General features: G+C 44.1%; 2 protein-coding genes across 2 annotated transcripts; both read left to right on the top strand.

The window, feature by feature from the left end:
• Positions 1-4,771: 4,771 nt before the first annotated feature.
• Positions 4,772-47,873, top strand: HIRA (histone cell cycle regulator). Its single transcript, XM_088476655.1, has 25 exons — positions 4,772-5,108; positions 5,690-5,752; positions 6,726-6,836; positions 7,034-7,124; positions 7,917-8,011; positions 8,162-8,257; positions 8,432-8,592; positions 8,724-8,891; positions 9,066-9,179; positions 9,630-9,700; positions 10,331-10,436; positions 10,596-10,811; positions 12,938-13,023; positions 13,131-13,319; positions 16,712-16,870; positions 26,923-27,121; positions 33,939-34,043; positions 36,932-37,080; positions 37,162-37,323; positions 37,911-37,969; positions 38,123-38,228; positions 39,754-39,876; positions 40,072-40,235; positions 46,026-46,114; positions 47,730-47,873. Exons 1-25 carry the CDS (start codon positions 5,072-5,074, stop codon positions 47,844-47,846), a joined length of 3,036 nt encoding a protein of 1,011 aa, XP_088332781.1. The 5' UTR covers positions 4,772-5,071; the 3' UTR covers positions 47,847-47,873.
• Positions 47,874-57,365: 9,492 nt separating this feature from the next.
• On the top strand, positions 57,366-118,323 carry PPIL2 (peptidylprolyl isomerase like 2). The gene is made up of 20 exons (XM_088476706.1): positions 57,366-57,520; positions 61,643-61,692; positions 61,806-61,851; positions 74,563-74,625; positions 76,877-76,928; positions 79,599-79,650; positions 83,218-83,309; positions 83,432-83,521; positions 103,657-103,732; positions 108,735-108,895; positions 109,024-109,099; positions 109,270-109,376; positions 111,872-111,961; positions 112,047-112,080; positions 112,218-112,335; positions 113,353-113,409; positions 113,494-113,566; positions 114,509-114,571; positions 115,307-115,449; positions 117,570-118,323. The coding sequence occupies exons 1-20, from the start codon at positions 57,489-57,491 to the stop codon at positions 117,658-117,660; spliced, it is 1,566 nt and encodes a 521-aa protein (XP_088332832.1). The 5' UTR covers positions 57,366-57,488; the 3' UTR covers positions 117,661-118,323.
• Positions 118,324-121,896: the final 3,573 nt, after the last annotated feature.

The raw sequence follows: 121,896 nt of genomic DNA, 5'->3' as shown, positions 1-121,896 counted from the left end.
TATCTTTGTATATAAGTGTCTTTATGTGTGTATGTATGTACTTATGAATATGTGTTTCTGGTAACTGTATATGGATACATGAGTGTCTGGCGGAAATGTAATGGAGTGCAACTTTAAAACCGTGCAGGTTTATGGCAAAAAACATGCGACTTTGCATTGGCTGGATGTACTAGAGTGCAAGAACGTGCAAAGTCACATGAAAGTTGGACCAAGCCTTCTTGTCTTGTACAAACTCGCATCCAGATGTTTTCCCATGTAAAACATACAACTTGCACAATGTAATAGAGAGCAAGTTAAAAACTTGCACAAGACTAGTTATAAAAAAATAATAATAAAAAAACAAAAACGCTAAATAATATACCTGCTTCAGGCTAGCGAATTTAGCCTGAGCAGCAGCATGTAGAGGAGTAACGTATACAGATCTGTGAGATCCGTGCAGGCTTCTGTGTGTACAAAGGGAATGAAAGTGTTAAAAAAATGACGTGAGGCCCCCCAAAAGCATAACCATAACTCTATGAGCCGGTCCTGGATGTGACAAAATGGGGAAAAAAACGTAGGGGTCCTTCCGTGTTTTCATCAACCAGCACCAGGCTCTCTGAGCCAGTCCTGGTTGTGGAAATATGTGGGACAAAATGAGTAGGGGTCCACCGTGTTATCCACAAACAGCACTGGGCTCTAACTTGCGGGGGTATAATGCCACAGCAGGTGGACACACTTGACGGGGTCTTACAGCCAAAAAAATGTACAACTACACACTAGTCTGCCCAGGCCGGGGATTCCTCGGAAAGTGAGATCCCCCAATATAGGGGTCCACCTTCCCGAGTATATCCCATGCTCAGGCTGATAGCCAAGGGCTATCCTCCGCAACCCTGAGCGGTGAGTCTGGAGTTGATTGTGTATAAAATCAATATTGTCCTTTATAGTGGGACTACTGGTCCCAGCAAGCTGAAATGAACATGTCGACACTTGGAGATCCGCAAGTGCCGACATCCTGGGACCTAAGGACCTGCTGGCACCTCTAGTCCCAATGTAAAGGAAATACTGAACAAAAGACATGACACACAAACACCGAATATTGTATTAGTTTAATACACATTCACCTGCACTCACACTATATACTCACCTACTCTACGGCGCTGGTCGGTCCTCTTCTCCAAGTAGGCACCCTGGGACTTGGCAAAATAGAAAAATTAAGTACGCATGTCCATGGATAATAGTACTGTACTCTAAATACAGTACTTCCCGAATGAAGCTTCAGCCACGGCTTTTCCCATATATATCTATGGGTGGACTATTCATTGCCTGAGAGAGGTGAGACCCACGATATCTCAGCCAATAAGCTCTTCACCCATAGACTTCAATGGTGGGAACCATCGGGTTATTCGAGTTCATTCCCACCATTGAAGTTTATGGGAGAAGCACTTATTGGCCTCTTTCAGCCAGTGAACAGTCCGCCCATAGATTTCTATGGGAAATGCCACATCTGAAGCCTCATTCGGTAAGTACTTTGCTTATAGGACAGTACTGGGTCTGTTGTACTCAGGATTTCATTTTATTATTTTTACAAAGATACTGGATGCCTACATGGACTGAAGAGGACCTAAACCAAGGGGTGGATTTTGTTTTTTTGTTTTACAGGCAAGACCATGGATTATACTGGAGAAGGGGACCAAGTAGGGGCAGGGAGTAAAGGTAAGTATTTACTGTGTGTGTGTAATATAGCCTGTAGGCTACAACGGCTAACACCATCTGATGTCATTAGCTGCAAATGCCAAGCTCCGGAATGTGGAATTCTCCACTTCAGCAGCCTCCATAGAAACCTATGAGGGCTATTTTTGCAGAGGGAAATATCGGAGATGTATGCTGCCGTTCCTCCATGTTACATCTAGCGAACTTACCCTTTGTAGGGATCCGGCGAAAACGTGCTTTCAGGGAGATTTTCCACCAAAACACATTGGTAGATATGTGCACTGCTTATCATTGCTGCCACATGTATCACCTCAGGGCATCAGGCGCGCACACAGGGGGGGTTTCCGAGTACCTAGAAGCTCCCCCTGCCCGCCGATCCATCGCCGCGCAGCTTAATAAGGGACCCGGCGGCAAATTTGTCCACTAACGCCAGTCGCGCGAGCCAATCATGGCTCACGGACCGGCATCCAATCAGGAGCGGCCACGTGGCCGCTTCTAATTGGCTGTTGGTCCACACGGCCGGCAACCAATCAATAGCGGCCACGTGACCGCTCCTAATTGGCTGTCGGTCAGCGCGGCCGGCGCACTATTCTAATGTGCCACCGGGGATCCTGAAGGGAAGGGTGCACACCACTGCGGCGAAGCGAGTCCTGAGAGAGCGGGGCTATGTGCAGAAATGCCGGTGAGGTGGCTGTGTGTACTGTGTGTATGCCGATGATGAAGGGGCTGTGTGTACTGTGTAAGCAGATGGTGTAGGGGCTGTATTACACAGCCCCTTCACCATCTGCATACACAGTATACACAGCCCCTCATTATCTGATCTGCATACACACGGCACCTTACATCTGCTCTGCATATACACTGTACACACAGCCTTTTCATCATCTGCATACACAGAACACACAGCCCCTCACTATCTGATCTGCATACACACAGAGCAGATGTAAGGTGCTGTGTGTATGCAGATCATTTAGTGAGGGGCTGTGTGCACTGTGTAGGCAGATGGTGAAGGTCTGTGTGTACAAATAGTGAGGGTCTGTGTACAAATGTTGAGGGGCTGTGTGTATAGGTAAGGGGAACAGAGTGCTGTGGCGATTGCTGAGGGGAGGGGTGGCGTGAGGTGAGTGGTGAGGGGAGAAGTGAGTGCTGCAGTGAGGGGAGGAGAGGTGAGTGGTCATGTGAGGAGGGGTGTGCTGCTGTGAGGAGAAGGTAGGTGTGAGGAGAGGTGAGTGCTGTGTGGAGGGGAGGTGTGAGGAGAGGTGAGTGCTGTGGGGAGGGGAGGTGTGAGGAGAGGTGAGTGCTGTGTGGAGGGGAGGTGTGAGGAGAGGTGAGTGCTGTGGGGAGGGGAGGTGTGAGGAGAAGTGAGTGCTGTGGGGAGGGGAGGTGTGAGGAGAGGTGAGGTGTGAGGAGAGGTGAGTGCTGTGGGGAGGGGAGGTGTGAGGAGAGGTGAGTGCTGTGGTGAGGGGTGAGAAGTGAGTGCTGTGGGGAGGGGAGGTGTGAGGAGAGGTGAGTGCTGTGGTGAGGGGAGGTGTGAGTGCTGTGGGGAGGGGAGGTGTGAGGAGAGGTGAATGCTATGGGGAGGGGAGGTGTGAGGAGAAGTGAGTGCTGTGTGGAGGGGAGGTGTGAGGAGAGGTGAGTGCTATGGGGAGGGGAGGTGTGAGAAGTGAGTGCTGTGGGGAGGGTAGGTGTGAGCATGAGGAGAGGTGTGGGCTGCAGTGAGGAAAGGTGTGCTGCTGCAAAGGGAGAGGAGCAGAGAGGGAGGAAAGAAGACTTCCAGAAGAAAAGAAGAAGAGCTGGCCAAGAATAGGAGGCGCTGCTGGCCAGGATGGACCTACAGCAAGAAGCTGAGGATCAAGAAGCTGAGGACCGGAGAGTGTTGCAGTGGTGGAAAGGAAAAGACCTAAACGAATCTCCCCACTGCAGCCTCTCCCAGCGCCATGTTAGGCGGCTTCGCCCACTTTCACTTATTTAATCCTCCTTAGACCACCGGGGTTGTTGGACACTAGGCCCGTGGTGGGCATATCCTGAGTGCATATAATAAGCTCTAAGCATAGCTCAGTCTCATACAATCAGATACAGGCAGTGCTCTCCTTGGGTAGTCAGTAATCCAAGCTTATTAATCCATTTCTGTGCCACTTTTCAGATGCATTTATTACATATTTTGTCAAGGCATCTGAAAGGTTGCACAGTAATGAATTAACAAGCTTGGATTATTGAGGAGGAGGAGGAGGAGTGCTGCCTGTATGTGTTTAGATTTTTGCCATTGGTTTTGTAACCAAGTATTGGAAACCCCCCTTTCAAAATCCTGCGTTTGCCACTGGGGCATGGTGCTGTCCGCATGGAGTTTCTGGGCCTGATCCAGAGGTGCACGCTAAGTGAAAGCAGCATGCAAGCGACTGGTGTTTTCTGTCTACACATGCGTCCAAGTTGCACGGCGCATGTGTCCTGATGGTTACAGGTACAAGCCACAGAACTAATTTAAACACAAAGATAGGCAATTTCAGTGGGCGTTTCTGGGTGATAATGGGGAGGGGGTTGGCTAGCCAGATGAAAGCATGTCCTTGTCAGTGACTGCAGCTTCTGTCGCAGTTGCACCGGTTTCGGCGGCCATGTTCAGGCAGACATTCTGCACCTCCATAAGACTAGTGCCATGTACGATGATGCGACTTAATACGCAAAATGGCAGATTAGCGCTGCAGCTGGTGGGTGTCTCTGTACGAATCCCATTGGCTGCGTCATTAGCATTAAGACATGGTCCTGCTGCGGAAAGAGATGCAGTCATGGCTGCAATAGTGTGCACCCCTGAATCAGGACCAATGCGCTCTCCACATGTTTATACATGAGCATACTAATAGGTGAATTAGCGTATAACCAAACAGCCAAGAGGTGCATTGTCTGACAGACTGGAAGTTTGCTGTGCATAGAGTAAAATATCTCCCCTTCCATCACACTTTAGATGAAATATCTAATATTTCCATTTCATTCACGTATTTTTCTTGAGGAGACACGTGACATATTTGTTTCTTGAGACGTGTGTCAGGAAATACGTGGAGCAGCTGGTAACAGCCTCCTGGGGGTATCAGGCTGTTGCCCTCAGGCTCTGCCCATTGTTCTCCCGTGTCAGTGGCGGCCGGTGACCCTCCTCCTCCCTGCGTGCGCTGTAACAAGGAACGCCTGCTCTCAGCTCCATGTTTCCAGTAGGACGATTTTAAACCTAACATCCCGCGGGCTTCCGGTCTCGGTGGTGCGGGTGCCGGAGCGGGATGGAGCGGCGCTGAGAAGCGGCTCCGCGGCGGGGACCAGCCTGCACAGAGAGCGGGGGAAAGCCCCGGTCCTCAATGGGCAACCGGAGCTGACAGCCTGCTCCGGGCACAGCGGGACAATGAAGCTCCTGAAACCCACCTGGGTTAATCACAATGGTGAGGGAGGAGCGGGCGGGATGGAGTGGACCCGGGGAGCCACAGCAGTTGGAGAGGTCTCCAATGGGAACAAGTTGTAACGGGCCAGTGTGTCAGCGGCCAGAGTTATGTAGTGATGCGAGTGCCCCTGGAAGCTGCCAGTGAGTGGTACCTGTGTGCGGCTCCCCTGGGAGCCACCATGGTAAGGGCGAGGTCAGACACGTAACACAGAGCAATCTAGGAGCAATGTTACACCTCTAGCAGCAGTGTCCCTAACTGCACGATGTGAGTTCAGCATGTGCTGCCCAAATACTGGACTGGAGAGACCTCCATAGTCACCGGCATATCAGGGGCATCTGCCTCCTCCTTTCTGACACCTGCTGAGGATGGTGCAGCGCCCTGTAGTGCTACTGATTACAGCTATCAGGATGCAAAGGAGCACTGATCAATATTTGTCTGACCCATATATTTTGCTGTGTTCCTAAACATCTTGCCTTGTATACATGCAGTAGGTTGAATTAATGTTTAGTTATTTATTAGCAGCTGTAATATTTGGAATGCTCTGCTTTATGTAAACAAAGCTGCTTTATTTTTATTTCTAGGCAAACCAATCTTTTCGGTGGACATTCATCCTGATGGTACAAAATTTGCTACCGGAGGACAAGGTGTGTTTTGTTGTAGAGGTGCAAAAGAAAATCTCAAGCTGTAGGTGTGCAGCATGTTTAGGATGCGTGTGTGTATATGTGTGTGTTTATAGCTTCAGACTACTTGCTATTATGTGTTTAACCATTTGGTAGACAACCTGTGGTTCTTTATATAGATCTACAATTTCCAGTATATCCTGCTGCTGCTGTTTTAGCCTGACTTATTCTTAGAGGTTCATCCTTTTTTTTTTTTTTGCTAAAATCATAAAGGACAGTAGACTGATCTGCTCCATTTTCCTTTTCAATCAAATTTATAGTGGATTTAGGTCCAACAAAATGTTTTTGTAATAGTCATTATGGACCTTCATTTATTTAGTGCCAGCATACTTTGCAGTGCTTTGCGTTTTGGGAACAAACACAATAACATATTAGAACTGTATTTATAAAACGGTTAGTGGGCCTGGCTTTGATGAGCCCCTAGAGGCTAATGCAGAGTTCAGTTTTACAGATGTATCTTGCTTGTTTTCACACTGTTCCTTGTCTGGAACTGAGCATATGCGATTATGGGAGATTCTGAATTCTACGCAACTCAGTCACTTCTCCACTTGTGGATGAAGGTATGTAACTGGCTGTTTGCAGGCTAAGTTTAGTGCCATCGTGTCTACAGATTTGTGTTTGCATAATTTCTGATAGATCTTTTGCACCAGGAATAGGGCTGGTGTAAGTACTCACTGATTATACTCAGTTTGGTACCTGTTATATTAACAGATAGTGGCGGTTGGCCTCCGAGATGCACCATTAGTTCCAATTACGCAGTGCAGGTGCAATTATGGCCGACTTGCTTTCAACTCCGCATTGACCCCTCAGTGTTTAAAGATCTAGAAGCTTTTTTAAACTGTATTTCAAACTACTGGCTTAAAAAATTTTTTGTAGCTGAAGCCCTAACAGCCCTTAAGCATCCAACAGTATCAGTTATCTATTTATTTGTTTCCAGGGCAAGATTCTGGAAAAGTTGTTATCTGGAATATGCCACCTGTTGCTAAGGAGGAAGATGAGAAGAATGAGAGTATTCCCAAGATGCTGTGCCAGATGGACAACCATTTAGGTACCAGACCACATCGCAAATAGCTGCTCTGGGGTTTCTCACCTCTTGGTTGAACAAGAGGCAAACTTTAAGATGGTGTCAAACAACCCAGGGATGGGGACTAGCGTTTGAAGAGTGGACACAGTATGAGCAGTTCGTTATCCTCGCCGTGCTGTCACTTTGGAATTGGATTAATCTTTGCGTACACTCTGTTTCAGCCTGTGTGAACTGCGTGCGATGGTCCAACAATGGAGCATATTTAGCGTCTGGAGGAGATGACAAACTCATCATGGTGTGGAAGAGATCAGGGTGAGCTGAGGACAACTGTCCACACTGCGCCTCGGCTTGTGCTGGAGTAAATTGACATGTCTCAATTAAGAGATTCTATTTGACAGCATGTATATTCTAGAAAATATGTCCATGTTGTGTGGCAAATATGAAGCAAAGTTTTATTTTTGTTGATATTCACATCTAGGGAGCCAGGTAGTATGTCACTAATCACCAGAAATCTTTAAAGCAGACAGAAAACTACTGTTTGCTTTGCAGTATTGTGATTGGCCATGTGGCCTGGCTGTAGTAGTGCTATCCCTGACCATAGAAGGTATCCCATGATTGCAGATGTCCGTCACTTGATAGTCTCACACCTGCTGCAAAGTGCCCCTAGTCAGTCATGATGAATCTACAAAGCAGTTGATTGTTTCAATCCCTTTTAATCCCTGTAGATAGATTTTATTTTTATTTTTTATTAGCCAAATTTATTTTATTGTTATATTAGCTGAATTGAATGCTTCTAACAACCTTCCTAATCAGTCTGATTTATAGATGAAGGTTCTGAACAAACATTAGGAATAAGGGGAGTTTGTAGTATGGAGAACACTGAGCAATGGTACTGACAGGAGGATTACTTTTAATATTGGAATAGTAGTACAGTATGTGTCAGATGCATTTCCCTTGGCCTATGTAAAGAAGAAACATGACGGATTATTGGATGAAATCCTAGGAGTTACAGTACCCAGAAATGATTAGTTAGTGTGCAGGATCTATGCTTTGATGTTTCCAGAAGTATATAGGAGGTTGTTCTACTTTGTGCTCATCTCTCAGGTACATCGGACCCAGTACTGTTTTTGGCTCCAGCAGCAAACTGGCGAATGTAGAGCAATGGCGCTGCCTCTCCATCCTCAGGAGTCATTCGGGAGGTGAGTACCTGATGTGAAAACATGGGTTGGTGCAGAAATGTCTTCCTAACTCCTGCAACATAAATTGCAATTTTCACATAAAATTAGGCCTTGATTTACCTTCATCTTAAATTTCTTAGCCGCCCCCCTCCCCTTCTTCTTTTATCTCAGATGTAATGGATGTGGCATGGTCTCCTCATGATGCTTGGCTGGCTTCCTGTAGTGTGGATAACACGGTGGTAATATGGAATGCTATGAAGTTCCCGGGTAGGTTGGAGGGTCCTTCTTCAGGCTATGCAGTGCTTTACAGTCCCACTTGTTATAATGATTATTTGAAGTCTTTTAAAAATATTAGCCTTATAAATGGTTGAAATGAATAATACTGCAATGTAAATATTTTTTAAAACTTATCTGACCAATAATCTGTCTCTAATCTTGTAGAGATCATAGCTACATTGAAGGGCCACTCTGGATTAGTGAAGGGACTGACCTGGGATCCCGTGGGGAAGTACATTGCTTCCCAAGCCGATGACCACAGTCTGAAAGTTTGGAGGACCATGGACTGGCAGCAAGAAACTAGTATCACCAAGCCCTTTGATGAGGTACAAGACATTTAACTTGTCTATCATAGAAGACTTTGAGGTTGGACAACTATTTCCCTTTCTGTAGTTTAAGATTGTCAGGCGTTTATTCTTATGTCAAACAGTATTTTTACACAATGCACTTTCCACAGTGTGGAGGGACTACCCATGTGTTGCGTCTTAGTTGGTCTCCTGATGGACATTACCTGGTATCTGCTCATGCAATGAACAACTCTGGGCCAACAGCGCAGATTATTGAGCGTGATGGCTGGAAAACCAACATGGACTTTGTGGGGCATCGAAAAGCTGTCACAGTTGTGGTGAGATCACCTTTGGTATTCCTTTTTGAAATGGAATGTTATATTCATCTGCAGTTTTTGTGTTTCTCTTGCCATATGCTTTACTACTTCTAATATTTAAAGTTTAGTATTTAAAAAAACAAAACAAAAGTAGTTTGCCTATTCTAAACCTCTTTCTTTGTATTGTTGTTCCAGAAATTCAACCCAAAAATCTTCAAAAAGAAACAAAAGAATGGGAGCTCCAGCAAGGCAAGCTGTCCTTACTGCTGCTGTGCGGTGGGAAGCAAGGATCGCTCGCTGTCTGTGTGGGTGAGTGAGTCTGTTTCCTTTTTGCAATGCAGTGCCCATATTATATTATGTATCTATATATGCATTTCAGGGCACCTCTGTTCCATTATTGAAATCATACTATTATGGGACTATTCTGTTGAGTACTATATCTTGCTTTACTTTCACTACAAAGTATTTTTCCTTTGCTTTTTTTTAGTCCACATTTTTTTTTTGCTGGTTATCTAGCTGCTATGTGTGTGTGTGTGTGTGTGTGTGTGTGTGTGTGTGTGTGTGTGTGTGTGTGTATATGTATAATATAATATATTTTATTTTTTTGTGTGTGTGCACGTCTTGGATTTGCAGAGACTGTTTCTAGGGCCTTGTATGACTGACAAGTCTATCTTTTATTGGAACAAGTTCTAGCATAACATCAGACCATTTTCTAATAATGTCTAATTTTTTGGGGGGTTTATATTTATTTTTTTGCAGCTCACCTGCCTTAAGAGACCTTTGGTGGTAATCCACGACCTGTTTGACAAATCTATTATGGACATCTCATGGTACTGCATATACTCAATTATGTTTTATTTGTTTTTTTGCATTCAATTTTTTAACAGCAAACTTGAACAGTTAAACATTTTTTTTCTTTCTATGCCTAACTGCTTATTATTCTACCATTGCATTGGGCAGTTTGGAAGAGCAGAGTTTTATTGTTTTATTCACATTAAATGTGTGATACATTGACATTAGTATATCACATTTTGTTTTAGCTTTCACTTTCTTAAATTGTTATAGTTTGCCTTATACATATATTAAGCAAATAAATAAAGGCTACGTTTTATACCATTTAACAGGATTTCAGTTATGACCCTTTAATAGTAAAATCTGTGATAGCCCAATAAAATAATACTTTTTCTTTCGTTTTTTTTGTCTAAATGGTAGATGAGTGCAGATGGTGATGATGGTGTTTATTTACTCCATGTGTAACACTGCTGAGTACAGGAGTGAGACTTTTGCCTTTCCAGTTATTGCTGCCCCAAGGGTTTAATTCACAGAAGAAGCTCTAGAGAAATGACAGAAGCTTTTATCCTGCCACTGTGTTCTGTGCATCACCACTCCCAATCCTTGTTTTCCTTCCCCATCATTGTTATACCGCAAATGGCAAAAGCTGTGCTCTGCTTGCTTTCCAGGACTCTGAATGGCCTGGGCATATTGGTATGTTCCATGGATGGATCAGTAGCTTACTTGGATTTTTCACAGGATGAGCTGGGTGACCCACTAAGCGAGGAGGAGAAGGTACTGTGAGACTCCTCCTTTTTGCATATCCTGTATTTTGACAATATGTTACAGCTGGTAACAGTGTATATAATATAACCTCTGTTGTTTTAAATGTTGCAATTTCATCACGCTACTTCATATGCGTTATTTTACTTCCATATTGTTATGCAATTACAGAATAATATCCATCAAAGCACTTATGGGAAAAGTCTAGCCATCACGACGGAGTCCCAGCTGCCCAATACCATCATAGAAAATCCTGAAATGCTTAAGTTTCAACAAAGGCAACAGCCAAACCTGGATGGAGAACATGGGGCTGCTGCTCACAGAGATGCCCCAGCTCCAAAAGTGGCCAGTATGGTAAATGGTGAGAGCCTAGAGGACATCAGGAAGGTATGAAGATGCCACTTAGTGTCAGCATTTGTTTGGACTTGGTTATTTTTCACTAACTGCAAATGTTTTCTGTTTGGAGAGTGCACTTACTAATAACTTGATTATTCTTCAACAATAAGGGAGTTTATAACCCCCATATATGCTGCCTGCTTCTAGCCTTCCACTAATCTTGATTTTCTGTGAACTTTTAATGCAGGTCATTCCTATATTGGAGGTCTTGTAGTAATGAAAGTATGTCATAGGAATTTTTCTGTCCTAAAATTCATGGTCTTTACAGAGCTGGAAGCCTGCAGAATTAGTTTCCTCCCTCTTATTTGCATACTTGAGCAACTGGCAGGTCCAAATGTAAATAAAGGGAGGAGACATAAGTAAAATGAGACCTTTCTAGAATGCTTTGGATGCATAGTATATAGTTTTGCATACTTTTCATTGATTTTTAAATTTAAATACTTGACATACAGGTTTTAAGCATAAACAAACATATTCTGATGGTTTTTCAGTACAGAAAAATTGGAAATATGATTGTAAAATAACACAACTGAAAATACAATATAAAATGTGAATAGGGGGGCAATATGACAAAGTAAATGGGAATGTGACGAAGGAAAAACTGGATTCTACTGAAGCAAAAAAATGTATGTAAAGACCTTCTGAGATCTAATATCCTAAAGATAACCTGCTGGGATTATCTAAAGTAATAAATGCTTAATGTCTATGTATTAGATTTTTATATAAAAGTTTTTAGTTGCGATTCATCAATAGATGCACTTATATTATTTACTAAATATCTTCATTAGGAAAACAAATTGTGGCATGTGGAGGGTATGACACAAACATAATAGAAAACCTAATTAAAATCTGCATCTGTTTCTTCTCCGTAATTTCAAATTTGCATTGTGTAAATCGGACATAGGCCCTCATTCAGAGCCGTACGCTGTGAGCAGAGCGCACGCTCTGAATGAGGGCCGCCCTCCATAAAAATGGAGCGTCCTCCTGGACGCTCGTATAGCTGTGGGTCACCACCCACAGCCTATACGAGCGTGCAGTTTGATGGCCGCGATGGTCGTGACCATCGCGACCATCGAAACTGCGAGCCGGAGCCTGCGGTTGAGGTTTTCAACCGCAAGCTCCGGAGTGATTTTGGCTCTATCAGAGCCAAAATCACTCCCACTGACATCACTAGTGATGTCAGTGGGCCGGCTTCTGACGGGAGGCGTTCCCGTGGGAACGCCCCCGTCAGGGAGGCACGCCCCCGGCACGCCCACCAAAGGGGGCGTGCTGTCAATCAACATCGACAGCACGCCCCCTTTGATCAGACACAACGAGCGAAGGACTTTCCTTCGCTCGTCGCGTATGGCGCATGCGCACGACGGAGCTCCCTCCATCGTGCGCATGCTCAGTGCAGAACATCGACCCACTTGCGAGCGGACAGCCGCTCGCGAGTGGGTCTGAATCAGGGCCATAATTAAGACTTGCTTTAGCATCCAACAATCTTGGGGACATTGTTAGACACTGGGTTCGAGAAGCGGGCACTGGAATAAGCACATGTAGTTAACATAACTGAAGCAGCACCCGCCTGTAAGCCCTCACAACTCCACAGGATCTGTTGTTGTTTAGTGCTTCTGGAATAGGCATGACATTTCATAAGGAAGATTTTACTTTATTTTATTCACATTTTACACTGGCGCCTCAGTTATTTTTAGCGTTGATTCCGTGCTTTCATGGAGCCAGACTGCTGATCCCAGGGGGCAATTCAATTGTTTGTAAGCGGCTATTTGTTTTGTGACCCGACAGAGCAATTCAATTGTTGCTCTGTTCGGTGCGATAGCCGTTGGCATTTCTGCTCGCATCCTCAGGAAGGTGTGAGCAAAAATGTGCAATAAACACGTGCTTAGGGCGCCCAAACAGCAGTTTGGGTGCCCTAACCAGGACTTTAGACGGGGTTAGCCGTTTTACACAGCTAAAACCGGTCTAATAGGGCCCGGTGACTGATAATTAATAGACTCCCAAAACAATTGAATTGTATCACTGAGTGCACATTCCCAAAACAATTGATTTGCCCCCTTTGACTGCAGTCCTGCTGGAAGATATATTTGCATTGGTATTAATTTTTATGTTTGCTGCAGAATCTTTTAAAGAAACAAGTTGAAACGCGGACAGCAGATGGTCGACGTAGGATCACCCCATTGTGCATTGCCCAGCTGGACACTGGGTACGTATGTGTTGTAGCTAGAGTTTGTCTAGTTCATCAGATGTCACAAAACTGAATCCTGTTGATTTTATAAGGCTCACTTTGATTATTCAAATATACCATTGCAGGGACTTTTCTACAGCGTTTTTCAATAGTATACCAATATCTGGGTCACTGGCAGGGTCTATGCTTTCCTCTCAAAGCAACCAGCAGCTCATATCTCTGGACTCAAACACTACCAGCTCAATGGGGGCAAAGTCCAGCCTGGAACCTACAGGAAATGCAAAACCAGCAGAAGAGACTGCCAATAAAGAGGGGTAATGTATAATTGAATATCCTTGTTTTATGTAAAGTAGGTGTTTGTAGTGTTTAGATAGATATAATAATAAGATACTAATATTGTCGACAGTGGTAATACAGTACAGGCCAGGGATATGTGAGTTTTAAACTAATATTGGTATAACAGGTGTGAGGATTAGCAACATTGGGCATTATTTACAGGGGAATACATGAGTGGAATCATGTTTTACATTTATTCAATTACTGTACTGTCAGATCCTCTAAACAGTAACTAATAAGTAAGTGATCAAGTGACAGAAGCAGTCACTCTACATATCTTATTTTTGTTACAGGAATTAAATTATTCCTCAACAGTTTAAAGACTATTTCTGTCCACAGAAGAGTACGGCAAAATAATATATTACTCCAATTACTACGTATTGCCGCTGTCACCCATGACTGTAATTATCTGATGCTGCCATCGCCCACTACACTGCAATAATTATCAGTTTTTAAACTTTTTCCTTATTCTTTGCAAGAAAGCAAAGATAAAAAAAACCGGCTTTTTGAGGCACACATTAAACAGAATTATTTAATCAAAATTAGTGATTGTAATTTTAAAATATAATTTAAATGGATGCTACCCCTTAAATTAGTCCCAAGGTCTCAAAGTTTGGGGTACATCAAAAAGTATAAATATATGAAACAAGTATTACATGTTAATGGGTTCTGCGAAGTATTTAAATAATTTCCCTAGTTATTTATTCAAAGGGCTGTTATTTATACTTCACCCCTTAGGGAAATCGTCTAAACCCACTCAGGGTACCTCCTAATTAGATTCAAATTGTATATTCATCAATCACATCTCATGTGTGAGCATATCTAGTTAGAATGTAAAAAAAATTCTCAAATCAATATGCAAACAGAGAACATATGTTTGATAATGACATATATAATTGATATGTTTCACTTGAACTACTGGCAACTATATGTCCTCTGTTGTATATTGATTTAGGAATATATAATATGGTCAGCAAAAATCCATATGACTACAGTAAACCGTATATTTAGTTGCATCAAAAACTTACATAGTACAAATGATGGAGTAGGGATATATTTATTGCAAGTACCTGTATTTAAGTAAATGGTACTAATACTTTCTCTAGCAACACACCATGCTCTTCTCAGTTGCTTGAACAGAGTAAATATGGCCAAAGGGAGTCTGTTGTCATCAACTGGGCAGTTGTTCTAAAGGATGCCAGTTTACAGTGTTGGGAGGCAGTAACTTTCCATCTCCGACTTTAGGGTCGGTGGTCCCTTTCAGAAGCAAAGGTACCAATAAATATCCTCAAAACTTTGGCTGTACTAAGAGCTCTTGTTCAAGCTCAGTTGGTTCTCCGCAGCAGGCAAGTCCGCATCCAATTAGACAAGTCAACCAAAGTGGCCTACATTAATCACCAGGGTTGGAATGCAGAGGAATATGTTCCAGCAATTTTGGTGGTTTACATCCCAGTTATCGAGAATTGGGAAGCAGATTACCTAAATTGCCACTGGATACATCTGGGGAAGTGGTCTCTCCCACCATGAAGTATTTTTACAGTTGGTGAACAGATGAGGACTGCTGGAAGTGGACATAATGCTATTTAGATTGACCCATAAACTACCTTTTTATGGGTCAAGTGCACAAGATTCAAATGCACTCAAAGTTGACCACCTTAGCCTATTCCCGCTTGACCAGAGCTCCTAAATTAGGGACCATTCCTACATCAAGACTTCTCTTATTGGGATTTAATGGTTTGGATGTTGAGGCCATGATCCTCTTAGTCAAAAGTCTTTCTAAACCTGTAATCAAACCAATGATTCGAGCAAGAAAGCCTGTCTATTCTTGGAATTATCACAGAATTTGGAAAGTGTGTGTGTCCTGGTGTAAGAAACAGGTTCACAGTTTGGTTTACCCAGGTTACTTTTTACAGACTGAAAGAAAATAGATGAGGCTGAAACTTGAGAAAGAATAAACTTCTCCCGTTATCCAATCCAAAGAAAGTTGGCTAACATTCCTGCAGTCCAGACCTTCTTGCAAGGAGTAATGCAAATACAACCTCAGCATGTTCCGCCAGTTCCTCCTTTGGACCTCAATTTAGTCCTTTCGGCCTAACAAGTCTGTCCTCTGAACTAGACCCTCTTATTGTCCAAAAGTGGTGTTCTGTTTCCATATCAATCAAGATATAGTTATTGCTACTCTGTTTTAGGAATCCAGTCCAAGTGAAGAACTTTCTACTTCATCATAGTATGTGGTTCATGCTTTAAAAATTTCCATCAAAAGATTAGAACTGATAAAGAATGAGTCTTTTTATCCTATATGATATGACCAGAGAGGTTGGCTGGCCTCAAAACAAACAATGGCCATATTGATTAAGGCGACTATACTCCAGGCGTATGTTTCATAGAGAGTGTCAGTGTCTGATTGCTTAGAGGAGCACTGTATGCATTCAGTGGGGGCCTTTTGGGCGGCCTGACATGGGGCTTTGGTGGAGTAGCTTTTCAGGGTGGCTACTTGGTCCTCTGTTCATACCTTTTACTAAGTTCTACAGGTTTATTGTTCTTAAGGCGCTATCTATGGGTTGCTGAAGCATAGGGTCCCTCTCCTTAATTACCGCTTTGGGAAATCGCCACTGTAGCAATGTCCATTAGCTAGGATGCAGGAGAAACTAGTCTTTTTTTGGGAATTGCTTGTTAAATCCCTTTTTCTGAATCCAGCTGGGGGACACTATGATCCTACCATTTCGCCATTATTCCTTTTATTGTGGATGACTGTTTGTTCATAACTGTGCTTGGCTAGTTGAACCGAGCTCCTATTGGCTGCTAGACGCAGGTGGGATGTTAAGGGGAGGGGTTTCAATTCCAAACAATTATCGTTTCAAGATGTGCCAAACTCCCCAGTGGAATCCTCTACATCCCAAGGTAGCAGTGTCCCCCAGCTAGATTCAGAGGAGGATTTAAAGTTTAGTTTCCAAAAATCCTATTTATTTTTTGTTGTTCTCACCATAAGATGGCGTGTGATAATGTACACAGTCCATTGGAGAGCAACAATCTCATTGTTTGTACTAGAAATACTTGCTGATGCTGTCAATACTGAGATGTGAGCAAGTGTAGTGTTCCCCCTATAATTGGTGGTTGCCAGTCATGTTTTTGTTTTGACTGCTTAATTTGTTGATTACGGTATAACATTTTCAAGTAGGCTACTTTATTGAGTGAGGGTAATGTAAAACCTTTCAGTAGATCTACTTTGATAAATACGATCAGGAAAGTAAAGTGGATCACACTGTGGCTTTTATTACATTAAGGTCTTCACGTTATGCAAAGCACCAAAAAACTTCAGAATGTTCGTGTAAGAAAAATAAACATTGTATTCTTCAACCATCCCTTTTAGTGGAAGCACTTCCACCGTTACGCCTTCGGCCCCCACAACTGTGTCTGCTCAGCATAAAATTGAACCCATGAAAGCACTTGACTCTCGATTCACTGAGCGATCAAAAGCAACCTCAGGGACAACAGGAGTTCCGCACATAAACCAGACTGCTGCAGACAGGTATTTACTGCAATATTATTATTTTTTTTCTTTAAAATGTGTTGAGTTTAGTTCTATAATACATTAAATGGAAATCTATTTTCAAAAGAAAAAAAAAAAGAATTATCTGAATTACAGAAGCATCCTCAATTCTATTTTTCGGTTATTGAGAATTAAAAAATCTGTACAAAGGGAAATTGGCATTTTACATTCAGTCACAACTTATTTTTATCAGTTAAATGCTATGTGTATCCTTTGTTGAGTATCTCATATGGTACTCCTTTTTTATGATGGGTAGTTCTAAAACTTATTTACTTTTATCATTCATCCATATATGGGCTCTGGAATACATGGGTCTAGGCTCAGCTGGAGCTTATTCACTATACATACGTCTATTGAGATATAGAGTTTTAATGTACCTTCCGGACCTGGGTGATATTGGCAGAAATAGTACTGCTGCCAGTATCTCCTCCCACTGCCTGCTTCTACCTTGGTACTGTGGGCATGATTCAGAGATGGACGCAGTGCCAATATTTATGCAGTTTGCTGTCGGCAATTGTGTACGGAATTGCTAACACTTGAGAGAGGGTTTGCGATCCCTGTGGATTTGACCTAAAGTGATCATAAAGAGGGGCCATCGCAAATACAATGTTTCAGAGGCCATGTTTATTTAGTTGCATTAGAGGAGAGTAGCTAGAGTTACTCTAGGCTACTGCAAATGTCGATGGTGCGACCAGTGTTGTCGATGTTTGTAAACAATCTCCCATCGCGAAAAGCACAGACCACGCAGCCTGAAAGTGGGGGTCTCACCGCTCGTTCATTCCATTGCACCGTCCCTCAAAGTTAAACTGAGATTAGCATTTGCATATTCCTGCAATCGCTATGCGGGTACGGCTAAATTTATCAACCATCTCTGAATCAGGCCCTGTCTCCAGGGAGGACTAACTCACTTCTGCCGAATACAGTGATCGGGCTTTGGCTGAGCAGCTATTAGATCTTTTGTTACTAAATTTTGCTTTTCTGTGCCCAAAGATGGTAGTTTTCTATAGAAGGTGCTGTACTACTTGACCCTTCTGTAGATGCAGAATTGAGAGGTCCTCGGTGTTCCACTAAAAGTAGATGTGAGCTCCTGCCCCTTTTTATATTCTCTCCATGCATGGAGCTTCAGTTAAATCGAAGTGCTTAGGGCAGTATCCGCAGGCACCTCTGGCTGTAATCTTCCACTCCTAAAATTAATTGCATCAAACGCTTCCAAATAAATGGATTGCGCTATGGAGGCTTTGCTGCAGGTAAGTTTCCTCTGTTATGTAGTACATGAGGCTGTGTACTTTTAACTAGGCATACCTATTTATCTGGAACACCGCTGAAATGGCATAAGCAGTCTGTGTGAAATTGTTGGACTATCCTAGAGAGGTGCCTTCCCCTTATCCTCTTGCCAAATCCAGCTCGGCCTCAGAGCCTTGCAGAATCGATGCAGGGCCTGGTATGAATTTCTTTCTCATAAGAAAGCATGTTACAATCTGCTTCTGTTCCCAAACCTCTTATTGTTTTACTTTATACGTAGCCAAAAGGGGACAACAGCGCCTTACAAAGTACATAAACAGGAACAATATGATCAAAACAAGGAATTAAAGTGACTTGCAGAACAAAACATTGCTGCACATCGACAAGGTTGATAAACCTTGCTTTATCAGCAGTCATAAGACTAAAATAAGCACAAGAATTCTGCTTTGCTTCGGTTCTGGGAGTCAGAACTTTGAGAATTCCTCTGGTCTAGAAGAGATTTTCTAGACGACAAGTTGAGGACAACCTATGAGATGTATGGGCGGGCTCAATAGTCAGGATTATGAAGAGTAGTTTGATTTATCAGTTTAAAAGAAAAAAATAAACGTAATTTTTTTTTTCCTCCTCAATTGGAGTTGCATTGTGAATCTTTCACCAGACCTGATGGAAATTTCTCATATTTTGCAGACTCTGGGCCAAATGTAATAGGGTGTCAGTTTTGGTAAATTGCGAGTTTGGTGCTAAACTCGCAATTTTTCACAACTCTCCAATGTAATATGGTGTCTGTTCACTAAAACTCGCATTTTTCAGAGTTACTAAAACTCCCCATTCTCAAACTCGCATCCAGATGTTTTCACATTGAAAACAATCAACTCGCCCAATGTAATAGGGTGTCAGTTTCAGACTCGCCAAAAAAAGATAACTAAAAGTCCCCAAATAATAGACCTGCTTCAGGCTTGCGAGTATATCCTGAGCAGGTCAGATTAACGCAGAAACATGCACATATCCATAAGATATGTACATGTTTCTGTGTGTACTTATGTAAAATGTTTTTAAATATTTTTTTTTTTTATATATGCACCCCCTCCCCAAAAGCCTTACCAGCCCCGGGCTTTATAAAGCCTGTTCTGGTTCTAAAAATACAGGGGCCAAAATGCATAGGAGGCCCCTATATATTAAGAACCAGCACAGGGCTTTGTTGAGCTGGTTCTGGAAAATCAGGGGACAAACGAGTAGGGGTCCCCTGAAAATTCCAGAACCAGCACCGAACTCTTTCTAGCGGGGGGATAATGCCACAGCCAGGGAAAACCTTTCACCGGTTTTCCCTGCCAAAGCATTATCCCTGACCGCTAGTCAGCCCAGGCCGGGGATCCCTGGGGAGTTGGGGACCCCCCCAATAAAGGGGCCCACCTCTCCAGGGCACCCCAGGCCTAGACTGATAGCCCGGGGCTATCCCCGACACCCTAGGGCAGTGGGTGCCGGGTTGATAGTGTTAGTGTTGTGTGTTAAATTAAGGGCTAAATATTGTCTTTAGTTGTAGAACCACAAGTGCCAGCAAGCCTCTCCCGCATGCTGGTATTTGGAGAACCACAAATACCAGCATGCGGGGCATTACGGGCCCGCTGGCACTTGTAGTTCCACAACTAAAGAAATACATAAATAAACAAACACACACCGTGAATGTAAAATTTTAATAAAACATACATTCACACTCACACATACTCACCTAGTATCCAAAGTAATCCATAGGGGTACCTGAAAAAAAAATCCATACTCACCTCTCCTATGCGTCGATCGCGTCCTCTTGTCCAAGTAGGCAATCCAGGGGTTAAAACAACAAACCGAAAACCCCCCGATCCATGCCGGACACAGCAAAGGTATGTGTGTACACATACCTTTGCTCCGTGTAAATGACCGGGGCACACGTGTGCCCCGTCATTGAAGGTGCCGCCAGCCAATCAGGGAGCATCTCCGTCGGAGCAGCTCCCTGATTGGCTGAATTTGGTCAGCCTGTGTCTCCCATAGACTTCTATGGTGAGAATTCCCCATTGAAGTCTATGCAGGGAGCCGCTATATCGTAACTGCAAGCTTAATTGAAGTTAATCTTGTGGTTACATCAATGATACAATGTCGCGACATTGTATCAGTGATGTAACCGCAAGATTAACCTGAGTTAACCTTGCGGCTACGATGTGGTGGTTCCCACCATAGACTTCAATAGGGTTTTCTCACCATTGAAGTCAATGTGAGACACAGGCTGGTCGCATTCAGCTAATCAGGGAGCTGCTCCGACGGAGATGCTCCCTGATTGGCTGGTGGTCCCTTCAATGACTGGGCATATGTGTGCCCTGGTCATTTACACGGAGCAAAGGTATGTGTACACACATACCTTTGCTGTGTCCGGCATGGATCGGGTCTTTTTTGCGTGGATTTTTTTTTTTAACCCCTGGAATGCCTACTTGGACAAGTGGACGCGATCTACGCATAGGAGAGGTGAGTATGGATTTTTTTTTTTTTTTCAGGTACCCCTATGGATTACTTCAGATACTAGGCGAGTATGTGTGAGTGTGAATGTATGTTTTATTAAAATTTTACATTCACGGTGTGTGTTTGTTTATTTACGTATTTCTTTAGTTGTGGAACTACAAGTGCCAGCATACCCGTAATGCCCCGCATGCTGATATTTGTGGTTCTCCAAATACCAGCATGCAGGGAGGCTTGCTGGTACTTGTGGTTCTACAACTAAAGACAATATGGAAACTTTGATTTTACACAAATCACTAACACTATCAACCCGGCACCCACTGCCCTATGGTGCCGGGGATACTCCCCGACTATCAGTCTAGGCCTGGGGTGCCCTGGAGAGGGGTGCCCCTTTATTGGGGGGGTCCCCAACTCCCCAGGGATCCCCGGCCTGGGCTGACTAGCGGTCAGGGATAATGCTTTGGCTGGGGAAACCGGTGAAAGGTTTTCCCTGGCTGTGGCATTATCCCCCCGCTAGAAAGAGTTCGGTGCTGGTTTTGGAATTTTCAGGGGACCCCTACTCGTTTTGTCCCCTGATTTTCCAGAACCAGGACCAGCTCAACAAAGCCCTGTGCTGGTTCTTAATATACAGGGGCCCCCTACGCATTTTGGCCCCTGTATTTTTAGAACCAGAACAGGCTTTATAAAGCCCGGTGCTGGTTATGCCTTTGGGGAGGGGGTGCGCGTTTTTTTTTTTAAACAGACAGAAGCCATCACGGATCTCACTGATCTGTGATGGCTTCTCTAAAACTCGCACCTTTTAATGCTATTCGCATTAAAAGGTGTCAGTTTACATAGGGAAAAACTCGCCCAAACTCGCAAATGCAGTAGCCTTGAGCTGAAAAGTTTGCAGGCTATTGAATTTGCGAGTTTCAGTACAAACTCGCACTTTTTAAAAGTGCGGGAAAGTGCGAGTTTGTACTGTTACTAAAACTGACTACCTATTACATTTGGCCCTCTGTCTTTTTGGGGAGCCCCTGCCAAAGTTGGATGCTCCCATTGCACCACAAAAGGCTGTTTTTGATACAGGATTAATTGAAGCCAATTGTCTTGTCTTCTGGCCTTGGAAACATAATCCAAGACAACACTTGAATCCTTTTCATTTGCAGGCCCTGAACTGTACAATTTTAGCAGTTTGGCCACAGGGTTATTATGCTTTATTGCATACTGTTCCCCAAGCTGAGAGGGGCTAGATTTCTTACTTTAGGATGTGACCCATCATCCAAAGAGATTCCTTCTCTTGTTTGCTGTGTTCAGGACTCTGGACATCTGCCTGGATAGAACTTTAGACTGATGGCCTTTTTGGTCCACTATGACATGCATAAGGTTTGATTGTATCAAAATAGTCAGTTGCTAAAGATGGATCACTTTAGTCATTCGTCGAGCATACATTGGAGCCGATTAATCCGTTCCTACACAATGTTTAGGCGTATTCTGCCGTATTCCTGGGTGCAGGCAGCCAACTGGTCGGTGGTCAATGTGATTATAACAATTTATTAGTTCAGTGAGTTGGCTTCAAAGGAAGCAAATTTTGGACTTAAAGGTTTACGAATTGCTTATTCAGGGTGTACCCTCCTGGGGACAGCGTTGCCAAGTCCACATATGACAGTTTACAACTCCCCACCCCCCACCTCAACTGCATGTATGGAAATACTTTTGTTTTAAGTCTTTTCATATGAGTCCGTGTTGGAAAACTGCTTTTTATGTTATACTACTTTCTCCTTCATCCACTAGGGGACACTGGAGCTTAAGATACTGGGTATAGGGCCTGGCACTTTAAATTTATTTCGAAGTGTGACTGGCTCCTCCCCCTCTATGCCCCATCAGTCCCCGTTTTAGAAATGTGTCTGAGGGAGCCGTGGCACATTAGGCTGTCTCCAGCCTTCTGTTACATTTTCTTTTCTTTCAATTTATTTTACAATATAACTGCAACATGAGGACAGGCAGACTGCATGCTATGGCAGTCTGCTTGCTAAAGGGGAGCTGCCTGGAAGGGACCCACCACAGCTTACTGCGGCCAGTGTCCAGGTCCCTGGGGCTTTGCTGTAAGGCAACACTTACACAAGCAGTCATCAGACTCTGGGGACCGGACACAGCTTACTGCGGCTTGTGTTTGGGTCCCCACATGCACCCCCATCTAGCATCCCGGGTTGGCAGCAGCAGAATGTCTCACCACTCCTGACTAGCAGGGGTGGTGGGGTGGCTAGGGTAACACTGGCAGCGTGCTGCTGTTGTTAGAAGCCTCTGCTGTGAGGGTGCATAATGCCGCTTGTAACTGCATACACATAGATGCTGGGCAGACAGTACTGCTATGTTTCTCGCAGAGGTACTTTCTACCTGTGACCGGCGTATCCGCCTGTACAGGCAGTGCACCTTACTGACATTGCTAGGGCTCCCTAGGATGGCGCCAGCGGAGCTCATGATGGTAGTGCGAGGGGGCGGGGCTTGTGTCCGGCACCCTATCAGCAGCCATGTATTGTACGAGGCTTGGGGGGGTAAGGCTCATGGCAATCTTATTGGCCAGTTGCAGGGACTGGACAGCCTCCTCTGTTTGGCACGCCTTGCAAATTCAGAGTCGCTCCATCTTTCGCCCTGTAGGATTACATACTACCCGCACACCTCCTGTCTGCGGCACTCATTCTGCAGATCATATAATTAAGAGACAGACTACCAAACAGGGACTGTGAGTACCACTAAAATTAGTTGCTTGTATTACAGTGCGTACTACTCATTTATATATATATATATATATATATATATATATATATATATATATATATATATATATATGACACATATTCATACACACACACACCAACATGGTGGGAAAAGCCTCAGGTAAGGGGACTTCCCAGAAATTGTTTGGCTCTTCTAAGTTTTAAGAAAAATTTTGCACATGCAAGTCTGGGAGTTTGGTTTCTGTTGCGGCTCAAACTAGTCAGACAGTTAATCTGCCTTCGATAGTCTCATGTCTGATTTGACTCCTGAGTTAGCGGCTTCCCGTAGGGAACGTGAGTCCGCAAGGAGGGAAGGATCCAGTAGTTCTAACTTGTCTTCCCTAGCGAGTGAACCTGCCTATGCTCAGGGGTTAGCCCATTCCATTGAAGGTTTGGTTCCAAAAATGGGCTCCTCTAGGACTGTGGAAAGTGCCGCAGGTCGGCCATCTAAGAGGAGGCTCTAGCCAGCGGTTCTTCAGTCTGAGGAGGTCTCCGATGTGGGTCACTCCTCTCGGGAGGAGGATGGTGAGTAGTTAGAGGAATCTGAAGTAGATTATTTCTCGCAGGAACCTGAATCAGGCTCAAAGCGCATTGAAGCCTTTATCCTGGCAGTCCGTGAAGTTCTTTAGCTCTCGCACTCTGAGCCGTTGGAGTCTCAGGATTGCTCCTTGTTTAAGACACAGGTTAGCTGTTACTTTCCCGACTTCTGAGCAGTTGGCTGCAGTTTGGAAACACCTGGACAAGAAGTTTCATATGTCCAGGCATTTCCTCTCCCTTTTCCCACAGATTACAGGGTCAGGTGGGTGACTCGCCTGTGGATTCATTAGTCTCGCAGTTTTCATTTTCAAAGAAGACTACGCTGCCTGTACCAGGGGCCGCGACCTAAAAGGAAGGCACAGAGTGTAAGTTTGAAACTATTCTCAAGTCTATTTGGCCGCTTGCCGCTCCTTATGGTTTAAGGCATGGCAGGCGAATGCCAAATCCAAGGGCCGCTTATTGCCCACTCCTGCTACAGCGAGTTTCTTCCAGCGGGCAAGGCACAGGCGATTCAGGAGTTAGCCAGGATGGTTCTCAAGCCAAGAAAGGTGTCAGTTCACCTTTGTATCCGCCTACTGTTTGGCAGATTTAATTCTAGACCGTTCCAGTTAGACCTCTCGTCTCAGTGGTCGGGTTCACACAGTCTGGTGTGTCTGTCCCCTCAGGCCCGCATTTCTCTGCTCTGGTGGCTCCAGATAGATCATCTGGTGGCGGGTCGCCGCTTTGGTATTTTGGAACTGAATCCTTTTGGTTACGGACACCTGTCTTCGCGGATGGAGGGGCAAGTGGAATTGGACAGCCAATTTCAGGGCCGCTGGTTGCGCCAGGAGGCTTTCCTGCCAATCAATGTCTTAGAGCGCAGGGCAGTTTACAATGCCCTTCAAACTGAATCTCCCCTTCTGATGGTATTGCCAGTTTAAGAGCAATCAGACAACGCCACGGGAGTGGCATTAACAAACTGCAAGGGGGAACGCGCAGTCGCATGGCGATATGCGAGTTCAGCCGAATCCGAAACAGTGGGCAGAAAGGCACGTCTAGGCGCTCTCCACCGTATTCATCCCAGGGTGGACAACTGGGAGGCAGATTATACGACGTTGGGGCTTGCCTCAGATAGACCTCATGGCTTCTCGGCGCAATCAACAGCTGCCACTGTACTGCTCCAGGATCCGGGATCCTGCGGTGTATTCTGGAGATTCCGTGGCCGTACCACCTAGTGTACCTGTTTCCGTATTTTCCTCTTCTGCCGAAGGTGCTCAAACACATAACGCAGTCATCCTGGTTGCTCCGGACAGGCCTCGTCGGGCATGGTACTCGGAACTTTTGCTCCTCTTGTCAGACGATCAGTGGCAGTTACTTCTACACTCTGATCTTCTCGAGCAGAGTTCGTTCGTTCCTTAGAGTGGCTGCGTTTAACTGTGTGGCTGTTGAGGCCACCATCCTAAGGCGACGGGGTATTTCTGAAGCGGTTATTCCGTTCGGAAGCCAGTAACATCCACCCATTACCAACGGATATGGAAATCGTATGTGGGGTGGTGTGAAGAGCGTGGTTTTTCCACTTCGTCTACTCCTATACCTCCAAAGGGGACTGGATGCTGGGCTTCGCCTAGGCTCGCTGAAGATGCAGGTACCTGCTTTATCGGTTTTCTTTCAGCGTTGTTTGGCTCTGCTTCCAGAGATTCAAACGTTTCTTTAGTGGGTGCTTCGGGTACAGCCGCCCTTGGCTCCTCCTACCTCCATGGGACCTTGTTCTGTTTTTTTTTTTCCATTCGGCTGCGTTTGAGCTGTTGGAGGAGGTGGAAGATGGAAGACTGTCCTCTTGTTGGCCTTGGCTTCAACTAGGCGACTGTTAGGGAGAGCGGCAAGAATGCCCAAAGCTCTACCTGATCTGATGATCGGGCTGACCTTCGCACGAGGCCTGCTTTATTGCCTAAGATGGTGTCAGCTTTTCACATCAATCTACAGACTGTTGTCCCTGTCTTGTTAGATTCCGCTGGGTCTTCCCATTCCTTGGATGTGGTCCTGGTCCTCTACATCTATGTTGCCCGTACAGTGGCTTTGCGTAAATCTGATGCCTTTTTTGTGTTCTGTGAAGCTGCTCGGTGAGGGTTGCCTGAGTCTAAGCAGACGTTGTCTAGATGGATTAGTCTGGCTATCCCTCAGGCTTACATAGCTAGTGCCTCTCTTCTACCTGTTTCCATCTCTATGCATTCTAAGTGCTTAGTGGGTACCTCTTGGGCTGCGAGCAGAGATGCTTCTGCATCGTAGCTTTGCCCTGCAGTTACTTGGACTTCACTGCACACTTTCGTTAAGTTTTATTGGTTTGATTCCTTTTGCGGCTTCTGATTTAAGTTTTGGCCACAGGGTTTTGCAGAATTTTCAGCGCTCTCCCACCTGGGAGGGAAGCTTCGGGACGTCTCTAGTGCCTTAAGCTCCAGTGAAATGATTTAACGATAAGTACCAAATCCCTTTTTTATTTTTATTTTCTCATTTAAGAGTTGTTCTCTTATCTGTATTCTGTCCTATGAGTGTTATTGTTTAAGAACAAAACAATTTGGAGCTCTCTGAAGGAAGGAGATTTAGAGGGCTTCAAATTAAGTTTCTATCTCCCATCTAAGCTCCTACAACATGGTGGTGTTCCCCAATGCACTTGGAAAAAAGGATTTAGCGTGAGTACATCAATCCATTTATTTTTATTTTTTTGTCTTAAACTCTTTCCTAAATCCATTGGGGGCACTGGACACATATTCTTTATGCTCTTGTTCTATTTAGTCTTCTCCTTATTAACTTGTACTACAGTTGCTGTGACTGTTGGTGAACTTGTTTTCACTCGTTCAATTCCTCATTTACTCTTTGTTTTTTTCAGAGTATTGTTAGAAATAACTGATTTATGAGTTGGCTATGCAGTTACAGAGGGGGAGAAGCTTAGACTTCTAGAGCAAAATTTAAAGTAACCAAGCTCCAGGCTGAGACTGTAAACTCCGAATCTAAATCTAATTTTCTTGATTTAAACAGACCAAAAGAGCAGAGTGCTACAAAGGAAGTAAAGGTTCGTGAGCTCCTAGAAAGCAGCAGCGACAGTGAGGAAAAGATTATGGTATCCAAATCTCTTTCCAAACGAAAAGCGGAAACTGATGCTGACCTTGTTGAGAAGAGGAAGAAGGGGCGACCCCGGAAAGACTCCCGACTCATGTCTGTCTCTCTAACTGTGCAGGTTACTGATGTTTTTATTTATTGTCACGTATAATCTGCAAGGGACTTATTTTAATATGTGTATTGTCAGGATATGTGTTTGTATGTTAATTATTCCCATTTTTCCTTTCATCCAATGGGGACACTGGGAAAGTATGTACAGGGTGAGGTGCAGGAGCCTGGGCACCAAGGAGTTAACTTCTGTTCAAGCAGCACAGGCTCCTCCTCCCCTATACCCCGTCTTAAGCCCAGGAAGCCAGTTTTTCTTGGTGCCTTTTTTTTTTAGGGCTGACATTTGACATCTGAGTTGTCATCAGTGAGTGTTACCCATGCTACTGCAGAGCGCTCATTCACCCCTCTGGCGCCCGGCGTGCTGACAACAGAGTCAGTGTTACTGGTCACCACCACCAGCACAATGCTGGACTCGGGCAGGTAAGCGACTCCCCACTCCATGGAGAGCTGGGAAACAGAGCTGCAAACACTGCTGGTGGGAGGAGGTTCTGGCGGCAGGTGCACGGTTCTTTCTGTGCAACCGCCAGACCACCAGGGATACGTCCCTTAACAGGCTCCATTATTAGGTGGCAAGTCCCTGCGGTTGGCCAGAAAGGAGTGGAGCCTTCCCCTGTTCTCTCCATCCCCCACCCTTTGGCTGGTTCCTGTTACTGGGGTCCCCGCCAAAGGCTCTCTGCTCCCACTCCCAGACGCTGAGCAGCTGTTTCCAGGACTGGGACTTGCCTGCCTGCAAGGAGAGAGAATATGCTGCCTCCCCTATACTACCTCACTGTCGTGGTGCCAGGTTTTTCTCTAATCCCCTTCCTCACCTATTAGTGCTGATGGCTGGGAATATTGTACCTGCTGTATCTGTGTGTCTGTGGTTAGTTTTACTTTAGTTTTAACTTAAATTGTAGCACTGCTTAGTGTTAGGTGTGTATTACAACTTATTACTGACTACCTTATTTAGTCAGTTTAGGTTATTTTTATTAACTGTGTGGCCTTATAATAATTCTGTCTACTACTAGTTGCTGTTAGCTTAGAGTGCATCTGCATCACATTACTGCCTACATTGTGTAGTCAGTTTAGAGGTATTTTTCTCTCTGTGCCTAGTTACAGTCAGGTGCATAAATATTGGGACATTGACAGAATTTTCATATTTTGGCCTCTATTCACCACCACAATGGCTTTGAAATGAAACAAACAAGATGTGTTTTAACTGCAGACTTTGAGATTTAATTTGAGGGTAATTACATCCAAATCAGGTGAATGGTGTAGGAATATTTTTAAGGGGCCAAAAGTAATGGGACAAACTAAACAATCCTAAATCTAACTTTCACTTTTTAATACTTTGTTGCAAATCCTTTGCAGGCAATTACAGCCTGAAGTCTGGAAAGCATAGACATCACCAGACGCTAGGTTTCAACCCTGGTGATGCTCTGCCAGGCCTCTACTGCAAATGTCTTCAGTTCCTGCTTGTTCTTGGGGCATTTTCCCTTCAGCTTTGTCTTCATCAAGTGAAATGCATGCTCAATCGGATTCAGGTCAGGGGATTGACTTGGCCATTGCATAACATTCCACTTTTTAGCCTTAAAAAAGTCTTTGGTTGCTTTTGCAGTATGCTTCGGGTCATTGTCCATCTGCACTGTGAAGCGCCGTCCAATGAGTTCTGAAGCATTTGACTGAATATGAGCATATAATATTGCCCGAAACACTTCAGAATTCATTCTGCTGCTTTTGTCAGCAGTCACATCATCAATAAATACAAGGGAACCAGTTCCATTGGCAGCCATACATGCCCATGCCATGACACTACCACCACCATGCTTCACTGATGAGGTGGTATGTTTTGGATCATGAGCAGTTCCTTTCCTTCTTCATACTCTTCTCTTCCCATCACTCTGGTACAAGTTGATCTTTGTCTCATCTGTCCATAGGATGTTGTTCAAGAACTGTAATGGCTTTTTTAGATGTTGTTTGGCAAACTCTAATCTGGTCTTCCTGTTTTTGTGGCTCACCAATGGTTTACATCTTGTGGTGAACCCTCTATATTCACTCTTGTGAAGTCTTCTCTTGATTGTTGACTTTGACACATATACACCTACCTCCTGGAGAGTGTTCTTGATTTGGCCAACTGTTGTGAAGGGGTTTTTCTTCACCAGGGAAATTCTTCTGTCATCCACCACAGGGTTTGCAATCGGGAAGCCGACTACCTAAATACCGGCAGCCGGCTTCCCGACTGTCATATCCCGGCAAGGGTGAAATGCCGGGCGTCTAGATGTAGACGGCCACATTTCCCTGATGCCGGGAGACCGGCGCCCGGCATCCCGATCGTAGTGATACCGGGCGCCTCGGGGGGGAGGGTTAGGTTTAGGGCTCCCGGGGGGGGTCTTAGGGTTAGGCACAACCCCCCCGCCCCCCCCCCCCCCGGGGGACTTAGGTTTAGGCAGCGGGGAAGGGGGTGGTTAGGGTTAGGCACCCCTAAGGAGGGTTAGGGGGGTTAGGTTAGTAGATACCTATCCACGATCGGGATTTCCAGCGCTGTCGGGCTTCCGCTGCTTCGAACTCTGCTCATGTCGGGCTGCCGCTGACGGGAATTGAACAGCCGGCCATGCGGCCGGCGGTATTTCATACCCATTTCCACCACAGTTGTTTTCCGTGGTCTTCAGGGTCTTTTGGTATTGCTGAGCTCTCTGGTGCGTTCTTTCTTTTTAAGAATGTTCCAAACAGTTGATTTGGCCACACCTAATGTTTTTGCTATCTCTGATGGGTTTGTTTTGATTTTTCAGCCTAATGGCTTGCTTCACTGATAGTGACAGTTCTTTGGATCTCATATTGAGAGTCGACAGCAACTGATTCCAAATGTAAATGTCACACCTAGAATCAACTCCAGACCTTTTACCTGCTTAATTGATAATGAAATAGTGAGGGAATAGCCCACTCCTGTCCATGAAATAGTTTTTGAGTTGATAGTCCCATTACTTTTGGCCCCTTAAAAAGTGGGAGGCACATATAGAAACCGTTGTAATTCCTACACCGTTCACCTGATTTGGATGTAATTACCCTCAAATTAAATCTGAAAGTCTGCAGTTAAATCACATCTTGTTTGTTTCATATCAAAGCCATTGTGGTGGTGAATAGAGGCCAAAATATGAAAATTCTGTCAATGTACCAATATTTATGCACCTGACTGTATTTGTAGTCACTACAGTGTACTTGATGCTTACAGTAATTTAATCCACTAGACCACTTATTCTTTTATTCGTGGTTTGTCAGTTCAGTGTTCTTGCCTCTACACACACATACCCACATACATCACTTTACGTTTACACATACATTTACAGAGACTGTCTTCCATGGGAACCTCAGCAAAGGCTTCCCAGGAGAGGGGTACTTCTGTGCTGCGTGCTTATAACTGCAAAGCCTGTAAAGAAATGTTTTCATGCTCTGCAAAGAATCACACTGGCTTTTGTGCCCTGTGTTCTGCGGAGGCACAGGATGAGAGGCTCTCAGAAATGTTGACCCCCACAGGAACCTGCGTGGGGGCAGCCACCTTGTCACTTGCCATGAGGGAGTTGGCGACTTAGCTAGATGCTTCCTGGACAGCCCCACCCTCGACTGACTATTCTCACCCTGCTCTTGGGGACCAACAACCAACCCTTTCGGAACGAGCTTGGGTTCAGGGGTTGTCCCATTCGGTCCAGGGTTTGGTGCAGGTCTCCATAAGGCACCCCAAATTGATATTTCTACGCCTCTCCTTTCAGGTTATAGTTCCCAGTCTGACAGCTCCTCGTAAGAGGGTGAGTTAAACCAGACATCGGAGTGGTTTCCATTTCAGCTCATGACTAGCACAAAGCTCAAATGGACGTTGTTGCTTTGGTTAAAGCGGTTAGGTCTGCTTTACTTATTAAGGATTCGGATGCTCCTCAAGCTTCAGAAGTGCCCCTCTCAAAGGAAAGTAGAAGGAACTGGTGGTTGTTACTCCTTTTGCTCAGCTGGAGGATATTTTGTGGGAAGCCTGGTCGCATCATAATATATGAAAATCTAGATTCATCCAAATGAATCTAGTTATTTTATCCTCGGAAAAAGTGGGAATTGCCTCCCCCAGTAGATGCCCACATTACTCAGTTGGTGAAGTCAACCACGCTTTACCTCCCAAATGTGGCCTCTCTCAAGGATCCAGGACTGCCTTACGCCCATTTCTCGCTTTAGCTTTGGTTGCCAATGCCCTTGTTGCTGGGCAAATTCCCTGGAGGAAGGACTCCGCTCAGAAGCTCGTTGATCAGACCTCCTTTCCTTAGTGGATACCATCAGGAAGGCTGGATCTTACTTGGGTGAGGCTGCTATTGATTCAGAAATCCTATCCTCTAAGGTGTCTGCTTCCTCCGTGGTAGCTAGATGTGCGCTATGGCTTCGCTCCCGGAGAGCAGACAGAGTCCAAGATGGCTCTGAAGGCTCTCTGCTTCTCCGGTGAAGTTATGTGTCCCCAAGCTGGATAAGATTGTAGCTATGGTAGCAGCATCCAAAATTGCTTTTCTTCTCTCAGAAGCTCCGAGGTCTAAAGGATTCTCAGCACTATTCTAGAGTTTAGGGATCCTCTTCCAAAATCCAGAGGTGCTCAGTCCTGGTTGGGCTGCAACCTAGTCTCTAAACCAGCCAATAAGCCTGCTGCATGATGGGGTGGGTCCCCACCTGGGATTTCCCAGTGTGGGCGGCTGTCTCCTGTGTTTCGGCGATGCCTGGTTGAAAACAACCTCGGACGCCAGGGTAAGAGGCATCTTCCAGGATGCATACTTACATGTACCTAACCGTAAGGATCATAAACTTTCTCCAGTTTACCATCCTGAGGGACAACTTCCAATTTCAGGTCTTGCCCTTTCGTACTGTCAACGTCACCTCTATTCATGAAGGTCATGGCTGTGATGGCAGCTGACCTTCGTTGCCGAGGAATCTGAATCTTGCTATGCCTAGACAACCTCCTTCTATTAGCCCGGTCTCCGTACATTCTTCAGGAGCACTTGTGTCTCACCCTGGACTTGTGGAAGTCACACGACTGGCTGATAAATTGGTGCTAGTCAAGCCTGGCTCAGTCTCAAGAAATGCTCCATCTGGGTGATCTCCTGGACTCTAGAGTTTAGTGGGTTTTCCTTCCCAGGGACAAGCTAACATCCCTTCAGTCCCTCCTCAAGCTTTTTCTCCAACAGAGTAGAGTCTTGATACATTTATGTATGTGAGTTCTCGGAGAACTGGTCTCCACTTTCGACATGGTGGAATATGCACAATTCCATTTGCAGCCGCTACAATTGGAACTCCAAGCATTGATTAGGCAAGAATGGGCGGCCATCAGTCAGTATGTGGCCCAGAAGTTGATTGAGAGCATGCCAGGCCAAATTGCAGAGGTTTTGAAATAGAAGGGTCAACACTGCAGATATTGACTCTCTGCATAAACTTAATGTAATTGTCAATAAAAGCCTTTTGCACTTATGAAATGCTTTTAATTTTACTTCAGTATACCATAATAACATCTGACAAAAAGGTCCAAAAATCACTGAAGCAGCAAACTTTGTGAAAAGCAATACTTTCATCATTCTCAAAACTTTTGTCCATGGCTGTACTGGCGCTTCGAGCTGTACGCTGCGCACTATGTCAAGCGAGGCCCTTCCTATAACACAGAGCAGTAAAGGTTCAATCAGACTACGCAACGACGTTTGCCCCTACATAGACCATCAAGGCGGGACCAAGAGACACGGCGCCATGAAGGAAGTCAGTTGCATACTTTGTTGGGCACAACGCTTCCTCCCAGCCCTGTTGGTGATCTACATTCCGGGAGTCCAGAAAATTGGGAGGCGGACTTCCTCAACAGGCAGGATGTTCACTCAGGCGAGTTGCCTCTGCATCCCAACGTTTTCCACATGCTAATCCGTTGCTTGGACCGTCCGGACATCGACTTGATGGCCTCCTGGCACAACCACAAACTTCCTCGCTATGGCTTCTGCTTTAGGGACATGGGAGCCTTCTTGGTGGACGCGCTGACAGTATTGTGAAAGTTAGCACCTGTGTACCTCCTTTTACTCCAATTGCTCTCCTTCCGCGGATCCTTTGCAGATTGAATCAGGAGGCTGTCTCCTCCATTCTCATTGCTCCGGACAGGCCATGGAGGGCCTGGTAAGCATATCTTCTTAGTCTGTCCGTAGCGCTCCTGTGGTGCCTCCCTCTCCAGCTGGAACTTCTCTCCCAGGGCCCGTGCCTTCATCCCGACCTCAGCCAGGTGGCTATTGAAAACTTGATCCTAAAAGTGAAAGGTTTCTCGGATTCTGTTATCTGGACTATGCTCAGTGTCTGAAAATATTCTTCGGCAAGGATTTATTAACGTTGTATGGCAGGCATGTTTTTAGTGGTGTTCTCTAATGTTTCTTCTTTCGATAGTTTTGTTTTTCTTACGGACTGGTTTGGATGTGGGCGTTCGCCTTGCTTTTCTGAATGTACTGGTGTCGGCCCTTTCAGTATTATTTCAACACAGGATAGCTCGTCTACTATTCAAACTTTCCTGCAAGGAGTCCTCCACATTCAACCCCCCCTTCGTCCCTCCAGTAACTCCGTGGGACACGACATTGGTGTTGAGGGCTCCACAAAAATCCCACTTTGAACTGCTGGAATCCATTGATCTGCGTTGTCTCACCTTTTATTGTAAAAAAATTAGAGTATGTTTGTTTCTTGCATATGTATTCTTTCAATTTAATGAATGTTGTTTTTATTTTTATTTGCTTTTGAATTTAGAAGTTAAATTCTTTTTAATTCATATTCATTACCTGGATTTACTTTTTTTTATTTGTTTGCATTTTATCCAGTCTCAGGTGGCATCAACATCCGAGAAGGAGTTAACAGGCGTACCAACACCAAGGTTAACACTAAGGCTACCAACCCCAGCTGCTCAGAAGACTTTCACCCTTCAAGTGAGTTACAATGCATTATTTCTTGCTGTTTCTACCATTCTTGTATAAATGGATTAATTTTAAATCCCTAGCAATCACTGTCCATTAATTAAGATACTAAGGGATGTGGCAGAACATTTCATTTGTGTGCCGTGATCTGATTTCTCTGCTCTGTCTGAGCAGATTTAGATGTATTTTTATAATTAAATAAATAACTTCCACTTACAGTGCTGTGAATGGGGATCTCCTGGAGGCATGTTTTGGGTCGTTATCTTGCTATAGGATGAATCCTTGACCAACTAGACCTAGACCAGAGAGGCTATTGCAAGGTGCTGCAAAATGCTGTAGCAGCCATTTTAATTCAGGGTGCTATTCACTCGGTGCAAGTCGCTGAGCCGGGGATTGAGGATATTCAACATGTTGAAAAATCTCGATTCTTCTATCCCAACCTCCAAAATGGTCAGAATTGGCAAGTCAGGATGTATAACATGTTGAATTTCCCTTATCTGCCACAGATAGCCGATCATTAATGTACGCGGATCAGCAATTCTGGTTACAGAACGAGGAATGGCTGCTCAGGTGTATGAGGCCCTTAAAGCCGCATATACACTAGACTATTTTTATGAAAGATATGGACAATAACTATATCATACAATGATATATCGTTCAGTGTGTATGCAGTGAACGACTAACGATGCGCGCTCCCGCGGCTAGTTAACGAAGTCTTTTGTCGTCCGTACATGCTGGCCAATCTGACGATATAGTCAAGAATTGCCTGTGCAGAGTTGTGGCAGGATGACTTCACTGAAAGTAATCTTTCAGTGTCTACACCTGATATCGTTTGTCCTGCACTACAGAAAGTTCAAGCGAGATCTTTCTCCAATATTGTTCGCATAGCACATCGTCTAGTGTGTGTGAGCCTTTAAGACTTACTCGCTTTCTTTTCCATGTGTGACAGTTGGTGTTAAGGTGCGTACACACTGGGCGATAAAGTGGACGACTGAACGATAACTATATCGTTCAGTCGTCCACTTTATCGTCCATTTTTAACCCCAAAAAGATGAACGATAACGACGACGCGCGTTCCCGAGGGTCGTTCGTCATTATCGATCTCGTCAGGTTGCTGCATGTCAGGGAATGGGGGAGAGATAGTTAATGATATCGTTCAGCGGCTGTGCTCAATGTCATGAATGAAATTGAGCACAGCCTGCCGGGGACAACACTACACGATATCGCTCAGGGAGCATATCGTGTAGTGTGTACCCACCATTACAGGAGTTTATTAGAGGCTTGTAAAGCTGCTGCTTTCTGGCATATCTAAGCCCACAATTTAAAAGGGCAATGCTTTAAATAGAAAAACGAGGTGTTAAGCTACTAAAAGCATTTCCCTTTTTAAATTTTGGGCTTAAACACGCCGTAAATAGCGTCTTTTACAAACTGCTGTTTAATAAACCCCACACACTGAGGAAGCATACTTTCACCTACTATACGTTGTACAACAGCAACACTGCATGATGAACCAAAGATTTTACATTTTGATTCATTGGTCCATAAGACCTTCTCTCAGTCTTCAGGCGGTGCTTCATGGACCAGGCAAACCTGTTTTTTCATTGCCCCAGAACAACTAAGTTTTTAACCCATTACTTGTTCACTGAAAAAGGCCATTTTTTATAACTTTGAAATCTACATTATTTTTCAATTTTTGCTACCCTAAAGCACTGCTGAAAAGAAGAATAAGAAGCGCTGCTGAAAGGAAGAATTGATGCCGGGCGCATGCGGGTCACCGCACATTTCCCCACCCCTAGGGATACTGCAACCCGCAGGTGGAGACTGCTGTTTTAGCGGGGCGCTAAGGGCAGGGCACTTGGGCGCTCCAGAAGGCCTATCGGGAACGTTTTGCCACTATTACGTTATTTGGATCTTTCCTCCAAAGCAGATTAAAATCCTGTGCATAAATGGAACTTTCGGAGTATACAGAGTATACACACAGACTTTGTAATGGTTAGCATTCACAGCTCACAGCACTGAGGTTGTGGGTTTGTATCCCACTTCAGCTCGAACAGTGTGGAGTTTGTATATTCTCTCTGTGCTTGCGTGGGTTTCCACTGGCTACTCCAGTTTTCCTCTCACACTCCAAAAATATACTGGTAGGTTAATTGGTTCCCAACACAAATTAACCCAAGTGTGTAAGTATGTATTTGTACATGTGGTAGGAAATATAGATTGTAAGCTCCACTGGGACAGGGACTGATGTGAATGGACAAATATTCTCTGTAAAGCGCTATGGAATATGTGTGCGCTATATAAATAACTGGTAATAACACGCACGCACACACACACGAAAATTTGTGAACACTTCAGAACTTTCTATGTTTCTGCTGAAATTTGACCTAAAAGTACCTCAGATTTTCACACAACTCCTGAAAGTAGATAAAGAGAACCAAATCTAACAAATGAGACAACAAAATTAGACTGCAAAAGGGGGACCAAATCCATATTATATTATATGTATTTGAATACAATGTCATTACAGTCCCTGTTGGTTTAATGATCAGGTGTCCATATAGTGTGTGATTTTGAATCCCTTCCCTCCAAAAAAAAAAAAAAAAAAAAAAAATCAAATTTTTTTTTTTGTCTCATTTGTTTGATCTCGTTCTCTACATTTAGGACTTATGTGAAAATCTGAGGTACTTTTAGGCCAAAATTCAGTTTGTGTATAATATATATATATATATATATATAGTATGTAGAGAGCAGCTTTCACAGATCTGTTTTGGTTACTAATATATTTCAGATCACCTTGTCAGCACTGATTAGTGTGTGCATAGGTGACATATAATTATAAACTTCAACATATAGTGATGGCCCTGCTATCGTGGGATGATTTCTTCTTCCTTTTCCCTTTTTAGATAAGCGCAGACCCTTCAATTTACATTGAAGTAGACAATGATGTCCGAGCGGTGGCAGGATCGAAGCTGAGTCGGCTGAAGTGTAATAGAGAAGGGAAGGAGTGGGAGACTGTGCTCACAAGCCGGATCCTTGCAGCAGCAGGCAGCAAGTTAGTATTGTGTCACAGCTGTGTCCCAAAACCTTGTAAACACTGGGGCAGTCTGATTAATGGTTCTTTCTTTCATTCTAGTGACGTGGTGTGTGTGGCCTGTGAGAAGCGAATGTTAACTATGTTTTCTGGCAGTGGAATAAGAGTATTTCCACCTATCATACTGCCCTCCCCCGTCTCCACATTGCAGTGTACAGGATTTTATGTCATGGCTCTTACAGCGGCAGCTGCGCTGTTTGTTTGGTGAGTACAGACCACTGAGCAATAAATTACAAAATGACATTGGCTGCCTTCTGTATCAATCATATATACAGCTATAGTTCTTGATGACCTTTTCCATTTTGTCTGATTACTGTAGATGTATAGGGAAATATACAGGGGAAGGGTTTTTTGTGTTTAGAAGTGCTCTATGGCTCTAGCTCAGAGATGGGGAACCTTTTTCCTGCCGTGGGCCATTTTGATATTTATATTATTATTAGCGGGCCCAGAGCAGGCCACGCCCCCTCCGTGTGATGTCAGACGGGGACGGGGCCACAATCGCCATGATTACAGCAATGCCTGGATCATCCTGAGGATGATCCAGGGAGCTGTAAGGGCAGCGGTGTGACTGCCTGAAGTGTCCTAAGGACACTCCAGGCAGCACTGCTGCATAGATTGTGCCCGCAGGATGCTATTATAGGCACTCTGCTATCCAGATGAGGCTAGCAGAAAAAAGCTCAGAGGGCCAGACCAAATGATTCCAGGGGCCTTATAAGGCCCCCTGGCCTGAGGTTCCCCATCCCTGCTCTAGCTAAAGGATTGTGTAATCATTGTATTTTCCCTTTCCCCAGGGATGTCCAGAGCCAGATAGCTATTGTAAAGGATGAGTCTCTACAGCCCATCTTATCAGGTAATCAGTTATATAATGTGATGAATGTGAATATGTATCTGCATGATTTGTGGGCATTCATGACATTTGTTTATATGCATATTATTAAGCTAATCTTTGATTAGTAATATTGTATCACATTTTTTATTTTACAATGGTCTTGTTTTACACCAGGTAACGATATGACCGTGTCCCAGACCTTGCTTACCCAGAGAGGCATTCCTGTGCTGAGTTTGTCCAATGGGAGATCCTACTGCTTTAATCCTGCACTTTCCACGTGGTAAGGAATAGCTCTGTAAATAAATGTGTGCAAAGTATTATTCCCTTTCTGTGTAATCCTTTATAATAATGAGGTTGGACAAAAGTCAGAACAATTAGCACTTGTCTTGTGGCTTGTTATATTTTGGTGTGACTGGAAAGCCTACAGCAGTAGAAGCAGCATTTACATGATCTCGCTGTGATGTGGAGAAAAGTATATACAACATTTTTTGGCATTGCCTGCATTTCACCTTTTGCCTCTTTGTGCTTCCTAATTACAAACATTGTCGATCTATACCTGTTCTTGCTCAATGTAGAAATAGTTTTTGTCCATCTTGTACTTGCATTGTTTATATTTCATGGGGAGAGGGGCAGCAGAATCCTCCCCCTATGCAATGTCCTGCCTGACTGTCTGAATATTTTACTGTGCTACAACCACAATTAAACACCAACTGTTGTCCCAAGTGCTGCCAAACATCACTGGCAGTTGGGAAGGGAATGTGTAACTACAGAGGGGAGAGCGGAAAATGTGTTACTACACAGGTGAGGGAGGGGGAATGTCAAATGCGTTACTACAGGGGTGAAGGAAGGGAATGTGTAACAACACTGGTGAGGGAGGGGAATGTGGTCACTACAGGGATAAGCGGGGGTAATGTGTTATTACATAGGTGAGGGAAGGGAATGTGTTATTCCCCTCCCTCACTTCTGGAGTAAGTGGTCTTTTTACTAAGCCTTGGATGGAAATAAAGTACAAGCCAATCAGCTCCTAACTAATGTCACAGGCTGTGTTTGAAAAATAACAGGAGCTGGTTGGCTGATACTTTATCGCCGTTCATTTTATCTCCATCCAAGGCTTAGTAAATAGACCCCTAAGTTTACTACAGGTGTGAGGGAGGGATTTTATTTCTACACAGGTGAGGGAGGGGAATATTGAATGAGTTACAACGAACGCAAGGGAGAGAAAGGTGAGCGAGGATAAAGCCGTGTATACACTAGACTATCTGCTTCATGAGCGACATTGTCTAGTGTTTCCCCGGCAGTGATGTGCACAATGTCGTTAACATTGACGACATTGAGCGCCCACACTGAACAATAACATTTGCAATATCGTTCACTGCCGGCACCCTACTTCATCCCTGTGCTTGCAGAACCTGACGATATCGTCAGATTGCCCTGCAAATACGGGAGATGAAAGATGTCAACGACCAGCAGGAGCGCGCTTCGCTGGGCGTTGACGGCATATCCACTGGACAATATTGCGAACGGTAACGATATAGTTATCATTCAAAATGTCGAATTTATCGTCTAGAGGCTTAAGGTGAGGGAGTGGAATGTGTTAGTACACAGGTGAGGGAGGGTAATGTCTTACTTTAGCAGTGATGCATTACTATAGAGGTGAAGGATTAATGTGTTATTGGAGAGGTGAGATGGAAATGGAAACAGTAAATATCTAAGGTCTACCCGGGTACATCTGCTAGTCATCAATAAACACATGTATATTCTTATTCTGTGTTTTATTCCCATTGCCAACTTCTTCCCCACAACAGGAACCTGGTGTCTGACAGGCAGGACTCTTTGGAGCAATGCGCAGATTACAGGAACTGTTTAACCTCACAGGATGCTATCATGTGTTCTGGACCACTAGCCATAATCCAAGGACGAGTGTCTAAGTAAGAACATGTTAAAGCATTTCATCTGACACTATCTCTTCTTGTAAGCAGAAAATAGGCATTTTAGTAATAGACCTAAATATATTATCAATGATTAAGAATATGTCTTGGGCTAAGTATCATTTATAAAATATTCAGATCCTGCAGATTTATTACTTGTTGTTTGTCTGATTTAAGCTTGTATGTCCATTTCAGTGCTGGCAGACAGGCCGCTCGTCTTTTCACAATGCCTCATCGGGTGCAGCAGGAGACCACCATGGCTCACCTTGAGGACCAGATCGCAGCTGCACGAATGCTACAGTCCAGCCAGGAATACAGATACTGGTTGCTCATCTATGCACGTTACCTTGTCAATGAAGGTACAACCTAATACATTGTATTATGTACAACCTAATACAGACAACAAAGAAGACTTTCAATTGAACAATAATTTTAAACCTTTGTTCTTAATGTAGATCAATGATGTAAACTAGTAAGTGTGTCTGGTTTTGTGTATATATAAATATTTTTTCTTCATTCTCCACTTGGAGACACCCTGAGTTACTATGGGGTATTGTCAGTACTGAGTGGAGCCTGGTACTTTAAATCTGAAGATTTGAAACCGTCTTTTCCCCCATTTATACCTCACCTGAATCAATTTAGTTAAGTGCCTGATAGAACCAGGTGCTCACCTGGAGATTTTTAATTTAATTTTAATTGTTTTACTGTAAACTGTGCTGTGGGAGTCTGCCTGCTATGAGGGGGCCTCTGGGGCGGACCTGCCACATCCGCCACAGGATAGAGCCTGGGCTTCTCCAAACTCGCCTGGAGACTGCTGCAGCTGGTAGTAGGTATGATCTGTCCTTACGATAGATCTGCAGCATTAAAGCCCCCCATTGCGCCCTCATGAATCCCATGAGCACAAACCCAGGGGTGGGTCAGCGTCTGTGTTTTGAATACCAGCCTTGCTTCTTATTGGCTGCCTCCTATGACAAGATCTCTTGTCCAGCTCCTGGAGGTGGCATTACCCAGGAGTCCACTGCTCTCCCCTCCTTGTTTGGTGCATTGCTGCAGGAGTAAAGCCTGCCAAAAGTTCCCACCTGTGAAGGACAGCAGACACTCCAGCTCCTTCAGCGGACCGCAGGTACATTGTGGTCTCCCCCTCCCCTCTCATATTTTATAGAGGTCAAGAAGTGTGTGTGTTGTAGCGTAAGGGTCTGTTTGTTCTTAAGAGTGTGTGTATTTGTTTTTCCCTTCTGTGCAAGTGTCTCTACTAGTGCCAGTCAGGGTTGATGTAGACAGGATATCAGTGTTTTATACAACAATCTGCTAGCACATATTTTGGGTGCCAGGCTGATGTAGCGATCTCTGTATGTATCTTTGCTTGCAATGTCGAACTTTGATATTTCATTGTTTAGACAGTCTGTTACTATTTACTTTAATACTCTGCCTTTTGTTACTGTAGTTTTAGTCCACTCCACAGCTTATAGAAAGAGAGAACAAGAGAAGTTTAGGTTTTACTATTGGTGCGCTTCTGTCATTAAGTTGCCAATGGCTGTTCATATATAACAAGTCTGTATTCCACTGCTGCACTTCTGTCATTAAATTGTCAATTGCTGCTAGTATATAGAAAGTGTATTCATACGTTTCTGTCATTAAGTTGTCAATTGCTGCACATATACTGTATGTCTTTAGTGTTTTTCCTCTGTGTTCCCTACCCCTTATTCATTGCTTCCTGCTGCAGAATCTCTCCCTGAAAAGACTGGTACAGTCCAAAAAGATGTTGCCTTTTGAAAAATGCAAACCCAAATTTTATCATGCATGGCCTGACTGGAGGGCAGTTTGCGAGGGTGAGACACGGTGTGCGATAGCACCCAAGAGTGCATCCCCTTCCTTCCCGTCATTCAGTGGATGCACTGGCTTGGGTGGCCGGGGCATGGTGCTATGGTGTAGATATTTCACCAATTAACAGCTTCCAGATCTGCATCTTCTAAGCCAGGGGTTTCCAACGACGGTCCTCAAGGCACACGAACAGTCCCGGTTTTAAGGATAGCCATACTTCAGCACAGGCAACTTAACTAGTACCTCAGTTATTATGATTAAAAATCTGTGCTTTAGCATGGATATCACCAAAACCAGGACTGTTAGTGTGCCTTGAGGACCGAGGTTGGAAATCACTGTTCTAAGCTCTCCTTGTCCAGGACCTCAGCGGCCGCTTGTCCTCAGGAATCTTATGTGATGTTTCCTTCAATCATTGGGTCGGCGGCTCTATCTGGGGTTCAGCCTTCTGCGTCGGTTGAGCCAACTTGAGCTCAGGGATTGGCTCGGCAGTACAAGGTTTTGTACAAGTCTCTTCCTTAGAAAGGCTTCTTGACCCCTCTTCTAGAGGTTCGGGTGAACCATCTAGACAATGATTCTGAAAAATGGAAACTTCCACCTGTTTTACAGTCCGGTGACTAATTATGTTCAGAGGGTTCCTCTCATGGTGAGTAAGACTTTTAGAAGATACAGAGCAGGATCTTTCCTCAGTAATAGAGGACGACTCCTCAGATGTCCAAGGAGTGGAACTCTAATTAGGGCTGTCTGACAAGTGTTAAAGATTTCTGACACGTATTCTCTAGAATCCTAGGAAACCTTCTCTTCAAGAGGAATCATAAGCAGCTGGTGACTTAAACTTTATTGCCTCATATAATCCACAGTGTGGCTTCATCTGGAGTGCAAGTTCCAGATCTCAAAACACTTAATCTCTTCACCAGCTTCCTTCGGCAGACAGATCCAAGTTGGAGTTCCCAACCTTGCTGGAGCCTTTGTTCTCTAGATTATTCAATAGAACTACTATTCCCATATGGGCTCAACTGCTCTTAAAGAATATTTTGACCGTCAAATTGAATTTTCTCTGAAGTCTATTTATGTGGCCACAGGGACTGCTCTAAGGCCTATTCTTGTGTTGGCCTGGGTGAACACACAAAATAATCTGCATCTTACTTGGGAGAGGCTAATATCTATGCAGGCGTCATCTGCTCCAGGATTTCGGCTTCAGCCATTGATGCTCGTAGAGCTCTCTGGTTAAGAAAGTGACAAGTTGATGTGGAATCCAAGCGAACCTTAGAGGCTCTTTGATTTTCTGGAGTGATTTTGTTTGGGCCCAAACTGGATAAGATCAGTGCCTTAGTTACAGAAGGAAAGAATTCCTTTTTACAGTCTTCCTTTTCTTTCCCAGTCCTCCTCAGGCCCTTCCTTTTGCTAATTTCGGCCCTCAGGTAGACAGCAGGCCAGAAGAGCTTGTGAGCCCTCTTCCTCTGCCAAAGGTGGAAAGACTAATGGACGATACAGTCCTTTCTTCGAGGTCCATAGGGATCCACAGGGATACTATGGGGATATTATGGTATCCCTGTGGACCCTATGGACCTCCAAGAAAAGGAATTATCTAGGTAGGTCTACCATAATTATTTTCCTTCCCGTCATTCAGATGCAAAACCCTTTGACAAACCACCTGCATGATAGGTTGCCTGTCCACAAAGGGGATCCTATAGTGAGGTTCTGTCTTCATTTTCAGGAAATGGTCCTGAATGGAAGCAAGGCTATCCATAAATGTCTTGAAAAATCGGAGCAATCCTCAAGACTCTTGGAAGCTCAACAACTTCTTCGGGCTCTCCCTGTTAAGATCCAGTTGGACAACGCCATGGTGGTGGTGAATATCAATCACCAAGGAGGCACAAAGTTATTGGCAATGCGAGAGACTGCTTGAATCTTCAGATGGGCAGAAAAGCATGTTCTGGTCATCTCTGCAGTGTTCATTCTGGGGGTTGACAATTGGGAGGAAGTATGTTCCAGGCTCTGGTGGACAAATGGGGACTTCCGGTTGATCTCATGGAATCTTGTCTCAACCACAAGGTTCCCCTTCATTATTCAAGGACTAGAGACCACGCAGCACTGGTACAGATGCTCCGTCTCTGGCGTGGTCTTTTCGTCTTGTATATCTGTTTCGCCTGTTACTCCAGCGAGTTCTCAAACGCATCAAGCGGGAACAAGCAATAGTAATTCTGCTGGCTCCAGATTAGCATGGTGCTCAGATCTTCAGTGACTTCTAATAGACACCTCGTGGCCTCTTCCACCAGATCTACTTAGACAAGGTCCATTCGTCCATCTAGCCTTACCTCGACTACATTTGACAGCATGGCTGTTCTGACAGCAATTTTAAGAGCAAACTCTATTCCTGAGCAAGTCATTCCGACAATGCTGCAAGCCGGTCTCTGCTCAGATTTATCATCGCATCTGGCAGGCCTTAGTGTCTTGGTGTGAGAGGAATGAATTTCGGACAGCTTCTTTCTGCAATTCCAGTCTTTTTTTTTTTTTCCAGACTGGTCTTGATGCGGGCCTGCATTTAGGATCCTTGAAGGTTGCAGGTGTCTGCTAGTTTTATTCCAGCGCCGCTTAGCCTTGATTCCAGTTTATGCAAGGGGCCCTCCATCAGCAATCCCTGTTTCTTGCTCTCACGGTACCTTGGAACGTAAATGTTGTCCTGAACTTTTTACAATCTGAGTTGTTTGAGTTACTGGACTCTGAAGTTAAAGTACTTGGAAGACCGTCTTTCTTCTGGCAATTGTATCTGCCATGAGGGTGTCAGAGTTAAGTGCCTTGTCATGTTGTTCTCACTATTTGGTATTCTATGACAACTAGGCAGAGCTATGTACCAATCCTTCCTTTTTGCCGAAGGTTTTATCTAGATTTCACAAATCAGTCTATCATGGTTCTGGCTTTTCACAGTGGAGACTCTTCTACTGCTCATTCTTTGGGTATGCTACATGCCCTTAAGTGTTATGTCATTCAGACTTCGTCCTTACACAAGACAGATGATTTGTTTGCCATCTATGATTCCCAGAAGTAGTGTAATGCCGCATACACACTACACAATGTCTTTATGCGGCTATATTGCACTCGGCAGGCCCGGCATTGGCAAGTGTATAGACACTTACCGATGCCGACAGCATGGCATAGCTCACGATAACCCCAGACTGGGCTTGCATGTACAGCCGACTGGGGTTATCATAGACGATCATCGGAAGCGTGCATCGTTGGTCGTTTTTAGCATAAACACCAGGCGATATTTTTAACCATATCGTTATCGTGCAATCGTTCAAAATATCATCTAGTATGTACGCAGATTTAGACTGCTTCGAAGCATACAGTGGCAAGATGTTTTTGAGCAGTTATTTGACAGGTCTATGTTGCTAGTGGTCAGCTAGTACCTTCCAGGATTTTGGCTTGTTCAATGGGTGCCTCTTGGGCTGCACGTCAAGGGGCACCTGCAGATTAGCTGTGTCTTTCTGTGCATACTTTTGTTTTGTTCCTTTTGTATCCAAGGAGGCTGGTATTGGGCACAGGGTGGTTCAAGTAACAGCACGCTCCCTTCCATAAAGCCGGCTTTGGGACGTCCCCAGTGTTACTCCAGTGTTCCCCAGTGGACAACGGCGAAAACAAGAGTTTGTACTTATCAAAAATCCATTCTCCGCATCCATGAGAGACCCTGGATGCCATATCTGCGCTGCTATGTATTTCCTTTCTATCTGAGAGATGTTTTTTTGTTGCTTTGACTGTTGTCACTTGTTGTAGTGGCATTTAGGTCTCTAGTTGGGAATCAGTTGTCCTTTAGGTTAAGGGAGGTTTCCCTGTTTTTTTTTTTTTTCGTCTTCCTTTCTACTCTACAACTTTACTTGATTAAACTTAAATGGTTTAGGTGGGGTATGGGAAGAGCCTATTAAAAATCTTCAGATTTAAAGTGACAGGCTCCACTTACCACTGTCTATACCAGTGTTGGCTAACCTTGACACTTCAGCTGTTATGGAACTACATAACCCAGCATGCACTGCTACAGTTTTGCTATTAGGGCATGCTAAAACTGTAGCAGGGCATGCTGGGATATAAAGTTCCACAACAGCTGGAGTGTCAAGGTTAGCCAACACTGGTCTATACCCCAGCAGAACTCCAGTGTCACCCATGGATTTGGAGAAATTTTATTTTTACTAGTATAAAAATCAGTTTTTTCAAAAACACAAATTGCCATTTTACATTGTAGGAGTCAATAAAATAAGAAACCTGTAAGGTTCATAGTTTTCACCGTGCCTCACAACTGTTATACTTTAATATCACCTGTATCTGATGTTATGCAGGTTTTGAGCAGAAGCTGCGTGAGGTTTGTCAGGATCTGTTGGGCCCTGTCCATCACTCATCTGATAGCCAATGGGAATCTAGAATCTTGGTAAGACTCTTTGCTTTCTATATCCTGTGTACGCCCACAGAGTAGATTCAGACTAGGGATACATATGGGTTGTCAATAAGCATTATGACCATGCCTGAAGGCAGGTGGCGGGATGCCGGCAAGTACTTAAAGCATTTTTTGTGCTGTCATTCCAACTGTAAACATGATGGTTTTTTATCATGCTTACAGTTGTAGTGCTCGCAGATGTAAAATGCTTCCAGTAGCATTTTACATTTGCTGACATCCCGGCTCCTGGGGTCCTCCTAATGCTTGTCCACATTCTGATTGTCGACAAGCATATTACTTCATATCAGAATAAACCGGAACAAAATATTTAGATTTTCAGATTTTTATTTTAATATATTTATTAAAATAAGCATAAACTATTCTGAATCAATGTGTGTGGCATCCATGAGTTTAGATTTCAATTGATTTGATGCTGCTCAGTACTGTGTTTGTATCGAATTTGCTCATTTTTATTGACTGACACCTCCATCAGAAGCTTTAAAGTGCATACTGTCCTTTGCCCACTACATATGTTCTTGTCACAATGGCTAACTATCTCAAAATATCAATGAGGCATCAGTGGACTGATTCCAGAACCTCTTCAGTTCAAAAACTGGGTACACACTATACGATTTGTGTACCCAGTGGTGGCATGACGCAATGGAGCGATATATTGCGCCGACCGTACACACTACATGAGCCTGTGAATGACAGCGCTATATATCATTCCATGTTGCATTTCATGCTACATTTAGCAGCATGGCGTAGTTCATGGCATCTTCCCAACTGCTGTGCAGCACAGCAGATGGGACGACCAGCTTGCACGCGAAATTGAGCTTTACACACTATAACATCCGCACGATATATCATTCAGATCCCCGTCAGAACGAAATGTTGTACAATATATCTTATAGTGTGCACCCAGCTGAACAGTTACTAAATCCTAATAGAACCAACTATAGACTTCTGCTTCCTTGTCTTGTGTAAGGGCATTGGTGGGATTATATTACAAGAAAATGCACCCCATTTTTAAAGATTGTCATGAATTAGCTGTACTTTAATCTCTAGATTGCTTGGTTAATTGCTAAGGATAAAATTAAAATCCAATGCATCCCCTACACCAGGGATGAGGAACCTCAGGCCCGGGGGGCTTAGAAGGCCCTCGGGATCATTTTGTCTGGCCCTCAGAGCTTTTTTCTGCTAGCCTCATCTGACTAGAATGGCACCCTGCAGCCAGAATCTATGCAGCAGTACCACCTGGAGTGTCCTTAGGAAGCTTCAGTTGGTCACACCACTGCCCTTACAGCCCCCAGAGCATCCTCAGGATGCTCCGGGCATTGCTGTAATCACCGGCGATTGTGGCCCCGCCTTTATGTAATGTCACAATGAGGGGGTGTGGCCTGTACTGCACCCACGAATAATGTTATATATATCAAAATGGCCCTCTGCAGAAAAAAGGTTCCCCACTCCTGCCCTACACAATGAATTACTGTGTACTAATATTGTATTTTAAACACAAATATAAATTGTATGCTTGCAATGTTTACAGTCACAATTTGCAAAAATGCTGTGACCATTTTTTTTACTTTTTTATTATTTTGTCAATCAGGGTTTCCGGAAAAGAGAGCTGCTGAAGGAACTTCTCCCACTTATTGGACAGAATCTTCGTTTCCAGCGACTCTTCACAGAGTATCAAGAGCAGCTGGATAGCCTGAAGGACAAATAACATTACTTGGCTCACATCCTTACCTCCTCTTTTGTTCTCCTTTGTGTGCTTGCCTGCTAGTTTGGCAAGACAAACAGCAAGGCAGCTTCCACTGTGAGTAACATTGGTGCTGAGAGGAAAATGCATGGACATTAGGGGTTATTTAAAGGAGCCACTCTAGTTTTTGATCATCAGCTAGAAGCCCTGTTATTGCTCTGTCTTTCTTGTTCACTGGAAGACTGAAGATTTTGGTTGACACATTAAAAATTGAATGAGAGGATGTTGGCCATCATTTGCAAGAAAAGCACAGTATGTTACTAATACACTTGAATCGCATTGCTCCATCTATATTTAGGGTTGTGTCCCATTGCTTAACCAAGACCTTGCACTATACAGATGTAACTGATGGCTGTATCGGAGTGTCATAAAGCAGCCAAATTTCACCTGTGAATACAAGAAGAATGCTGCCCTGTCTCAGACTATTTTTGTACTTGACTTTGAGAACTTGTAATAAACTTTCCACAGGCCAACAATCAGAGCCTACATTTCTGTTGAATGTAGGAAATTATGATCATGACTGCTGTGTTTCAATACTCCAAACAGCCGAGTCTGTACTCAGACTGTAGTCAGTTCTTAATTTTTAAATGTTTCTAAAAAAAAAAAAAAAAATCAAAAAAACACAGGGTTTTTTTCCATTCCTTTTCTAACTATCTATTAAAAAAAAAAACCTAATAATTTGTATCCTGTTATTTATTTTATTTTTTTCTTCCAATCAGATTGAGTTGTGGAGAGCACAGGAGTATTATTTGTACTACGTACATTGTTGGAATTTGTTTTTAAAGACTATAGTTTTTTTTTATAAATAAATGACTGTTGCTTAGCCCTTGGCAACAGGCGACAGGTACTAGCAGAGTGGGAGTTAGATAGAAATAGAGGTTTTGTGTGAACCCTGTATCCCACTCTAAAGACGGCCTCTGGGAGAGTCGCCAAACTACATAGTCCTTGGGATTCTCTCCATACCAGACACACATCTGAAGGGGCCACTGGCAAAAAGGTAAGCTTGTTACATGTAAAAAAAAAAACTTGTTTGCTGTATTACTGCTTCCCGGCACACTGCTTTAGCAGAGCGGCCGGGCATGTTACTACTCACGTGGCAGCAGCTGTAGGTGTAACAGATCATGCTGCCAGCTTTTTGGAGTAGCTCGTTGGAGGCGCGCCACTTATGACATCCTAAGAGCCGCTATACATCAGGCAATCCCTGTGGATCTCCGGGGAGAGGCACCGGCGGCTAGGGAACGCCTATGATGACGTCAGGTGTCCTGAATGAAGCTGGAAGCTGACGGCGCACTCGGTCATGCCCCCGTGCATTTAAATGACAGCAGGCTCATAGACCACGCCCCAAACACTATTTTGGCGGATTTTTGAGCTGAGACTCACTGCAAATTACAGGGGAATGGCTGTCTCTTATCAGATAAGCAGTTGAACTAGGATTATTACTTTTGGTAGTTAACCTGGTGATATATGCTAGTCTTATAGCATTTTTATGTATATATAAGCAACTTTACTGCACTTCTTTAGGAGTTTAGGCAGTAACATACATTGTTTAGTACTGAAAATTATTTGTTTGCCTTTGGTTTTTGTGCAAGTGAATGTGGATTTCAGGGGTCAGGTTTTATTTTTTTGCATTTAAACAGATAGGTGATTTAGAGTCTTATTAAGTCTCCTCACTTTTGCTGTCATTTCAGAAGCAGTGGTGGTGGTTCTGGGTAAAAAACAAAAACAGTGCTACACTTTTTCCAGAGGAATTTAGGTAGCTATCTGTATTGGTTAGAATTGTCTTTCTCTCTCAGTAAGGAGAAGTCAAAAAACAGAGCTCAGTAATTTTTTATACTTGTACAAATGTGATAAAAAGTTGGCAAATGGTTGTACAGACCCAGGGAGATTCATTACCGGGAAGTGCGGCTGAGCAGTCGGTGATGCCTGTTGGGCCACGTCTATGGCCAAGGCCATAGGTGAACTACGTCACTCTCAGGCAAATTATATGTTACCCTGTACTCAAACTCCTAGTTTGTCAGGTCCCTCGGTAGAGCCCAGATGGGCCCAGGATATGGGACAATGTCTCGCTGAGATGCAATGTCCCTAAATATAATGGGAACTTCAGCAGGGGTCACAGCCACTAGGAGACGTTCAGGCCAGTCCTTAGTGGATTCTCCTGGAGATGAGGCTTCAGCCTCCTCCTCCCAGGTAGAGGGGGAAGTGAATTATGACTGGGAACACACCTCAAACTGCGAGGTGGACTTACATTCTTATTCAGGAGTGTCTATGTTGGTAGATACAGTTCGGGAGACCTTGGATCTACAGGAAACAGCTATTCCAGTGACTAGTTCAGTTTCTTTCTTTAAATATAAGAAGAAACATGTATCTGTTTTCCCGGAATTTTTTCATTTTGGAGAAATATTAAAAGAAGCCTGCTTAAAACCTGATTCCAAATTTCATATTCTGAATAAATTTAAGAATCTTTATCCTTTTTTCAGAAGAGGATACCAAGCTTTGGGAAATTCCACCCACTGTGGATGGCTCCTATTGCTAGGTTGGTCAGGAATACTGTTATCTCCACAACACAGTCTGTAACACCTAAGGATCCTATGGATAGGAAGAATGAGACTGTACTTGAGTCTATATTCACTTTGACAAGAGTCTCGCTGCAGCCTGTTCTTGCCAGCGCCTGGGTGATAAAAGCTATCAATTCCTGGATGACCCAGATGATTGCTGGGTTTCAATCAGGAGATTTGTCTGAAGCTAGTTCTTTAGCTCATCACATTTCAGAGGCTCCTACATATATAGGTGATGCTTTAATAGATACTATTCACATACAGTCTCATATTTCTGCTTTGGCCATTTCTGCCAGACGTTCTCTATGGCTTAAAGCATGGAAGGCAGACATAGAGTCCAAGTATGCTTTAGAGGGCACTGCCCTTTGAAGGAGATTTTCTATTTGGTCCAGAATGAATTAAAATTATTTCTTAGGTCATGGGAGATAAAGTCCTTACCTAACCGCAGGGGTGGAGTGGGATGGAAAACCAGCCCGGGAAAGCAGCTTTAATGGAGGTGGGGTATGTTGAGGGAGTGGGATCTGTAGAGTGGGGGTGGGATGCTTCTTCCACATAGGGCCTGATTCTGAATCTGAGGCAGTTACTCCCATCCTTGCGTCTTTGCTGCAATGGCGTCTGTGACTTCATTCTACTGCTGCTACAAAGCACTTCCCTGGGGTAAATCTGTGTGTCCGTATGTGCAAGGACTGAGATGCTTACTTTCAGTGACTACAGACACTGCAATCATGCTTTGTGAGTCTTTATACGCCATCATGGCTCACACCATTAAACCTGGAAAGGTACCAATAATGTGATGGCAAACTCAGCTTAATGAAAAGGGAGGCTATGGCTGGGTACATACAGTACTACACGATGTGTGTACCCAGCTACAGGACGACGGGATAGAGCAATACAATGCACTGCCCGTACACATTGCACACTGCAGTGGAGGACGGCAGAATGTGTAATTCAGTGCTGCATTTAGCAGCATGGCGTCATTCATTGCATTGTCCCACAGCAGATGGGACAATGCGATGAACAACCCGGCATGCGTAATCGGTGGTACACACTATTTGATCTGCACGATATATCGCTCCAATTCGTGTTAGAACAATATATCGTACAATGGATCGAATACTGTGTACCCAGCCTTACAGATGGCCAGCACAAGAACGCTTCATATGAGTAATTAGGAATATATACCTGAGGAAGGGGTTGGATTGAAATAGAGCTTATGTCCTATGTTAGCCACTTGTGTACCTTTTATTGTCTTATGTACAGTACTAGGTAGCGGATGTGTTGAAACCTGAGAGGACTTTCTGAGTGTATCACTGGCAGGTAATTGTTGTTGTTTTTCTCATTGTGAACATGAATACTACTTAAAGGGCCCCTAAACCTAAAGTTCAAGGTAAATTATATAACAGAACTACTAATAACATCAATTGCAAGTGCATTCTTTCACTGATCAGTTACTAAAATATGCTAATGTCCTCCAAAGCACTGCTGAGCTTTGGGACGCCGACTGCCACCTTCACACATCTGTACGACGGTGTGCAATAGCCTAAAAATCGGTATTCTCAACACACATCGGGCATATACGTAGCATGTAAGGTAGATCTCCTTACACGCAGAGAGCTCCCTTACTCTGAATGCAATCACAATGGCTAATTTATGCACGCCCATGAAATGGTGTTCAAACGTTCAGACGCACCTGCATTTTTCTTAGTAGACAAACCAGACGGGTCATTTTGTCCCATTGTCAACCTCAAAGGGTTAAATCCTTATCTCCACTTGGAAAAATTCAAGATGGAGTTGGTAAGGTCAGTCATTTGTTCCATGGAGGAAGGGGAATTTCTCGCCTCCCATAGATATCAAAGATGCCTACCTCCATATTCCTATATGGAGGGGTCATCAACATTTTCTACGGTTTGCAGTGGGGCAGCGGCATCACACATGATCTCCCTACTCAGAAGTGTGGGGGGGGGGGGTCAAAGTGTTTGCTTATCTGGATGATTTGTTGCTAAGAGCACCTTCAATAGCCCTATTGCAACAACTTCTTCAGATTACCATAGGCATGTTCCAGAGCTTTGGTTGGAGCCAAAGTATGCAGGGGATCAACCGTTTTCCCAAGTCAAATTTAATTCCATCTCAGAGGATGGTATTAATGTGTCTTCTCTTTGACACCCAGTGTCAGAGACTTTCTTCCGCAGGAAAAGATTCAGGATCGTCAATCCAAAATAAGGATCATTTAACAGATGCCTCATATTTCAGTCCTCAGGCTATGCAGTTACTGGGAAAAATGGTGGCTTCATTCGAATTCGTTCCTTTCGCCAGATTCCATGCCCGACCACTGCACCGTGGGCGTCTGCATACTCAGTGATCACACGCCAAGACATAGTGGGCGTGCTTATACCTTGCCGTGCGATCGCCTGCCTTGCTGGGTGCAAGCGGACGCTAGTGAGCGGGTCTGAATGAGCTCCAAAGGACCTGATTCAAACCCGCTCGCTAGGATGCGTTCGCTTGTAGCTGGCCGATTTTCGCAATCTGAGCATGCGTATGCATCGCAGTGCATGTGCATAAACCAGTGCGAGAGATTGGGAAGTGTTCGCTTGCTGCGCATAGACTGCCCAGCAGAGTGAGTGACAGGGTGCATGCGGCAGGGTATAGTCAACCTCAAGCGCTGCGATCGCTTCCGATGGTCCTCGATATACCGATGGTTTCATACACTTCCTGGAGATGACGTGCACAAGTGGGCGTCTTATAACAGGCTGGTGGGCGTCTGCATACTCAAAGTGATTGCACGCCAAGACATAGTGGGCGTGCGTATGCCTAGCCGTGCGATCGCCTGCCTTGCTGGGTGTGTGCCGGATTTGCATACGCTGGATGAGAACGAACGCATCTAGCGAGCGGGTCTAAATGAGCTCCTAAGGTCCAAGGAAGGCGTCGCTTCAGTTTGCTCTCTGTTGACCATCTTTCTTCATAACCCCTTATATCAACTGAGCATTCAACAGGATCAGTCTTGTTTGTAGGCTGATGCAGGACTGTCAAGAGTAGGTCATCTTCTCACTAACGGTACACTCAAATCTTCCCAAACTCTGCAGAATTAATTTTCACTCTGGGACACTGGCACTTCCTTAAGATTTGCCATTTTATGTCCTCATTAGGGGGTGTGGAGGCGCTTGCTAGAAATTTGACTCATTTTGAGATGATGTGCATCCAAAAATCTCCCCCAAACCATGCCATATCTGTCTATAAAATAATTTTGGAGTGCTTTTCATGCAGATGTGGGATAGAGATTTAGTGACTAAGGGAACAAAGTAGTGTGGGACAAGGTATATTGGGCCTGATGCAGCAAGGAACGCACAGGAGAGAACGCATGCACTTGGCTGATGTTTCCGTATTGCCCATGTGTATGCTTCGCTCTGCGTGTGCGCAAACTACCTGTTGCGATCTAGTAAGCATACGCAGACCCCTTCCAACATTCAAGGAGCCCTCTGAAAGTGTTGACCCTAAATGTAGACAATGAGATCAAAGCAGTGATTGTTAAAGAATAGGTAGATCACACATGTTATATAACTTTTCTTTCCCAAACCAAGATGGCCGCCGAGCATCACTATTCCGATAGATATGAGATCCAAGCAGGAATAGATCTAGCGGATTATGCAGCACACAATAAGCAGAATACACAGTAACTTGTTTGTCTTGTCTTTCCCTTAATCAAGATGGCTGCCGAGCATCACATTCCCTTATTTATATCTAAGGGATCACCAGTAACAAGGTTCCCTTAACAAAGATGGCCACCGGATATAACAGACATAAGGAAGTACATACACCACAACCAAGATGGCGCCCATCAGGATTTCCCTATATATAGGGACACCACACACAAGATGGCGCACACCTTCACTCCTTGAGAAAGGCCCGGAAGGCCGATACGCGTCGGAGTTTCATATCCACAGACCCCCTATCTAACATAGAGACCGCCAGACACCTAATAAGGAATCCGAAGTCTTCTCGCGACGGAGCGAGTGGAGCCCCTATTACCCCCGCTGAGCCTGGGTGCCGCGAGATCTCGCGACACGTGACACCTGGAAGTCTCGCAGGGCACAGTGTGTACTGCATGACACAGGTGCGGAACATCGGAGACCAGGAGGACACAGCGGAAGAGACCAAGTACACCTGGAGGTGTACAACAAGGACGCAGAGGGTAAGTAAGTGCACCTGGGGGACATGGGACGCCGCCCCACCAGACACTGCTTACATACCTCGCGTAGAGAACTTAAACTTTTGGAGCCAGATTCACCCTTTTATGAGCAAACAGCACGTACCACACTGCATGCTATATACTGAAACACTATATTTATCTAAGGAACTAAGATTGGGATAGTCAGACCATTTAGCGGTAACCACCAACGTTACAGACTTTCATCCACAAACTGTACCCTTAATATACATATACCTATGGACATATATCCATTGATTTAATAAAGGAGCAGTGTGACTCCTAATAAATAGTCTAAAACAGACAGATTGTTAACCTCATTTTTTGGGAACACTCACAAAATACCCCTTCATTCGAGCGCAGTACCCTCCTTCATTTACCACTATGGGAGTGACGTCATGACGTCACTCCCATAGTTCCGAGGAGCGGGCGCCAGGGATGAACGGCAGCAGGCACTGGAGCGGGGTTTAAGGTTAGTTTTCTTTTTTTGTATGTGTGTGTGCACGTGGGAGGGAGGGCATTACAGGAGGCTGCCGCCTATTACAGGGGTTTACTACTGGGGGCACATTACAAGGAGCTTATTACTTGGGGCACTACAGGAGGCTTATTGCAGGGGGCTTACTACTGGGGGCACTACAGGGGGCTTATCACAGAAGGCTTACTACTGGGGGCTTTACAGGGGGCACTACAGGGTGCTTATCACAGAGGGCTTACTACTGGGGGCACTGCAGGGGGCATCATATGGGGGCACTACAGGGGCCTTACTACTGGGGGCACAGCATAGGGGGACCATTACTGGGGGGCACTACACAGGCGGGCACTGCATAGGGGGACCACTACTGGGGGCATTGTATAAGAGGAACTGCATAGGGGACGGCGGCAGCTGGGGCTGGCATAGGTCCTGGGAGGGTGGTACATTTTAATTTGGGGGGGGGGGCACCAACATTTACCTTGCCTCCGGGCACCTGGGATGAAGTTACGCAACTGCAGTGCCCCCAGTAGTAGTCCCCCCCCATCAGTAGTCCCCAGTAGTGGTTCCTCCCGAAGCACTGCCACCAGTAGCAGTCCCCTCCTTAGTAGTCCACAGTAGTGGTACACCCCCCCCCCCGATGCAGTGCCCCCAGTGGTGGTGCCTCCTCCCCCAGCAGACACACACATAAAAAGAAAATAAAAAAACGCTTACCTAATCCTGGTCCCGCCGACGCCATCACCTCCTCTGTCCTCCCGGGCCGGCCGGCTCTGCATTATGGGAGAAACGTCATGACGTCTATCCCATTACCCACTGCAGGAGACAGAAGATGGAGCTCATGTGTGAGCTCCAGAACGGCTTCGGCAGTGGGCACAGCAGTCAATGAGAGTCTGTCTTTCACTGACTATTAATCAGTGGCAGGCGCCGGCTCTAAGCACAGACTAGGACAGTGTTGGCTAACCTTGACACTCCAGCTATTGTGGAACTATATATCCCAGCATGCCCTGCCACAGTTTTAGCATGCCCTAATAGCAAAACTGTAGCAGTGCATGCTGGGTTATGTAGTTCCATAACAGCTGGAGTGTCAAGGTTAGCCAACACTGGACTAGGAGGTCCGTTGCCCAGAACGCAGCCCTGCCTGAGCCAACCCTCTACCCTCCCGCTACCGCTATTGGGTAAGCGCTCAGGGGGAGGGAAGGGGCGCAGCCATGCAGCACAGGACGGCGCTGGGTGCATGGAAGCCTAGCACCAGTCCTGCTGCTAATAAAACAGACACAGCCAATGTCCGGTGGCTGTGAGTTTGTTACTGTGCGTAGTGCTGACCGAACAGCACTACACTGACCTCAGTGTCCTGGACCGCGGCCGGCAGCGCCCCCCGTCATATGGCACCCACGGCACACGCCCTGCTCTACCCCTTAGTTTCGCCATTGACCTTACCCCTTACAAAATGTTCTGTAAAGTCAGGGCATCCAGGTGAATTAGACACATTGGGAAAGAAGACCCTGATAACAATGAAAACGTCCATCCCTGTAAAAAAATAAAGCATATTCTATAGTTTTATTATAGTTTGTAAATTTTTCATAAACATAATATGTAAGAAATATGTGAGTACAATTAATTTCATTTTTATTTTCTTTTAAGTCTTGTTATAGGGGTGACTAAACATTTTATCTTATAGCAATAACTTTCATTACAAATGTATTGCATTTGCAGATGGGGGGCACAAATAATAGAAATTGTCTGCCAGGGGAAACCCAGATGAAAAACGCTAAACAACCACTGCTATAGAGGTTAGTAAATAATTCCCGTATATTACTCAAGATTACAGGTTGGCACACCTTCATGGTAAAGTCATAGGCAATCCCAATAGAGTCTTTAGGGACTTGCAGATCCCTGATTACCTAATTTAACAGCTATATGTTAAAGTATATATAATTTCTCAGAAAATATATCCAGGAAAATGTCATCATTTTCCATTGGCAACACCATCCCTGTAAATTGTTGTCCCTAATTTTCAACAACCTACTACACAATAAAAAACAACACTTTTCTGCTAGTTGGATGCAAGTCTTGTCATTTACTCTTATTCTATGGGCTGCGGTATGCGTCAGCGTCACTGTCAGGTCAGGGTGAAACGAGGGGATTTCAGCACTAGACAGCGCAGCCACATGTGTGGAGCCGCCATGATAGTACTCCTGTTCTATAATCTATCAGAAACAGACAGAGAATGAGAGTTCCAACACGGCTCTCGGGTCGCATTCTTTACGTCACTTCCGGTCATGTGTGAATATAGGAGACAATACCGGAAGTAGTTGTGAGTTTGAAGGAATTCTGAACTCCGTGAAGTTTATCGGTGTTTCTGGCCGGTAACAGCGGTAAAGATGGGGAAGAGGCAGCACCAGAAGGACAAGATGTAAGTACGGTAGGGTGTGACCGGTAGCCGTATTATCGAAATGCCCTTTTGCTGCAATTATTTAAATGTTAAATACTCAGCTCCCGTGATAATGAGTAAGAAGCATATATGATGCATATGTCATCATGTTATGCAGTAATACTGTCATGTCTGATCAGAGATCATCTCAATGTAAAATATAGTTTAATATATGTATTGTGAGCCTGGGGTTCAGCTTCCATATAGGCACTTTTTTTGTGTTAACTGTAATGCACAGGTTCGCAAACTCGATCCTCAGGAACCCAAACAGTGCATGTTTCCCAGGTCTCCTCACAGAAACACAAGTGAAATAATTAGCTCCACCTGTGGATCTTTTAAATTGCGTCAGTGAGTAATGAATACACTTGTGCAGCTGCTGGGTGACCTGGAAACCGAGAACTGTGTGGGGCCGTGAGGACTGAGTTTGAGAAACAGTGCTCTAATGGATCTAAGCAGCTTTCCAAATGGAGCTACAAACAGGACATTGCATTCCAAGGGGTCTATTCATGATAGACCCCTTGGAATGATAATTATCGGGGTCCGACCACTATTATTAATATTCTAACTCGCCGCAGACACCGGAGCAATTATTCATGAATTTTCTCACTGCTCATTTTGGAGCGGTGACGCTAGTGCGCATGCATGACCTACAGGTCACGCATGGGCTCAAGAGCCCCGACGTCCAGCAGAAGGAGCCAGGCAGGGGTGGAGGGACACAGAATGATCCCTCTTTGCAACCCGGGACTCGATTGCGAGCCTGGAGCGGGAACAAATGCCATCTGAAGATGACGAATGCTCCCGCACTCAAGCTCCGAAAATATTGTATTGTAGCTTCATGATTTCTGTCCCCATAATAGTGTATGGGGACAGTGGCCCATTCCACGACAGAAATGTAAGCAGGAAATATCTGTGATATCTCCTGCTTTACGCTCTTGAAGATTGGCACGAAAACGTAATTTCTACAATTGCAGGTGAAAATGTTCATTTTTACATCCTTTTGTAGAAATTAAGTGATGATGAAAAGACCCCCAAGGGTGATATTTTTCAGGCTACACAATGCTCTTGGTTAATATTTTTTATATTGAACTGATTAAGGATCTACAGGTCAGGGCTTACTACTGTACAACTGGGTGACCAACATGTAAGATAATTAGGGGGTCTACTCATGAAGATTTCATTTATTGAATTGTACTTTTCACTATATATTGCAACATTTTGATGCGATATATAGCTTAAGTAGCAACTCATATATACTTACCTATTCTGCGATGCGATCCAGTATCCAGGGCTCTAGCGATGCAGTCTTCTCCTGCCGTCCTCTTCATTCAATAAGGCTGCGTACACACCTGTAGTTATATCTGTCTGGTGGGAAGGAAAATCTGGTCCGTTTTCCAGTATTTGGGAGCTAAAGCCTCTCTATGAATAGATGAATGCAGTGAAAAGCCCTGTTTTCAGCTTAATAGGTCTTTTAACTGCTACATGAAAAGACTCTTTAGAGCCAAAAAAAGTATCTATAGATATCGCAAAGAGTCATGATCCCCAGATCTCCCCACATGCCCCTCACATGACCGTCAGTTCATGTTAATCAGATCTCATTCAATGCTCTTTATATGCCTTAACACCTCCCCACATGCCATCAAGCCTCCATATATGACCTTTATATCCCCATCAGAACCCTACCATGTGTGCTGTTTGTAGGATTGAATATTGATGGTTAGCTGATGATGTTTGATTAGTTTACCATCAATGGGGGAGGATTATGCAACTGCGGTCTGCGCAGGCATGACTGCAAGTTCATTGATGGTTCAACCATCTATGGTTTTGCGACAGTGGTTAGAAACCATCGATGGAAGAACCTTCGATGTACAACGATAGCTGCTTGGCTTTCCTGGGTTGTGTAGAGTAGGTTTTGCAGTTCAGTTTTGGTTGTATTTTTTTACTAAAGTGTGGGTTTTTAGAAGTGGACTTGTTGCCCGTAGCAACCAGTCGGATTCTAGCTATCTTCTTCTAGAAGGTGCTACATAAGTGATAAGTAAAATCTGATTGGTTGCTATGGGCAACAACACAACTGCACTTCTAAAAATCTGTACTGTAGTAAATATTCCTCTAATAACTTTGATTGTGAGCAGCCGTCTGGAGCCTAATTTGCCTTACTGGAGCCCATGGAGCTGTGAGCCTCATTTTCAAGTTTAAACGGTGTCATGCAGCTCCTCTACCACAGCTGTGCATGTTCTATTTTTGATTTATTTGTGTTTTTGGTGCATTGATGAGTACTGAGATAAATTGATTCAGTGTGTTAAGCTGTGCCAACGGATCTGCCGACACAGCGGCCTATCGGCTAAGCTTTACAGACTTAACGATCAGCTGCTCGATGTGTGTTCCCTGACATCACAACTGGAAGGGCATTTGTCCCTTCAGCAAGTGTATTGGCGGTCGGCTGGGCGCTCATACACACCAGCAGATGCACTGATATGTCTGCAGATATATTGGCCATCTGCTGTGCTGCAGAGCAGATGTGATGTGTCTGTGAATGACCCACACCTGCCGACGCACCCGCGATATATTGGCCATTTGATTGAATGGCCGATATATCGCCCAGTGTGTACCCAGCTTAAGACTAGCATCTCAGATGCTGTTGGGATGTGATTTATTTGCCCAAAATTGCAATGCAATAACTGACTACATCCCAAGTCTGTATAAAATATTGCATGCAGGGACAGATCTTGTGAGAAAGCTCTGTCCCTGCTAATCCTCTCCCTGCACTTCTCAGGGTATTTTTTGCAAAAAATATTCTGAGTGTGACCACGCATACGCCGTCTGCTATTCCCCCTTCTCCCCCACTAAGCTGCCATATCAGCTGACCTCCGGGCTCCTGCTCTGTGACCGGGGAATCTGACTTGTGCTGTAAACTGTGATGCCGGCTTACAGCACAAGTTAGGTGTCGGGGTCACATAACAGAAGCCCGGCGATCAGCTGACCAGAGTCACAGAGGAGTTCACCGTATCACAGATCAATGATCCCTTAGGTGCAGGTAAGTGTTTTTCTTTACTATGATCAGCTTGTGGTCTATTTAGACACACAAAGCTGATCACAGGCATCGGCTCCCAATTAGAGCAGAGCAGGAGCTGGTGAAACGGGGAAAAGCCCTAATAACACCATTTCCAGGTGGTGTTATTATCACAAAGCTTCCCCATTATTTTTTCACAATTTTATTTTAGTAAATCTGAGACCGATCGCATTTCTCATTAAAACTATGAGAAATGCAATCTGCTCCCTAAATAATGTGAAATGAAGGGCTTGGAGTAGTTTTTTATGAAACCTTCTCCAAAAGCCCTTTAATACATTTTAAGTGATACTGAAATAATGAGAAAAGGATATGAAAACACAATAATATTGATAAATATGCCTAATAGTGTACTGTGTATCTCCATTTAATTTGGTAAAACATTATTCATACTGAGTATATATAGCTATATACTGTAGGGTATTATTGAAAAGGTTCTGACACTAAGGAACCGGCATGATTTTGGTGATTGTGCCACTAAATTGCAGTTTTAAATTTATCAGCGAAGTTGCTGAAAACATGCCCTCATAGTGTTCAAATGTGCTGCACTCACCCACTGTGTTACGACAACGTCAAGGTACTCTCCCCGATAGTGGCTACACAAACGGCACAATGAAGGTGGCTTCATTGCTAATCATTTTTTTTCTTTTAGTATGTTAGTGTGATAACTCTCTCTTGATTATAGAAACCTGCCTCCCTTGAAAAGACCTTCTGGTTAAAAACATATGCATGCCTTCTGGGGTGCCATAGGACTCCTGATGCTTATGTTGTGGTGCTGACAGTTTTCTTGGGATTTGTTAGGATTACATGATTATGTGATACTGGTAAAATGGACCCAGCAATGGTCACCTCAGCCTGCCTCCGTCCCACCCCCCTCCCCTTTCTATTGTGGGTGCCAGGTGAGTGGAACACTGCAAAGTGATGCTTGTTTTTTACAAGTAGAACATTTTCTATATTAGATGCTAGTATGGGCCACTATATTCCCACTGTTGTGGTGTTTTTTAGTATATGAAGTATAATTTATACCGTTACTTCACTAGGTACATCACCTGTGCAGAGTACACACACTTCTATGGAGGAAAGAAACCAGGTAACCTGTAATTGAGAAATGTACTGTTTTCTTTGCCTTTGGTACATAAGTTTTCCAAGTGTTTTATATTTATAGATAAATTAAGATTTCTTCACTCCTCCTTTCATTTACAGATATTCCAAAGTCAAACTTCAGGCGGTTACCATTTGATCACTGCAGGTGTGTACCCCATTCTGCTGTATTGTTGGTCATCTATAAAAATTTAATAATTGTAGGTGTTTTAAATTCCCCACATTCTGTTTTATGACCATTGTGTTTGTACTTTTACATATCATTACTGCTATTAGACAATTTGTGGCCACTTTCAGGTACAGTAGCCCAAAGGCAAATTGATCCCACATTTGCCATCAAAGCTGCCTAAATTTATCGGGGCATTGATTAAACCGCATACAGTGTACAGTACGGTGATGCTAGCTCATGTCCACTACAATGGGTCTATGTTGTCTACAATTTATGGAGTAATTCTAAACGAATGCTCCATCTCATCCCACATATTATTAATCAGTTTAAGGGTGTTAAACTGAATCTTTTATCATATCCAAGGTGGCATTCCATTTTGCTGAAAAATACTATCTGCACATTGACACAGCATTCATATATCCTGTAGCATTCAAGAGGTATGCTACGTGTACTAATAGATCCAAAGTCTGTCACAATCATACACCTCATGTTTGTCAGTCTGTGTGGTTAATGCTCATCACTATCAATTCCTGCTTTAAAGCTAATTTCACTATATCTTGATCCATCAATTCCAAGCAGCAAGAGCCAGGATTCATTACACCAGCCAGTGTCTGTCATCCACCTCTGTCTCTTTCATGGTTGCTACAACCACATATTCTTAATTTTAGGTGACAAACTTGAATTTAGTGGATTAGCTGCATTCATGACAAGTTACAATGAACTCGCCTTGTGACATGTTGGTTTTGACTGCTGTATTGCTCTCTATTGTTGGTTGGCTGACTGCAGGGCATCATATACTCTGTAAAAAAAAAAAAAAAAAAACTCTTTAATAGTCCCCAAAACCAGGACCCCTGTTGGCTGTGTGTTTAGAGTGATCAATTTTTGGGTCACCAACAATGTTTGTTATACTGTTACCACATCTGGAATGGGGCAGTTCACTTAATATAGCAATGTGTGTACATAATGTAGCAACAGGGGCAGCATCTAATGTTATTGGTGATGTGACATGATATTGAGTTCAATCCTTGTTTTGAAGATCTGAGAACAGGGTTGGTTTAAAAACCATGGTTTAAAACAATTAAAATTTTGTTTTAAGCACTCTTGTTTTGTTTTTTTGTTTTTTTTATTATGCAGTGACTACAGGCACCGAGCCGTGACTTCTTAAAAATAAAAAAAAATAAAAACTATTCTAAGGGAATCCCCTTGGTAATGTTCCACATTCTTGTTGCTTGAGGTCTTCATTTGAGTGAGCTGAACTAATTCAGTAAATTCACACACAACCTAGAAATAGGGAGGGTGGCAGGGTGAACCAGATCAGAGAGGTACTAAATCTGCCTAACATAAGCTAAGACTCCACAAAATCCTCTCCTAGCAATCTTATAGGATAGGATAAAACCACAACTAACCATCTCATTCTTGAAGGGTAAACCACTCCAACACATTAAAGAGGCAATACACAGAGAAACACCTCATGGTTTAATGCTCCTTCATGTTTATTTCTATTCAAAACCTTCAGTCCTACTGAGATGAGTAGAAGAAAGAAAGACTGAACTAAATGTAATAGCTTGCGGTCCCCACAGTGGCTGAAGATTGCAAGCTATTACATTTAACCCTTAAGCTGGCCACACATCAGACCAACTTTCCTCCAACCAACCAACTGACCAACCATCCAACTTGTCTGTCCAACTAAAACGCTTCCCCACACATCTAACCAACTTTTCATCCAACCAGCCAACCTGCCAACTTTTTCATCAGACCAGCCAACTTCTGTCAAACTTGTGATGTCACAGAAGTAGGCGGGCAATGTCTACCTACTTTTGCATGTTTCTGCATCCACACTCAGGATTTTGTCCGGATCCCAAACGCAGGTTGTGTGCTCGTGGTGAAGTGATTGCAGATGGGAGGGGTGCGAACAGAGGAGACTGTGCTGTGTGGGGGCGTTGCGGACAGGGTTGACTGTGCTGCTGTTTGAGGGGTAGGGGGGTTGCAGACAGGGGAGGCTGTGCTGCTGTTTTGATTGCAGATGGGTGGGGTGATCGCGAAGGGGTGGTGCGAACAGGGGAGACTGTGCTGTGTGGGGGCATTGGAGACAGGGTTGACTGTGCTGCTGTTTGAGGGCTAGGTGTAGTTGCAGTCAGGGGAGGTTGTGCTGCTGTTTGGGGAGGGGGGATTTGCAGACAAGTGAAACTGTGCTGCATGGGAAAGAGGTTTGCAAGGAAGGGAGACTTAAAACTCCCTGGCTACTGGTATGTAGCAGATATTTGGCACAGCAGGAGGTTGTGCTGTGCTGCCCCCAGCCAGCCCCTGTGACATATTGTACATCCAGCAGCTTGTGCCTGTCTCCTGCCTATATACATGGCACAGCACACAGACAGCTGCAATGTGGAGGTCTCATACCTGTGGCCAGTAATATCCTTCCTATTACAACGCCGGCAGTCAGTCCCCAGACCAGTAACAGCGCTATATGGGGCGGGGTCAGCAGCAGACAAAGCCTGTTCCTGACAGGGTCATGATGTGACAGTGGCTGAACGGCAATGATGGACTACCGCAGCCTGTCCCTGAGCTTCCTCTTGTTGTACCGCCACTGCTGCCACCATGGATCGTGGACTGGCAGGGGCAGACTGATCCGGCACTGATTGACTGCCGCAGCCTGACCCTCCCCTCGATGTACCACCGCTGCTGCCGGCGCTGACGACGGGACCCGCTGACGACGGGACCCTCTGCTGCCGGCGCTGACGACGGGACCCTCTGCTGCCGGCGCTGACGACGGGACCCGCTGCTGCCGGCGCTGACGACGGGTCCAAATGCTGCTAAAAAGGTGAGTATGACAAAGTGGGCGGACACTGCCAGGCAATGTCCGCCTACTTATCGTTCAGTTGGGGGGAACTTTCCCCCTACACTAGAACCATAGTTGGTGAAAATCAAACATGTTTGATTTTAACCAACTAGTTGGAACAACCGTTTATGGCCGTTTTTCAGTGTGTGGGAGCAAACGGCTGACTATCGTTTGCTCCCACACACTAGACGATTATCATTCCAACCAGCCAACTAGTTGGCTGGTTGGAACGATATCGTTCTGATGTGTCGGGGCCTTTAGTCTTGCTCTTTTTTTTTTTTTTTTCAAATTCTTTATTTTGAATGGTCAGTCATAACAGAAAAATAAACATCAAAACCATGTCATTGACAGCAGAACAAAAAACAATACAAATATCTCTGCACAATCAAAAATAAAATCAATTAGAGAAAAAAAAGATATAATACAATCTGTGAATAGTGACATCGGATATAAATTGATAACCAAATTATTAATACAAATAAGCACTTGGATAAGAAACATCCATCGCAAAATAGAAGTCATGGGGGGGATAAGTGGAGGGAAAGGAAGGAGTTGGGGAGGGAAAGGGAGGGGGAAAATGACCACATGAATAAATGGAATAAAAAATATCAGATTAAACTGAGAGAAATAAAAGGTAAATATGTAATAGCGATGGAAAGAAAAAAAAAAAGAGTGAGGCGAAGGAGTCTGCAGCTACCACCCATGGAGTCAGCAGCGACCACCCATAGTCTGGCTCTTTTTTGGTGATGTAAACATTCCAAATAATTTGGATTGTTAATGTTAGAAAGCATTAAAACATGTTTGATCAAGTTTTCTAGTACACGTCAATTGTTTCACAGTATTAATATAATTGGATGATTTTTTTTTTTTAATTAAAACAATGCAAAAAAACTGATTTAATCAAGAAAATATATATATATTTTTTTCAACCCTGTCTTAGAATGACGGAGTTTGGGAGCCTCTGCCTTAAACTAATATTTCATGTATTCTTAGCACGTCTTTCTCTCTAATGTAAATCATGGTCTCCAGATGCTTCTAGTGCTAGTAAATGAGTCTCTTGTCCTCAAGTGACAGGAAGTCTACCTGGTGTTGGGATTACTGGCTCCTGTCAATGTGTGAAAAGCAACTTGTGAATGTACAATATATAGCTTTATTGTTAGTACATCACGGACACACATCGATTACTTATCTATACCCTTCGGTTTACACTGGTGGAGGAAACACGGTAGTTGTCAATGGATCAGCACAACCACTCAAACCAGACTTGCAAAGGTAAATTGCATTCACAAATGCATTACATGGCATTATAAATTTATGTGAATATTTAGGCCCTGATTCAGATTTGGGAATAGAGTAAGAGCAAGTAATCTTGGTAAAACCATGCTGCGCTGCAAATGGGGCAGATGTAAAATGTGCAGAGAGATTTAGATTTGGGAGGGTGTGTACAAACTGACATCTAAATTGCAGTGTAAAAATAATGCTGGGTACACACTACACTACATGTGACATTGCCGGCGTCGGGACCCAGCACGCAGTAAGTGTTTGCACACTTGCGGATGCTGGTTCCGATGGTGGGGGGGGAGAGTTACGTGTAATGCTGCATCGTTAGCGACATCCCCCATCGGTCCTGGAATAGGGCCGATGGGTGATGTTGCTATTGAACCGCAGAAGCGCTCATATCATGGGTACACACTAGACGATGTACCAGATATGTTCCTCCTATCCACGGGATCGAACGACATATCTTCTAATGCAGGGGTGGCCAACTAGTCAGAGGCAAAAAGCCCAAAAATATGTGTAGAAATGTCCGAGCCAAGATCATGCGCGTGCCGAAGGAACATGTAAAAGCGTATGCAAACAATCACTGTTGAGGTAACTATTAAAGATAAAGAAAAAGTCAGAACAATATAAAAAACATTGAAAAAAGCAGATCCACATCAAATACACTGAATAAGCCACATCCACATAAAATACACTGAATAAGCCACATCCACAAAAATACATTGGAAAAAAAAAAAAAAAAACAGATTCGCATAATATAATCCAGACCCTCATGTGTCGCTCCCTATACATAAACAGAATCAAATTCAAACTACTCTCGCATATAAAACTCTCAACCATACTTTTCCCTACATCCTCAGCCCATGTATTTGTTATATATTAAAAAAAAAGAATTTTTAAACTAAAATCACATGTACACAGTGTTCGCGCTGAGTGAAAAAAATTGTAGGTCCCAGGGACCCCTCACTTTAAAAAATTGGGGTCCTACACTTCTTTTTCTGGGTCCCGTCACATATTATGGGGGTTGAGGACAGGCAGGAGTTGAAACAGTGCTGGGGCTATGTACCAGTTGGGGTAGAGGGGGTTGGGGTAAAGGCAGGGAGAAATTGGGGTAGAGCTGCAGCTAGAGGGGAGTAAGGGCAGGCAGGGCTGGGGCCAGGGAGGGGTAAATGCACGCAGTTGTTGAGACAGTGCTGGGGGGCAAGGAGAAGGTTAGGGACAGGCAGTGCTGGGTGTAGGGAGGGGGCAAGGGTAGATAGCAGCTAGGACAGTACCTGGGGGGGCAAAGAGGGGGTTAGGGGAAGTGTCGGGTCAGGATAGCAGCTGGGACAGCACTGGGCTAGAAAGGGGGCAAGTGTAGATAGCAGCTTGGGCAGTATGGAAGGTAGAGGGGGGAAAGAGTTGTTAGCAGCTAAGGCACTACTGGGGACAAGGAAGAGGTAAGTGGCAGGCAATACTGGGGTTAGGGTGGGGTAAGGGTAGATAACTAGGGCAGTACTAGGGGGCAAGGAGGGGGTTAGGGGAACGTAATACTGGGGGCATTACTTGGATTAGGGAGGGATTAGCATTGCAGCTGGGGCAGAACTGAGGGTAGGGAGGGGGTAAGGATAGACAGCACATGGGGTACAATTGATGCAGTTATCAGTCCTCCGAATGCACCCTCCTACTGCCCCTATGTAGGAATGGTACCTTAAGTAGCAGCTCTCGGGCAGTATCTTCTTCTCCACAATGTCTGGCTGGGTGCAGCGATATGGCGTGGTGTCTGCCGCGCGGTGATTGGCCGGAGGGCACGCCTCGCGGTGATTGGCCGGAGGGACGGCTGCAGCACACACAGCGCCAGCGCGTCCTGCGGGACCCGATCAGTTTTTAAAACTGGGTCCCCAGGTTGCTGTGGCACGTAAAAACGCGCTATAGCATGTATTTTGTGAACCCTGGTACATAAGTATGCACAGTCTTTGCTCAATACTTTGTTGATGCACCTTTGACAGCAATTACAGCCTCAAGTCTTTTTGAATATGATGCCACAAGCTTGGCACACCTATCTTTGGGCAGTTCCGCCAATTCCTCTGTGCAGCACCTATCAAGCTCCATCAGGTTGGATGGGAAGCGTCGGTGCACAGCCATTTTCAGATCTCTCCAGAGATGTTCAATTGGATTCAAGTCTGAGCTCTGGCTGGGCCACTCAAGGACATTCACAGAGCTGTCCTGAAGCCACTCCTTTGATATCTTGGCTATGTGCTTAGGGTCGTTGTCCTGCTGAAAGATGAACATTGCTGCATTTATCTTTCCCTCTTCCTGACTGGTCTCCCAGTTCCTGCTGCTGAAAAACATCTCCACAGCATGATGCTGATACCACCATGCTTCACTGTAGGGATGGTATTGGCCTGGTGATGAGTGGTGCCTGGTTTCCTCCAAACATAGCGCCTGACATTCACGCCAAAGAGTTCAATCTTTATCTCATCAGACCAGAGAATTTTGTTTCTCATGGTCTGAGAGTCCTTCAGGTGCATTTTGGCAAACTCCAGGTGGGCTGCCATGTGCTTTTTACTAAGGAGCGGCTTCCGTCTGGCCACTTTACCATACAGGCCTGATTGGTGGATTGCTGCAGTGATGGTTGTCCTTCTGGAAGGTTCTCCTCTCTCCACAGAGGAATGCTGTAGCTCTGACAGAGTAACCTTCGGGTTCTTGGTCACCTCCCTGACTATGGCGTTTTTCCCCCGATCGCTCAGTTTAGACGGCTGGCCAACTCTAGGAAGAGTCCTGTGGTTCCGAACTTCTTCCATTTACGGATGATGGAGACCACTGTGCTCACTGGGTCCTTCAAAGCAGCAGATATTTTTCTCTACCCTTCCCCAGATTTGTGCCTCGAGGCAATCCTGTCTCGGAGGTCTACAGACAATTCCTTGGACTTCATGCTTGGTTTGTGCTCTGACATGCACTGTCAAGTGTGGGATCTTTATATAGACAGGTGTATGCCTTTCAAAATCATGGCAAAGGCTGTGAATACGTATGTACTTATGTGATTTCTTAGTTTTTTTTTTATTTTCATTCAATGTGCAAAAATCTCAAGTTTTTACACGTTGTCATTATGGGGTATTGTGTGTAGAATTTTGAGGACAAAAATGAATTTATTCCATTTTGTAATAAGGCTGTAACATTACAATGTGGAAAAAGTGAAGCGCTGTGACTACTTTCCAGATGCACTGTATATTCAAATGGTATAACAAGTTCCATTTCCCTGTATTGGTTATAAGGCACAATGCTTTTTCAAAAATAGGCAAGTATGCATTAGCCTCATTTCCTCTCACAGTCCCTCCCACCCGCTCTGCTTTCTCTCATCCTCAGTATTTCTCCCAGGCCACTTCCAACCTGTGGAATGCCCTCCCATGCATTTCCAGCTTCCCAGACTTCAAACGTGCTCTTAAATCTTTGTCACTCCTCCCCCTAATCTCCAGCCCCTGCGCACCAGCGCCGATGGCAGATGTCGCGAACGATTCAGCATTACTCGTAACGCCCCCCCCCCATCGGAGTGTGTAAACACTTACTGCATGCTAGGTCCCGACGCCATGTAGTGTGTACCCAGCATTATTTTTACACTGCAATTTAGATGTCGGTTTGTACACACCCTCCCAAATCTAAATCTCTCTGCACATTTTACATCTGCCCCATTTGCAGTGCAGCATGGTTTTACCAAGATTACTTGCTCTTACTCTCTTCCCAAATCTGAATCAGGGCCTAAATAATCACATAAATTTACAATGCCATTTAATGCATTTGTGAATGCAAGTTACCTTTGCATGTCTGGTTTGAGTGGTTGTGCTGATCCATTGACAACTACTGTGTTTCCTCCACCAGTGTAAACCGAAGGGTATAGATAAGTAATCGATGTGTGTCCGTGATGTACTAACAATAAAGCTATATATTGTACATACACAATTTGCTTTTTCACACAGTGACAGGAGCCAGTAATCCCAACACCAGGTACACTTCCTGTCACTTGAGGACAAGAGACTCATTTACTAGCACTAGAAGCATCTGGAGACCATGAGTTACATTAGAGAGAGAGACTTGTGCTAAGAATACATGAAATATAATCTGTAATCAATCCCAGGATGCACCAGTCCTTCCCCCTATACCCCATCCACAGCCTGAGGGCACTTCAGTTTTGTTGGTGTCCGGCATGGAGCTGTACCACCATTATAACTGGGGACTGCCTTATGCAGCCCAAACTTTTTTTTTTTTTATTTAATTTTTTATTTCTACCAGAAGACTGACACTCAGTGACTGAGTAAACAGTGCAGAGCTGGGAGCAATGTGCAGGCGGGCATGCAACGTGGTGTACGTGACCTATATCACACCGCCGTGTCGCCATAAGTCATGGCCTGGGCGCGCCTGAGCCTCCCAGAAGAGCCCAGCACTGCCCGGGCCAGCAGTACAAGTATAATCAACTCAGTCTGCACTGACCTAGTGTGCCACGCCACAGTGGTTGAAAAACGCAGCTCTACAGCCTTGCAGCAAATGCTACAAAGGGAAAAGCCTTTACCTACTAAACCCTCTAAACGTGCTCTGTTATCCTTCCAGTCAGTTATCTTATTCTGACATCTCATCTGGGGAGGCAGAAGATGTAGACCTCTCTCACTCTGACTCCATCTCAGGAGAAGAGGACCCACCCTCTAAACTAGATATACCTGCTCTTCTCAGAGCTGTAAAAACCATTTTACAAATAGAGAATGAACCTGCCCCTAAGAAAAAGAATGCACTTTTTAAACGACAAAAGGTAGTTTTAACAGAGGGCCTGATTCAGAGCCGGACGCTATTTGCGCTCGCTCTTTCAGAAAAAGGGGCCGGCTATTTAAATTGAGCGCTCGCTCTTTGTGGTCTGTTGACGCCTCTATGTCTGAGCGAGCGAACGAAACATGCGATCGCTATTTTGTAAGGATGCCCCCTGGCCACTCGCATCCTACGTCATCTCCGCTATTTTTTAGATTAATCGAGTACATCGAAAGGCGTCTGAACTGCTCGCAGGGCTTGTGGTTGGATTTTCCTACCGCAATCATGCGAACAGTTCAGGCTAAGAGACAACCTAGTGACGTGGCCGATGACGCTGCTTTGTTAATTATGCACACCCTTAAAACGCCCGTTTTGACCGTTTGGCACGCCTGCGTTCGGATCTCCACTTCCCGTTTTCAAGCACCTTCCCCTGTTTCCACCCACAAACGCCTCATCCTGTCACTCAAATTAGCAGGCACTCGCTATTTTGCGAGCGCTCGATTTCCGACTGCACTGACTGGTTGGCGCATGCGCATTACGACCCATACGCATGCGCAGATGTGCGAACATCGCGCGGAGCGAACGAGTGGCTCTGAATCAGGCCCAGAGTTCCCTCAATCAGACCAGCTATTGGATCACATGAGTGAAGCATGGAATATGCCTGGTAAAAGGTTTCAAATTCCAAAACTGTTCAATTCTTTTTACCCTCTTCCAGCTACTGATTGCACTAAATGGGAAGTTCCCCCGTTGGTGGATTCTCCTGTAACTCGTTTGTTTAAAAATGCCACGTTACCCATTCATACTACTACCTCCTTGAAGGAGACTACAGATAGATGTATAGAATCTTGTCATAAATCTATTTTCTCTCTTACAGGAGCTATTACTCGTCCTGCTAGGGCTACTGCCTGGGTGGCTAAAGCCATTGAGAGTTGGGTAGAGGCCTTAGAAGAAACACTTCCCTCTGTTATTTCAAGGGAACAACTCTCCTGTGTACCTGACATTAGGGATGCAGCCTCCTACTTAGGTGAGGCAGCTATGTATATAGCTATCCTGGCCTCCAGGATAGCTTCCACTTCGGTAGTGGCCCGCTGTATCGTTTGGCTCCATTCCTGGAAAGCGGATTCATACTCAAAACGGGCTCTGGAGTCTCTCCCTTATTCGTGAGACATCCTATTTGGTCCAGAGCTAGATAAAATTGTTACTACTTTGGCAGCTTCCAAGACCGCGTTCCTGCCCTCCACCTATAATACAAAAAATAGGACGTCATCCTTTCGCCCTAAAGGAAAAGCCAAGGGTCAATCTTTTCCATGGCAACAGACATCAGCCAAGGCCTCTAAGCCTAGGGCCAAACAGGCCTGGGCTACTAGACGTCCACCTGCCAAGTCTGCAGACAAACCTGCAGCCTGATGGGGCAGGCCTCTCCTGGGGGCTCCCAGGGTGGGAGGCCGACTTCTTCAATTCGCCCAGGTTTGGCATCAAACCACATCAGATACCTGGGTAAGAGAAGTGGTCTCCCACGCATACGCCCTCTCCAACAGTTCTTTTGCACAGGAACTTCATCAGACTCAACCAAGGCCCTGCTGCTATACAAAGCCATTCAGTCCTTACTGAATTCAGGAGTAATAATTTGGGTCCCCCCCTCTCAATGGGGCAAGGGCTATTGTTCTACCCTTTTCTTAGTTCAGAAGCCCAATGGGTCTCATCGGCCTATTCTCAATCTCCAATCTCTGAACAAGTTTCAGGGTGCCAAGTTTTGTATGGAAACTCTCCATTCTATTATCCTAGCTATGGAGCCTGTAGAGTTTATGGTATCCCTGGACATTCGGGACGCTTACCTACATGTACCAATAGCGCCTTTTCATCAACAATGTCTCTGGTTTGCTGTATTTCAGCTACATTACCAATTTCAGGCTCTGACGTTTGGCCTCTCAACGGCTCCTTTTGCTGTTGGCAAGCTCCCCAGAGACTCTTCAATGCCATCTGCAGGTAACCATTACTTTTCTACAAATTCACGGTTGGCTGATCAACTAGAAAGTCTTCTCTGACACGCTCTCAAACCGGGCCGGCTCCAGGGGTAGTCGCGCCCTGTACCGGCTCGGTTTAAAGCGCCTGTAGTAGTTCGTGATCGTGTCCTAATTACCATAGGCCATGCCCCATAAGTGATGTTATTTGGGGGCGTGCCCACTTGACACTCCTCCCATCTAACGTCAGGCTGCGGGAGAGCACAGCACTCTGTCACTAGCTCCCTCAGCCCTCTCCCATCACTGAATGGATGCTGCGCTCATGCAGCATCCATTCAGCTACTCCGGAGTCCGGCACCACCAGCTGCAGTGGTGGGGTGCCCAACCTCCTGGTTTGACCACCCGTGGGATACTTAGGCCCACGGGTGGAACAATGGGACAGTGCTGTCCCGCTGAAATCGGGATGTTTGGGAGGGGGTGCGCCCTCTATGGGAACACCCTTAGAGCCGGCCCTGCTCTCAAAGGATGGAGTTGGGAGCCCTCCTGGACTAGAGTTCTTTGAATCTTCCTGACCGCAGACAACATTTCAGCACTACACTACAGACTGTGCAGACTGCTTCACAATCGCAGTGTTGATTCACTCTGCAATTCAGGCCTTGGGATCAATGGTGTCCACCTTCGACATGGTGGAGTTCGCCCAGTTTCTCTCCAGGCCCCTACAACACCTGATCCTATCCAGGTGGAACGGGCTACCCCATCTGCTCAAATCCCAGACGGTGAGCCTCCCCCAAGAGGTTCGCCTATTCCCTAGCCTAGTGGCTACAGACTCCCCATTTGAACCAGGGTCGTCCCTTTTGGATACCAGACTGGGCTCTCGTCACCACGGACGCAAGCCTCCGACGGTGGGGTGCAGTAACCAGCTAACAGACTCTGGCCAGATGGATTCGCATGACTATCTCACAGACGGGCCTTCCTGTGCCGACTACAGTCTCTGCTCATTCTACTCACACTGTGGGTCCTTCGTGGGCCGCCCGGCGTGGCGCCTCAGCTGAGAAGCGATGCAAGGCGTCCACCTGGTCTTCTGTCCACACCTTTCTTAGGTTTTATGCATTTGATACATTTGCCTCTCAGGATGCTTCCTTCGGGTCTAGGGTTCTATCAGCGCAGGAGTGTTCCCGCCCTTAAAACACTGCTTTGGGGCATCCCCAATGTCTCCATGTGGAGTCCTATGGACCCTGAAGAAGAAAAGGAGAGTTATGGTAAAACTTACCTTTTGTTAACTCTTTCTTCAAAGTACACAGGTTCCACAGGGCACCCGCCCTGACGCACCTTGACCCACCTTCTGTGGGTTTCTTGTCTAGGTCACTGTGTGTGTGTGTGTGTGTTCAGTGTACCGGTTTTCCTGCTCTCCTACCCTGCTCCTGCCTTGGACTTGTTAACAAAACTGAAGTGCCCTCAGGCTGTGGGGGAAGGATCCTGGGATTGAAAAGCTTTGCTGTTGGTGTCTGGTCCTCCAGGTCCCAAATACACCCCATTGTCTCCCTGTGGACCCTATGGACTTTGAAGAAAGAGTTGTTGTTTTTTTTTTTCTTTTTTACCGTAACTCTCATTTTTTCTTTTCTTCTAATGCTAATTGCATGTTGTAATTATGTATTTACAGTATGTAAAGTTGTGGAATTGTCTGTAATGGTTTTGTCCTTTGTGCTATTTTTTGTATGTTCTATCCCCTTTGCTTGATCCTATCTTATAAATAATAGATGATCTTTATCACCTTGCATATTTAAGTTAGGTTTATCTGATTGTAATTTGTCTTCATATTAAATTATGCATTTTCCTTTTCAGCTTGTCCTTACAGCCCTTTGAATATCCTGTTTGCACTCCTGATGGAATAGTGTTTGATCTTCTGTAAGTATATGCTTTCACTAACTTTACAGTACCTATACAGATCAGTTTGAGGTGACACCATTACACAGTATATACATTTTCTAATACACAATAAAAATAGTAGTTGAATAAATCTGTTTTGTATATTTTCAGGGATTATTAACTATTACGCCAATGTTCTATACAGTGTACATTTTAAAAACTTAGGCCACAATAGTGGCTTGCGGTTTGGAGGCTGAGAAGCCAAGCTGCAGACAATGTTTTTGAAGAGTTTAGTAAACAAATAAGTTATAAAGATGTCACTCTCCACTAGCAAAGGAGAAACAGGCACTAGTGTTGGCAAACATGGCTGGCAGTGGAACAATGGGGAACAAACAGCTTACGGTACCCTTAACTTCCCACAATAAGCACTAGGCCTTACCAGCCTGGTCTGATGACACTTTGGCAGGGACACACACACAGGTTAGTCAGCACACGGCTTGGATTCCCAGGAGGATTGAGCCCACAAAATAAATGCGGGCTCCTCCATGCTGATAGCACTAGGGCTATTCCCAACACACCTGGGCAGTGGGTGTTGGGTTAATGGTGATAATATAGAAGTATAAGATATATATACAAATATATATATATATATATATATATATATATAATTTTTTTTATTTTCTTTTTAACTGGCAAACTAGAAGTCCAAGCAGGCCCAATTTAATGGAGGCCAGTACACTTAAAGGACCCTTCAGGGCCCACTGGCACCTACAGTACCAATGTTAAAAAAAATATATTTATATATTTAAAACAAATAGACTCTGCAGAAAAAAATATTTTATTGAAATAAAAACAACCCTTCATTCACCAATGTTATTATTCATCTATATTTCAAAGGTCCATGTAGAATCCATGATACGGAGGCTTAAAGGGAAGAAAAGCAGCCCATGCATGACTAGCTTTGCTAGGCACTCCCGGCACACACTCGCCAACCAGAGGCACTAATCTTATTCTGCCAGTGTTCAGGTTGCATTATCGGTGGACTATTACATTTGCCGACTTGAGCCTTTAACATGGTAAAGATCGGCGAGCTGCGGCAAGGCCATATTGAACGTAGCAGGTTTCTAGCAATTTTGTAACAAAATGGAAAACTTACATTCCTCCCCCTTATGGTTAATTACCAATTTATTAGCACTTAATGTAAATAAGTTATTTACATAGTTCCTATATGAACAAGTGCTGCTTTCAGAGAATATTTAATTATTTCTATAAGTTAATCAGTAGGGCTAAATACACAAATGTGCTATATCCTATATTTACCAATGAGTTGATTTTTATATACATTTTACTTTTTTCTTGCACAATATATGACATAAGATTAAAGGTAAATATGAATTAGATGATGGAATTCTCTTTCAATTAAACGGGTGTAAGACGAAGAAGTGGTTGAGCATTATTATAACAATACCACAGGCAATACTGTACACTTTCTTCTGTGTATTTAATGGGCTTGTGCACTTTTTTCCCCTACTCCCCGTTACTTTATACTGGGAGCTGATTCACTCAGGAGAACAAGTGTTCTGTCAGTTTCCTCCTGCACATGGAGATACAAAGACTCTGACTTTTATTAACAGGGTAAGGGGATCCCTAATGAAAAGGTGTCCAAAACATGCATAACAGAAATGTCACATCATCCCATCACACACAAAACGGGTATCTAGAAGGGGGGTTGGGTACGGGATCTGACCACCGGGGTAGTAACTACTTCCCAGGGCAGCACAGATGGTGTAATAGTTAGCATTACTGCCTCACAGCACTGAATTGTGGGTTCGATTCCAACTATGGCTACCTGTGTGCAGTTTGTATATTCTCCCTGTGCTTGCGTGGGTTTCCTCCGGGTATTCCGGTTTCCTCCCACACTACAAAAATATACCTGTAGGTTAATTGACTCCCAACAAAATTAACCACTATATGTGTGTGTGCGTATGTGATAGGGAATATAGATTGTAAGCTCCACTGGGACTGATGTCAACGGCCAAATATTCTCTGTAAAGTGCTGCGGAATATGTGTGTGCTATATTAACTGGTAATAAATGAATAAATCCCCTAGAAGGGTAACACAGTAATAATGATTATTTTACATTTGTTTGTGTTACAGCTATATAGTTTCTCCCTTTTCCTCTTTATTTTTGAACATATGAATAATCTATAGTATTTCTGAGTGTGAGCATCCCACATACGAATGTCATGAAGGGGCTAACACATTTTAAATTATTTTTTTCCTCCCTAGGAGCATTGTCCCATGGATAAAGAAATATGGCACTAACCCCATCACTGGAGACGTGAGTCTCTGCATTTCTTCAGATATGGTCATATAAACTCCTGGCTTTTCATCTCTCCATGCATTCATGCAGCTTGCTTTGAACCTTTTTATCCTCTAACATTTCTCTTGTATTAGCAATTGCTGAAAATTTTTTTCAGCCCTTAAGTGTTTTCATTTTGTCTCTGATAAAAACATTTTAAGGCAATAGTAAATTGAAACAAAAAATAGGGTAAAATACATGATGCATTTATACAATAATTTAAAAAAAAAATAATTACACATAAATTATAAGTAAAAAAAAAAAAAAGGCGACTCCAAAAATTATAAAAAAAAAAAAAGGCATTATCTTGTTAAATTAGTAAAGAGACATAATTTTAATGACCAAAGTATAAAACTATAGACTTAAAATCTCCATTAATACACATTTGATACTACTCCTCTATAACGTTCTAAGTAATATATAAAAAACGCTGACCAGGTGATATGAATTATTTTTTTGTCAAAGAGGTGTTGAATTGAACGTTAATCTTTCTATAACCTCCTTTATGAAAATTCTCTATGCAGTCCCATTTTTCAACACTAGATGGTGACTGTTAAGCGCAGCCCCATAGGTTTGTATCTGTGCTGTATGTTACTGAAGCACCACTTTCAGCTCTCCAGAAGTTAATGCATTCACAGTTCATAATGCTGCTGGAAAGGTGACTCATAACATGAATATCTGGCCGAGTCGAAATGTGTTTATAAGGAACGTCTGTTTGTGTTAGGCTTAAAGGGTGGTATAGATATGAAGGTTTGCAATAATAAGTTAAAGATTATAATATTTACAAGTATGCTACATTGGAGAATATAGATGTCAGAAAAAAGAAGTGTCTGTTTCATCCCATATCCCTTATCTGTTCTATGGTGAGATTTAGCTTCATGTTGTTATGTTTTGTAGTAAAAGTTTTGAAATCTGAGCCTTAAGGTTTCTAGGATTTCTGTCCCCTATGTCCGTGTGCTTTTACTATCATTTATACTAGGAGGGCACGACCTCATATTTTCGAATTGGCTCTTAGTCCCACAAGTGGTGTGCACATTACTTATGGTGGAATATGATAAATACACTGTATGACATCAGAATTTGTACATAAACAAAAGATAGAACAGGGGAAATAATCGGATCAGGAGGGCCACCAGTGATTGTGCATTGCTTGGTCACCCTGGACTACCAGTTATTGGGGGCTGCTTGGTCACCCTGAACTATATGATCAGGAGGGCCACGAATGATTGTGGGCTGCTTGGTCACCCTGGGACTATCTAATCAGGGGGACCACCCTTGATTGGTGGCTGCTTGTGCACACTGTACTATCTGATCAGGGGGACCACCATTGATTGGTAGCTGCTGGACTATCTGATCAGGATGGACGAGACCCACAAATGATTGGGGGCTACTTGTTCACGGTATGGAAGTACTGGGTGAGGTATTTCAGTGTTGCGTTTCTAATAATAAATATATATGTATATTACCACATCTATTCTGACCCACTTCTTAGCTATTCGGTAATATGTTTCGCCCAGTCTGTCTGCATACTTTGCATATCTGGCATGCTGATGGCGTGTATAAGCGTGCATTACACATGTCAGGCTACATAGGCAGAGGCAGTAAATGTTTCATTTATACCCTGCAGGCATTTGGACAGTATATGAACCTCTTTATTTCAGATATTTAAAAGTGTGATTTATAAAGCTGTAGTGTGTGATTGTCAGGTGTGTAGAGGCGTCCTAGATGGATCCTGCTATGATACTATACAGAGAGATCAGTTACAGTATGGAATCACATTTCAAGCCCCAGAAACGCTGTAGGGTGATTTTGCCTTTGACTTCTGGCTGCATAGTACATTTAATATGTGTACTACCAATTTTTATTTATCCTTAAAAGTAGGCAAGGTCATCATACAAACACCCCCTGCAGGGGACAGTGTCACCAACCCCTCATACTGACAGCACCAGCTTCTTAGAAAGTAGGTCATGGACACTCCACCCTGCTTCTTTTTAACCTGTCCCTTGCCAGGAGAACAGTAATAAATAAAAATGATAAATATTGTTTTACGCTGGTTGTGTTATTACATGTTCACTGCCAGAATTAGCTGTGTTGCATAGAGCGTGCTAGAGAACTTAAAGGGGGTGGGTGTTATAATTCGGGAGAAAACAGTTTCTGAGTAAGAGCAGTAGGATGATATGGATGGGTGGGTGGTAGTAAGGCAGGTTAACTAGTTATTTTCTCCCAGATTATATTCCTTCCTAGTACTACCACCTACATGTGATAATTTACTTACCTACCCCCTCCCCTAGCTAGATCCCTAGGGGCTGGCTACTCTATGCAGCCATTTTATCTGGACCATCCACAAATCAGGTCAGTTCGCCACTTTAAAATTGCGGCTTTTAATAGGTTCTTCCGGTCACCCAGGGCTGTGAGATGAGCAGAGGTGCCCTATACAAGATTGGCTGCACAGTGTGGGCCCTGGGGCTCCGCCATAGCCAAGTGTGTAAAATGTAACAAATAGTAGCACAGCTTTGTAGCAGCCATTCAGGCTTGTATATATAAATGTAGTAGAGCAGTGGATTTCTGACTAAAATAGAGCCCAGTGTTGCAGTATTATTGATGGGCCAAAATGACAACTTTAAAATATAGGTACCATTTTTTGTGCAGAAACTGGAGGCCAAATCTCTGATTAAGCTGAACTTTGTCAAGAATCAGGATGGTAAGTTGGATGCAATTAATTTATCTCTTGCAGTGGTACAAAAAATATGAATATTTTATGTATCATTACTAAGTTCTACTGAACCTCAAACTATGAAATTATTCCTAAAAGTATGGAGACATCTTTTTATAGCTTAATCACTTCATGTTCTTGCTTAGTGATTAATATAAATAAGATTTTCAAGTAATGGCTTTATTTCACGTGCTGTAACAGTGCTATTTACCATGCCTTTATTCTTGTCTGTCTCTGCTTTCTCTTGTCTAGACATATTCCTTTCTAAATCAGTCCTACGTAGACAATGTAGAGAACATTGCTAATAAAAACAGAACTATGTTATGAATTGTATTTTGTGTGACATCAAGGAAAAAATAAGGACACTTATACAGTACCTTGCAAAAGTATTCACCCCCCCCCCCCCCTTGGCTTTTTACCATTTATGTTACATTACAACCAGTAATTTTATTTTTATTTTTTAATCTGAATACTATGTGATGGGTCTGCACAAAATAGTCTAATTTGGTGAAGTGAAATGAGAAAAATATATAAAAAAGAATCTTTATAAATAAAATTCTGAAAATTGGCATGTGCATATGTAATCACCCCCTTTGCTATGAAGCCCCTCAAAAGTTCCGGTGCAACCAATTACCTTCAGACGTCAAATAGTGAAATGAAGTCCACCTTTGTGAAATCTAAGTGTCACATGATCTGTCAGTCAGTATAAACACACCTTTTCTGAAAAGCCCCAGAGGCTGCAACACCACTAAGCAAGAGGCATCACACCATGAAGACCAAGGAGCTCTCCAAACAAGTCAGCGACAAAGTTGTTGAGAAGTACAATTCTGGTTTGGGTTATAATAAAAAAAAAAAAACAAACAAATCTTTGATCCCCCAGAGCACCAGCAATCCATCATCATCAAGTGGAAAGAACATAGTACCACAACAAACCTGCCAAGAGAGTGCCGCCCACCAAAACTCAGACCGGGCAAGGAGGGAATTAATCAGAGAGGTAGCACAGAGACCAAAGGTAACCCTGAAGGAGCTGCAGAGTTCCACAGAAGAGACTGGTGTATCTGTGCATGTGACCACAATAAGCTGTACACTCCATAGAGAGCTGGGCTTTATGGAAGAGTGGCCAGAAAAAAAGCCATTACTTAGTAATTAAAATAAGAAGACACAATTTGAGTTTGTCAAAAGGTATGTGGGCGACTCTCCAAATGTATGGAGGAAGGTGCTCTGGTCAGATGAGACTAGAATTGAACTTTTCGGCCACCAAGGAAGACGCTATGTCTGGCACAAACACATCCCATCACCCCAAGAACACCATCTCCACAGTGAAACATGGTGGTGGCAGCATCATGCTGTGGGGATGTTTTTCAGTAGCAGGGACTGGGAAACTGATTCGAGTCGAGGGAAAGATGGATGGTGCTAAATACAGGGATATTCTTGAGTAAAACCTGTTTCAGTCTGCCTGTGATTTGAGACTGGGACGGAGGTTCACCTTCCAGCAGGACAATGACCCGAAGCATACTGCTAAAGCAACACTCGAGTGGTTTAAGGGGAAACATTTAAATGTGTTGGAATGGCCTAGTCAAAGCCCAGATCTCAATCCAATTGAGTATCTGTGGTCAGACTTGAAGATTGCTGTTCACAAGCGGAAACCATCCAACATGAAGGAGCTGAAACAGTTTTGCCTTGAGGAAAGGGCAAAAATCCCAGGGGCAAGATGTGACAATCTCATAGAGACTTATCCAAAGCGACTTGCAGCTGTAATTGCCGCAAAAGGTGGCTCGACATAGTACTGACTTTAGGGGGGTGAATAGTTATGCATGTTGAAGTTTTCTGTTATGTTGTCCTAAATGTTTGATTCACAATATTAACAAAAAAAACACACAACTTCACAGTTGTAGGAATGTTCTGTGAATTAAATTATGCACACCTTCAAACAATCCATTTTAATTCCAGGTTGTGAGGCAACAAAACATGAAAAATGCAAAGGGGGGGTGAATACTTTTGCAAGGCGCTGTAATTAAAAGGCACATCCAAGGTATTTATATTAAAAAAAGTGCATATAAAAATGTATGCACTATAAACTTTCAAGTCGCACAATTCAATTCATATAACATGTTTTTGTTTTTTTATTAGTGCTGTTCTATCTTGTTACCGTAAGTATTTTTTTGGAGGACTGGCAGGTGATCATCAGGATCAGCTGCTGGTTTTATTTGTGTTTCAGGTATTTTACTTTTATAATTGATTAGTGCTCAGAAAACACTTACTAGTCCTAGGGCTGAATTCAATTAGCCTCGAATGACTAATTACCAGCGAAGCAGTGCCTGGGGCTATAACGCAGATTTATGTTCACCTCCTCCTGAGGCTCAAACAGAAATCAGTATTAAATAAGGCTTTCTGCCCTTATTGCAGTTGCCGTGAACACATTAATACATAGCTCCGGGTACTTATTACAGAATCTGTGGGTTAACGCTAGTTAGCGTCCAATTTACTGAGCAAGGAAAAGGACTTTTAATTGAACAGCCTCCGGTGTAAAAGTTCAAGACTATCACCTGTTTCCCCATGCGGTATATTAACGAGGGTCATTGAATCCGGCCCCTAGTTTGTTACTAGGCAAATGGAGCTCATAAAATAGGGGTAAGTAAACTCTGGCACTACAGCTGCTGTGGAACTACATCCTAGCATGCCCAGCCACCGTTTTAGCATGCCCTTACAGCAGGGCATGCTGGGATGTGTAGTTCCACATCAGCTGGATGCTTAGCTGAAAATTACCGATATGCCTGATTAGTCTATGGCTAAATATCTATATCATACTTGCCAACTGACTCCCTGAAATAGTAGCAATCTCCCTGACGAGTCTAGAAATCTCCCATTATGCATCTGTTCTATAAAAGAAAAAACAGAGATGTACATTCAAATGGGATCATTAGTATCCTTTCCCTGCATTGGTTATAAGGCACAATGATCCCTATGGCTACATGCATTTTCTGAACAGTATTAGTGTGTTTTCATCATTAAATAGAACTTACTAACTGCTTTGGGGCTCATATATATTTGGATGTAAATCAATCTTATGGCACTCCTCTCAGATGTATCAGTACACGCCCACTTTACCGCCGCGCTCATCGGTGGTGCTGTCACAATCTCCATCTCAAAAGTAGGCAAGTATGGTCTATATACTGCCTAATTCTGGCTTCGCAGACAGCAGTGCTACAACATTAATATTCAGAAATATTTACCCTAATATTCATATTCGGTAGACACTAGTGATGGTTGTGCATGTCTACTCTGATGCAGAGTTTGTGTGGAGAGAAAATAATTGTTGCGATAGATTTAGCTTCTTTATAGTACAGGTAAAATAGCCTTTTTATGCCTTGTAATGTTTTGTTTAATTTAATACAAGATATTCAAACTAAATAAAAATTAAGAAATGTCATATTTACCCCTGGACTATTGAGTGAATAACATTGCGTACTGCTATTAACTACTGTGCAAGATCCATCATATATTGTGTGGAATGCTCTGTGCATAGTGCTGACTGATACTCTTTTGCCTCAACAGGAAAGTATCACTGTCCAGTGCTATTCTCTGTATTCACCAACAACTCCCACATTGTGGCTATTAGCAAGACTGGAAATGTCTTCTCAAACGAGGTAGGAAAATCCTTCGACTCAGCAGACTTACTGTAAATACATGTCGCATGATTCATTTTTATTGCTATATCATAGTAGTTATGCAGTCTATCTCTGTAATAAAATGTTTTTCCTCCATTCAGGCTGTTGAACAACTAAATATTAAATCAAAGAGCTACAAAGACCTACTAACTGATGAACCGTTCACCCGCCAGGACATTATAACACTGCAGGTATGAAAGTGCATTGTCCAGAACTCTGGGATCTATGTGCTCTGGCCGAGTTCCATATTTATTTATTTATATGGCGCCACAAATGTTCCGCAGCGCCTTACAAAGCACATAAACAAGTTGTAGACAAGCGACTTACAGAACAATACAATACAGGACCAGGACATGGATAATACATATTGCTACATTAGTGATCATAACACCCAGATAAGCAACAGAGCATAAGCAACCAAGTGTTAGGTGCCCTAGTGGTGAGTAAGAAGTAGATGAAACTAAAGTAGGGAGAAGCACAAGAGGTTAGAGGGCCCTGCTCATAAGAGCTTACATTCTAAAAATGCATTCAATAATCAAGGGGAGGGGGGAAGAGGCACATCATATTTGGGAGAAAGTATGGCCTACCATGATTATGGTTTTCCAGAATGTTAGCCAATGAGAACCAGTATAATAATAAAAAAAAAATTTAGTTTTATATTGCTCATGGGATAATAGTTGTATGATGGAAGATATGTAATTATTTTATCTCTTGATCAACTTATCAACCGGTATGTACCAAGATGCAATCCCAGCCTATTGCAAAATTTAGCAGGTAGAATTCAGTAGATGCATATCAAATCGGCCATATCCATACTTGGGGCTAGGTTTCCAAAGTGTTTTGCATTCAATATTGTTTTAAATTTCCAGGTCAAACCTGCTGAGAACAAGTCACTGCTTTGTAAATCTAGCTCCAGATTTCTTTATGGAAATACAGCCTTGCTAGTCTCGTCAATCGATGTGGGTTTTATGATTAGTGTTCCACGCCCCCCCCTCCACTTTGGCACGTGCAGAGACTCCCTACCCAAACCTTCAGCCTCTTTTGATATTACCACACCTCTTCTCTCTAGGAGTGTGGACTGATCCAAATTAGTACCCAGGATTCCGCTTCCCTTTCTGTAACTTCCTACATCCTGGAACTATGCGGCTTCCGGCATGCCAGGCCTGCTCTCCCCCCCTCTTCAATCACTGTTTAGAGTATGAATCAAATTTATACAGTGCATCCGGAAAGTATTCACAACGCTTCACTTTTTCCACATTCTGTTACAGCCTTATTCCAAAATGGAATAAATTCATTTTTGTCCTCAAAATTCTACACACAATACCCCATAATAACAACGTGTAAAAAGTTTATATTTATATTCTTGCAAGTTTCATTAAAAATAAAAATAAAAAATCTTAAGAAATCACATGTACATAAGTATTCACAGCCTTTGCTCAATACTTTTGTTGATGCACCTTTTGGCAGCAATTACAGCCTCAAGTCTTTGTGAATATGATGCCACAAGCTTGGCACACCTATCTTTGGGCAGTTTCATCCATTCCTCTTTGCAGCACCTCTCAAGCTCCATCAGGTTGGATGGGAAGCGTCGGTGCACAGCCATTTTCAGATCTCTCCAGAGATGTTCAATCGGATTCAAGTCTGGGCTCTGGCTGGGCCACTCAAGGACTTTCACAGAGTTGTCCTGAAGCCACTCCTTTGATATCTTGGCTGTGTGCTTAGGGTCGTTGTCCTGCTGAAAGATGAACTGTCGCCCCAGTCTGAGGTCAAGAGCGCTCTGGAGCAGTTTTCATCCAGGATGTCTCTGGACATTGCTGCATTCATCTTTCCCTCTATCCTGACTAGTCTCCCAGTTCCTGCCGCTGAAAAACATCCCCACAGCATGATGTTGCCACTACCATGCTTCACTGTAGGGATGGTATTGGCCTGGTGATGAGTCTGATTTCCTCCAAACATAACGCCTGGCACTCACGCCAAAGAGTTCAGTCTTTTTGTCTCATCAGATCAGAGAATTTTGTTTCTCATGGTCTGAGAGTCCTTCAGGTGGATTTTGGCAAACTCCAGGCGGGCTGCCATGTGCTTTTTACTAAGGAGTGGCTTCCGTCTGGCCACTCTACCATACAGGCCTGATTGGTGGATTGCTCCAGAGATTGTTGTCCTTCTGGAAGGTTCTCCTCTCTCCACAGAGGAATGCTGTAGCTCTGACCATCGGGTTCTTGGTCACCGCCCTGACTATGGCCCTTCTCCCACGATCGCTCAGTTTAGAAGGTCAGCCGACACTAGGAAGAGACCTGCTGGTTCCGAACTTCTTCCATTTACGGATGATGGAGGCCACTGTGCTCATTGGGACCTTCAAAGCAGCAGATATTTTTTCTGTACCCTTCCCTAGATTTGTGCCTCGAGACAATCCTGTCTCAGAGGTGGACTTCATGCTTGGTTTGTGCTCTGACATGCACTGTCAAGTGTGGGACCTTTTATATAGACAGGTGTATGCCTTTCGAAATCATGGCAAAGGCTGTGAATACTTATGTACATGTGATTTCTTAGTGTTTTGTTTTTTGAGATTTTTGCAAATTTAATTAAAAAAAAAAAAAAATCTCAAAAAAAGTTACACGTAGTCATTATGGGGTATTGTGTGTAGAATTTTGAAGACCTAAATGAATTTATTCCATTTTGGAATAAGGCTGTAACATAATGTGGAAAAAGTGAAGCGATGTGAATACTTTCCGGATGCACTGTATTTTCGTAAGATCTGGAAATTTGTTTTTCTAGATCATATAGTGTTCCCACTAGACCCTGGGCAGGACGCCCTGCCCAGAGTCTAGCGGGAACACTATATGATCTAGAAAAACAAATTTCCAGATCTTACGAAAATATACAGTGCCTTGCAAAAGTATTCACCCCCCTTGCCTTTTTTGTTACATTGCAACCTGTAATTTATTTTTATTTTTTAAATCTGAATTTTATGTGATGGATCTGCACAATATAGTCTAATTTGGTAAAGTGAAATGAGAAAAATATATATAAAAAAAGAATATTTATAAATAAAATTCAGAAAACTGGCATGTACATATGTAATAACCCCCTTTGCTCTGAAGCCCCTCAAAAGTTCTGGTGCAACCAATTGCCTTCAAAGTTACATAATTAGTGAAATTAAGTCCACCTGTGTGAAATCTAAGTGTCACATGATCTGTCATTATAAACACACCTTTTCTGAAAGGCCCCAGAGGCTGCAACACCACTAAGCATCACACCATGAAGACCAAGGAGCTCTCCAAACAAGTCAGGGACAAAGTTGTTGAGAAGCACAATTCTGGGTTGGGTTATAAAAAAAAAAAAAAAAAAAAATATCCAAATCTTTGATCCCCCGGAGCACCATAAAATGGAAAGAACATGGTACCACAACAAACCTGCCAAGAGAGGGCCGCCCACCAAAACTCACAGACCGGCAAGGAGGGCATTAATCAGAGAGGCAGCACAGAGACCAAAGGTAACCCTGAAGGAGCTGCAGACCACAATAAGCCGTACACTCCATAGAGCTGGGCTTTATGGAAGAGTGGCCAGAAAAAAGCCATTACTTAGTGATAAAAATTTAGAAGACACGATTTGAGTCTGCCAAAAGGCATGTGGGCGACTCCCCAAAAGTATGGAAGAAGGCGCTCTGGTCAGATGAGAGTAAAATTTAACTTTTCGGCCACCAAGGAAAACGCTATGTCTGGCGCAAACCCAACACATCTCATGACCCCCAAGAACACCATCCCCACAGTGAAACATGGTGGTGGCAGCATCATGCTGTGGGGATGTTTTTCAGCAGCAGGGACTGGGAAACTAATTTGAGTTGCAGGAAAGATGGATGGTGCTAAATACAGGGATATTCTTGAGCAAAACCTATTTCAGTCTGCCTGTGATTTGAGACTGGGATGGAGGTTCACCTTCCAGCAGGACAATGATCCGAAGCATACTGCTAAAGCAACACTCGAGTGGTTTAAGGGGAAACATTTAAATGTGTTTGAATGGCCTAGTCAAAGCCCAGATCTAAACCAATTTGAGAATCTGTGGTCAGACTTGAAGATTGCTGTTCACAAGCGGAAACCATCCAACATGAAGGAGCTGGAGCAGTTTTGCCTTGAGCAATGGGCAAAAATCCCATGGGCAAGATTTGGCAAGCTTATAGAGACTTATCCAAAGCGACTTGCAGCTGCAATTGCCGCAAAAGGTGGCTCGACATAGTACTGACGTTAGGGGGGTGAATAGTTATGCACGCTGAAGTTTTCTGTTATGTTGTCCTAAATGTTATTTGATTCACAATATAAAAAAAAAACAAACCACAGTTGTAGGCATGTTATGTGCATGAAATGATGCACACCTTCAAGCAATTCATTTTAATTCCAGGTTGTGAGGCAACAAAACATGAAAAATGCAAAGGGGATGAATACTTTTGCAAGGCACTGTAAATTTGATTCATACTCTAAACAGTGGTTGAAGATTACTATCTTCAAAACACTCATTAATACTTACCCTATGTAAACAATTGTTAAGCTATACTCCTTCTGCAAGCAGTAAAATAGGTTACTTTGTGATTGTAATCTAATTTGACCTTGGATTTATTTGTAAATGAACAGTGAAAATCTTGGCAGGATAATGGCACAGTGCCATTTGTGATTTGCTCCATTATGCACAAGTTTCACAAAATTCCAGACTGGTAAAGCTAGTTATAAGTGGACTTGCTATGGCCCTGAAATCTGCAGCTGCACACAGAAGAAAGAAATCCCATTTAATGTGGTCAATTCAATAAGGTGCGAGTTGCTGTTTTCTCTTTGAATTCCCACAACAAATTAATTTTGCAATCCAATTAGCAACTCGCACTGAACCAGTGGGTGTGAATTTGCATTTTTGCCTTCACGCCATCCTGAGGGTTGGAAAGGAAAATCTTTATTTATCTAACTTCATCTGGGGGACACTTCATTACCCTTGGGGTTAGTGACTTGGAGGCATCAGCACAACTTTTTGGGGGTCTAAAAGCTCCTCTCCTCTAACCCCCCATTAGTTTTCATTAAGTGCTGAAGGAGGTGGTTAGCACTGGGTTTTTTTTTATTTCAATTTTAAATTTTTTTTTTCCATAATTATTTATGCAGCCTTCTCTCTATCTGGCTGAGGTAGCTTTTCTCTGCTACCCAGGTAAATTTCCCACCTCCCGGACTGACAGGGTTATCCCTTATGGCCTGGTTCTTAACAGAACAGGGCTGGAGGTGGAGCGGAGTCCAACCCCTCTGTCTGGAGGGGGGTAGAGGGGAATCACCACGGTGCCAGGGATCGCGGTAGCACCCGGACGCGGTGCTGAGGCTGGCCGTTCATATCAGAGCATTCGTCGGGGGGTAAGTGGGACCCAGCGGCCGCAGCTACGGTGAACGCGTGGAGAGTCGCAGGCAGCATCAGGGGAGAAAGCAGGCCCAGCATGCCGGAAGCTGCATAGACTCAGGATGTAGGAAGTTACAGAATGGGTATTCTCGGGTCCAGCTTCTAGGCCAGCGTTGGCGTTGGCCTAAGTAGCAAAAGCTATGGAAAAATGGATTGACATGTTCATAGAAGGTATCCAGTCTAATTACTCTGAGGACAAATTTGTCTTTAGCAAGGGCAACTCAAAGTGGGTGCTGATTATTTGAGTAAGGCTCCTTTTTAGTTTCTGTCATTTTGTCAAAATTGTCGAGCCTTGCGTTTGTGGCAAGAAGTTATGTGGCTTAAGGCATGGGAAGCAGATCCTGAAACAAAGAAGTTTCTTGAATTCTTGCCCATAGATAATAAATATTTAATTGGGCCTGAGTTGGACAAGATTTCAGAAGCCACAGGAGAAAAAGTTATTTTTTACCAGTTAAAAAGGCTTATAAGACCAAAAATAGATTTGTTAGCCCATATTTCAAACCACATTTAAATCAGGATAAATTGTACTTACAAGAGTCCAGGGAAAACCGAACCTTAAGGGGAAGCCCAAATCTGCATGACGGGAAGGGCATACACCTGGAGGGTTCTCGGGTGGGTGCCTGGTTAATGTTCAAAGACAGATGGATGGTTTCTTCCACAGACAAGTGGGTTTTGTAAGTTCTAAAAAAGAGGGTATGTGATGAGCATATTGGGCCCTGCTTCGGAGAGATTTTGTACAACAAAATGGCATTTAAATGAGGAAAACTGTACAGGATTGAAAGGAGCCCTAAGGGGCTTGTTGAAGTCAGGGGTAATAATTCCAGATCCCAGGTCCCAGCAAAAGAGAGGTTTTCGTTCAAATCTTTTTCTGCTGCAGAAACATGATGGCAGTCAGACCAATTTTAACCTTAAAATACTTTACATTTAAAGATAGACAAGTCCAGAATGGAATCTATAAGATCAGTGATAAATGGTATGGAAGGATCCAGGTACTGGCATGTATAGACATCACGGATGCTTACCTACACATTCCCATATGGAAAGGACATCAGAATCTGCTAAGATTTGCAATTGGAAAACCATTTCCTGTTCAGGGCCTTACCAGTCGGGCTAGCCACTGCTATCAATACCTTATCAATACGATTAGCTGTTCAAAGCAGATTTGGAGTTAGCACTACAGAGAGATCTCTTAAGGGCAATACAGGTGCTACAGGGTCATGGCTGGATAATAAATTGGAAAAAATACAGATGATTTCCCAGCCGACAGTTGGATTTCCTAGGATTAAAATTAAATAAATTGTGAAGGGTGTTTCTGATGAGAGAAAATATTAGAAACCTCCAGAACCTAGTGAAAAGGAATTTGGAACTAGGAAGTCCCTCAGTCTGGATATGCATGAGTTTATTGGGAATGATGGTGTTTGCATTCGAGACTATTCAGTATGTAGTTCATTCCAGAAGGTTCCAATGGAACATATTAAGGAACCTATCAGGATCCCATGTTCAGTTAGCAAATCAATTAATTTCCTTCTCACAGAAAACAAGGAAGTCTCTCAGATGTTGGATCAATACAGGAAACCTGAACAGAGGCAGAAGCTTCCTAACCCTGGACTGGATAGTTATTACCACAGATACCAAGCTCAGGGGCTGGGGACGTTCATGGGGAAACACTAGTTTCAGGGACTATGATCCACATCTGAGACAAAACGTCTGATTAATGTGTTGGAAGTGGAATTAAGAGCAGTTTGGAACACATTAATAAGAGTGGAAAATCTCCTACTCAGAAATCCAGTAAAGATTCAGTCAGACAACACCACATCAGTAGCATATATAAACCACCAAGGGGGAGCAAAGAGTTGGTTAGCAATGAAGGAGACATTTCGCATATTGAAATTGGCAGAGAACAAAATTCCAGCAATATCAGATGTCTTCATACCGGGAATACACATTGGAAGGCAGATTACCTAAGTCGTCAAACGATTTGTCTAGGGGAATGGTCATTACACCCAGAAGTGTTTCTGGTTTTGGTGGAGAAGTGGGGTCAGCCGGAAATAGATCTGATGGCATCCAGGTTCAACAAGACAGATTCTGTTGCAGGATCAGAGACCCATTAGCTTTTCGGGTGAAGCCATGGACTTTTTCGGCTGGCATACATATCTCCACCAATTCCAATGATACCAAGGGTGTTAAGGAAAATAAGAAAGGAAGGCAGCCCAGTAATCTTGGTAGCACCAAATTGGTAAAGATGGGCCTGATGGGCAGAAATAATAAGCATGGCAGTAGGAGCAGGATTCAGGTTTCCCCTTTGTCAGAACTTAATCTCTGAATGTCCTGACAAAACATTGGGCCCTGAGACAGTAAGTTTGATGGAATGGCTCTTGAAACCAAGATTTTAAGGAAACAAGGTTTTTCAATTTCAGTCATTCAGACTATGATTAAGGCAAGAAAAAGGTTTTGGCTAAAAATTATTATAGAATTTGGAAAAAGTATATAGATTGATGTAAAGGGAGGAGGAAGGTCCCTCATTCTTCTTTTTATCTAATAAGACTCTTCCATTTCCTGCAGGAAGGTTTCACGTTAGGACTGAGCCTAGGATCTTTGAAGTTTCAGCTCTTTTAATTTATTTTTAGAAGAAATTGGCAGTCCTTCTGGAGGTAAAAAACATTTATGCAGGGGTAATACACATTAAACCACCATTATAGAGAACCTGTTGAACCTTGGGATTTGAATCTGGTATTCTCAAAGATTCAGGTCCCACCTTTTGAACCAATTATAGCAGGCTGACCTTAAATGGATAACCTGGAAGTTAGTTTTTCTTCTAGCTATTACTTCAGCCACAAGAGTATCACAATTAGGGGCCTTATCCTGTAATTCGCCGTATCTAATCCTTCATAAGGATAGGGCAGTTTTCCGTACTAGTCCCTCTTTTCAGGAAAAAGTAATGTCTGATTTCCACTTAAATCAGGAGATCATAATTCCTTCTTTTTCCAGGGCAGACAAATCTATCAAATGGACAAGTTGTGGTTCATGTTTATTTGAATAGAACTGCAGATATTAGAAAAACAGATGTTGTTCATTCGCTATGATGCCACGTAGAGAGGTTGGCCAGCTTCTAAACAGATGATAGCTAGATGGATTATGGAAACCATAAAGCAAACATATAATGGAGCTGAAAAGCCATTTCCAGCTAGAATCTCAGCTAATTCTAATAGTTCAGTTAGCTGTTCTGCAGATGCACTGATGCACTATGTAAGGCAGCAACATGGGTCTTCAGTTCATACATTCACCAAGTTTTACAGTTTTCAGGATTTTGCGTCCAGTGAAGCTGAATTTGGACAAAGGGTCTTGGATTCAGCCAAATCCATATGTACTTTACATAGAGATCAGCTGCTGTATATCCCCAAGTGTAATGAAGTGACCCCCAGATAAAATTGGAGAAAACAAGATTTATGGTACTTACCAGTTAAATATTTCTCTGGTGTCATGTGGGGGACACTTTGGACCTCATTCAGAGTCGGTCGAAGCGGCCGCACGGTCGTACGCGAAAAGGGGCCGTATATGCAAATGTTTCCCTCGCAAGTTGCGTCCCTAAGTTCGGATCGGTAGTTGGCCGACCAAGGGGAGGAAGCGGTCGGAAGACAAAAAAAATAAGCCCACTTCTCGTACGCATTGCACGTCATCTCCGAGCATATAAGGATTAATCGAGACCATCGGCAACCATCGAAACTCGTCGTAGAGCTTAAGTTTGACCATACCCTCTCTTAAGCTCTACGATCATGTCGGTGTAAAAACCTCACATGTCACATGTGCCATGACGCTACTTTAATTATGCACTCCCATAAACCGTATGCATTCCCACAAAACGTCGTCCGCATAATTAGGCACGCCTGCATTTGGATCTCCGCTCCCCCGTTTTCAAGCACCTTCCCCTGTTACCACCCACAAACGCCTCAATCTGTCACTCAAACTATCGACCTGGCTGTGTTCAAGGAGAGAGAAATTTCTGATCGTAGTGGCTAGTTTGCGCACGCGCATTGCGAACTGTACTCATGCGCAGTATAGGGAACATTGGTGGCGTACGACCGTGCAGCCGCTTCGACCGACTCTGAATGAGGTCCTTTGATCCCTTCCTCGATTGAGGAATGAGTGAATGAGTTAGAAGGTGCTTACCTATTTCCTACACGCTATTTAAATTCAAACTGAAGAGGGTTTAGAAGTGAGGAGCTTTTATACCACCAAAAATTTGACCTCATTAAGTGCTGACTACTCCAAGTCGCTCTAACCCCAAGCGTGATGAAGTGTCCCCCAGATGAAGCCAGAGAGAGAGCTTTAACTGGTAAGCACCATAAATCTTGTTTTTAAGGTTAAAATGTTGGAACACCATGCTGAACCCCTTGGACCCCCTCCCCCCTAATGACTAATTAGGCAATTAGAAGTTTCCAATTAGCTTAATCAGTCCAATAATTACATGTCATTTTTGGGGGGTTAAAAAAATGGCCTAAAATGACCCCAAATCAACTTTTTCGTTAGTTGAGTCTCCCCAAGTTTAATTTGTATTTATTTAATTAAAGAATAATTGTGTTTTTAGTTTTTTGTTTTTTTTTGTAATTTCACGTTTTTCGTTTAATTTGTTTAAGATTATATGAAAAAAGTTTTGCTTTTTGTATTTTTTATTTTTTTTGTTTAGAAAGCACAAATCAGCCATTTGACAACGCTTAAAAATATTCAGTACTTTCCTAATGCCCACAAACAACCTACTATACAGTCCTGCTAACAAAATGATCAATTTTGGGGGGGTCCAGGAGCGTCTCCCCACTTTTTCATGCACATCTCTCACTGAAACCACTGAACCAGCTTTGCATTAGCGGGAGCAGTCCAGCAGGCTGATTACAGCCAGAGACTGATTACCGTTCCGACCAGTATAAGTATCGGGGAGCACTGGACAGTCAATCTTAACTTGCCTCTCAGCTGTGCGCTTATCCAACTGGTACCATATTCCCCAGCTCCACACTCTAACTGAAATCACTGAACCAACTCTGCATTAGCGGGAGCAGTCCGGCAGGCTGACTACAGCCAGAGACGGATTACCGCTACGACTAGGATAAGCATCGGGGAGCAGCGGGCAGTCTATCTTTTCCACTCGGCACACACAGTGTCCGCAGTCAGATCTTTCTTAAGGTAATACCAATTACTACTTTCTGGTGGTGGTCTGACTGATCTTGGTGCATTTGGCCCCTGCAATATACAGTGTGTAACAGGGACCATGTAACACCCAGGACGAATTTGATCCCTGCAATGTCAATGGCATCAGGGTTCATCTAACACCTGATACAGATCTTTAACACACCACCACTATACTTTACTTTCCATAAGACACTAGTCTTCCTGCTCTCTCATCTCCTGTCCTATACCTTTTAATACTGTATGACGGGCAAAAGTAGAAGCAGGAGACACTTATGTGCCTTAATTTACTCATTGTCTATTCATATTTTCTACTTCAGGGTCCATAGGGTTCCACAGGATACCTTGGGGTATAGGTGTGACGTCAGTCGCAGGGCACCAAAGAGTTAAGCTTTCAGCCTCCCAGGATGCACTAGGTCCCCCTCCTATACCCCGCCCCCAGGCCAAGGCACCTCAGTTTAGTTTGGTGCCCGGCCGGAGTCGGGTGCACCTGTTGGAGTGGGGGCTAGAAGAGCCCCTGAAGCTTATTCTTCATGCAGCTGTGGCTGCACAACTGGATGAACAGCATGGACAGTCAGTCCTGACGTCCATGCTGTCTTCCCTACACCCCGCCGGTACCAGAACGCCGGTACTGATCCGGGGATGCTGGTGGGCGTCTGGGGTCACAGCTAGCGGTGACCCCAGATGCTCCGGACCATGGCCGGATTCAAGGGGGACAGAGGTAAGCAGCGGGGTCCCGCGGTGGGTCCCCGCTGATCACATGGTCCTAAGTCCCCAGGCAGGGGGCTCCCTGGGGACTGGCTGCAGCGTGGAGCCAGGCGACCAACCTGCGCTTCCACTACCCCCTGGGACAGCGGACCGCAGCAGAGCGGTAGCGCTGCGGCGTCCCAGGGGTTAAATGCATGCCAGGGGAGCGCGCCTTCCCTGTCTCACAGCCGGCGCCTCCCCCGCTGCACACAGCCCTCTCTGCACTGTGCTGACTGGTCCTGTGTCAGCGCTCCTCCCCCAGGCCAGCTTCTCTCTGCTCCTCGGCGGCCATCTTCTCTGCAACGCATGGTGAACGCTGCTGGAAGTCTGGAAGGAAGCATCGTGGTCTGGGTCCCCCCGCATACCTCTCCTCCGCTGTGGCTCAGGTCTGTGTATGCAGCGCTGTGTCCTACCAGGCCCTGTGTCTGTGTAGTTGAGTGATCAGCGCTGTTAGTGCAGGAATTGTTATTTCTCTGCATTGTATGTGACTGTGCTAGCGCTGCCTGTAACTATTCTTCACTAAACTGTCAGCTTTATTACTGTCCCTGTTCTTTCTGCTAAAGCCCTTGCGGTGCGGTGCTGCAGGGTGGTCTCTCGCCTATTTAATACTTAATTGGTGAGAGAGGTCACATACGTGGTGCCATCATGTCTGAAAGTGATTTTCCCCTCCGGCTACAGTGTACCACGTGCAAAGTACCGTTAGCGGAGGGGGAGGGTAGCGCGGAGGGCCTTTGCCGGCAGTGTTGTCCATGGCGCGGCCTATTACGGTTACAGCACCGGTACAGGAGCCGCCCTGGGCTTGTTTCGCTCAGGCGTTAACAGCTTTAGTGGGCCAGTTAGCTCCGCAGCCCGCGTTTACTCCGATGGGTTTGTCCCAGCAGTCTGTGGTGTCGTCACCCATGCAGGGGTTCCCACGACAATTGGTGGTACCCCACAGTCTCCCTATTTCCCCGCTCCCGGGTTCTCAGGAGCCAGCGTGGGTTAACTCCCTGACGAGTTCTTTACAGCACTTGTCGGATGTATTGCAAGGGGAGTCTGTGATGCGGCCTCATAAAAGGCCGGTGGCGTCTCTGTCCGCTCCTTATGAGGATGACGAAGGGACGTCTGATGATGGGGAGATTCTGGATCCTTACGATCAGGAACCTTTCCATACTAAGGACGCTGATGCTAAGTCCAAAGTATATATTCCTGGACTTATTCGGGCGGTCCGCACAGCCTTGGTGATTGAGGACGAAGTTCCCCCAGCGGCTAAATCTAAGTATGCCTTTTTCAAAGATGTGAAGGGCGATGCCACAGTCTTTCCTCTTTCGGGTCAGTTGGTGGACCATTTAGAGGAGGCGTGGAAACAACCTGGCAAAAGATACCAGCCGCAGAGACGCCTGGCGGTGGCTTATCCGTTCGCGGATAATTATTTTGCTAAGTGTGAATCCCCTCCACAGGTGGATTCTCACGTGACCCGTCTTGTCCGTAGTGCCACATTGCCGATGCCATCCATGTCCTCCCTTAAGGATGCTACGGACCGCAAGGTAGAAATCTGCCTGAAGTCCGCTTATTCCCTTGCAGGGGGGGCAGCACGGCCGGCTATGGCCATTTGCTGGGTTGCCAGAGCGATGGAGCGCTGGGCGGATTCATTAGAGGCTTCTTTTGAATCCGACTGTCCGGCCGAACAAGCGGAGTTGATTGGCAATCTCCGTGATTCGGCCACCTACATCAACGAGGCGGCTCTAGACATTAGTACTCTGGTGTCTAGAATTTCTTCAGCAGCGGTAGCTGCTCGTCGCACCTTGTGGCTGCGATCCTGGAAGGCGGACGCAGATCCAAGAAAGGTCTGGAAGCGTTGCCGTTTACCGGAGAAGTTCTCTTCGGTCCGGATCTGGATAAGATTGTGGCCACGCTGGCGGCAGCCAAATCTGCTTGTCTCCCGTCGGCCGCTGCTCCTTCTGGTTCTGGACCATCGTCCTTTCGGTCATCTAGGGCCCAGGGCAGGCCCAAACCACAGTCGTTTCCTCGACAGGCTGGCCCTAAGAAATCGGGCAAGCCCCGGAAACAGGCATGGAGTACCAGACGTCCGGCCCCCAAGCCAGATGACAAGCCTGCGGCCTGACGGTCCGGGTCTCCCCTTGGGGGATCCCAGGGTGGGAGGCCGCCTGCTGCAGTTCTCCCGGTGTTGGTCGTTCACTACGACAGACACTTGGGTTCTGGAGGTGGTCTCTCACGGGTACGCCCTCTCCTTCCGGCACAGACCCCCGGCTCGATTCTTCACCACGGGTCTACCATCAGACCGGAACAAGGCTACGGAGCTGCGGAAGGTATTGCACACTATGCTCCAGGCTGGAGTTATAGTGCCTGTTCCATTCTCCCAGAGGGGCCAGGGTTTCTATTCAAATCTATTTTTGGTACAGAAACCCAATGGGTCATATCGTCCGATTCTCAACCTCAAAGCACTCAACAAGTCTTTGCGGGTCCCGAAGTTTCGGATGGAGACCCTACGGTCCATCATTCTGGCGCTGGAACCTGGGGACTACATGGTGTCATTGGACATACAGGACGCTATGGCGGTCATGGCGGCTTCTCTGCGGCTGCAAGGAGTCCGCATGTTGCCGTACTTGGACGACCTGTTATTGGTGGCAGGATCTCCAGAGCTCCTGTTACACCACTTGGACCTGACCATTGCACTGCTGCAACGGCACGGCTGGCTAATTAACTGGCAGAAGTCCACTCTAATCCCGTCTCGGAGGATTCTGCATCTTGGAGCCTTATTGGACTCGGGACAGCAAAGGATCTTCGTGACGGAGGACAAGATCTCTGCTTTACAGTCAAGGGTGCGCAGTTGTCTGCACAGCCGCCGGGTGTCCTTACACTCGGCGATGAGGTTACTGGGCTCCATGGTGTCGGTGTTCGACATGGTGGAATACGCCCAGTTTCACTCTAGACCTCTGCAGCACCTGATCCTGTCCAAGTGGAACGGGCTGCCTCAGTCTCTGAAGTTCCAGACGATTGTGCTCACCCCGGAGGTTCGCCTGTCCCTTGCGTGGTGGTTAAAGATGACCCACCTCAACAAGGGACGTCCGTTCTGGGTTCCAAATTGGGTCCTGTTGACAACGGACGCCAGTCTTCGGGGCTGGGGAGCAGTTTCGGGTCCACACTTGTTCCAGGGCAGGTGGACACCGACAGAAGCGGAGCTTCCAATAAATATCTTGGAACTCCGTGCGGTCTTCAATGCTCTCCTGCAGGCACAGCGGTTTCTCCAGGGTCACCCGGTGCAGGTCCAGTCGGACAATGCTACCACCGTGGCCTACATAAACAGGCAAGGAGGAACTCGCAGTCGGGCGGCTCTCGTAGAGGTCTCTCGGATCCTGGTTTGGGCGGAGCGCAATCTTCCGGCCATATCAGCGGTCTTCATCCCGGGAGTGCTAAATTGGGAGGCGGACTTTCTAAGTCGCCAGGACGTTCATCCAGGGGAATGGTCCCTGCACCCGGACGTTTTTCAACTACTGGTGGACAGGTGGGGTCTTCCAGAAATCGACCTCATGGCGTCCCGGCACAACAACAAGTTGCCGGTGTACGGGTCTCGCACAAGAGACGAAGGGGCGTCTCTGGTGGATGCTCTGTCCGTCCGGTGGACGTTCAGGTTCGCATACCTGTTCCCTCCGGTCTCCCTTCTTCCACGGGTAATCCGGAAATTCAAACAGGAAGGAGGGACGCTCCTGTTGATAGCTCCCGCGTGGCCCAGACGGCACTGGTTCTCAGACCTTCAGGGTCTGTCCGTGGACAGTCCTCTGCGGTTGCCGCTACGACCGGACCTTCTGTCTCAGGGTCCTTGTCTTCACCCGGACCTGACTCGGCTGTCTTTGGCGGCGTGGCTGTTGAGACGGCCATGCTGAGGTCCTGGGGGTTTGCCAGCTCTATGCTGTGTACCATGTTACGAGCTCGGAAACCGTCTTCCGCGAGGATATACCATCGCGTGTGGCATACGTTCTTCCAGTGGTGTCGACCGAGAGGTTATGCACCGCGGGAGTTTCGTCTGTCTCGGATTCTCGCCTTCCTGCAAGCGGGACTAGATCATGGGCTTCGCCTTGCTTCTTTGAAGGTACAGGTTTCGGCCCTATCTGTCTGGTTTCACCGTAGGATTGCTACAATCCCGGATGTGCGCACCTTTATGCAAGGTGTTCTCCGTATTCAGCCGCCCTTTGTTCCACCTGTGGCGCCTTGGGATTTGGCTGTGGTCCTGAGGACTCTCCAAGGACCGCCGTTTGAACCACTGGGCTCAGTGGATATTAAATGGCTAACAGCTAAGACTGTTTTCCTTCTGGCCGTTGCTTCAGCCAGACGTGTTTCTGAGTTAGGGGCTCTTTCTTGTAGACCCCCTTTCTTGGTTTTTTTCATGGGAACAGGGCAGTGCTCCGCACTCGGCCCGAGTTTCTCCCCAAAGTTGTTTCCCAGTTTCAGGTTAACGAGGAAATAGTTGTTCCGGCCTTTAACTCACCGGGTCTTTCCGTGGGTGAGGCCTCTTTGGATGTTGTGCGGGCCTTAAGGACTTATGTGGACCGCACTTCTTTGTTTAGGAAGTCGGACGCTTTGTTGTCCTCTATGGCTTCTGTAAAAAGGGTTGGCCTGCTTCAAAGCAAACTTTGGCAGCCTGGATCCGTATGGCTATTTCTGAAGCTTATCTTCATGAAGGCCTACCGGTCCCTCCTTCTCTGAAGGCTCATTCCACTAGGTCTGTGGGTCCTTCGTGGGCAGCTTGACGTGGTGCCTCGGCAGTTCAGATCTGCAAGGCTGCTACGTGGTCTTCTGTCCATACCTTCGTGAGGTATTACAGGTTTGACACCTTCGCCTCTCAGGATGCTTCCTTCGGGCGGCGGATTCTCCTTTCTGCACAGGAGCGTCCCCACCCTTAAAGGATACTGCTTTGGGACATCCCCAAGGTATCCTGTGGATACCCTATGGACCCTGAAGTAGAAAATATGAGATATGGTAAGAACTTACCCTTGTTATCTCTATTTCTACGAAGTCCATAGGGTTCCACAGGACTCCCGCCCTGTCGCACCTGTGCTGCAGATGGGCTTTGCTCTGGTCACCGGTTTTCCGTCTCCCTCTGGTGAGAATGTGATTCTTGTATGTGTCCAGATCTTTGTTCTCTCTCTTCCTTCTCCTCCTCCGGCCTATGGCTTGGTAACTAACTGAGGTGCCTTGGCCTGGGGGCGGGGTATAGGAGGGGGACCTAGTGCATCCTGGGAGGCTGAAAGCTTAACTCTTTGGTGCCCTGCGACTGACGTCACACCTATACCCCAAGGTATCCTGTGGAACCCTATGGACTTCGTAGAAATAGAGATAACAAGGGTAAGTTCTTACCATATCTCATATTATTGATCTGCCTATGTAATAAGGAACAATTATCAAAGTATTTCACGTTTGTCATGCCTGCTTATTTAGTTTAAATACAATCTGTTCAGTGTACAACTAATTGTATTTCCAAATGTTGCTGTGAAATTGTGCAACAATATAGCAATTAGATGATTATTTTCACAACAATGTTTATTCCTTTTCCTAAAAAGCAACTATCACTACAGAATCAAGCCTGCTCTAAATTCACAGGAGACGTGAAAATAAGGTTAATATAGTATTTTTAGAGGAAGTGTGAATATCCTTTTTAGAACGGCATCACTGGCATTGGATGTATTTTTTGAGTTAATGCTATTGTAATAATTGTGTGACACATCAGATGTTTATGATCAGCATGACTGAAATATTGTACAAATGCCCCATGAACAACTAACATTTGGAATATATGCTAATTTTGACGAATGATTATTAATTTTTATGGGATGCATACAGATTGATGAATACTACCTGACTTCTATTTAATACTACTCGTATACAACCAATGTGCCTAGTTTTTTATTTCTTTCAATATTAATAGGATGTGTGCTGGTGCACAATAAAATTATTTGTTCCACATGATTTTTTCACTGTACGGATACTAATATTTAGTGTGGTCGGAGGTGAACCACGATATTAATACAGATATCTAAATTCTCTTTTTGAATATTTTCACTAGAGATGAGCTGGTTCGGATTAGTTCGGATTTTCCCGCCAAATTCATATTTTTCCAGCCAAAAATCGGGTCTCAGAAAGAGGCAAAACGTCATCTTTCATGGACAAACATCATCATTCCTGGACTTTCCAGGAATGATGATGTTTGTCCATGAAAGATGACGTTTTGCCTCTTTCTGAGACCCGATTTTTGGCGGGAAAATCCGAACTAGTCCGAACCTGCTCATCTCTCATTTTCACCTTTTAAGTAAGGTATCGTGTATTTTAATAATACACTTGATACTGATCATTTTATAAGGGTACACTTTAAAAGTTTAAGTTTTAATAGAGATAATCATATCATGTCACTTCTATATGTGAATTAGCATATTAAGAGTGCCCCCACGAAGGAATTTCTTCTTTTTTCTGCCTGTGCAGATTTCCATTACATCTCTCATCGCATTTGGCAGTCATTTCGCAAACCTCTGCTGCGAGTACTGCGAATAGGCATTTTTAATTGGATTGGAGAATTCTCAGGTACGCACATTCGTGCAAAGTCTTCGAGTTTCATGAAACAAACTTGCTACTCTCAATTCGCACCTAATTGGATTGACCCGTATGTGTTTAATGCATGGTTCTGTTATGGGAAATGTTGGCTTAGCACATCCTCTGGAATAATAGTGGATTCAAATAAATTTGTGTGCAATTTATGAAACGTAATAATAGAGCAGAACTGCTTACGGCATGTGCTTTTGATGGATACTATCTACCTATTCACCCCTTTTTTAATAGTAGAATAAAGCTTGTCACACATTGTTATATTGCATTCCCCAACAGGTATTTGAACCTATGTTGTAGCAGATGTGGCCCAAATGTATCATGATGCCATCAATTTGCTTAGAAACTTTGGGCATCATCATGCATGTTGATATGTCTAATGATGATGACCACTGTTGGTGTACATGCTGAAGTTAAGCCAGAAGTAATCTGGCCGCTCGTCCCCCTCACCCCTCTACCCCAGTACCAATGTTATCCGTTTGAGACATACACATTTGGCCGATTGAACAATGATCAGCCCATGTACCAACCTTGAATCTAGCTGTCAGTCTTCTTTTTCGTGTTGCTACGTGTGTGGTCTCAATGTTTTTTCCCTGGTTCTGATACTCTAGTTGGGTTCCTCTGGAATCCACCTTTACATACGTTGAACACTCCAAAGTACATTGTGAATCAAACGTAAATAGAGCAACCTGTATACCGGATTGGGGCATGCTGCATAGAATCTAACAGGTACTTCTTGGAAAAGCCCATTCTAGGGAAGATAAAGTACTGGTTTTGGTGTGTTTTAGAGGTTTAACAACTTGGCCAGTTTCTCCCCTCCACTATCTCTATGGCAATGAGAAGACTGGGATTGCAGGAGGGCCATTCCATAGTAACTCGCGTTACAAAATGAAATAAGGATATCCATGGCTATCAACAGCAAAAGGAATTTATGTGAAATTATATTTATTTACAGAGAAAATATGACCATTCATGCTTTATAAAGTGACATAGCAAACAATTAGCAATTCCTGTATACAGTTTTTTTTTTTATGTGAGTTACCATGGAATGACCTAGGAGACTTTACAGGGCACAGCACCACTTCGGCCTTATATCCGGGAACTTGATAATCAAATGCCTGGCTGCTATGCAACTGAGATGGTGAAATGTGCGAACTTGGTTTTTCAAGGCAGCATGCTGTCTCTCTGCCCTTGCCTTACATTTGTCTTATAATGCTCCTGCAACGGACGGGAAGGTCGCATCGTATGTGCTGTTTAATATTTGTCGGCTCTACCGATCCCATAGAAGCCTGTACGCACTGAGCTATTTCTGCACAGTTTGTTCGGGGCGTCAGCAGACAGGAGGTCAAGCTGGGGCCTCAGAACTTGGCTGATAGGGAGTGTTTACCCGCTCAGCAGAGTGATCGTATAGGTGTGTACCCAGCTTAAGTACAGTTGTGTATTTGAAGTTTCTTTATGAAGATCTGAAGTTTATGGTGCGTACACACGGTATGATAAAAATGCACAATATGAATGATAACTATATCGACCAGATCGTAAATTTTTTGGTCCCCCCAACGTCCAGCGATGTGTGGGCATGTATGGTTGATAACGATATTGGCTATCGCCCGTGCATGCAGGCCAGCCTGATTGATATCGACCAGGTTACATAGGGACCCACGATCATTGATCGTGGGTCGCTGGCCCGTCGTTGGTGTGCTGGATGAATGATAACGATCATCCAGCACACCGGGAAGGTGCAGGACGATCAAGCAGTGATATCGTTATCGCTGACTGCTTGTACCCTGTGTACGCACCATTAGAGGGTTTTTTTTATTTTATTATCTTCATAAAAGTGATTATTGATCCTCTCTGCACAGGTGGTTGAGGGCGACTGGCAGCAGAATGTCAAGTAAGGGGGAGCGAGCATGTGTCTGTCACATCAGACCATAAAAAGGGCCTGTGGTGGTAAATTAGTCAGAATAAAGGAAAATTGGCTTCAATTTGATGTTGAATTCTGTGGATCAATCAAGATTAGTGTCTGTCTGTGTAATGATCATTTTATCTCTATAGTTTAATCACTATTCACCGCGCTTAATTACAGTAAATGAAATAGTAAATAAAGATAAAGGAAACAGTGGTTTGATAACAGATATGAAAACCCTGCAGCAAAGGGAGGCTAGGATCTCAGACCCTGGCAGTGCATAGAAGGACTGGAGAATTGTATTTATGCTGGTATTCAAGTGTGGAGGAGAGAGGTGCAAAATATATACAAGTTGGTATAAGAAGTCTCGTGCAAAATGAAAACTTTTTAGCAAATAATCCTTTAAATACAAACGATTGCTAAATAAACATACAACATTCAGCAGATGTTCAATTTATACTTTGTTTTTTTTTGTGTGTCAATTAGGATCCCACTCAGCTGGACAAATTCAATGTCTCAAATTTCTTTCATGTGAAGAACAACTTGAAAGTCACAGACCCTGGTGAGTTAGTTCTTTCTTGGTCAAATACAGCATATTATCATATAATTGGGGTCAGGGTTATTCTCCAAGGTTAACTCCCGAAGCTATTCAATTATTATTTGCCGTGTGGTCAACCGTGGGTAACACGCGGTGACCCGTAGATTCTGCGTACTGCTGGAATCTATGGGTTGCCCCGCAAATTAAAGTCCAGAGGAAAAGTGCACCCTCTTGGGCTTAACGCACGGGGATGCAGGACCTAATAACACACGGGGATGCAGGACCTAATAACGCACGGGGATGCAGGACCTAGTAACGCACGGGGATGCAGGACCTAGTAACGCACGGGGATGCAGGACCTAATAACGCACGGGGATGCAGGACCTAATAACGCACGGGGATGCAGGACCTAATAACGCACGGGGATGCAGGACCTAATAACGCACGGGGATGCAGGACCTAATAACGCACGGGGATGCAGGACCTAATAACGCACGGGGATGCAGGACCTAATTGAAGAGGTCCGAGTCGACAATTCGCCACGGGGTAAACCTCATGGCTAATTGGATATGCTTGTATATTTTACAGCCAGCCCGTCCGTTAATCATGCTAAAACAATATATCATGCCAACTTAGTGATTTCTGTTTGTGGCAAGCTTACCGACACAACACATCATATTTTTGGGGTAATTTATCAAATGGGTGCTTTATTCCATTTCCCTTAAAGCCAATATGTTGTCTTATGTAGAAGAGCTAAACTCAGAGACCCAGATTGATCAACGGGTGATGTTCCTTTTTTCACTCATTACTAATCTTAAATGCTGCTTCAACCAATCGTCTCCTAACTCATATGTTTGAAAAATGACAGTGAGCAGCTGATTGGTTGGAGCACCATTTAAGATTAGTAACTAGTAATAACAAGTATATAACTCATTGATAAATCTGGGCCACAGAGGGGCCTGGCTTCTGGCATCCAGACAGGTTTTGCGCTGTCATGTGAATAAAGAACTATATTTAGTATGATTAAATACTATACAGTACAAATTATGGCTCATTGGGCACCATCATTTAGGCTCATATCGAAATTATAAATGACTGCTAAACTTAAAGTATATTTATTTAAGAACTACTTATAATAATTAAAAATATACATGTAAAATCTCAGGTTATCAGAACTGAATATATTTACGATAAAGGTGTGATCATAGAGGGGAAAGACTTTACTACATGTGCCATTTTGTTTATTTATAAGACACCACTATAGATCTATAGACACAAACAAGGGAAATACAGCTGATAATATTTTATGACGATAGACTGATAAAAAAAAAAAGTTAGGTTTTGCATGAATACATAATTAGCATGCTGTTAGCATAATTATGTAGACAAAAGGGGAGAGAAACCTTCTTGCTCGGGCTTACAGTACAGTACAGAGGGCAGAGGAGAGGAAGGCAGATACTGCTGAGTTAGGCAAAGTGGTGGTAAGCTAGAATGATAAATAAGTTTGAAGACTGGGATGCTGGGTGAAAGTCTGGTACAGCCGGGAGAGGGCATTCCAGAGAATGAGAGCAGTTTGGGAAAAAATCCTGAGTTGGAATTGATGATCATTAGAGTAATGCTGGGTACACACTAGACGATATGTCGTCCGTTCCTGTGGATCGAAGCGACATATCTGGTACATCGCCTAGTGTGTAATGCGTGCTCCCGTGGGCCGTTAGCGACATCTACAGTCGGCCCAACTGCAGGGCCGTCGGGGATGTTGCTAACTATGCTATGCTGCAGCATGCAAGTCGGACCTAGCATCGGCAAGTGTGTATGCACTTTCCGCATGCTGGGTCCCGCCACCGGCGATGTCACGCTGGGTACACATTGTCTAATGTGTACCAAGCTTAAGGAGAGTATGTGAGGAGATGAGGCTGGAGATGTAGGCAGGAGCAGTGAGGTTGAGAGATTTGTAGATGATGGAGAGGTCTAAATTTGATTCTGAGGGTAATAGGGTAGCCAGTGGAGAGACTGGCTGAGGGGCTGAGCAGAGGTAGATCAACAAGAGAAGAAAATGAGGTGGTTAGTAGAGTTAATGGATAGACTGAAGAGGGATGAGGCGGGAGTGAGGAAACCATAAAGGAATAGATCACGGTCGTCTAGGTGAGAAACGATGAAGGCATGAATGAGTATTTTAATAGCTTCCAATGTGAGAGAGGGACTGATTCTGGAAGTGTAAATGATAGGATTGGGAGAAGGACTGAATGTGGGAAGAGAAAGAAAGGGCAAAGTAAATTATGACACTTAGACATTGGACTTAGGAGACACAGGAGAGGGAGACGTTATTCACAGAGATGGAGAGGAGGAAGCACAAGCCGGAGGTAAAGATGATTACCGTATATACTCGAGTATAAGTCGACCCGAATATAAGCCGAGGTACCTACTTTTACAGAAAAAAACTGGGAAAACTTACTGACTCGAGTATAAGCCTAGTGTGGGAAATGGCAACAGCTGGTAGTGCCCCCAGTAGTAATTCCCCCTGGTTGTGCCCCCAGTAGTAATCCCCCCCTGGTAGTGCCCCCAGTGGTAATCCCCCCTTTCAGTGCCCCCAGTAGTAATCCCCCCCTGGTAGTACCCCCAGTAGTAATCCCGCCTTTTAGTGCCCCCTGTAGTAATCCCCCCCTTTTAGTGCCCCCTGTAGTAATCCCCCCCTGTAGTAATCCCCCCTGGTAGTGCCCCCTGTAGTAATCCCCCCTTTTAGTGCCCCCTGTAGTAATCCCCCCCGTAGTAATCCCCCCCCTGGTAGTGCCCCCTGTAGTAATCCCCCCCTGGTAGTTCCCCCAGTGGTATTCCCCCCTTTTAGTGCCCCGTGTAGTAATCGCCCCCTGGTAGTGCCCCCTGTAGTCATCGCCCCCTGGTAGTGCCCCCTGTAGTCCCGTCCCCCCCCCCCTAGTAGAGAGAGACGTGATAACAATAAAAAAAAAAATAAACACCTACCTTCGGCCGCTTTGCATGGGAGAGACGTCGTCATGACGACGTGTCTCCCATCACCCACTGCGGGAGCCGGAAGATGGCTCCCGCAGCGGGAGCAGCAGCAGCCGCTGAGAGTCTGACACTCTCTCAGCGGCTGCTGATTACAGCAAACACATAGCTGCCGGCTCCGGCGGCTATGTGTTTGGCAGTGTGTAGCGCTGACCGAACTCCGTCCGGTCAGCGCTACACTTGACTCGAGTATAAGCTGAGGGGGACTTTTTCAGCACATTTTTTGTGCTGAAAAACTCTGCTTATACTCGAGTATATACGGTAGTTCAGTTTTAAAGTGTTGTGCTTTCCAGGAGCAGTTGGCTGACATACAGGAGGTGGGTGACATGGGAGAGAGCAGAGGTAGAATGGTACCTTTAGTGTATTGCAAGCGTACAGGTGGTCCAAATCATCTGTTAAGCTCGCAGAGATATGTAAACGGAAGAGGGCCAAGGACAGAACTTTGGGATCCTGACAGCAAGGAGAGGTGGAGGTAGCATAGATATGGAGAAGAACACACAGGAGGTGAAAAAGGAGAGCGCAGAGCTGTGGAGCCCCATGGAGTGGAGGGTTTGGAGGTGAAGTGGATGTTTACCTGTGTCATATGTCACTGTGAGGACAAGGAAAATAAGAATACTGAAGGAACGGTTGGGCACGTACAAGGAGAGAACAGAGTCATGGAGGGTTTGGAGGAGGAGGATGTGGTGATCAGCTGTGTGAAATTCAACTATGAGCTCAAGAGTTTGCGTGACCTTGGTGAGGTCAGTTTTGGTTGAATGAAGAGATTGAAGCTTGATTGGAGCGGGTCAAGGAGGGAGGGAGTGGGTGAAGAATAAGGAGGCAAGGCGGTTTTACATCACCCGCTTAAGGAGCTTGGAGACATAGGGGAGGAGAGAGATGGGACAGTAGTTGGAGAAGGAGGAAGGGTTGACACCTGATTGTGCTTGAAGAATGAGTAGAAGGTACCAGGGGAGAAAGATAAGCTAACCAGGTGGGCATTGTGGGAGCTCGCCTCAAGAGAGCTAGGAAGAGATGGTGTTAAGAGGGCAGGAAATGGTTAGAGAGGATGGCACGTACTTCAGGGGAGAAGGAAGACTAAATTGTTTGTCCTGATTGTGGGGGAAGGGGATAGGGAGGTGGAGGTAGATCCTGAAAGGATGGGATCTTATGGTGAATGGATATTTTGGAGATAAAGTGAGTGTCAAAGCCACGCATGTTGAAGGAAGGGAGAGGTCTAAGTTGAAAGTAAGACAGCAAACATAGCAGACTTTGGGCTTAATTCAGGGGTGATTTTGCTATAGCGCCGACTGCGTCTCTATTCAAATTTCACGCCTAATGGTCTTTCTACTGAGACCTCTATCTGCTGTGGGGCTAACTTGTTGCTCTGTGTATTCAGATGCGCCATTGTTCTAAATCTAAGATTGCACCAGCCCTATGGAGGTGCAGAATCTCCGTCTGAACATGACTGTGTCAGTGCAGCTGCGTCTTTAGACGCAATCGCTGGCTGCAGCACGCCTGTGTATGGCTAACTACCCTTCTGTTACCACCTAGAAACTGCCTTGAAATGACCTCTCTGCGCGTCCATATTCGCTCAGCGTCTCCCAGCGGTAACTATCAGGGCGCATGCGCAGTGCCACTTGGAAACGTGCAATAGGTCCACATTGGGTATTGTGTGCAGTTACCTCGGAATCAGGCCTTTACTGTCTGTTTCCACATTACTGAACACTGCAGCCATGTTCTCCTCCGCCTGAATGGCTGATAGCAGAGAACACTAGCTTGCTGTACAATTTGGCCTAGCCTTTCTCACTTCCAACTTACCTATAGATGGACACACAGGAATAGGCTGAGCGGCAGCCACCTGTGCTAGAATTTCTATGCTCATGCTCTGACTAGTCCATCCATTTATTATTTTCTTTGTTCCTGTGCCTTTTTGTTTTGAAGATTAAATGTATTGGAGTGTGGTTCTCTTGCCTGTAGTAAAGTTAAAATTTGTTTTTCATTATCCAATACCATGATGAATTAGATGAGGAGAAAGCTCGTCTGGACCCATCATACCACCTGAAAAACGCCAACATGGAAACAAGGGAGACGTTGAGCGAACTGTACAAGGAGTTCAAAGGAGATGAAATGCTGGCGGCCACTATGAAAGGTCCAGAGAAAAAGCCGACTGATAAACTAAATGCCGTAAGTGTCAACTGCTACATTAGTCTTTACTTTACCTTAAAAAAATAAAAAAAGGTTCAGCTGGCAAGATCTATTGAATAACAGGCTAAAGCAGTAAGACAGCTCATTGTACTAATTTGTTTATGCAGGCGCATTATTCTACTGGAACAGTGAGCGCATCTTTCACCTCAACAGCCATGACTCCTGAGACCACCCATGAGGCTGGTAAGTCCAGCTGTCTTTTCCTCTCTGTGGTGATGTACACTGATGTACCTAGCTGCAGCTGTACTATGCTAATGAGAGCATACAGTATAACTTATTGTCCTTCTGTAATGGGGTATGTTAGTCTGAATGGCCCTCATTACCTTATCTTCTGTCTTTCCTACGTTGTGCAGCCACCATTGCAGAAGACACAGTGCGTTATCAGTATGTGAAAAAGAAGGGCTATGTCCGTCTGCACACCAACAAGGGTGACCTTAACCTGGAGCTTTATTGTGACAAGGTGAATGCTTTATAGCATACAATAAGGTACATTAATGCAACATTTAAAAGGAAGTGATCTGCCTGGATTTAATGTAATAAGGCAGCACAAGCAGCTACGTGCATGGTAATTGTTAGTGGCTTGGTATGATTCATAACGTGGGCGGATGTGTCTAGTCTGAGATAACCATCAATATGCTGCTGTTCACATTTAACATTTCCATGATTGATGTGCTGTTTGCTGAATCGTTAGGGGAAAAATGCAACATAATTAAAATGACCAACATAACAAGGAACCTTATAGCGGCTTCACTGCTAAGTGATAAGTAAGAATTCTTTTTTACCTTCATATTAGAGACCTTAGCTGCCATAGCAACACCTTATCAGCTTCCAGATATTTTTCTTCTTTGTTACTGTGGCAACAGGGACCCGGGTGTGTCCTACCAGCAGCTAACCAGGGGGGTGGTGGATGAGAGAAATACAGTGCTAAATATTTAAAGAAGTTGTGACCCATTTTATGTGACATGAAATGCCCTTAGGAATATGAGCTGTATTATCATTGCTACTAATCTAAGAATTAGTAATGTAAAAGTTTGGTAATAAAAGTAACTACAATAGCTCTTTTGCTATAACATGTTTGTTACTGAATAGTAATTGTGCCAAAAATGTAACTCTGAGGTAACAATTTTTGTGTGTGAGAGTTGGCCACTTTGAAAGGGGGTGTGGGGCCTGTCCGTCCACTGTCCCGCCTGCACAAAGCATTCAGCAGCCCCCTGACAACTCTCCACATTTCACTTTAAAAACTAAAATCTGGTTAATAACCACATTTTTCATAGAAAAACAATGCATTTATTAATACGGTGAGAAATATAACTGTATTGTATTGTTTTTCTATGAAAAATTTGGTTATTAGCCAGATTTTAGTTTTTAAAAGTAAAATGTGGAGAGCTGTCTGGGGGCTGCTGAATGGTTTGTGCAGGCAGTGCTAGTGTTCAGTAGGGGGCAAGGGTAGATAGTAGTGGGGGGAGCAAGTAGGTGGTTAGGAGTAGGGAGGGGGTAAGGGAAGATATCAGCTGGGGCAACACTGAGGCCAAGGAGGAGGTTAGGGCCAGGCAGTGCTAGGGGTGGGGAGGGGGTAAGGGCAGACAGAAGGGCAGCTTAAAGTAGCGGGTAGCAGCAAACCCATCACCTTCGTCCCACCACCAGAAACACCAGCATTACCGCTTTGCCAAACTGTGGAATCCCCTTCTGGCTGCTCGCCTTCCCCCTCTTCACTGTTGGCAGCAGCTGTGGGAAGTTTCCATCAGACCCCCCCCCACCACCACCACCTGTCATAGCACCACCAGCGCACCAAATCAACCCCCACCCGCTTACTTCAATTATCCTCCAGGTCAGGGAATGCAGCCACACGTGCAGACAGTCTTCTCGTTACAGCTCCGCGTGTAGCCGGGTGCCTGGTACACTTTCGAAATATGCTGCCCGGCTGCCACCGGTGTAGCTGTGTAGCTGGGGGGGCGTTTGTATCTCTGTAGGGCTGGGGGCCGGCCTCTCGCCGGCCGCCATCTTTGCTGCTGGGGGTTAGCTGTGGTGACGGGGGCCATCAAAACGCTGGGTGCTGCCGGGGGATGCTTGTGTCCCTGTGGTGTTGGGGGACGCAGCATTCAGGAGGTAAGGCGCCAAAGGTCTGGTTCCACCTCCACTTTGTATAGTCTTCCCTGGCCGGGCCAGGGAGACATCAATCAGGTTTAGGGCTCCCGGGGGGGACTTAGGGTTAGGCACCCCCCCTTGAGGTTATGGTTAGGCTAGGGTGAGGTTGGGTTAGGCACCCCCCTCGGGGGTCTTGGGTTTAGGCAGCGGGGAAGGGGGGGGGGGGTTAGGTTTAGGCACTTGGGGGGAGGTTAGGGTTAGGCACCCCTAAGGGAGGGTTAGGGGGGTAGGTTAGGTTAGTTAATACTTGCCTAGGGACGATCTGGATTTCCAGCGCTGTCGGGCTGCCGCTGCCGGGATCTGTTCCAGTGTCGGGCGGCCGGCGGTATTTCATACCGATTCCCTATATAGAGGACAAATAGAGATGTGGCCCTTAGCAACTAATCCAATGATTCCTACAAATTGATTGCTATGTTCAGCTTGCTCATTTGCCCTCTTTAGAAGGTTTGATACATCTCCCCCTAGGTTCCTAGTGCCCTTTTATCTGTTTCTTGCTAAGTGATGACTAAAGACCGAAGATATGGGAAGAAATTTATAGCTCTTCTGCTACACATAGGCGTACTCCTACAAACGTAATATTTGTGTAGTTGCCTGTAAAATATTTTTTATCATTCACAGTATTTTATTCTTGTAATTAAATAGTTCTGTCATGCTTTTCTTATGGTAAAAATACTTTCTAGCAGTTGTATATATTTAGCAATGCATTAAATTACATGATTCATATGATGTTTTTAACCTCAGCCACCGCATGCAAGTTTATTTCACTCCATGTCTCTGTATCTGAATGGTAACCTTTATTCTCCTTCCTAGATCCCAAAGACCTGTGAGAATTTTATCAAGCTCTGCAAGAAGAACTATTATGATGGCACCATCTTCCACCGGTCTATACGGAACTTTGTGGTAAGTGATGCCCTGCGTATCCTGTACCAATTCCAGCCATGTCGTATGTGCATCTCTTTCACTGCATGTTTCTTGATATTTGCAGATACAAGGAGGAGACCCTACAGGCACAGGGACAGGTAACAGCTACTCTAATTCCCTCGACCATACTTTCAAATCATAATATTCATACGTGATCAGCTCATAACGTATACACTCCCCCTTCCATCTTATTCTGCAGCTCAGTTACCAGTTATGTATATTTTTTGTTTTGCAGGGGGCGAGTCCTACTGGGGGAAGCCCTTTAAAGATGAGATTAAACCAAACTTAACTCATACAGGCCGTGGAGTTCTTAGCATGGCAAATACTGGACCCAATACAAACAAGTCCCAGTTGTAAGTAACTGGTCTAGATCAGTGATTCCAAAACTTTTTTGGACTGCCTTCCCCTTGGTTCCATACATTTACTCCAGTCCCCACCCCCGCAACCATTGAGTCATTACTCAGCACAAATTATTCAAAATTTAAATTAATGTTTTTAGTTAAATTGTAATATAAAAAGGTATCGATTAAGAATAAAGTTTACATTTTTATTTAATTCAGAACACTAAAACAAGTGAGTTACCTCTGTCAGCTCTTGCAGATATAATATTCAGTTTATAGTGATTTATCATATAGATGCAGACACAACTGCTATTCCTACAATATGTGCTCCTGTGATACCTGTTGGGACTTGTAGTTCCACAACAGTTGAAAAGTCATAACAATAAAATACCAGCCTACTGGGGTTAGAGAGCTGTTTATGCTGTAGCATAAACCCCTCTCTGCTATCCCTATAGACCCCCTTTCCCCTCTGCCACCACCTCCTAAGCCTCCTCCCTGACATTTCTCTGCTGGCTCCCCCAGAACCTTCTCCATTCCCTTATTTACTTCTCGGCTCAGCTGCGATGATGTCACACACATTCCCTATTTGCAGTGTTTCCCCTTCTTACTGCCGCCCTCACCGCAAATTGGTATGAGGACCTCGATTTGCCTACACTTAGCTGCCCTGACTTATACTATTATATACTGTTGATCACATATCAGTTCCTTCTATGTACTTCCAGGTTGTCACCACTGAGTGCAGCGCTGTAGTGTGAGGGAAAATAGGGTTCTGTCGCGGCCTGTCATAGGCTGCAAAATAGGCTACAAGACCCCTATTTGAAAGATTGCACTTTTGACTTCTCCTTATCCCTCCTTTGCTCCCCAGTAACCTCCTTGCCTCTTAGTGGCAACCTAAGGCATATTAGTGCCCCCCAGAAGTTGGTCCCATCCACTTTTGTGGATCACTGGTCTAGATGTTGAGACAATCATCTAAAAATATTTTATTTATTTAGAAATAGGTTCAGATCTAACTTTTATCCTTTCTTTCAGCTTCATAACCTTCCGCTCGTGTACATATCTAGACAAAAAGCACACTGTGTTTGGACGGTATGTACAGAAGACACATTGGGGTGGGAGGGATGTTCTCTGACTCCATATTTACATTATCTTACACTTTATTATCCTTTTTAGAGTAGTTGGAGGATTTGACACTCTGACAGCCATGGAGAATGTGGACACTGATCCCAAGACAGACAGACCAAAGGTAACATATCCTGCCCAAAGGTTCATTGTGTTCTACCTACAGCTGAGGTTCTTAGTACATTTCTCAAAACACTGCTTACAAATCAGCATTGCTTGATAACAATCAGTGTATACAGGTCCTGATTCAGAAATGTATGCAATGCCGATATTTATGCAGATCGAGCAATTGTTAGCCATTGCACATACGTGTAAGCTGGACGTGCAGCGATTGGTTTGCCATTGCACTTGCACAGAGGATTAATGCGCCAAGTGAGTGATAGCGTTTGGGGGAGGAAGCGGAGAGTGATTGGTCACACACGCTTGTCTGACTGTTTTAAACGTCATTTCATGGGCGTGCAGAAATTAGCAATTGCGATCTCCTTCACAGCATGAGAGCTCTCTGCGTGTCAGGAGAGACGCAGTGTTTGAGGCTGGTCAGACTTGCTGCATATGCTGGGCTGCCCGATCTGCGTCCATGTTCCTGATTTTTACACTGTTGTATGTCTTCAGGCGGATATGAGAAGGCAGCAATGGGCGTCACTATGCTTGGGTAAGCTTTGGAAACATTAGCGTACATCTCTGAATCAGACACACAATGAAATGTACTTGTGTTTACACTTTCTATTTTATGGCCGTGCTCCACAGTGTATGTGGGGACTTTGATACTTTATCCTTGCTGACCATTTTAATATCATCTGTTTAGATATTGAATAGACTGAGGAAGCAATTTGCAATTTCACAGTTTGTGTCTCTAAGCTATTGGCTTCTGGATGTTATAAAGTTAACTGTTCTTGATGTAAACTTACGAAAAATAAATAAAAAATTTCAGTCTATTGTATTAGCATTTATCATAGAAGAATTTAAGTTTTAGCTATGAGTTTAAGTCCTGGCTGTTTGGTATAACTGAATCGGGAAGAGCTGGTTCTATAGGGATAATCTGATCACAGCCACCACTATTTTACAGGAGGAGATCCAGATAGTGAGTAGCACAGTGTTTGTGGATCCTTATGAAGAGGCTGATGCCCAGGTGAGACTCCACACATTTATGTTGTCTTTCACATGTATTCTAGTATGATCTCATTCAGAATAATTTTTCAGAACACACATACACAGTGGATGAGATCACTTTGATATGTTTTTTAAAATTTTTATTTATTTAATTACTATTACAGTACACAATGCAATTCATTGTTGTCAGTCACTTTTAACTAACAGTAGCCACCATCTCTGATTCTGACTCGTACACATGTATTTGTGAATGTTATTGGAGTGTTATATAAGTGCAGTGTTAAAGCTCTGCCAAGATGCTTCTAAATGTACTTAAGCCTGGATTGGGCACAATATATATTTTATTTTCACATTTAATCCGAGATATTATTCTGCATTCAGCATGTGCTAATGGTGATTAGCTGTGTATTCCATTTGATATCTATATCATACAGTATAATACTTTTACTGTTTTATTCATGGCGATGCATCTCCTTTTCATGTATTCAATGAATGTTTCCAGGCATAGAATCCTTCTTACAATATGTTACTGATACTAAGGGCGTTCATGACTCCCGAAAGGGCGATCACTATCGGGGGCATGAGATGTCTGTCTATTGTATAGACAGAGTTAGGCACTTAAAGGTTCTGCTCAGTGCTTCTTTGGCCATGAACTGTATGACCACACCGGCAAAGTTAGATTATGTATAGGCCTTGTGTAGGACTATCAGTATGGTCTAGTTGCAGGCTAATATTTTCTACCTTTGACTTTCAGGTGGCTTTAGAGCGGGAGAAAGCTCAGAAAGCAGAGGAAGAACAGCGAATGAAGGAAAAAGCTGTCCTACCTAAAAAGGATCAAATGCAAGAGCCTAAGACCTATCGTTCAGGGATTGGAAAGTATATCAATAAAAGCGCAGTGTACGTATTCTATAACGCGCCAGTGATGGGCTGTAGTTCGTCTTTGTGTGGCATGATCAGCAGATCTGCCTGTAACAGTATTTTCTTTAGTTCCCGAAGAACATCTCTGCCATTGTGACCAAAACACAGAGAATAGGCGCTATATGGCAATATGTATGAAAATTGGTATAAAATCATAAGTGTCATTTTTATTTATTTTAATGCGATTTTCTTATGGGTAAACTTTGTTTTTTGTTTTTTTTCCTTTTTACCAGTTTCATACAATGACTCCATCAATAAGAAGTGGGGCCAGATGCCTTCAGTTCTTATTACGTTGTGATTTTTCACTACAAAGAGTTGCTCCCTAGAGAGAAGCCTCAATGTTTTGTGCCTGCGGTGCTCACAGCTGCCTTTAGCACATAATCAGCAGTCGCTGGGGTGTAGCAGTGCCGATGGGTTCTCTGCCGGGCTGCACCTGGATAGAGAAACTCCTTTCCTTGCTGTTATGCTGGGATCATGAGTCTGGCAGCGTTGTCAGCATTTCGTTTGTTAAGTTATAACTGACAAAACATGGGTAACGGCACACTCACACACAGCCTGGTATATATAATAAGTGGCACTGAATTGATGCAGGGTGTGTTTATTCATCTGTGGGCAGCTATGACCAACACAGGACATTTTCTAATTCTATATAATAGCATAAATGAAATAAAACCATTTAGCCAGCACCATCTTTGTAAAAACCCATACATCTAAAATCTAAAGCACTGCAGGCTTTCCCATTATTTATGGATATTTAAAATGCTTATAACTCTAATTATGTGGTTGTAACTGATCTGGCTTACTCTGCCACCTTTTTTTTCGTGATTACCCGTTTATGGGATTTTGCTGACTTTCCTGATCACTCCTATTAATGCTACTTGGCAAAACCAGTTTTTCACCAACTTCAAGTGTCAAATGCACACTGGCCTGGTGCCCCTAGTTGTGGGAGAGTATTGATGCCAACATCAATCTTCTTCATTAGCACCTGGAACTGCTGAGGCTTCTGTGTGGTGTGTATAACTGCTGCATTACCTCTTTGCTGCTTACACTGGCTGGATCCTGCTGTTCTCCAGTCCCGACTCCTTATTCAGGATGGCTGAGTTCTTTGCACAGCATTGTGGCAGGGCGCTGCACCAACACAAGTTATAGGCATCTCTCAGGAGTAGAAGATATTTTATAGTACTACTACTGATGGTAGGGAACACACGATCATTCAGTCTGCCTTCGATAGATTTCTACACAACCTGTTGGCAGGTGGTGTCTGGGTTTTGGGACCCACACTCACTTCTGCGGGTTCCTGCAAACTCTGCATTTAGCTACATTGGTCTCCCAGCGCTGCCTTCTTCTGTTCCCTGCACTGTGGATTGGGGAAGGTAGAAGCCACTGATTTGCTAAATCATCAGGATGAGTTTTTGTTTGTTTTGCAACAATTGTAAATAATAAATTTTTACACATCAACTGACAGCTACAGATGTATCAACATACATTTTACTTTCTTGCCTGTTAAACAGCCCTTCTAGTCGCGCCATGTTGTGACGTGACTCGATAGCACTGAGCATATTTTTGTGCAACTTTTTGCCTTCAAATACATCTTATTTGCAAAGCGATGCGAATAGTTCCCACAAGCTTCTGCTGATTAAAATGATCTGCTGCATGCCAATATACTGTGTGAAACTGCGGGTGTATCTGCATACGAAATGCTGATACTGTAACGTTGCATTTCGCATGTAAATACATCGGCAGTCGCACACAGAATATAGGCATGCCGCATATCATTTAATCAGCAGAAGCTGCTTGAACGTTCTATTCGCATCACTTTGCATTTAAGATGCATTTGAAGGTTAACGGTTGCACAAAAATACGCTACGTTCTATCGAGTCGCACAGCGCTCGCACGTTATGTTTAACGCGATTTGTAGTGCACGGAGGTAAGATGTATGTGGACACATCTGTAAATGTTTCATGTACAACTCATCTGGGTGCACTGTCTATATAATCTTATTAGGGTCTTTGCATTTTATTTTACTTAACTTTCTATTTTTTCAAATACAGCATGGGCAATGGCGTTGCCTCTAATGAGTTTTTGCTTGTCATCCATAGAAAGCGGTCTGCCGATGACGACGATAGTGGTGCTTCTACTAGCAAAAAAGAGAGGGTCACACGTGGTTTTGGTGATTTCAGCTCTTGGTAGAAAATACAGGTGTCTCACTCTGTGGACTAAAGATTACACTTCTTACTTCAAATTCTGTCACATGCCAGGGGGCTCATTCCAGTATCATGCTGTCTGCCTCTTGTGTGGTGACCTAATGTGGATTATTTATTAGAGTAATGATCAGGAGCAACAGGAAATATTTCATCCACCTCCAAAGAAATGTTGATTCCTTAAGACTATTCGCACAGCCAACATCTAGTTATGACAATGTAAAGTTAGTTTGTTAGAATGCTGAATTCTAAAGCTAAATAATGGAGGGGAGAGGTTGAGCCTACGATAGTTCTCACAAATGCTAGAAAGCTGCATAATGGTAATTGGACCAACTGTCTATTGTGTGTGTATTTTGTCTAGTCACAGGAAACTTTTAAATATAATCTGTAACATAAGGTGACCTTATCAGGGTATAGCATGTGGCTGAAAGTCATTAAAGTGATAAATGGGAACAAGGTTTCTATAAGAGTGTGATAAAAATAGGTTTGGATGATTGGCGCTACTATCTTTATGTGGTCTTATAAATGAACCGAAAGAAGGTGCAGCCTGGAATAATCGGAACTTTAAACAGAGATCCGGATAAAGAGTTTTTTTTGTTTAGAAGTATTCCGGCGCTCCCAAGGATCAGTGTTATTTTGGGTAAAAAGAGAATGCAAAAAAATATAGTGTAAATCTGTGATAAAAAACAAAAAAGAAAGTATATAGACATATACTCACCCTTTATAGGTGAGATCAGTACAATGGACACAAATCAACACCGTGATCCTACGGTGGTTGCAATAGCAACGATGAAACGATCTGGATGGGTCTCAAATCCTGACAGTAGTAGTTATGTGAAAAAAAAAAAAAAACAAGCCTCCATAGTGCAAATCGGTTGTCATTAAGTCAGAATAAAAATAAATAATATCCTGCTCACCTTATTCCAATTGCATAAGCGCCTTAGACATTCATTTTAAATCCCAATGTCCTTCGGTAATGAAAAAATATATATATCTTTAAAAAATAATTTTGTTTAACTTCCATTAAAATAATTTCATATATGACCATACAAAAAAAAGAAAATCAATAAAAATATAATATAAATATAAATTATGAAATAACCATAAATGGTGCCAAACCGTAATGTAAAAAATGTGAAGAAGGTACCAAAAGCAGCAACGCGTTTCACAGACCCTGTGTCTGCTTCCTCAGGTTGACCAGCCTGAGGAAGCAGACACAGGGTCTGTGAAATGCGTTGCTGCTTTTGGTACCTTCACTTTTTTTTTTTACATTACGGTTTGGCACTTTATGGTTATTTTATCATTTATATTTTATATTTTTATTGATTTCTTTTTTTGTATGGTCATATATGAAATTATTTTAATGGAAGTTAAATAAAATAATTTTTAAGAGATATATATTTTGTTATTACCGACAAACATCGGGATTTAAAATGAATGTCTAAGGCGCTTATGCAATTGAAATAAGGTGAGCAGGATATTATTTACTATTATTCTGACTTAATGACAACCGATTTGCACTATGGAGGCATGTTTTATTTTCTTCACATAACGACTACTGTCAGGATTTGAGACCCATCCAGATCGATTCATCGTTGCTACTGCAACCACCGTAGGACCACGTTGTTGATTTGTGTCCATTGTACTGATTTCACCTATAAGGGATGAGTATATGTCTATATACTTTCTTTTTTGGTTTTTATCACAGATTTACTCTATATTTTTTTCCATTCTCTTTTTTTTTTTTTTTCCCCAAAATAACACTGATCCTTCGGAGCGCATGAATACTTCTATAAGAGTGTGCAAATGTCATGCTGCCGTTTTGTGCCTTAGAATTAGTGGCACTTGGTCCATCTCCTCTTGGCTTTCTGAGAGTCAGCGAGCACACTGTTTTACTATATATTTATTTCTGCACACCGTCTCCAAGACTGCATTGCTGAAAGATATCTTTGTTCCTATATGAAATACAGTTACTGATACTTTGTCCATTAAAAGCATTCACAACACAGCTTTTAGCTTACTACTGTTCAGATTGTGACTGTGTCTAGGTGACAGCCCCAAGAGCATCTGCTTACTATATATTTGTTATTGTGGTTTACAATTTGAACTGTTGCTGTCCATGTAGTCTGGCCAGTAAGGAACACTCTGCCACACACTTCCCCTACCATAGCTGCCAGTATCATCTGCTGGGCACTATGGAAAGGCTGGCAGTGATGTCATTCTGTCCTGGCCTATTCTGGACCATTACACAGCAGATATTAGACATTTCTCTTTGACACTGATGTGTGTGTGTGTGTGTGTGTGTGTGTGTGTGTGTGTGTGTGTGTGTGTGTGTGTGTGTGTGTGACCTCTAGTTAATAATGTATCAGAATGTTGTTAAAAAATAAACGCTGCTAAAAAAAAAATCTAAAACGCACCCAATCAGTAAGTACTATTAATATGCAGTAATTTATCTGCATGTGCAGTCAAATTTGCCATTGGTGAATAGTGATGTCATCCGTTTGTATCTCGGGGGTAGGTGTCCCTCAGACTGCAACCTTGTGCCTTGACAGAGCCACATCTCAGTAGTTTGTAGTATGCCTTACAGTGCATGGCTTGAGTTTGTACCTCTTGCTACTTAATAGGATTCTAAAACAAAATGAGTGAGATACTTGTTAAAGGAGGGCTTATATATAAATAATTTATTTGGTGTAGATAGTTATATAAAGTTTCTCTTTTTACTGTGTTTTATTTTTTAAAGTAATGTTCTTACAATTAATACCCCTTAACCCCCACTTTTTTTCCAAATGTGTTTCTAAGTACCTAACTCTATTATCTGTCTTTAGTTGATAACTTGTCCTAAAGCCTATTTATGGTGAGCCATGAGTTATCACCCGGTAAGACCAGACTGCTGTGTAAAGCTTGGTACACAGATATATTGGCCAATATATCTGGGCCCGTCGGCCAGTGTGTACCAGCTATATGTCTGTGAATGATGTCGTTCACAGACATATCTCGTTGGCTGTGCTGTATCAGCAAGTGTGTATGGGCTGTCTGCTGACCGCCTGTACACATGCAGCCGTGGGGAGGGGGGCGGACCCGCCCTTGCCCTGCCCCCTGGCCAGTGGGACCCGCGGCTGCCTGTTAGATGATGAGTGACTCTGAATCCATAAAATAATTTATACTCCCTTTTTTAAGTGTGTAAAACATTTGGTAGCTGTCCCAATTGATGTGTTGCATATTATACTTATCCTTTTTAGTTCAGTATAATGCTGTGTTTAGAAATGGACAGACCACACTATGGTTTTGTAAAGCAAATAAAAATGTTTTCATATTTTGTGGTGGTAGCCCTTTATTCAAGTACTATAAGGGATCATCCAGAAGCGAATAGTAATAAGTGACACTACGTATTGTTTTTCTGAACCTGGCATTACTGTAAGTACTGCTGACATCTCTCTACGTCATCCCTTATGACTCACAGTTGGCAATTGAAGCTGTTTTAGTAAGTGGATGCCTTAATGATTTCTGACAGCCTTGCTTTTAAATACAATACAGGTTGACATTTACATACCATATATATTACAAGGCCTGCGTTATTTTCCTTGTTAAAATATGTTCATAATTTTTCTGATTTAGAACGTATAGCTCTGGTGTACCTGTGTATTTATTAAATGCAGACAAAGTGCTCCTAAGAGAGTGTGTTAGTCATCTGTTTAAGCCTTTATTCCTGTAATGTTAGATTATATTAAAGCCAGGCATGACTGCTCTGAGCTCTGGGGGATAATTGCATCACTGAAAATGTGAGCACTGCCTTTCCAGTATTGTGTGTGTAGCCGCAATGCTATTTCTCTAAACCAGATTGCTGGGGCCACTGGAGAAGGTCTGTGAGTTTTAAACTGGTTACCACTCATAGGCCATGGTCGTGAAGTGCCGAAGAAACCCTGTGTATGCTGGCACCTTGCAGCCACCAGCATTGTACTCCCCACACCCCATAGAGGTGCCCAGGATAATGTGTGAGGTTGGTCTGGCATAATCTCGGGAATGTGTGCAGCCATACATTGCAGCTGCACATAGTGGAGAATTGAATTGCCCCATAGCATGTTGGCTATAAAGAAGTACATTAAACTATAATAATATAATAAATCCTATTTTTTAATGGGTGTAACTTAAATTAGTTTAACTATTGAATAATGTTGAGTAAATGGCTAAGCTGCTCAATCAGGAAACTTTATACATTCTGTTAATA

The sequence above is a fragment of the Taudactylus pleione genome, unplaced genomic scaffold (genome assembly GCF_031769625.1).
Source record: "Taudactylus pleione unplaced genomic scaffold, aTauple2 ptg000191l, whole genome shotgun sequence".
Classification (NCBI taxonomy): domain Eukaryota; kingdom Metazoa; phylum Chordata; class Amphibia; order Anura; family Myobatrachidae; genus Taudactylus; species Taudactylus pleione.
Note: the sequence above shows the minus strand (reverse complement) of the source record. Positions and strands in the feature narration are given on the sequence as shown.

What these genes read in the sequence shown, in the direction of transcription:
- HIRA (XM_088476655.1), top strand. Translation starts at nt 5,072, where the DNA reads ATGAAGCTCCTGAAACCCACCTGGGTTAATCACAATG. An exon ending in TCTATTATGGACATCTCATG is followed by an intron (nt 9,701 to 10,330) that starts GTACTGCATATA and finishes CTTGCTTTCCAG; the next exon opens with GACTCTGAATGGCCTGGGCA. An exon ending in AACCAGACTGCTGCAGACAG is followed by an intron (nt 16,871 to 26,922) that starts GTATTTACTGCA and finishes TGATTTAAACAG; the next exon opens with ACCAAAAGAGCAGAGTGCTA.
- PPIL2 (XM_088476706.1), top strand. Translation starts at nt 57,489, where the DNA reads ATGGGGAAGAGGCAGCACCAGAAGGACAAGAT. An exon ending in TGAGACCACCCATGAGGCTG is followed by an intron (nt 109,100 to 109,269) that starts GTAAGTCCAGCT and finishes TACGTTGTGCAG; the next exon opens with CCACCATTGCAGAAGACACA. An exon ending in CCAAGACAGACAGACCAAAG is followed by an intron (nt 113,567 to 114,508) that starts GTAACATATCCT and finishes ACTATTTTACAG; the next exon opens with GAGGAGATCCAGATAGTGAG.